The following is a 121,896-nucleotide window of genomic DNA, read 5'->3' on the forward strand; positions in this document are numbered from 1 at the left end:
TATCATCTGGTTAACTACAATGTATGATTAGAATAGGTGATACATCTCTGTCTAAATACACTGAATATGAAGAGAGACCATAGTGTTCATGGATGTAGTTCTATAAGAACCCCAAGGTGACTCTATAGCAGAAGACCTAGGATCCTACGTGCCGGAGTAAATGCTTTTCTGAAGTTGAAGATGGTGGAAGGCATAGGCTTTTGGGATCTCGAGACCTCATAAGGGAGGAGTTCCAATCGTGAGAACTAGATAGGGCTGCCCAACTGTTCTGCACTCCACTAAGGAGACACAGTGATCCACCATAAATGGGACCTTACCTGTGCAAGAATGAGGAGAGTTCCATATATATGGAAGGTACTATAGTAATTGCTCTATGAACTGCTATTCAATTACATTACACTCCGACCTATGGTGCACTCTGTACCTGCCTCCTGTCTGCTGCTACAAAGCAACCAAAAATGTAAAAACCAAAGACCAACTGCAAAGTTTCTTTAGGTCTGTGGCTTTCTCTTCCTAGTCTGGTTAAATGGGTGGGCCACCTTTAATTTCAATTTTAGTATCTTACAGAATGGCCAATTCTAAGCAACCTTTCAATTGGTCTTCATTATTTATTTCTTATAGTTGTTGAATTATTTGCCTCTTTCTTCAAATTCTTTGCAGCTTTCAAATGGGGGTCACAGACCCCGGCAGTCAAAAAACAATTGCTCTGTGAGGCTTCAGTTTTATTGTTATTGTTACTTTTTATTACCTATTTTTATTGCTCATTTTCTATTCATATATTTGTTTCTCGTTCAAGCCAATGCCTGGTTGCTAAGGTAATTTGGATCCTAGTAACCAGATAGCTGTGGAACATTCAGCATATTCTCAAACAATTTGCTATTGGTTTTCATTTTTTATTATTTGTGGTAATGTTTAATTAATTCAATTTTTGTTCAGCAATTGTTGCTGAAAATTAAAAGACTATATAAAAGACCAATTGCAAATTGATTCAGAATATTACTCTCATTTTACTAAACATTAGTTGCATGAGATGCAGACGCTCAGGGGCAAGTTCTATATGTAACTTCCCTGAGGCCCCAGAAGCGTTGTAATGTCTCCCCATGCTGGTGTTTGTATCCAGCAAAGCTTGGAAGCTCTTTATTCTGCTCTTGTATAAGGCACGGTGCCACAGGGGTTCTGCCCGCTGCTGCTTCCTGGTACCTTTATCCTCATTCACACGCACCTGGTTCCGATGGCACCGGCAGGACTAGGGATCCATATATTATGAAATGCGAATGGATTTGACACATATAAAAGAGTTACCTGTGTGTCAGAAATCAGAAGGATTTCCCTTCCCCTCAGTATGGGGGTTCCATAATGTCATTATTGCTCACCTGCTAATATTCTGTGTACCCAGGAGAAATGGTGCCATAGTAACCCTACAGGGACTGGTTTAGGCTTTGTACCCACAGGTACCTTCTCATCTGCCCAATGAATATTGTATAATGCATTTTACCCTTCAGTGATTGGGGCTCAGGGCTGGAGAGTGAGGGAAGGGCAGAGCCAGTTTGCTCATGTGCATTACATTCCCTATGGGGGGGCACCGGATGAGCCAGACTGTGGGTGAATGGGATCCATTCCTCATACTACGTAATATTACAAAATGGGCAATATCTCTATGCAGTGAGAATCCTTTTATAAGGATTTGCTGTGTGATACATTCACATGTCAGTATCACATTCAATTCTGGTTTCTTTTATAAATGATCTTATCTTTACCCTCAGCTTTTCTATGCCTGTATGTGCCAGTGGGGGGCACTGAGCGTACAGCCTTCATGCCATGATGGGAAATGGTGGGAAGATCCCAAGAATGCCCATTAGAACCTCAGTCTGTGAGCCCAGTATGAGAATGCTCTGGGGAGCAGCCATACCCGCACGAGGACTTCTCCCACTCCCTCCCCTTCAATGTGTTACTACCCCTGTCAAATGAGCCCAGTTACCAAAATAAAGACACACAGAGCCGCTTGGTGGTAAATCTGTGTAAGTCACAGCTTTATTGTTGATAAACATAATACATTGCGCTTTTTTATTGGTCCTGAGGAAGGCAAAAAAAACCCTCTTAGAAGCTTTGGCCAATCTGCTTAATTAGAGGGAAAAATTCCTTCCTGACTCCTCAACGGCAATCGGATTTGCTCCCAGGATCAATGCGCCATATTAAACCAAAGAAATGGGAGAGATGGAAACAACAGGGAATATGGCAGAATACACATGGCCGCCATTAAGCTGCTAGATGAATAGTGCATTCCTTTCCATTCCATTGGACCCCAGGCAGCCTGCAGACCCCGGCTTCTGCAGTCTGAGGGATGGAGTGAAAAGGAATTAAGGGGGATGCACTGCTGTTGGAACTGCAGTGTAAGCAGGGGGCCACCGCTGGTGGAAGAAAGGGGGGAAGACAGCAATATGGCAGCATACACAGAGAACCATCAAGCCACAAGGTGAATACAGCATTCCATTGGACCCCAGGCAGCCTGCAGACCCCGGCTTCTGCAGCCTGAGAGGTGGAGTGAAAAGGAATCCAAATGACTTTGTGGCTTAAGGGTGCTGTTATGTATAAAACCATATAATGGATTGAGTAGGGGGCACCGCAGGTGGAATAGTGGCGGCTGGAAGGGGTAGCACCACTGGTGGAATGTGTTGGGCAGTAGTGGAGGCACAGCTGGTAGAATTCGGTTGTTCTTACCTACTGCTAATGAGGGTACCTAGACAGAGGTGCAACTGTACTTGGTACCCAGGAAATTGGTAGTGGTGCTGTCAGTAGGTGCCTTTTCCAATATGTTTGAAGGGCCATAGAAAGAAGAGAGAGAAGCATAGATTTTATAGGGCACCTTAATATCTCTCGTTGTCCCGCATCAGGATGGCCTTGTTGACAGCCTCTAGTTCTTTATAGAGGCCTTTTAGGTGGGCTTTAATATATTTATAGTCCCCTCGGAACTCGGCCTTGAGAAGGAATCGCCACCATTTTGTTATTTGGATGCAATCCCTTGCCATCCACAGATCGTAAAGGGCCATCTTGATGTCGCCTGTTATCTGGCCCCTAATGCCCTCCAAATAGGGGCCTGCGCGTGGATCCTCAAAATCCCTGATCTCAAAGACATCCAGATGAGGGGGGATCCAAAATGAGATCTAGAGAAATGCAGGAAACAAGAAGACATTAAGTTTAATCCCAGTGATAATAATGAGAGTGACAATTAGCCCAAATAGCACAGCAATGTGTATTTATTACCACTATGGGCGCTTACCTTTCCATAGCGGTACTCATAGTACTGCCTGCTACTGGCACTCATGCCCATCTCTGCTGCCCCTGTAATATAAAAGAGAGATTTGGGAAGGTTAGAGTTAATGTAAAGATGTAATATAAAAATACAGACCCCAAATAAACACAATAAAGAACAGATATAGGGGTACTGTAATAACAGCAGCACATTTACTCCTTTTTTAATAATAAGCCTTTTCAACCAGAAACTGGGGTTCCAATTAAAAACAAAGGCTTATATATATAGCATGCTTGTACCCCCGCCCTACCCAGGCCCAGTTCCATTACACTAACACAAGCCCTTGCCCCCCCAGATCCTGCCCATTTCCAAGCAATTTCTTCCCATTTTATTTGGTGCAGAAATCGGACCATTATTCCTGTCAGGGCCCCCACCCTCCTCTGGATCAGCCAGCAGTTATACAGGTTTTATTTAGGCAAAAAGGTTAAACTTTATGGATGTGTATCTTTTTTTAACCTCATCTACTATATAATACATATTCCAGAGGGGAAAATACAGGTTCCTTACCAGATGACCCACAAGGGGCCGGCAGGTTCTTCTTCTTCCTCTTCTTCTTCTTCTTCTTCTTCTTCTACTCTTGATGGATGTTTTAGTCTTTAAAAAGACTTTTCTACGTCGTCTTCTTTATCTGCTGCTGTGTCGCTGGGAATCTCTGGAAATCACTGCAAATCACTGCAAATCGCTCGAGTCGCTCAAATCGCTCGGATATTTCACTTTATGGGGAGAGAGAGAGAAGAGACTGTAAGCTCTTTTGAGTCGGACCCTCTGTGCCATTCATAGCAATACATACTGGGGTTCCCTTTCTGTATCGTTCCCAGTGGTACTGCGCTACTGAATATGTTTCCTGCTCAATAACCAGTAATAACAATCAGCAACAGCCGAATAAAATGAAGAAGCTGATTAACACAAAAGGTTGGACACACTGCCAACCAAGTGAGGGTCCTGTTGAAACAATGCACTTAGGGGCTGTACAGACTTATGGGAAAAAAAACAATTAAAATTACCCCCCATCAATTTTGTGGGTGCAGGCGATTGCCATAGAAATGAGTGGGGGTGATTTTGTTGGCCATATGCGGAGTTGGGACAAACCATCCTGAATCCCCCTCTGTGCCATTACCCTAATGATGTATGTTACTGGCGGGGGGGTTAATAGGGTCAGATGACACTGTTACCCCCCCATGTGGGCTTCTCATAACCCGCCTTGCTCTGATAAGTTCCCCTGCACCCATAACACAATGGATCCTTATTTTAGGCATTAATTCTGATTTGTGCTATTGTCTTTATTCTCATGGCTTCCCTTATTCACCATCCACTCTAGTGCTGAGACCAATAATTGTTGCTAGGATGATTGGGACTCTAGTAACCAAATGACATTTGGTATTAACTGCTAAAGAGAGGCAGAGTAAATGGCTTAATAGTTCAAAAGCAGCAACAAGTAAACACCAAACACCAAACACACATTGCCCTAGAACTATAACCACAGAGGATGCTGGGAATCGTAGTCCAGGTTTTAGACCCCATCATTGGTTTGTCCCCCCTGAAGTTGTACCCCCTGTACCCCCATGGCTGCTTTTTGGGGAAATGCAAAGATGCCTAAAATGAATCCCCTTTTCCTGCTTGTCAAGCAAATGTAATTTGAAAAGACAAACTGACATTTCCAATAGACAGCTTCATGACAAGCATCTGCCCAGGCAAATGGAGGCAATGGGGGGCCAATTTGGGGATTTTTTGAGCCAAAGGGGTAATTTTGGGAGCTTTGGCCCTACTCCCCAAGCTACTATAAATCATTGGTGCCAAACCACCCCAAATTGCCCCTTTGGTTTTAATATGCCCCCCCCCCTGCCCCAGTGTTGGTATCTGCTGCACTTACCTCTGAAACCAGAAATGAAATAACTGTCACTGTCACGAGACATGACATCACCTTCCCTAACAGCTTTCAGCCAATCAGAGCTGCACAAGAAGTCTTATCAACAGTCATAATGTTATTCCAGTAACTGGCAGCCAATCACATACTCAGGTACATATGTGATAGTGTTTGGCTGCATGGTGAGACTTGTGACCAATCAAACTCGCCCTTACTGATTCACATAAAAACAAACAAAAGCATCCTTAGATCCAGGGCCGCCATCAGAACTCACAGGGCCCTGAATGTACTCCCCCTGTCAGGGGAGGGCCAAGCCGACTGGGCACCCTAGGCAACCCAGTCAGCCACCTTGCCCCAGCAACCTCACCGCTGTGTGTGTGCCATGGGGGGGTCATTATCCTGCAACTACAAATGGGGAAGCCATTACAAGGGAGCACGGACTAGAGGAAGGCACCCCCCCCATAGTTGCGCCCTAGGCAGGTGTCTCTTCTGCCTTCCCCTAGTTTTGCCCTACTGCTGCTGTGCCATGAATGGTCCTGCAGGTCCAGCTGGCTTTGGTGCTACAACTCCCAGCACCCTGCATCCACCTAAGGGCAATGTATTATAATCAATTGTACAAAGTATAATGGGAAAGAGCAGGTGATGAACAGGTGAATTCTGCATAATTATACTTTATTTTAGTGTTGGCAGGAATATTGAAAAAGGTGCAGGTGTCCCTTTAACATGTCCCAAAACCTACAACAAGTATAAGTAGAATTAAGCTGCTTGTTGTGTGCTTCTTATATGCTTTGGGCCCAGGGCACTTTCACGTTTGTCTGGTTGTACTGCCATATGTGTGTGTATCTGGGGGGATATTGTGATTATCTTTATCCTATATAGTAGCATCATGGGAGTTACAGTGACTATTCTGCTTATAGGTTATTATGAGAGTAAAGTCCAAATATATTGGTTGGTATGGGTTAACACATTAAAGGCCCAGAGTTGTGCAGTTAAACAGAATAATAGTTAAGCTGTGCATCTGTCTAGAGCAACCATAACCAGCAAGGCATATATATATATATCCTTACAGCAGAAATGTACAGATTGGCTGCCCTGCCTTGTCAGATTCTAGCATTATCTAACAATTACTCAAATTCTAGTTTTGGTCCTTAGCAGGAATACTTTAAATCCATTTTAATCAAATAATTCAGAATTTTAAAACTGATTTCCTTTTTTCTCTGTAATAATAAAACAGTACCTGTACTTGATCCCAACTAAGATATAATTACCCCTTATTGGGGGCAGAACAATCTTATTGGGTTTATTTAATGGTTAAATTATTCCCTTTTCTCTGTAATAATAAAACAGTACCTGTACTTGATCCCAACTAAGATATAATTACCCCTTATTGGGGGCAGAACAGCCCTATTGGGTTTATTTAATGGTTAAATGATTCCCTTTTCTCTGTAATAATAAAACAGTACCTGTACTTGATCCCAACTAAGATATAATTACCCCTTATTGGGGGCAGAACAATCTTATTGGGTTTATTTAATGGTTAAATGATTCCCTTTTCTCTGTAATAATAAAACAGTACCTGTACTTGATCCCAACTAAGATATAATTACCCCTTATTGGGGGCAGAACAGCCCTATTGGGTTTATTTAATGGTTAAATGATTCCCTTTTCTCTGTAATAATAAAACAGTACCTGTACTTGATCCCAACTAAGATATAATTACCCCTTATTGGGGGCAGAACAGCCCTATTGGGTTTATTTAATGGTTAAATGATTCCCTTTTCTCTGTAATAATAAAACAGTACCTGTACTTGATCCCAACTAAGATATAATTAATCCTTATTGGATGCAAAACAATCCTATTGGGTTTAATTAATGTTTTATTGATTTTTTAGTAGGCTTAAGGTATGGAGATCCAAATTATGGAAAGTCCCCTTATCCGGAATACCCTTGGTCCCGAGCATTCTGGATAACGGGTCCTATACCTGTACTAGAAAGGACCCCACTGTGGGGGAGTTAAATACTCAGTGACTTCTAAACAGTTGTAATACTCCTATACACACACACATATACAGAAATATAGACACTACACACACCAACACAGATACACTCAGGGCCACTTTACAAAAGGGGCATCAGCTTAGGACCAATGTTTCTTTAGTTTCTTTTTTTTTTTTTTAATTCAATTTTTTTCTCTTTGATCAGCAGTGTAATATACACCTATACATGTTACTTTTAATTCTATTCTGGCTCTCTCCTATTCATATACCAGCCTCTCATTTAACCACCCCTGTTTGCCAAGGTTATTTGGACCCTAGCAAAAAAAGAAAGTTGCAGAAATTCTGGGAGAGCTGCTGAACAAAAAGCGAAATATTTTTAAAAACCACAAAAAATAAAAAATGATGACCAAGCGCAAACTGTCTCAGAATAGCACTCTGCATCATACTAAAGCTAAAGGAGAAGGAAAGTCATTTTGGCATTTTACTGCCAATAGATTTGCCACATTAGTGCCACCTAGAATGATATATTTATTCTGCAGAAACCATTACCATACCTAAACAGCTTTAGAAGCTTTCTCCCTTTGCTTAAGATAGCAGCTGCCATTTTAAGTTGCTTCCTTCCTGCAGTCTCTGGCTGTTATAGCTGAGATCACATATTCCTAAGGGAGGGGGGAGGGAGTTCTTAGCATTCTGGTGGGAGGGGAGAGCAGGAGAGGGGAGGGGGAGCAGAAGAGAGGAGAGAACTGTGCAGACTCTGGCCCCGGGAATTAAGGCTGTTTCTGAGAGAGGAAGTCAGACTGTGGAACATCATGTTTACAAATAAAGAGACAAGAAATCCTGTGTTTCTTTTGATAGAGGACTCTCTAAGTGCTTATGGCTGTATTTACCTTTCTGATAAAGCTTACTGTATATACTCGAGTATAAGCCTAGTTTTTCAGCACCCAAAATGTGCTGAAAAAGTCACCCTCGGCTTATACTCGAGTCGGGTGCCATGGGTCCCTCCAGACTAGCACCCTCTCTCCTTTGTGTGCAAATTATCTCCCCCCAACCCGCAACCAGTCCCTCCAGTGCCCTGGCCTAGGCTCCCACTAGCAATACTTATTCCCCCTTACATCTCTGCTGCCAGTTTGCCAATGTGCAATGAGCGTGGGGTAGTACTCATATTGTTATTGTTGACCCTCTTCTCCACTTACAGAGCTAGTTTACTGTTTTTCTTTGAAATAAATATTAAAAAAAACATATACCCCACTGATGCCTCAATATATTTTTAAAGGTATTTATTTTAATTGTTAAAACTTAGCAGTAGCTGCTGCATTTCCCACCCTAGGCTTATACTCGAATCAATAAGCTTTTCCAGTTTCTTAGGTAAAATTAGGTACCTCGGCTTATATTCGGATTGGCTTATACTCGAGTATATACGGTACTTAGTTTTTATCTTTCCTTCTCCTTTAAACACCGAAGACCAATTTATTCTTTATTCAAAGTAGTGGAGCCCAACTGAGTGTAGGGGGTCTGAGTAAAACCCAGGCTCCTTTCTGGATTTTAGGGCCCCTGTTAGCCTTATAAGAATACAGTAGCATCATGGGAGGTGTATAAAAGTAAAGGCTTAGGGCTCTGGCACACGGGGAGATTAGTCGCCCTCGACAAAACTCCCTGTTCGCGGGCAACTAATCTCCCCGGATTGCCATCCCACCGGCGAAAATGTAAATCGCCGGTGGGATGGCATACCCGGCGGCGCATTCACGCCGCCGTGTATGTCATCCCACCGGCGATTTACATTTTCACCAGTGGGATGGCATTTGGGGGAGGTTAGTCGCCCGCGAACAGGAGATTTGTCGAGGGCGACTAATCTCCCCGTGTGCCAGAGCCCTTACATTGACAAAGCAAAGGCTGTTACTGTGGATAAATAGGTTAACAGAACGTTATCACTGATAGGAACAATAAGGGTGGGCATAATAGCAGCAGGGGCAATGGGTAACAGGCAATCATACCAGGCATAGGGCAGTTACTATATGAAGTTATGGAGGCGGATATGCTACACAAAACTATACTGAAATACAGAAAATGATGAAAATGTAGTGACAGAAATCGTGTTAATAAAATAATGAGATACTTTCCCCTTTGTGCATAATACCCCGCGCCATTAATATACATGCCTTCCAACCTGCAGGGACACATCTTACTTGTATATTACTGATTGGCACCTCATTCTTACCTGGCTGCGCAGTCACCTTGCCCTTATTATCACTTATTCTCTCTAATGCGCCCAGCTCTGCGGCCTGTAATTCCCCCAATAACCAGGGAGAATAAAAAAAAAACTTTTATTATATATAATTGCTGAAAAGAATTCTCGGAAAAATAAATAAGGGGTGATTTAAAGGAATATGTTGCGTGCCTGAGCTTCTGTTTTTGTTCCATTCAGTCAGCCATCGTACAGGAGATTGAGGGGGGGAACTCTGGCTTCTGAACTAAAATTTGTTAAAGAGCCCCACACAACCCAGAAACCCCTAATATACCTATCCCTGTAATCTGTTCCTTCAATAAGTAGGAATAAATACCATTTTTATATGCTGAAATCCAACTGCAAAACAGTTCTTCTCTTTCTGCACCATTAGAAATCCTGGCAGGGGAGGAGGGACTAAAACATTGATGTTACAAATTATAACAACTTCTCCACAGCTTACAGACAGCATGCAGGAACTACATAACCCACAATGCATTGCACTGTGATGTTCCTTTTCTTATTGACATCACGTGTGCAAGGGATTGTGGGATTGGGAGGATGCAGGCTGAAGGCAGGCTGGGGACAGGTGACTCCTGTTTAATTTTTAATGAGTCTCAAAGTAGTCAGCCAGATCCGTTGGGGAACAGGGGGCGGGGCTTAGGGAACTGTTCCAAACCAATAAAGGCTGCATATTGCAAAGTTGCTTGAAATTATGATTCATTTTTAAAAAGCTTAAGTTGTGATTTGATGGAGTTCCCCTTTAAAGTTAAGTGATAAGAGCCCAGTCTCTAGGCCTGGGGGGACGCAGTGTAACTAAAGACCCCAGCCTGATGATACAGTGATGGTTTCTGCTTGGGGTGATCGTATGAGTGTAACTGACAGCAATGTATTCATTTTGTTCCCCAGGCTTTGCCAGATTTCCAAACATTCCCAGCTGTGTGACTATTGATGCTCTGAGTTATTGGCAAAACAGAAATGTACTGATAGCAATTAGGCTTAATGTTCAGTTCCATTGCAGATAAGTGAGGGTTTGTGGGCAAACAGCTGTAGCAATGGCTGTCTCTTTTGTTATCGAATAGGTGTTTTCTACTATTTAATTAGATGGGGAGAGATTCAACAAGGGCTTATCGTGACCATTTTACCCTTCCTCCGTGATCGCTTCTATCTGTGGAACATTATTTATCCCAGCGATGATGCTCCCAGTAGAACGACGGGGCTACATGGGTCACTGGAAATTCCTGGAAGGGTCCCCGTGGGATGGTTTGCAACATTGCTTTTACTTCAACATGTCAGATTTCCCAAACACATACAGTAGGCGTAGGCTGGTCATGCTCTGCACTTGCACTGTATGGATTATAGCAGCAATAAGGGTCACACTGGCAACCAGGGAAAATCTCAGTGGGGCCTTTATTGCAGCCAACCCTGTGACCTGCTTTGCCTGTACCGCTGCCAATGCCATTCTGTTCTTCCTCTGGGAGAGTAAGGAAATAAGAAGGGAAAGACAGAAGGAAAAAGGATCATGAAGGAAATAAAGAAAAGGCAGACATGAGGGACAAAAGACAGAATGAGAGAAAAAATGGAAGAGATTAAAGGAGAAGCAAAGGAAAAAACTAAGTAAGCTTTATCAGAAAGGTCTATGTAAATACAGCCATAAGCACTTACAGAAACGCTGCACTGACTTCTCTGTACAAAGATTATTTGTGTCTGTTTTCCTCTGCCAGAGACACGCAGCTTTCAGCTCTCTCCTCTCTCCTGCTCCCCCCTCCCTCAAGAATGCTAAGAACTCACTCCCCCCCCCCTTAGGAATGTGGATCTGAGCCAATCAGCAGGAAGCTGACTCATAGTCTAACTAACTGAGCATGTTCACTTGGTCGGGGTGTCTGTGCAGGAGTGAGGCATTATGGGAACACAGCTCAGCGTTTTTTTTTCCTGTTTGGCTTCTGATCATCTGAACGGGAGAAATATGGGGAGACTTAAGGGCACTATTGAGAGAACTGAAGGTATGCCTGCAGCTTGAGATTAACTCTTTATTAGCCTTTCCTTCTTCTTTAAAGAAAATTGCAGATAAAAGCAACTGACAACAGGAGAATAAAAAGTGAAGAGAACAAAGGAATGAAAAGATGGCGGAGACTAGACAGAAGAGGCTTTTACTTTTATACTTTTTGTATAGTGGACCAACAGTCTAAAAGTGGCCATACACGCTAAGATCTGCTTGCTTTGCGAGTTCGGCAAGTGAGTGGATCTTCTTCCGATATCCCCACCTACAGGTGGGCGATATCTGGCTAATTCCTTCATTTGGCCCTGGGGTCAAACCATTGAATTAGAACGGGTATAGGCGCCTGTCGGTTCAGGGACCACATCAATGAGCAGATGCGGTCCGCGATCCAATTACATTTCGAACCTGCCGATCGAGATCTGGGCGATTTCAGGCCAAATATCGGTCGGGCAGTCCCATCGTTAGTGCCCATACACGGGCCGAAGCGGTCTAAGGGACTGATATCGGCAGCTACAATAGGCCAGTGTATGGGAACCTTAAGGCAGTGCTGTCCAATTTAGTACAACTTAGTACATGCACTTCGAGTGTTTGAGTGCCGAAATAAATTAAATGTCACTTAGTGATGTCTAGGGAACCTTTGAACAGGCTGGGGGGGGGCATAAAATTCCGTTGGATGGCCACATCTGGCCCACAGAGCCTTCAATTGGACAGCCCTGGTCTACGGTGTTCTGGTGGTTCCCTGGCAATCCAATACTGTTAGCAGGAACAGAAGATGATGTTTCATATGCCGGGGAATAAGGCACACAAAGTGAAAGAATCCTTTAACATTCACTGAGCCAATCGGCCTGGGAGGCTGCAGAAAAACTTTATTGAGTTACTACATGCTTTATCCATGGATAGTATGTTAGATTATGATGGGATTTGTTTAAGGAAGCTTTGGATAAAGTTACAATGCCTACGTCCCATTTTAGAGAGAATATGAAGACTTGAACTTCCACCCAACCCCAAATAAAGGCGACCAGCTATGTGGGTAAGGGTTGGGTCCATCTGTATTTAACCACACTAAGCCCTTGCCATCAGTTTACTTCAATTTGATCTGGTGCCCCTGTGCCCGGAAAGAATTTCTGTGCTGTGAATGCATTTACCCCGGGAGGAGCAGGGGACGTCTGAACAATTGAACAATATTGACGAATGGAGGTCACAGGAAAAGGATTCTGGGCTGGTGCATTTTTTGAAGAAGACAAGCACAGGCTAAAGTAGGAGGTAAGGGACAAGGATCTCTGGGGGGGGGCACTAACAACTTGACTCTAGCAATTCTATCTTCCTATTTGTTTTCTATTAAATATACATTATCTGCAGAACTTCCTGGCAAGGACCCACTGTCTGCTGTGACAATGAAGCATATAGGTTACATCACAGTATTCTCCTTTGATGATCTATTTTGGACGCAGTTTTGATCTCCATTATATACATATAACCAATCTTTCCCAGCCCAATAGCTTGGGGATTCCTAATAATCTAGGTTTGGAGGAATTTTAAAGGGCCTTTTTCACATGTCCCTGCTACCATTAATTTGTTCAAATACAAGGTACAGGTATGGGATCCATTATCCGGAAACCTGTTATCCAGAAAATTCCAAATTACGGAAAGGCCATGGCCAATAGACTCCATTGTAAACAAATAATTCTAATTTTTAAAAATGATTTCCTTTTTCTCTGTAATAATAAAACAGTACCTTTACTTGATCCCAACTAAGATATAATTACCCCTTATTGGGGGCAGAACAGCCCTATTGGGTTTATTTAATGGTTAAATGATTCCCTTTTCTCTGTAATAATAAAACAGTACCTGTACTTGATCCCAACTAAGATATAATTACCCCTTATTGGGGCAGAACAGCCCTATTGGGTTTATTTAATGGTTAAATGATTCCCTTTTCTCTGTAATAATAAAACAGTACCTGTACTTGATCCCAACTAAGATATAATTACCCCTTATTGGGGGCAGAACAGCCCTATTGGGTTTATTTAATTGTTAAATGATTCCCTTTTCTCTGTAATAATAAAACAGTACCTGTACTTTGGTGATTGCCATGCCAACCAAGAGGGTAACGGTGCACCAGGCAATTTTTGGACACTTTGGTAGCCACAATTCTTAGCGCTCAAGGGACCAGTGTCGACTCCCCCACTTTTGCCCACTACGGCTTTCAGGCAATTACCATAGTGGGCAATTTGGATGATTTGCTGCCTCCCCCAGAGCCATTAACAATCACTTCTTCCAAAGTGGCTAAAATTACATGGCGCTGCTGGCATGAATTTTTCTTTTGGGCACATGGGGCAAATTGCACTTATTAACAGGGAAACACATTTATCCCACAACCTCCCAGCTATAAAAGCGCATGAAAGAAAGCATATTATAAAAATGTATTTTTCCACCGTAAATAGCTCTTCTGCACAGGAAACATTCACCGCCAAGTCGTGTCTGTCATATATAAATGTGTCTGAAGCAATGAGCCTCTGCTAGGCACTGAGAGTGCACGGAGCATTGCAGAACGACGGCCTCCCTGCAGGGTGAGATACTGGCTTTCTGTCCAATGTATAAAGGAGCCCCATGCCCAGAATGCTCAGCCTGTGGCACTCCATCTGTTATGGAACAACAAGTATGGCCAGAGGGATATTGCTTTTTAGTTAAAGAAAAACTATACCACTAAACAGTAGTAGTATGTGTCATTGGGTAATCCGAAATAGAAAATTTCCATCTAAAGTACTAAGGGATAATACAATTCACGGTGCACACAAACAAGCCAAAGGCACACATCCAGAGCCGTATTTCTTATCCGGGCGTCCTGAGGCCACCTCCATTGCCCCCCCCCCCCCACTTGTAAAGCGGTGTACATTTAAACTTACATACAGAGCCGTGGGCAGAGGTCCCCATTGCTCCGTATGGCAACAAAGTTTCTATGATTTTATGCCACCCTAGGCCCGGGCCAGGCCTGCATACATCCATGCTAGGTCCAAAGGCGTTTTTGGGAGTCCAGAGGGGCACATACAGTGGTGTGAAAAACTATTTGCCCCCTTCCTGATTTCTTATTCTTTTGCATGTTTGTCACACTTAAATGTTTCTGATCATCAAACACATTTAACTATTAGTCAAAGATAACACAAGTAAACACAAAATGCAGTTTTTAAATGAGGGTTTTTATTATTTAGGGAGAATAAAAATCCAAACCTACATGGCCCTGTGTGAAAAAGTAATTGCCCCCTGAACCTTATAACTGGTTGGGCCACCCTTAGCAGCAATAACTGCAATCAAGCGTTTGCGATAACTTGCAACGAGTCTTTTACAGCGCTCTGGAGGAATTTTGGCCCACTCATCTTTGCAGAATTGTTGTAATTCAGCTTTATTTGAGGGTTTTCTAGCATGAACCGCCTTTTTAAGGTCATGCCACAACATCTCAATAGGATTCAGGTCAGGACTTTGACTAGGCCACTCCAAAGTCTTCATTTTGTTTTTCTTCAGCCATTCAGAGGTGGATTTGCTGGTTTGTTTTGGGTCATTGTCCTGCTGCAGCACCCAAGATCGCTTCAGCTTGAGTTGACGAACAGATGGCCGGACATTCTCCTTCAGGATTTTTTGGTAGACAGTAGAATTCATGGTTCCATCTATCACAGCAAGCCTTCCAGGTCCTGAAGCAGCAAAACAACCCCAGACCATCACACTACCACCACCATATTTTACTGTTGGTATGATGTTCTTTTTCTGAAATGCTGTGTTACTTTTACGCCAGATGTAACGGGACACGCACCTTCCAAAAAGTTCAACCTTTGTCTCGTCTGTCCACAAGATATTGATCTTGGCAATCATTGAGATGTTTTTTAGCAAAATTGAGACGAGCCTTAATGTTCTTTCTGCTTAAAAGTGGTTTGCGCCTTGGAAATCTGCCATGCAGGCCGTTTTTGCCCAGTCTCTTTCTTATGGTGGAGTCGTGAACACTGACCTTAATTGAGGCAAGTGAGGCCTGCAGTTCTTTAGATGTTGTCCTGGGGTCTTTTGTGGCCTCTCGGATGAGTTGTCTCTGCGCTCTTGGGGTAATTTTGGTCGGCCGGCCACTCCTGGGAAGGTTCACCACTGTTCCATGTTTTTGCCATTTGTGGATAATGGCTCTCACTGTGGTTCGCTGGAGTCCCAAAGCTTTAGAAATGGCTTTATAACCTTTACCAGACTGATAGATCTCAATTACTTTTGTTCTCATTTGTTCCTGAATTTCTTTGGATCTTGGCATGATGTCTAGCTTTTGAGGTGCTTTTGGTCTACTTCTCTGTGTCAGGTAGCTCCTATTTAAGTGATTTCTTGATTGAAACAGGTGTGGCAGTAATCAGGCCTGGGGGTGACTACAGAAATTGATATTGAAATTGAAAATTGAAATTGATAAACCACAGTTAAGTTATTTTTTAACAAGGGGGGCAATCACTTTTTCACACAGGGCCATGTAGATTTGGAGTTTTTTTTCTCCCTTAATAACGTAAACCTTCATTTACAAACTCGTTGCAAGTTATCGCAAACGCTTGATTGCAGTTATTGCTGCTAAGGGTGGCCCAACCAGTTATTAGGTTCAGGGGGCAATTACTTTTTCACACAGGGCCATGTAGGTTTGGATTTTTATTCTCCCTAAATAATAAAAACCCATTCAAAAAACTGCATTTTGTGTTCAATTATGTTATCTTTGACTAATAGTTAACGGTTTTTGATGAGCAGAAACATTTTGTGTGACAAACATGCAAAAGAATAAGAAATCAGGAAGGGGGCAAATAGTTTTTCACACCACTGTAGATAGTGTAGAGAGCGCAATTGACGCAGTGCCATAAATACTATACAGAATACGCCGCTCCTGTATGGACATTGTCGGTAGACATGCAGGGATGGAAGCCCGGGGGGTACACACTGGGACCCCACATATATTTTTTTCCATGGAGAAATTGGTGCATTCACGGTACGCCACTGATTCTATATAAACAAATTAGTTCATTGTGGCCCTTTATTTTACAAGGTATTTTTTGGAAATGATTGCTGGAATGATTTTGGAATTGTTCCCTATTCCCCTGTGACGTTGGCTATAAGTTATCAAACAGTCGTCAGCAAGTAATGAATGCCAAGGCTTATTTTTTGGGAACTGCATTGCTGGTTTCTGCCATTCACGCCTGACCTTGTTTATTTCTCTGAAGATAGCTGCAGGGAATGATTGAATTCTGTGCAGCCGGTTCAAGCGCAGGAACCATTATTATATATATATTTTTTTTAGTGAACGATACAGAAAATTGCTTGCTGTGTTCCACAAGTATGGGAAGCACTCTGTATTCATCAGCGCTTGTATATGGTCATGGACATTGAGGATTTGCCAGGTGTGGGTTATAATACAGTGCTCCAGCATAGGTGAGCCCAAAGGCTCTGTAACATTGATAAGTTTAAATAATCCACCGGTCTGTGCCACTCATGGGAGCCCACTGCCTGGAGCAATAGCACAGCATCTCATTCAGTCGTGGCACTTACATTCCCCAACCATTGTAAATGCCTACATTTATTACCCACCTGTGTCTATAAGTTACACACCAAATTGTAAGCTGTATGGTGTAGGAACCTTCTTTATCCCCCTGTACTACTATTGTTTTGTTAAAAAAGCACAAGCCGAATTGGCTCCATTTCACACCTTCTCTGCCCCTGGCCATGCCCATTCCCCCCAGTCATGCTCCTAGTTTGCCAGTGCCAATCTACCTACCTACCTAACATTTCAACTTCAATGGGTAAATAAAACTGGGGGGGAAATACTGACAACAGGTGACTGGGTTATTATTGTGGGGTACTTGGTGAAGGGAGAAAAATTATTGTGAGTTGACATGTCTGTGTGTATATTCAACTAGTACTATATTTATCATAATATATACAAAGGGGTAAAGATTTTTCCATCCTTTATGTCAAGTTGCCCCCCCCCCCAGGAGGGTTTTTGATGTTGGGCTATTAACAAGGGAAGCATGTACCTTGGTAGTTGAGTATTTGCCAAGGGGGTGTTGGGGTTCCTTGGTCTTTAAAATGGGAAGCCATGACATGTTCTGTCTCTGCTGGAGGAGGTGGTGTGCTGAACTTTTCAATTATTCAAACAAAATTATGTGTTTCAATGTGGTGTGGTGCGGAGCAGTGTGCAGGGTAGTAGAGTGGTCTCTTGACTTGGGTACCCGCTGGGCCCTGGGTGCCCCAGTCCGACACTGCATGGAGACCTTAAGGCCCTGCAGAGCCTTGCGCTTACCGACTGCCCTATGGCAGGTAGAAAGACAGTGCCGCCTTGCACTATGGCTGCCACTATCCTACCTTGTACCCACTGGGGCTGTGCTCTGCACCTTGTCCTGGGTTTGTTATAAGTCATAGAGCGATACAAGACTTGTATATACTGTATATAGTAATATATTATTATTATACAGTATATATATTTAGTCACTAAAACTGAATACACATGCTCATTAAAACATATGCAAAGCCTTTTACATGCTCTATATATTTTATAAGCTCTTTATTTTTATACATATAAATTGTGGGGTCTTTTTGGAGGGGGTTCTCTTACCAAAGAAGTTAATAAATCTAGGTCAGTGTATGTAGTTGCACCTATCTGTATTACAGCCTACAGCAAATATCTATAAGTTGAGAGCAATTCTGACTATAGCGCTTCTCAACAGAACCTATTAACTGCTTTACTGTGTTCCAAATACCCCGAGGTCTGATCCAGGAGATGAACCTGTATATAGAAACCTAACCCTGCACACTCATTCCAGCTTCTCAAAAAAAATATATATTATATATATATATATAAATCTATGTATACAATATATTTGGAGAGGCTGAAGAGTGTATAAAAGCTACCTGAAATTAAAATGTGCATTATTTATAGGAAAAGTATCACCCGCAGAGTTAGCTTAGTTTACCTTGGTCTCCGTATGAAATCCTTCAATTTGATTGGATGTCTATTAATGTACATTTTCCATTACTCAAATAAACTGAGCACCAAATCCAATGTTATATCTTCTATAAAAGACTAATCTGGGGTATGTCTTTATCCTCTCCCCAGCCATTCCTCCCTTTGCAGATGAATTAATGGGGCCGGCATAGCGCAGCCTTTAACCAAACAAATCAATAAATGAAGATGTCTGAGACTCTTAGCGAGATGCAATTTCCAGTGTGTTTGTACAAGAGATGAAATGATTCCCCCGGCCGGCAATGAAAAGGGGAGGCTAATGCCTACAGATAATAATGTTAGGGAATTCAAATGAAAGGGTTTACATAAATGTTTGTATTAAAGACCATGTAACCCCCCCCCCCCCCACACACACACACGTTATCCGTGACCAGCCTCTTTTAAATCTGCCACTTTGGTTGTTCAAAGGTTAATAGTAAGGCTGCAGCGTCCCCTTAATCACTAAGATTTCCTTCTCCTCCTGTAACCCACTCAGCCCCCTCCCTCAGGAATTAACTTTGACTGTTGGCTACTGAGCATGCTCAGTTCTTCTCAGCTCAGACTACACAGTTTCCACAGATTACATAGCAGCCAATGATGAGATGGCATTGCTGGGTCCCATAGAAACTCTGCTCTAGCTGTCTACTCCAATTTTTTCCCCTAATCATCTCGCCTGAGCTCAGCTTAACCAGTACAGTGCTCAATCCAAGCAGGATTCTGCCTGTGTAAGCCTGCATTCTTGATGAAAGTTACTCTGAATAAGGGTCTTTCTGCACATGTGCTGTTTGCAGATGTAAGAGGGAAAATGGCCACCCGGTGAAAGCCATTTGGGTGGGGGAGATGTGCCCAAAAATACATGGTAGGAAAATATACATATCGTTTAAAAATGAGGTAGGTAGGGTTTAGTTGGCCAAAAATGTGATGGATGTTTCTATTATGTATATATGTAATTAAAGTAGGACTTAAGTCTCAGAAGCCATATTGTTATTATACACGTAGCATAGAATTCCAAAGTGCATTCTTTAACCTCTCTATCTTGTCCTATTAATCCTATCCCTTCTTCCCTTTCACTACGGATATGTTTTTTTAATTCCCTTTTACGGCCTTTTTATCACCCACAATGCAGTATTTTTTCTTAGAATTCCAGCATCATTGCTGTCGCAAGAGGGCAGTGTACTTACAGTCACATTCAACCCACGTGGTCATTACATGTGGACCCTTAGAGTCCACATGTAATTAAACGCAGTAAGTTTGCCCAGGGGCTGTAACCCATAGCATAGGTGCTACCTGCTGATTGGTTGCTATGGGTTACTGCACCTCGGCAAACTTACTGCCTTTTATTACATAATCCCATTAGTGGAGGCATGGGTTTCTTACACAGATATGGCCTTAACTAACCTATGATTGTTAATAAATCACCCCCTTAATTTGTATTTGTTTAATTTTTGTAAATCTCAGTTCAAATATTAGATTATGCTTTTAAAAATATTTTCTTTTTTTGCATTCTTTGCTTTCAACAGTCGGACAAAATCTCTTGCAGGCCTGAATGTCAGCTGCCACCCACCACTAAGGCAGCTTGGACTGTACCACTAAGGCAGCTTGGACTGTACCACTAAGGCAGCTTGGACTGTACCACTAAGGCAGCTTGGACTGTACCACTAAGGCAGCTTGGACTGTACCACTAAGGCAGCTTGGACTGTACCACTACGGCAGCTTGGACTGTACCACTACGGCAGCTTGGACTGTACCACTAAGGAAGCTTGGACTGTACCACTAAGGCAGCTTGGACTGTACCACTAAGGCAGCTTGGACTGTACCACTAAGGCAGCTTGGACTGTACCACTAAGGCAGCTTGGACTGTACCACTAAGGCAGCTTGGACTGTACCACTAAGGCAGCTTGGACTGTACCACTAAGGAAGCTTGGACTGTACCACTAAGGAAGCTTGGACTGTACCACTAAGGCAGCTTGGACTATACCACTAAGGAAGCTTGGACTGTACCACTAAGGAAGCTTGGACTGTACCACTAAGGCAGCTTGGACTGTACCACTAAGGCAGCTTGGACTGTACCACTAAGGCAGCTTGGACTGTACCACTAAGGAAGCTTGGACTATACCACTAAGGAAGCTTGGACTATACCACTAAGGCAGCTTGGACTATACCACTAAGGAAGCTTGGACCATACTCATGCAATACTCAAGCTCAGATTTAGAAATTGGCTGCTTGTTTGGTTACAACTTTTCATTGTGTTTATGAAGTGAAAGTCCATCAGAATTTAGAATAAACTCTGTCCAATATGTTTGTCTACTACTCCAAAGAAGGAATGGGAGACAGCAATTTGTAGGCTGCAAGGTGGCATGAACTCTGTCCATTTATTCTCCATTTAACCTGGGGCTGGTAACACACCGGTGACAAGAAATATTTCTGCAATATATAAACCCCCAGCTTCAGAACCCCACCACTAATCTAAAGCACTCAGCATGGCACAGGCTGGAAAGGAGAACTCATGGCTTTAGTGATAGGGGAGGAGCATAACATGGGCTGGGCAATTAGAGTTGTCACCTTTTTCTTACTATTATACCGGCCTTCGGGTCAGGGGAGCAGGTGGGGGTATCTCATTGGGCAGGGAAATGGGCAGACAGGGCCACCAGGAAAAAACCCAGTGGGCCCAGGGCGGTCCAGACCCGATCCCTGTCGGCGCTCCCCCAGTCGTTGGTGTCCCTCCCCTGACGCATTTCACTACGTGAGCTCAGGGGAGGACTCTAAGCGGGGGGTTAGGAAAGCACGGTGGGGGCACCTTAGGAGGTGCGGGGCCCCTGGGGCAGCAGCCACAGTGGGCCCTGCACCCCCCAGTCCGATCCTGTGGGCGGAGTATAGATGGGTGATCCGTCAGCAGAGAGGGTCAGGGAAGGGTGGGACTCATATTACAAATTCACCTGTAATTACATATCTGGTAAATTTATAATTTCCGCCCCAGCCCTTGCCGGTGATTTATCATCTGGGCCAGTCCAATACAGCTGGGTGGTAACCCTCCCTGCAGTGCTTTGGGTTAGCTTTCTGGTGAACCCACAGGCAGAATAGTCAACTGTAGAACCTAGAAAAAGGCCTTGTTTTTGTGAGACTCTCCCATTGGCACAACATTCAGCAATCTAAGATTATTAATACCCCTTATTTTCTAATGTTGGATGGAAATACTGATTCCCAGACTCCTGTGACCTGTTTATTTACCATTGTTCCTGCTGCACAATATACAGTGGGGAGCTTTTAATCACCTTTATGCAATGGGCAGCCTACGCTGTTGCCCTGCCTTAGGCCTCTGTCAGTGTTCTACTGCCGAAGCCCAATCAATATCTTCCGTTAATGAGATCTAATAAGATTGCAACAGCTGTCTGATGGTTGGCACCATGACTCTGTATGTTGATCTGGATCTACTTTAGTTCTATTAGTTCAGCCCAAAGGAGGTCAGAAAAAATGAAGGTGATTATTTCCATCAGGGTGCATCTAAATATCCCCCTTTCTCTGGTATTGTGGGAGACTCTGGATCTTGGCTATGAATAAACATGTAAGTTCTGTTTTTTTTTCCTTTTCTCCCTGAATGATGTAGAGTGGAGAGCCTTTAATCGCTTTTAAGCCCACCATAACCTACTTTGATGCTCAGTAGGAGGAGTCCAAACCCTCATCACTCAGCTGCCAAGTGCAGATCTTGTACTGAGCAAAGATTCACACACTCGTCCGTGGGCACGAAACAGAAGAAAAGATAGATTTATTACATTTTTATTTATTTTTTTTAAATATTTGTATGTGCCTATCCATGTAGAATTATTTCTTAGGCATGACATTTATAAATAGGAATTCAGCATATTAAACACAAGGAAAGCTGCTCTTTGTTTCCCTTTATTTTACCATCCCTTGCTGTGTATGTAGGCACTGTATAAAGGGTGATACACCCCATTTCATGATCATATTTAGGCACGAGGGTACAGACAGGGCATGGGCCCTCAGGTACCTCTATAAATTATGCTATTATTAGTAGCCTAGGAGGACCATAGTGCATTGAATTTCCCAGCCACCACCACGTCCCATTGCTATGGCTGCATTTGGAGATGTCTGCATGACCCACCGGGGCTTCTGGCTCAGGAGCCCCTGCCGATTCCACCCCCAACACCTGTCCGACCCCCTTCTCCGAGCGTGCCTAAATTAAACTTGCCTGAAAAGTGTCGTGGGGGGGAGGGGGAACCAGTGGATCAGTGGAGTGCACTGCAGGGATTGGGTCTGGGCCACCAGGGCTGAGGCCCACAGGTTTTTTTCCCGGTGCCCCAACGGCCCAGTCTGATGGCAATTGTCTGGAAAAAAACAATGGCACCGATGGCACAGTGCTCCACCTAATGCTCTGGCAAGTAATTGAGGTAAGGGAGGATAAGGCGTAAGCCAGCTCTAATTGGCTGGTCTCAAATAAATCTACTAGGCAGCATTGGGAAAGGCAGGTAAGAGGATCAGACTAACCGGGTACCTGCTGGCTGCTCTCGTGGCCCAGTGGCCTAACAAGGCAGAACAGTTGGCAACTAGGAGGTTCCCATTTCAAACCCCAACAGGGCCTTACAAACCCATAACAATGAAGGGCGGCATTGTAGGTTCTGGATTCTTTGTTATTTTCTTTGGTATTTGGACATTGTGGTTTGCCAAACCCTGGAGAAGTTGTACAAGGTGAAGATGGACACCCCTAGCAACCAGAAGTTGGCTTTTATTGGTCTAATAAAGATTAGCAAGCTTCTGACTGGTTGCCATGTCTTACAGAGTTAAGTAAATTTTAGTTTTGGCTCAACTTTGGAATGGAGCTTCTCAGTTACATTGGAGCAATCTCCTTCACGCTGGTATAGAGAGCACTTGGGGGTTTTGCCGGATATTCTACGTGCATCTGAATAGCGGGGGCAGACTGTGATGATGGGAACACAAATCTCCAGTCCTGAGAACATGAAGGTGATTTATTTCCAGTCTGTGCCCCGCGACACCGGCTTAATGTATTTGCTGTTCATCAGAAGTTACGGAATAGATTAACCTTCCATCATCATCTGCACAAGGGGAATTACAAGGAAGGTTTTAACTGCCCTTTTTTCGTTGTTTTTATTTCAGACAGGGACAGACCAAGCAGATCTCAGTTCCTGTTGTTTACTAAATGGGTTTTATATTTATAGAGGCAAATTAGATTTATGCCTTTTGGTACCCGGGAGTGAGGGTGGCTCCAGACACAAGCAGCCGACCAGGCAGCCGCAACTGGAATGTCCAATCTGCATCAGATTAGGGCAGCAGTGTGTGTGTGTTATTGGCCGGCCGGGCTGCTTAATGCCGCTCTCTACTTAACACAGTGTTCAAATCATTTGGGTCACACACTTTGAAATAATGATCCTGTATTTCCTATGTGCCACAGCATGTACTTGTTACACTGCCCGAGGGGAGAATGGCACAGAATGGGGTTAACCACCAAGGCCCTAAATAATTTGTTAAGCCATACAGTTACATTTGTAGATGGGAACTATAGGAAAAAGATCTATCTATCTATATCTATTTGTCTATTCCTCTGTCTATTATCTATCTATCTATTAATCTATTATCTATCTGTTTGTCTGTATTTCTGTCTGTCTCTCTCTCTGTCTATCTATATCTATTTGTCTATTCATCTATGTCTATTAACTATTAATCTATCTAAGTCTATATCTATTTGTCTATTCTTCTGTCTAGTATCTATTAATTCATCTCTCTATGTCTAAATATATTTGGCTATTCCTCTATTATCTATTAATCTATCTATGTCTATATCTATTAATCGATCTATCAGCTATCGATGTATATATTTATGTGTCTATTCCTCTGTCTATTATCCATTTATATCTATTTATTTATCAATCAAATATCTATCTTTCTATCTATGTCTATATCTATTTGTCTATTATCTAATAATCTCTCTATCTCTCTGTCTTTCTATGGCTATATCTATTTGTCTGTCCCTTTATTTGTCTATTCCTCTGTCTAGTATTTATTAATTTATCTCTCTATGTCTCTATATATTTGGCTATTCCTCTGGTATTTATTAATCTATCTATCTATTATCTATTAATCTATCTCTCTCCCTATATATCTATCTATCATCTATTTATCTATCGATGTATATATCTATTTGTCTATTCCTCTATCTGTCTATTATCCATTTATCTATCTATCTATCAATCAAATATCTATCTATGTCTATATCTATTTGTCTATTATCTGTAAATGTATCTATCTTTTTGTCTGTCTATGTCTATATGTATTTGTCTATTATAGATCTATCTATCTATGCCTAAATCTATTTGTCTATTATCTATTAATCTGTCTATCTAATCTACAGTTCCAGAATGAAGAAAGGCACAGAACAGGTATCTGTCTATCTATCTATCTATCTATCATCTATCTATGTATCTATCATCTATCTATAATCTATCTATCTATAATCTATCTATCTATCTAATCTATTTGTCTATTCCTCTATCTGCTAGTTTGTTTGCCTATTGGTTCAGGTGTATGTATCTGCCTAACAATGCATCTGCTTACAGCTCAAACACTGAGGGCTGCTAAAGTGTGCCCCTTAGTAATCATTAAAAAAGCACTTTGCTTCTGGGGTTTGGCGATTTTCCTGGTACAAAACCTTTTTTTTCTCAGTAAAACAAAAAAATACAGTGACATTTGGCTTTTTTCTTTCCTCTATTGCAAAAAAAACCCATTTAGTTTTTTTTCCCTGTGAAGCAAAGCTCATGGCAAAACTTCTATTTCTACAGGAGAATGAGAAATGATGCTGAGTGTGGGTTCAAGGATGGATGCTAAATACTGAATTTGGTATTTAAAGTCACATGACTGCTATTTATATACATACCTAAATATTTAGGAGGCAGTAACAGGTGCAAAGTTTGTTAAAGGCTTATCCTCTAGCAACCAATCAGATGTTTGTTTTCATTATTTGTAAAATAACTGGTGATTGGTAGTCATGGTTTCTATTTTGCCTGGAACAAATGTTATCCCCTTTATTGCATTCTACAGGTATGGGACCTGTTATCCAGAATGCTTGGGACCTGGGGTTTTCCAAATAAGGGGTCTTTCTGTAATTTGGATTACCATGCTTTAAATCCTTAAAAAAATATTTAAACATTCATTAAACCCTATAGGGTTATTTTGCCACCAATAAGGGGTAATTATATCTTAGTTGGGATCAAGTACAGGTACTGTTTTATTATTACAGAGAAAAGGGAATCATTTAACCATTAAATAAACCCAATAGGGCTGTTCTGCCCCCAATAAGGGATAATTATATCTTAGTTGGGATCAAGTACAGGTACCGTTTTATTATTACAGAGAAAAGGGGAATCATTTAAACGCATTAAATAAACCCAATAGGACTGGTTCCTGCCCCCAATCAGGGGTAATTATATCTTAGTTGGGATCAAGTTACAGGTACTGTTTTATTATTACAGAGAAAAGGGAATCCATTTAACCATTAAATAAAACCCCAATAGGGCTGTTCTGCCCCAATAAGGGGTAATTATATCTTAGTTGGGATCAAGTACAGGTACTGTTTTATTATTACAGAGAAAAGGGAATCATTTAACCATTAAATAAACCCAATAGGGCTGTTCTGCCCCCAATAAGGGGTAATTATATCTTAGTTGGGATCAAGTACAGGTACTGTTTTATTATTACAGAGAAAAGGGAATCATTTTTAAAAATCTGAATTATGTGGTTATAATAAAGGCTATAGAAAATGGCCTTGCCGTTATGCGGAACTTTTAGGGTAAGTGCTTTCGTATAATGGGTCCCATACCTGTACTATATTATTACATAGTATGATGAATGAGCTCATTTTTTCTGCCAGAAAAATTGTGAAATTGGTGTTTTCACCAGTAGCGAATATTTTCACAATTAGCGGCCATGCATTTAATGGATATAATTCATTAAGGCACTAGTGTCCAAATACTGTGCTGAATGCAGGCTCCAGAAGTGGTTTAACCCACCCCCTCCCACTAGACCCAACAAAATACATTGCTTCCTTTTTGATACATTGGCATGATTGCAGTGTCAGCAAGTCGGATTTTTCACATAATAAACCACCAAAAAATGGCATTTTTTTTTGGAGCAAAAAACAGGAATTGTTAAAAAAAATATTTTTTGTTAGTAAATGCCCCCACAGGGCTCAGCCTAGGGTTACCACCTTTACCTCTGTGCGGATCCAAAATTGTGACATCAGGGGGTGTGACTTCATTGTCACGGGCGACTATTCTCTCCAAAATGCCATCCGGCCGCCTAAAATGTAAACCACCAGTGGGATGGCATACACATCACTGAGATGTCCCGAAGTCGCTCAAAGTTGTCTTGAGAGGAAACTTCGGGCGACTTTGGGACATCGCATCGACGCGTATGCCATCCCACCGGCGATTTACATTATAGGCAGTGGAATGGCATTGCGGGGAGAATAGTCACCTGCGACAACAAAGATTTGTCAAGGGGCAACTAATCTCCCTGTGTGCCGCTGCCCTTAGGCACGAGGCTATATTGTCAAGTGCGGTGTTGTGATGCAGTGGGCAGGGAATTTGTCTGGGTTTCAGGTGCTTACCCTAATTTAGCCCATCATATGTAAACTTCTACTTCTTCAAACACCACAATGTAGGGTTGCCACCTCTGCTGGCTTTTTTATCCGGGAAGGGGGCGGCAGTGACGTCATGGGGGGTGGGTTATAGGTGGGACCGTGATATCATGGGGCGGATTAGAGACAGGGCCGTGACGCTGCAGGGGTGGGGCTATGGTCGATCGTCGCATCAATGTCAGTCCTGCCCGATTTTCCTAATTTGGGAAACCAAGCAGGAGGTTTTGTCCCGGACATCCCTTCCTAAAACCGGACTGTCCGGGTGAAAGCTGAACAGGTGGCAACCCTACCACAAGGCCTCTCTTCCTTTCCTTGGTATTTAGAAATAGACTTTACTGATAGCATTATCATTGCTATATTAGTATATAAGTATATCATGACTATTTGCCATTAGGAGCAGGGTGACACGGTGTATTCACTGAATCCTTCAACGACTATAAAATTGATGTCCGACATCCTTGGCCGCATTGTAATAACAGATCTGCTGATGGGCAGGGTGATGAGCAACGCTACATCCTATCATTGTTCAACTTCATACCTCAACCATGCACGGTTTTAACCTGACCTGAATATTTGCTTGAGCAAGATGTAGACTCAGCTATTAGCTGGATGATGCGGCCGCTCTACTAATTCAATGTGATGCTAAATCCCTGAAATAAATGGTTCCCCTCCTACGGTTGGTCAGTGAGGACACTCGAGAAAGGTGATGACGCTCCTCAAACTGTCCTATTTGATGTTGTCATTGGCTGGTGGAATTTCTGCAGATCAGCCGCATGTCTTTTTGGTTTGGAAATATTGTCCCAATGGCTGTCACTAACTTGTCATCTTTTACTTCAAAGGGGAACTCAACCACAACATTCTCAGGAAATATTAATCACAGTTATTTGGAAATGTCATTGCTTTCAAAAGCATTATCAATTCATCCCTGCTTTGCAGTACTAAGGGCCGCCCCCTGGGATCATATGACTCACGGTGCACACAAACAAATCAAGGGCACACATAAATGTTGGGGCACATCAGCCAATTAATGGACAGAGTTCTGTCTTTTACTCCTGTAACCTCTATTTGGCTGTAAAACAGTCAAACCCAGGCTAGTGTAGGTTTACAGTAGAGCATGGGTCACATGCAACTCAATCCTTCAGGATGGGCCTTCGGAATGTGGAAGTGACCAGCGGAGAAAGGGTGTAGAGAAACTATAACTCACTGTAACTGTGTGCAGTGCAGATTAGCAAAAATGGACGCTAGAAGGTGCTTGTAGTTGAACAATAGAACAGGTTTATTGTCAGAGACAATCAATGTGCAGGGTTATTGCAATATACTTACATTCAGATGTTATGATTGTAGTACTCTGAGGACAGCAAATAGAGGATGCACACCGGTTTATCCCACCTCCTTTAGAGTCTGGGCAGGGTAAATGCACCTGGTCAGCCTGGCACCCCTTTGGACTAGTCAGGATAGATACTTCAGTCCTCAGGTTGAATACCTCTAGCTTTAAGAGTCCTACAGCCGACTGTGGATCAGTCTTTAGATACTGTCTGTCTCCTATGTCTTAACCGTGGCCCTATGCTGAGGCAACATTGCCTGTATAGAAGGGTACTTCCAACTACTTGCCTTGGTGGAGCCGAAACTGCTCTTGCTTCCTTCCCTCTCTATCTCACTCTCCTAGAAAATGCTCTACCAGAGTAACTATGTAACTGATCCTCATTCACGGGGTCTCTGTCCCCAACTTCTCTAGAGTATAAGATGGTGACTCTAGGGTAAATGGTGGCTTTACTGGAGTCTTGTTGATCCCAGGCTCAGTGGACCTTCACCTGAGACACAGGCAGCCAAAGAGGAAGACACACTCCTTTGCTAAACACTATATTGGAGTGCAAAGGGTGTGGTCAACCCAAATAACCAATACCAATAAGGCATAAGGCCTGGTCTTTGCCCAGTAACAGCATAAACTAAGGAAGTTGTAGTGTTTAAAGCCATAGGGGCATATTAACCCTATGGGTCCCTAAACTCCCACACTACTTCCTGTTACAGTTAGAGCTGCATTATTTCCTGTCAGCTGATCTCTGAGGGAGCCAACAGCCCATCACAAAATGGCGGCTCAAAGGAAAAGATATAAAAATGCAATATTTGCTGAATACTATAGGCCACTTTTTATGACATTAACTGTTGGTTTGAAGGGAAACATATCCTTCTCTGTCCAGCGCCACTTCGGTGCCATACAAATAAAACATATAAATAAAGGTTTTGACACACTTTGCATCCGTTATTCAGAATGGTAAAATTCAACTTTATTTTTCTTTTTACGATACAGCTTTTTTCCCTATTCCACTTCTTTTCAGCCTAATCACATTGCCGCAACGGCATTCTGCATTTAGCAAAGGAGAAAGCCGAGCGGATTATGTGATCAGATTGATGGGAAACCAATAGAAAGCGAATGTGTTTGGCGGTTAGCGGCGGAGCCATGCATGGGAGTATTGAGCAGCGTGCGTGACGCCGGAGAGACAGACACTATTTATAGATTTCCAGACTGCAGGTCAAAATTGCTTTGATATCAAACAAACTCAGATGCAGATTCTCCCTGCGGCGATCCAGCGTCTCCTGCAAAATAGTAAATAGCAACTCGCGTTTCACTCTTTCTCATAAAAGGAAATGAATGTTCTAAAAACAGACGGGCGCTGGCAGAATGTGGATTCGCAGTGTGAAATACACAAATATATTCAGTTCTATAAAGATGCTGTATAAGCAAGGGCTTAGTAACCTATCAGCAGACAGCATTTACTGGTCAAGCAAAGATCTGATTGGTTGATAAGGGTTACTGGACCTGGCCAAAATATGTATTGTTTATAACATTACCCTGTGCAGCTAACTTTGTACAGCCTACTAGCTAAGAAAAATGAAAACAAGGACCTGACTGACGTGCAACTCTGCTGCATTTCAGTGTCTATATTCATAGATCAGTATAACTAGTGTAACCCCTGTTTGGCTGGAAAACAGTCAAAAACCAGGCTAGTGTAGGTATTAGAGCATGGAGTACATGCGACTCTCTTACACAAGATGGGCCTTCGCTATATGGAAGAGACCTGTGGTGCAAAGGTGTAGTGAAACTACAACTCACTGTAGCTGTGTGCAGTGCAATTTAGCAAAGATGGACACCAGAAGGTTCTTGTAGTTGAACTATAGACAGATTTATTGTCAAAGGCAAATGAAGATGCAGGGATAAGCAAATACTTACAAATGCAGATGATAAATGATAGTATACTCTGAGGACAACAAGAGAGGATGCACACCGGTTTATCCCACCTCCTTTTAGAGTCTGGGCAGGGTAAATGTACCTGGTCAGCCTGGCACCCCGTTGGAAGCAGTCAGGATAGATACCTCAGTCCTCAGGTTGATAACCCCTAGCTTTAAGAGTCCTACAGCCGACTGTGGAACAGGGTTGAGATACTGCCTGTCTCCTATGTCTTAAACTGTGGCCCTATGCTGAGGCAACATTGCCTGTATAGAAGGGTACTTCCAACTACTTTCCTTGGTGGAGCCGAGCTGCTCTTGCTTTCTACTCTCTCTATCTCACTTTCCAAGAAAGTGCTCTTACAAGAGTAACTATCTAACTGGTCTTTGTTCATGGGGTCCCTGTCCCTGACTTCACTAGAGTATAGGATGGGTACTCTAGGGCAATATGGCTTTACTGAGGCCTAGTTCTGATCCCAGGCTCAGTGACCTGTTCCTGAGACACAGAGGCAGCCAAGAGGAAGCCACACCCTCCTGCTAAACACTATGTGAGTTTGCAAGGGGTGTGACCAACCAAAATAACCAATAAGGTATAAGTGCAAAGGATAAACTAGATATATGGATCTTTGCCCAGTAACAGCAAAAAATGAGGTAGTAGGGTTTAAAGCCATAGGGGCATATTAACCCTATGGGTGCCTACATTAGTCACCGATAGTAACCAATCATATTTCCCAACATGGGACTAAGCAGCTAATCACCCACAAATTGATAAGCAAGGGTGGGGGGAACAAGATGTCTTCCTTTAGATGTCTGTGGCTTGGAGTTGTAGAAGGGCACAAAGAGGGGGTAGGTAGATATAAGAGGTACGTGCCAAGTGCCCCCCCCCCCCCCCATTGCACCTTAGACACAAACATTTTCTGCCTGCCCCTAGTTCTGGTCCTGACATTTCCTTTGAAAGGAACTGCATAGATTCCCATTGTATTCTACAGAGCATTTTTAGACACTCAGCATTTAAATTACATTCTGCAGAAACCTTGGATTAACTATATTCAGTATGGCTGTAGCATCCAGCAGAAAAGGCCGAATGACCATAATAGCCCAATGGCACAACTACATTATATAGAAGCACAGGAACGTGCCTGTATGCAAGAACCTTTAATGAATTGCATCGATACATGCAACAATTAAATCCTTTTCAGCACTACCACTGACTCTTATCATAAATTAGTTCTAATAAATTCTTTAGAATACGTTCTATAGTACAGGTATAGGATCCACTACCCAGAATGCTCTGTAATTTTGATCTCCATACCTTAAGTCTACTAAAAAATCAATAAAAATTTAATTAAACCCAACAGGATTGTTTTGCCTCCAGTAAGAGTTAATTAAATCCCAGTTGGGATCAAATACAAGGTACTATTTCTCCCATAGACTCCATTTTAATCAAATAATTCACATTTTTAAAAATGATTTCCTTTTTCTCTGTAATAATAAAACAGTACCTGTACTTGATCCCAACTAAGATATAATTACCCCTTATTGGGGCAGAACAGCCCTATTGGGTTTATTTAATGGTTAAATGATTCCCTTTTCTCTGTAATAATAAAACAGTACCTGTACTTGATCCCAACTAAGATATAATTACCCCTTATTGGGGGCAGAACAGCCCTATTGGGTTTATTTAATGGTTAAATGATTCCCTTTTCTCTGTAATAATAAAACAGTACCTGTACTTGATCCCAACTAAGATATAATTACCCCTTATTGGGGGCAGAACAGCCCTATTGGGTTTATTTAATGGTTAAATGATTCCCTTTTCTCTGTAATAATAAAACAGTACCTGTACTTGATCCCAACTAAGATATAATTACCCCTTATTGGGGGCAGAACAGCCCTATTGGGTTTATTTCATGGTTAAATGATTCCCTTTTCTCTGTAATAATAAAACAGTACCTGTACTTGATCCCAACTAAGATAGAATTAATTCTTATTGGAGCCAAAATAATCCTATGTCGTTTAATTTGTGTGTTTTTTTTAGCAGATTTTAGGTAGGAGATCTGAATTACAGAAAGACTCCTTATCCGGAAAACCCCAGGTCCCGAGCATTCTGGATAACAGGTCCCATACCTGTACAGGGAAAAATAAAGTAATAAATCTGGAGTCTATGGAAGACAGCCTTTCTGTAATTCAGAGCTTTCTGGATAATGGGTTTCCAGATAATGCATACCTGTACACCCTTTTAGGGCCCCTCTATCACCAACACCTTGGGCAACATGATAGGTGCATACAGTATATCATAACTACACATCAGTCAGGATTCTATCAGTGTTCTAGTCAGTTATGGCCGACCTATAGCCCTGTAGGTGTTGAACCATCAGCAGCCACCAACTAATGGAGCACTGTGGTGGAGTAACCTAGGCTGTAGTTACCCCGTGTTCCACCTATAATGTGTTAGTATGGAAAGTCCTTTCTAGTTGTACTACTTGGTCCACTATCAATTTATCATTTACTCTATAAGCATCAAGAGAAACGCCCTTGTGATCTCGGCTCAGCTCTCAGCCAGTGACTCTGCACTTCTCAACAACGGCTCCTCAGCAAGTTTGACAGCCCTGATCCAAACTTTGCAACTGTTGGTGTATATATGTGCAAACCTCCCAGCTCGGCTGGAATCGATGCATGATTTATGATCGCAAACAAATGCAGAAGATAAAACACTGAATAGTTTTTACCTTGAGACATTTCTCAGTGGTGACTGTCATCTTGATTGAATGTGTTCTTGGATCTGCTCTCCTTACAGAACTTGCCTGATGGAATAATTTGCTCACAATGAAAGATTTATCAGGACGACACAACTCAGCCTGGAAGAGACGCACAAATAAACCCTCTTTCCACCGGGCCGTTACATGCTGTATTGAAGCCAAGACCTTTGTTGACTTGACATTAAGAACACTGTGACAAATACGTTGACTTTTTTCCTTAATTACATATTTCTTGAGAAAGTTTACTCAGTGGAAAAGTATTTGTCTATGTAAAGATTTTAGGGCTGGCTGCGAGAGAAAGTTTTATATCTCATTGTGTGCTGTATGCACTTGACGATATAGGAAATGAACGCAATGACATTTTAAAGTTCCTTCCTCGAGATTATACACTATAGCTGTAACTTTTCATTCCCTGAGGCACAAACACCCCCAAGTACTCATTCACCAAGCAATTGCACCTCTAGGAATGCCATTCCCTGCCCTAAGCAATGGAAAATCCAGTGCTCATTGCCCCATAATTCCAGTATAACTGTGACTACGAGTGCAAAATGCAAAACGTAATTGTTGGGATTGCATCATTTCCATTGCTCACCGTCAAAATCATGTCGTTAGGGACAAGTCTGGGTCTACTGATGCAGCCTACAGTGGGAATCCTGGAGTTACCACCATCTTCAAGGTCCCTCTGCATCAAGGGCTTCACTTGCTCTTGATTTGGAACAGGAGGTGGGGCAGACGCAATTATGTGGAAGTGCAAAGAGTCGCTTTAGACACAAGTACATTAAGGGGCACATTTACTAATCCACGAAGGTCCGAAAAGCGTTCGAATGCGTTTTTTTCGCAATGATTGGTATTTTGCGATTTTTTCGTAAATTGTCGCAACTTTTTCGTAGCCATTACGGCTTTTTTGTAAATTGTCGCGACTTTTTCATAGCCATTACGACTCGCGTGAATTGTCACAACTTTTTCATAGCCGTCGCCCCGAGTACGAAAGTTTCGGATTCATTCAAGCTTCAGTATCGTGACTTTCCTTGGGCCAGGTTGGAGATGCAGAGTGCCATCGAGCCCTATGGGAGACTTTCCTTGGGCCGGGTTGGAGCTGCAGAGTGCCATTGAGCCCTATGGGAGACTTTCCTTGGGCCAGGTTGGAGCTGCAGAGTGCCATTGAGCCCTATGGGAGACTTTCCTTGGGCCAGGTTGGAGCTGCAGAGTGCCATTGAGCCCTATGGGAGACTTTCCTTGGGCCGGGTTGGAGCTGCAGAGTGCCATTGAGTCCTATGGGAGACTTTCCTTGGGCCAGGTTGAAGCTGCAGAGTGCCATTGAGCCCTATGGGAGACTTTCCTTGGGCCGGGTTGGAGCTGCAGAGTGCCATTGAGCCCTATGGGAGACTTTCCTTGGGCCAGGTTGGAGCTGCAGAGTGCCATTGAGCCCTATGGGAGACTTTCCTTGGGCCGGGTTGGAGCTGCAGAGTGCCATTGAGCCCTATGGGAGACTTTCCTTGGGCCGGATTGGAGCTGCAGAGTGCCATTGAGCCCTATGGGAGACTTTCCTTGGGTCGGGTTGGAGCTGCAGAGTGCCATTGAGCCCTATGGGAGGCTTTCCTTGGGCCGGGTTGGAGCTGCAGAGTGCCATTGAGCCCTATGGGAGACTTTCCTTGGGCCGGGTTGGAGCTGCAGAGTGCAATTGAGCCCTATGGGAGACTTTCCTTGGGCCGGGTTGGAGCTGCAGAGTGCCATTGAGCCCTATGGGAGACTTTCCTTGGGCCAGGTTGGAGCTGCAGAGTGCCATTGAGTCCTATGGGAGGCTTCCAAAATCATGCAAAGTCTGAAAGGTTTGCCCGCCATTTACGAGCGCTCAATACGAAAAAGTCGCGACAACATACGAGCAAGTCATAACGGCTATGAAAAAGTCGCGACAATTCGTGCAAGTCGTAACGGCTACGAAAAAGTTGCGACAATTTCCGAAAAAGTCGTGATGGCGACGAAAAAAATACGAAAAAGTCGCGAAATGTTCGTTTCCAATCCGATTTTTTCCCATTCGGATTCGTGGATTAGTCAATCAGCCCCTAAGTGTATACAACAACGCCATCCACTTTAGAGCAACCATGACTTATGTTATGCATTTAGGTAGGAATAATATAAACGCGAACTATCTACTGAATGGTAGTGTGTTGGGGGCATCCTTAATGGAGAAGGATCTAGGGGTTTTTGTTGATAACAAATTGTCTAATTCCAGGCAGTGTCATTCTGTGGCTACTAAAGCAAATAAAGTGCTGTCTTGTATAAAAAAGGGCATTGACTCAAGGGATGAGAACATAATTTTGCCCCTTTATAGGTCCCTGGTAAGGCCTCACCTTGAGTATGGGGGGCAGTTTTGGGCTCCAGTCCTTAAGAAGGATATTAATGAGCTGGAGAGAGTGCAGAGACTGCAACTAAACTGGTAAAGGGGATGGAAGATTTAAGCTATGAGGTTAGACTGTCGAGGTTGGGGTTGTTTTCTCTGGAAAAGAGGCGCTTGCGAGGGGACATGATTACTCTGTACAAGTACATTAGAGGGGATTATAGGCAGTTGGGGGATGTTCTTTTTTTCCCATAAAAACAATCAGCGCACCAGAGGTCACCCCTTTAGATTAGAGGAACAGAGCTTCCATTTGAAGCAGCGTAGGTGGTTCCTCACGGTGAGGGCAGTGAGGTTGGGGAATGCCCTTCCTAGTGATGTGGTAATGGCAGATTCTGTTAATGCCTATAAGAGGGGCCTGGATGGGTTATTGAACAAGCAGAATATCCAAGGCTATTGTGATACTAATATCTACAGTTAGTACTAGTGGTTGTATATATAGTTTATGTATGTGAGTGTATAGATTGGTAGGTGTGGGTTGTGTGTGCTGGGTTTACTTGGATGGGTTGAACTTGATGGACACTGGTCTTTTTTCAACCCTATGTAACTATGAGCCCCAGAGTGTGCAAAGCTTCACTATATTTAGTGTGTCACTTACTATATCTACAATAGTACCTTCACTGCATGCCCGTTGTTTAAACCTTATATTGTACTGGTCATGCAGAACATCTATATGACCGGCAGAGTCCTTACAGCAATGCAAAGAGTTAAAACTAAGCCACACACACTTATACGGAGTTGGGGAGCTTACCCCATTTATTGAACCACCTTGTATCAACAGGGGTGGGATGCACACACTCCCTTCACAGGGATACCCACTGACCATTGGGTAGGTAGTGAGAGTTGATATCCATTGAACATGATGTAGGTAGTGAGGGTTGCATATCTTACCCTCCATTTACAGAATAAAAGCATAGGCCAGATCTACATCATCCTAGGGAAGGCCTGTGTGCCCCAGCTGAAAAATGTGTGATGCCATATGCCACACTAGCTGGCTTGATATCTACAACTCCTGTTACCCTGACTCCAAGAATTCAAATAATATCAGGCTTGGTGAGAAATTAAGGTGGGGTTGTGAACACTTTCATAGAAGATTTCTCTGTGAAGAGTTCTACGAGCTCTATGGCAGAGGTTCGCAAAATGTGAAGATTCTCATGGGGTCCTAATGTAGTGGGCAGGGCCATTTTAATAAATAGGCAAAAGAGGCATGTGTCCAGGGCCCAGCAAGACTTGGGGCCCACCATCCACTGAAGCTTCCCCCAGAAATGGCAGACCCCTCATTACAATCAGCAAGAAGAGCTCAATAACCATAGTGTATTATCATTTACCTTCTTGAGACCTTTAAACCAGATTTAATTCAGTGAGAAAAAGTTATCCCAAGGTTTATCACATAAAAACTCATGGACGAGATTCAATTCCAGGAGAAAAAACTTTCCTAATTAAGTTACAGTTTTTTCCCATAGATTTTGGATTATGATTCGTCTACTCCCGACACTGTTGGTCCAGTGCGGTGTGCCTGGACTTTATGTGTGCTTTAGTAAGGCTCAGGCTGTTTCTTTATTTCTTCATGTAATATAATCAAGTTCTTCTGCTTGAGGGTAGTCCTATTACAAATTTCTTTGGGGCTGACCAATGAGATCTTTGCCCTGGGCCCGCTGGAATGTTAAAGTGGCCATGGGAGTGGGGCCCATTCTAGTGAGGGCTTATTTACTGGACTGGAGGATCAGTAATGGTGAGATGTGTGCTCAACACTCTTCTTTATATATTTGGCAAAAACATTCCACTTCTCAAATTTTCCCTCTTTAAGCAAAGTTACTGTAGATTTGATCTTGAAGCTAAAGTGGCAGCTGGCCTTACTCAACATTGGTGGGTTGAACTTGGTGAACTGCCTTTCTCTAATGCCATTTGCAATGTCACAACGGTGCTGTGATAAAAATAAACAAAGTCATTGTACTTTGGACAGCGTTTGGCAGGAAGCCATATTGTCCATTTATAAAGGAGAAGCTGAAAGTATGACATGCAGCTCATCTTGAGGCAAGTGTCACATGATGCTCTTTACTGCCGACCTGGATATTTGAGGATTTGTGCCTGTTTTGTGGTTGGCAGTTGTTTTGGGCGTACACATGGGTAGAAAAGCAATGCTTGAGGAGCAAAATAGGAATGAACCCTCTAGGAGTGTTATTTATAGTACAATAACATATTTTGGGAAAGTATGTCAATGGAAACTAAAAGAGGCTTGGCTGAAAACATCAGTGGGAATACAGACCTTAAGCTGCATTTTGCAAGCCAAGGATATACATGGTGCATATAAATACCACTAACTAGGAATGTGCTGCATGTTGTAAATAACTATGGGGGAGGGGTAGTCAGTCCTTTTGCTCAGGAGAAAAGCTGTTAAAACAATGGGACTGACCAACGCGTCCAAAACAAAATCACAATTGCACAATTTCAGTGATGTATTTACTTTGAATCCAAGACTTTTCTAAATTTAATTGCAATTTTTTGCAAAGTGAGTTCCAGGAGTAAAAGGTAGGGAGGGCTAGTTAGCAAGGACAGCCTGTTGTTCCAACAAGGAGTGCTTAGAAGAGGGGTAGAGCCCCTGAAGAGAAGTGTATACCAGAAAGGAAACTGAGTGTTAAGGCGTAAGTTGTAGGAGGGCCTATGGGGGAAGCTCTGTACAAACGATCACCACAAAGGAAGGGGTAACAGTCCCTAGTGAGCAGGGAGCCCCTGGAACAGCTAATGGCACTCTGCCTGTGCATCTACATGGGACAGGGGGTCTTAGAGGCTTTGGTGGAAAATGCTGGTTGTGTGTATGGGACCTGTTATCTTGACCTGGAGCTTTCTGGACAAGAGATCTCTCCTTAATTTGAATCTTCATATCTTCAGTCTACTAAAAAATCATTCAAACCCAATAGGACAATGTTGTCTTCAGTACGGAATAATTACATGTTACATTAGTTGGGGTCAAGTACAAAGTACTGTATTATTGTTACAGAGAAAAAGGAAATTATTTTTAAAAATGTGAATTATTTGATTAAAATGGAGTCTATGAGCGATGGTCTTCCCATAATTCAGAGCTTTCTGGATAACAGGTTTCTGGATAATGGATCCTATACCTGTGCCTCTACGTTCTCCTGTTTACGTTGTCTGGTTGGTTGGAGAAACCTATAGCAAGATAAGAAGAGAAAAAAAAATTAAAAAAAACTGAGTTTTATCTCCCTTTATCTTTAATTAAGCACTTGAGCCACTCAAAGGTCTTTGTCTTCCCCTAGGTCAGGGTTGTCCAACTGGAGGCCCGTGGGGCGGATGTGGCCCTCCAGGAGATTTTTATGCCCCCCAGTCTGCTCGAAGGCTCCATAGACTTCACTGTTTGACATCATAATTTTAATTTAATCCGCCCCTCCCACATGCTATATGAGAAATAATATATAATAATAATATCGGCCCACAGCATGTACTAAATTGGACAGCTCTGCCCTAGATCAATATTGCAAATTATCCGCAGTGGTTGAACTAAAGTCAATATCTATTTTCCCCTGCCACCATTGTGTAAATATGTAGCTAAAAATAAATATCGTGCACGTGTTTGACCCCCTGACACCAGGACTAATCCATGGGAAAAAGCCCCCCATCTGAGACTGGTGCTTAGGGAAAATAACTTACCCATTCTGGGCTTTTCTATTGGCCCTAAAGGGATAACTAGATGCATACAGTACGTCAGAAAGATCCAGCTAGCTAGGACTATGCCGTAGTTGCTGACAGATCGACAGAATATGGTGATTTGTTCTGTAGGCATTACTTATTTATTATTATAATTATTTCTCCAGGATCAGTCACTTTTCCTAACAAATGCTCGCATTCCGGCGCAAGTCTGCCAGAGTCATATCATTTATTTATGAAGCACCGACGAATAATGCAGATCTACAGCCCCTCAATTATTTTATAATTGGAAAAACAAACGCAGCTTCCTCCTGTGTAGTGAAAACACAATCACCGTGCCCCAAACTTCCCAGCGTTATTCATTATAAAGAAAAGAAAAGAAAAGATGGGAAGACAATAAGAAAGTCTATGTAGAACTATGTTCTTTAGATAATGAGTGAGGGTTGGAATTCAGTCCTGGGCAAGGCAAGGAGAAAATGGGACTTAGGATGATGTATGAAAATAAAAAGCTCCTAAACTATGACAACAGGTAGGAGTGCAGGTATGGGATCTATTATCCAGAATGCTCAGGACCTGGGGTGTTCTGGAAAAGGGATATTTCTGTAGTTTGGATCTCCGCGCTTCAAGTCTACTATAAAATCCTTATCACAGTGGTAACTCAACGAGAACTGAGTAACTCTTTCCTATTTTGGTTTTTTTTATGTGGTTGACCTATGGCATAGTAGAGATGTTCAGGTCAGGACCCTAACCCACAAAATGTTGCCATTGTAGGACTCACACCCAACCCATACCTGCTTCTTTCTGCTCTGTATGTGATAAAGATTGTACTTCCCTAGTCTGAACCCCCAATGCTTGCCCAAATTTCAACCCAACCCCACCTGATCTAAAGGTAAACCAAAACATGGCGGGTCAATGTGCACATCCTTATGGCACACATCATTTCCATTGATGAGTATTACTGATTTTATTAAGAATTGCTCAATAGAAATGGAGTGTGCCATCAGGCATCTGTGTCCAGTTCACCCTAATAGAAAGCATATGCTGGCAGGACCGGACATTTATATCACCTTGGTTCTCACCAGAAAAACCCTTGTACTCCTTCATTAAGGTCCCTCTGGGAAGCCTTTGTTGCTGGACCATGGCTGAATCCTAACTGTGCATAACCATAATCAGACTTTGTTAAGGGGTTATCACTCACATTGACAGTGACAAAAACTCTATTGAATAATATAAGGAGAAAAAACAAATGGCACCCTGGATAAAAGAACTGAAAAACCTTTGAAGAGACAAGGTTGTTTTGTGCCAAGCATATTATTTTGATGCCCTTGAATGTTGATGTTTCCATCAAGCATGGTATTATTGGATCAAATTCTTGCTTTTTTCATGCTACAGTGGAGGAAATAATTATTTGACCCCTCACTGATTTTGTAAGTTTGTCCAATGACAAAGAAATGAAAAGTCTCAGAACAGTATCATTTCAATGGTAGGTTTATTTTAACAGTGGCAGATAGCACATCAAAAGGAAAATTGAAAAAATAACTTTAAATAAAAGATAGCAACTGATTTGCATTTCATTGAGTGAAATAAGTTTTTGAACCCTCTAACAAAAAAAGACTTAATACTTAGTGGAAAAACCCTTGTTTGCAAGCACAGAGGTCAAACGTTTCTTGTAATTGATGACCAAGTTTGCGCACATTTTAGGAGGAATGTTGGTCCACTCCTCTTTGCAGATCATCTCTAAATCCCTAAGGTTTCGAGGCTGTCTCTGTGCAACTCTGAGCTTGAGCTCCCTCCATAGGTTTTCTATTGGATTAAGGTCCGGAGACTGACTAGGCCACTCCATGACCTTAATGTGCTTCTTCTTGAGCCACTCCTTTGTTGCCTTTGCTGTATGTTTTGGGTCATTGTCGTGCTGGAACACCCATCCACGACCCATTTTCAGTTTCCTGGCAGAGGGAAGGAGGTTGTCGTTCAGGATTTCACGATACATGGCTCCGTCCATTTTCCCGTTAATGCGAATAAGTTGTCCTGTGCCCTTAGCAGAAAAACACCCCCAAAGAAAAATGTTTCCACCCCCATGCTTGACGGTGGGGACGGTGTTTTGGGGGTCATAGGCAGCATTTTTTTCCTCCAAACACAGCGAGTTGAGTTAATGCAAAGAGCTCTATTTTGGTCTCATCAGACCACAGCACCTTCTCCCAGTCACTCACAGAATCATTCAGGTGTTCATTGGCAAACTTCAGACGGGCCTGCACATGTGCCTTCTTGAGCAGGGGGACCTTGCGAGCCCTGCAGGATTTTAATCCATTGCGGTGTAATGTGTTTCCAATGGTTTTCTTGGTGACTGTGGTCCCTGCTAATTTGAGGTCATTAACTAACTCCTCCCATGTAGTTCTAGGATGCTTTTTCACCTTTCTCAGAATCATTGACACCCCACGAGGTGAGATCTTGCGTGGAGCCCCAGAGCGAGGTCGATTGATGGTCATTTTGTGCTCCTTCCATTTTCGAACAATCGCACCAACAGTTGTCACCTTCTCTCCCAGCTTCTTGCTAATGGTTTTGTAGCCCATTCCAGCCTTGTGCAGGTCTACAATTTTGTCTCTGACATCCTTGGAAAGCTCTTTGGTCTTTCCCATGTTGGAGAGTTTGGAGTCTGCTTGATTGATTGATTCTGTGGACAGGTGTCTTTTATACAGGTGACTAGTTAAGGTGTCCTTAATGAGGTTGACTAATTGAGTAGAAGTGTCTAACCACTCTGTGGGAGCCAGAACTCTTAATGGTTGGTAGGGGTTCAAAAACTTATTTCACTCAATGAAATGCAAATCAGTTGCTATCTTTTATTTAAAGTTATTTTTTCGATTTTCCTTTTGATGTGCTATCTGCCACTGTTAAAATAAACCTACCATTGAAATGATACTGTTCTGAGACTTTTCATTTCTTTGTCATTGGACAAACTTACAAAATCAGTGAGGGGTCAAATAATTATTTCCTCCACTGTATATCACAGTCGTACAGTGTTAGCGCCAAGGATTTGAGAATTCTTTGAATAAAGGTCCTATACAAGCAGGGCTTGGACTGGGTTTATATTGCATTCTGTGCCTAATATATATAATTTGTTCCTGGTTATTCCCACTTCAATACCTTTTGTATGTGCTCTTGACTAGGGACTTCCCATAATTCCCTCTCCCTGTTTATACTGAATCCTGGCCTTGTGTCTATTTTGTCCTTGGGCATTTTATAATAGATTACTGGTATGTGACCCTTGGCTGGTACTTTGTAGTCCTTTTTTAGCTTCCTGCACTTTCTGATCTTTAACATGGCCTTGAATGTTCTTAAATCTTACTCCTCCTGCTTTCATCTTTGTTTGACAGGCTTTTTAGTCCTTGCAGTACTGTTCTGTCTATTCTAATTCTGATTGTTCCCATCAATGCCCATTTCCAAGCATTTATGCTTGGGACAATTGTCTGCCTTTGTAGGTGCCACTGATGTCACTGCCATATGAGGTGGCTATAGGGTTGTCATTTTTGCTATCACCTTGTTTTTGGCAGGTTTAGAATACACAAAAGTGGGGGTTGTGGTTGCACCCAAGGAATAGTCAAATATACCAGTACAATGGAAGTGCAACTGATCTTGCCAAGTTACTACAAACATAGAAAAGGAGGGGATTATTGGTCAATGCACATTCCCTGGCCCCCTGATTCACAAGCCTTTTTAGCATCTATACAAGTATGTGTATTTTTTTTTTTTTTTAAAGAGGTGGGGGGTTATTTACAAAGTTACACCCCCACGCCTGTCCATTTAATTTTTGTCTTATGACTTTTAAAAATGGGTGTTGGTCTTGGTAATCTCTCTTCTATAAATGCTGAGACCAATGCCCTGGTCTGGAGACACGTTTCCCAAAAAATGCTACTATGTAGGGAGGTTCCAACCTATAAGAAATATAACTGGAAGTAAATATTTATGATATGTGGCTTACTGTAACATCCTGTCTAGATTTGAACCAGGAACCCACTACTTGCTGTGCAGTTAAATTGTATCTTGACTTCGACTGAACTCTGCCTGGACTGCCCCCCTTTGCCTGCTTTACTTCTCATCTGGATACTGATTTTGTTGTGCACTGCGGTTTTGGTATTGATCTGGCCTGCCTGACTCTGATTCTAGTAAGCTGCCTCAGTCTTCCTCCTACAATCTGGTTCCCTTGCTAGCTCAGAACCTTGGCAAATGTTCGGGTTTTGGGTTACCGATCATGGCACTTACCAAATTTATATTCATAACTTTGTAACTAAAAACCCCCTGGCGCTTGGAATACATGCCCTGGCATAGATACTAAATTACTTGTGAGACAGGGGACTGGGCAATGTACATGGATCAATCCTCTGTCCTTTCTATGCTTGTAGCTAATTTGACCAGATCACTTGCACCCCCATTGCACTGGTACATTATACTAAGCCTTGGAGTGCTCCCACAACCCCCCTTTTTGTGTATTATTTTGAGTTATTCTGTTGGAAGTATGGCCAAACGTCCATACAGTTGTAGCACCTCCAGTCCCGTCCCTTTTGGTAGCCTCACTCAGGCCTTACACAGTAGAATTTTTACAAGATAGAAAAAAAGCAAACATATGCTATATGCTATATAAACCTCCCAGAGTTACAAAACATGTAGCCTGAAAGAAATGCCCTAGGGTATCGAATGTAACCAGCTGCCCAGGATATTTTCTTCATCTTTGGGGGTCATTTATCCGCATTCGGAGTTTTTTGAAACCACAACGAAACTCATTTCCATAAATGTCAGTCATTTATTAGAAAATCCAAATTTAAAAAGCACAAACGGAAAGACCAAACATTTCCCATTTTAATGAAATTAAAAAATGCTGCAATTTGTCTAGGGAAACTCCTCATTAACTTCTACAGAAAATCCACAGCTTTTAGATGCACAGGTATGGGACCCGTTATCCATAATGCTCGGGACCTGGGGTCTTCCAGATAAGGGGTCTTTCCGTATTTCAGATCTCCTACCTTTAGTCTGCTAAAAAAATATTTAAAACAGTAACTAAACCCAATAGGATTGTTTTGGCTCCAATAAGGTTAATTATATCTTAGTTGGGATCAAGTACAGGTACTGTTTTATTATTACAGAGAAAAGGGAATCATTTAACCATTAAATAAACCCAATAGGGCTGTTCTGCCCCCAATAAGGGGTAATCATATCTTAGTTGGGATCAAGTACAGGTACTGTTTTATTATTACAGAGAAAAGGGAATCATTTAACCATTAAATAAACCCAATAGGGCTGTTCTGCCCCCAATAAGGGGTAATTATATCTTAGTTGGGATCAAGTACAGGTACTGTTTTATTATTAAAGAGAAAAAGGTAATACTTTTTAAAACTGTGAATTATTTGATTAAAATGGAGTCTATGGGAGATGGCCTTTCTGTAATTTGGAACTGGATAATGTGTTTCTGGATAAGGGGTCCGATACCTGTATTAGTGATTTTTATGCTTAAAAAATGGCTAAAATGCATGCTTCTTTTCCTTGAAAAATTTGAGTTTAAGCTAAAAAGAAAAAAAAAAAAAATAATGGAAAAAATATGAAAGCTAATAAATTCCCCTCTAAATACAAGTTGTGATTTCTGTTATGTTTTTGGAAAGTAATATACATGTATTTTGTAGGTCATTTTTTACTGAGAAAAAAGTCTGGGAAGAATCTTCCAATAAATACTATAGGAAACATGGTCTGGCAGCCATCAGGCCTGGAGCTGTCAAGAGCTTGATAACATTCTGATTTCTTTAACTATTTCATTGGAACTAATGTACCTTATGGATGGGCCTTTTTGGTGGTGTCCCATGTAGGGGGGGTTGTAAGCGACTACTTATTTATTTACAGGGCTAGACCTAGGGGGAGGCAGAAGAGGCAGCTGCCTAGGGCGCAACAATGGGGGACGCCAGGCATGTACCTCTCCTGCCAACCCCTAGTCCGTGCTCCCTTCTAATGGCTTCCCCACTTGTCATTGCAGGGTAATGACCCCCCCATGGCACACACACGGCGGTGAGGTTCCTGGGGCAAGGTGGCTGACCCTCCCCTGACAGGGGGAGTACATTCAGGGCCCTGTGAGCTCTGATGGCGGCCCTGGATCTAAGGATGCTTTTGTTTGTTTTTATGTGAATCAGTAAGAGCGAGCTTAATTGGTCACAAGTCTCACCATGCAGCCAAACACTATCACATATGTACCTGAGTATGTGATTGGCTGCCAGTTACTGGAATAACATTATGACTGTTGATAACACTTCTTGTGCAGCTCTGATTGGCTGAAAGCTGTTAGGGAAGGTGATGTCATGTCTCGTGACAGTGACAGTTATTTCATTTCTGGTTTCAGAGGTAAGTGCAGCAGATACCAACACTGGGGCAGGGGGGCATATTAAAAACAACAATACAAGGGGCAATTTGGGGTGGTTTGGCACCAATGATTTATAGTAGCTTGGGGAGTAGGGCCAAAGCTCCCAAAATTACCCCTTTGGTTCAAAAAATCCCCAAATTGGCCCCCCATTGCCTCCATTTGCCTGGGCAGATGCTTGTCATGAAGCTGTCTATTGGAAATGTCAGTTTGTCTTTTCAAATTACATTTGCTTGACAAGCAGGAAAAGGGGATTCATTTTAGGCATCTTTGCATTTCCCCAAAAAGCAGCCATGGGGGTACAGGGGGTACAACTTCAGGGGGACAAACCAATGATGGGGTCTAAAACCTGGACTACGATTCCCAGCATCCTCTGTGGTTATAGTTCTAGGGCAATGTGTGTTTGGTGTTTGCTCTGCCTCTCTTTAGCAGTTAATACCAAATGTCATTTGGTTACTAGAGTCCCAATCATCCTAGCAACAGTTATTGGTCTCAGCACTAGAGTGGATGGTGAATAAGGGAAACCATGAGAATAAAGACAATAGCACAAATCAGAATCAATGCCTAAAATAAGGATCCATTGTGTTATGGGTGCAGGGGAACTTATCAGAGCAAGGCGGGTTATGAGAAGCCCCCATTGAGCAGGAAACATATTCAGTAGCGCAGTACCACTGGGAATGATACAGAAAGGGAACCCCAGTATGTATTGCTATGAATGGCACAGAGGGTCCGACTCAAAAGAGCTTACAGTCTCTTCTCTCTATCTCTCTCCCCATAAAGTGAAATATCCGAGCGATTTGAGCGACTCGAGCGATTTGCAGTGATTTGCAGTGACTCCCAGCGACACAGCAGCAGATAAAGAAGACGACGCAGAAAAGTCTTTTTAAAGACTAAAACATCCATCAAGAGTAGAAGAACAAGAAGAAGAAGAAGAAGAAGAAGAAGAGGAAGAACCTGCCGGCCCCTTGTGGGTCATCTGGTAAGGAACCTGTATTTTCCCCTCTGGAATATGTATTATATAGTAGATGAGGTTGAAAAAGGACATCTTTTTACATTAACTCTAACCTTCCCAAATCTCTCTTTTATATTACAGGGGCAGCAGAGATGGGCATGAGTGCCAGTAGCAGGCAGTACTATGAGTACCGCTATGGAAAGGTAAGCGCCCCTAGTGGTAATAAATACACATTGCTGTGCTATTTGGGCTGATTGTCACTCTCAATATTATCACTGGGATTAAACTTAATGTCTTCTTGTTTCCTGCATTTCTCTAGATCTCATTTTGGATCCCCCCTCATCTGGATGTCTTTGAGATCAGGGATTTTGAGGATCCACGCGCAGGCCCCTATTTGGAGGGCATTAGGGGCCAGATAACAGGCGACATCAAGATGGCCCTTTACGATCTGTGGATGGCAAGGGATTGCATCCAAATAACAAAATGGTGGCGATTCCTTCTCAAGGCCGAGTTCCGAGGGGACTATAAATATATTAAAGCCCACCTAAAAGGCCTCTATAAAGAACTAGAGGCTGTCAACAAGGCCATCCTGATGCGGGACAACGAGAGATATTAAGGTGCTGTATAAAATCTATGCTTCTCTCTCTTCTTTCTATGGCCCTTCAAACATATTGGAAAAGGCACCTACTGACAGCACCACTACCAATTTCCTGGGTACCAAGTACAGTTGCACCTCTGTCTAGGTACCCTCATTAGCAGTAGGTAAGAACAACCGAATTCTACCAGCTGTGCCTCCACTACTGCCCAACACATTCCACCAGTGGTGCTACCCCTTCCAGCCGCCACTATTCCACCTGCGGTGCCCCCTACTCAATCCATTATATGGTTTTATACATAACAGCACCCTTAAGCCACAAAGTCATTTGGATTCCTTTTCACTCCACCTCTCAGGCTGCAGAAGCCGGGGTCTGCAGGCTGCCTGGGGTCCAATGGAATGCTGTATTCACCTTGTGGCTTGATGGTTCTCTGTGTATACTGCCATATTGCTGTCTTCCCCTCTATCTTCCACCAGCGGTGGCCCCCTGCTTACACTGCAGTTCCAACAGCAGTGCGTCCCCCTTTATTCCTTTTCACTCCATCCCTCAGACTGCAGAAGCCGGGGTCTGCAGGCTGCCTGGGGTCCAATGGAATGGAAAGGAATGCACTATTCATCTAGCAGCTTAATGGCGGCCATGTGTATTCTGCCATATTCCCTGTTGTTTCCATCTCTCCCATTTCTTTGGTTTAATATGGCGCATTGATCCTGGGAGCAAATCCGATTGCCGTTGAGGAGTCAGGAAGGAATTTTTCCCTCTAATTAAGCAGATTGGCCATAGCTTCTAAGAGGTTTTTTTTTGCCTTCCTCAGGACCAATAAAAAAGCGCAATGTATTATGTTTATCAACAATAAAACTGTGACTTACACAGATTTACCACCAAGCGGCTCTGTGTGTCTTTATTTTGGTAACTGGGCTCATTTGACAGGGGTAACACATTGAAGGGGAGGGAGTGGGAGAAGTCCTCGTGCGGGTATGGCTGCTCCCCAGAGCATTCTCATACTGAGCTCACAGACTGAGGTTCTAATGGGCATTCTTGGGATCCTCCCACCATTTCCCATCATGGCATGAAGGCTGTACGCTCAGTGCCCCCCACTGGCACATACAGGCATAGAAAAGCTGAGGGTAAAGATAAGATCATTTATAAAAGAAACCAGAATTGAATGTGATACTGACATGTGAATGTATCACACAGCAAATCCTTATAAAAGGATTCTCACTGCATAGAGATATTGCCCATTTTGTAACATTACGTAGTATGAGGAATGGATCCCATTCACCCACAGTCTGGCTCATCCGGTGCCCCCCCATAGGGAATGTAATGCACATGAGCAAACTGGCTCTGCCCTTCCCTCACTCTCCAGCCCTGAGCCCCAATCACTGAAGGGTAAAATGCATTATACAATATTCATTGGGCAGATAAGAAGGTACCTGTGGGTACAAAGCCTAAACCAGTCCCTGTAGGGTTACTATGGCACCATTTCTCCTGGGTACACAGAATATTAGCAGGTGAGCAATAATGACATTATGGAACCCCCATACCGAGGGGAAGGGAAATCCTTCTGATTTCTGACACACAGGTAACTCTTTTATATGTGTCAAATCCATTCGCATTTCATAATATATGGATCCCTAGTCCTGCCGGTGCCATCGGAACCAGGTGCGTGTGAATGAGGATAAAGGTACCAGGAAGCAGCAGCGGGCAGAACCCCTGTGGCACCGTGCCTTATACAAGAGCAGAATAAAGAGCTTCCAAGCTTTGCTGGATACAAACACCAGCATGGGGAGACATTACAACAGTTCTGGGGCCTCAGGGAAGTTACATATAGAACTTGCCCCTGAGCGTCTGCAAAATCTGGGCGCCCAGCCTAGTTTCCTAGTAGCACCCACACAATAATCTGATACATTGCTGCATTGTAGGGACATTCAGCATCCAATCATGTTTATCTTCTGCTGTATAATATTAAAGGGGTTGCTCACCTTTGAGTAACTGTTTAGTATAATGTAGAGAGAAATATTCTCAAATAATTTACAATTGGTCTTTATTTTTATTATTTGTACTTTTTAAATTATTTCAATATTTGTTCAAAAACTCTGCAGTTTGCAGTTACAAAAGCTATCTGGTTGCTAGGATCAAAATTACTTTAGCAACAAGGGAGTTTTTGAATTTTTGTAGCAGCAGACAGGAGGCAGGTACAGAGTGCACCATAGGTCGGACACAGAATCACTGACGAGTTCCCAGTAACATGAAATAAAGTCTCACAGCCTCTTATTGGCACCTAAAGAACCCATCTAACAACCTGCAGTCTGGGCTCACAGGGAGCAAGCAGCGGGGAAAGCAGGGGCGCAATGAATACACATCGATCCCTTACCGGAGGAGTGGGTTATAAGAGCCCACACAACGGTTGGAGGCAAATAATATTTAAGCCAGAAAACACTTGTGACATAAGAACAGGCAAGTAATTGGCTGATCCTGTGTCACATGTACAAGTGCATAATGTGCTGACTGGGACTCTCCCCATTATGCACATGAGTAATTCTCAACATGGTGGCAGGACGCTTCCTAGGGGCAATATCCGCCCAAAATAGTATTGTCCCCAAACCAGAATAAATGTGATTAGCCCACATGTTGGGCGGGGTAATATATACTTCAATGATAGGTGCCCTATAAGTGAGCTGCCTATAGCAGAGGGTAGGGATACATGTGTAGAACTATACAAATACCAGCCGGGGATAACTACTTACCAGCACCGCCTGTCTCTCCTTGGATGCACTTGTGCTCAAGCTCTTCTACTCACTCCTTCAGCTCCACTCTCCCCTCCATCAGGGCAGCAGACTGGAGATAAAATCAGATGAAAGCTCCATGTTACAACATCATATCTCCCACAAACCCTCCTGTACCGAGATCAAACAACCAAAAATGAATTCCAGGGTTTACTGAGCTGTTTAATGCCCAAAATACATGGATCAATAGCATATAAAGACCCCACAATGAAAAGAATACTTATGCACAAATAAGCACCTTCAACACATTGTGTCATAAGAGCCTGCAAAAGTATGATATATATTCACAAAGGACACATTTTCCAAAGGTTAAAATGGGTAGATATATCTTTCTACTTTCTCGGCTTTGAGTAACTGTTAGATAATGCTAGAATCTGACAAGGCAGGGCAGCCAATCTGTACATTTCTGCTGTAAGGATATCTATATGAGATATATATATATATACACTCTATCTGCCTTGGTGGTTATGGTTCCACTAGACAGCATTCTGTTTAAATACTAATAACACACAGACTCTGTCCCTTTAACACATCAACCCATACAAACCACTACAAGATTCGCAATATTTGGACTTTACTAGACAGTCTCATAATAACCTATAAGCAGAATAGTCACTGTAACTCCCATGATGCTACTATATAGGATAAAGATAATCACAATATCCCCCCAGATACACACACATATGGCAGTACAACCAGACAAATGTGAAAGTGCCCTGGGCCCAAAGCATATAAGAAGCACACAACAAGCAGCTTAATTCTACTTATACTTGTTGTAGGTTTTGGGACATGTTAAAGGGACACCTGCACCTTTTTTTAAGCATCTTGGCAACGCTAAAGTATAATTAAGCAGAACGTACCTTTGCATTGCCTGCTCTTTCCCATTAAAACTATGTACCATGGATATAATACATTGCCCTAAGGTGGATGCAGGGTACTGGGAGTTGTAGCACCAAAGCCAGCTGGACTTGCAGGACCATTTGTGTGTGTTCCCTCAAGCACAAAAGCTTCCTGCTCAGCAGCAGCAGGGCCGGAACTGGGGATAGGCAGAAGAGGCGTGTGTCTAGGGCGCAAAGGTGGGGGGGGGTACCAGGACACCTACCTCTTCTGCCTGGCTACCCCTAGAGGCCTCACGCATCGCTCACTGGCCCCCGTGACGCTCATCCCTCATCCCCTCTTCCCACTGCGTATCACCGTGGGAGCAAACGCACACAGAGACACACACATGCCGTGGGGCAGGGAGATGAAAGGGCTTTGCCTTGGGTGCGCCTGTGACTTGGCCCGGCCCTGTTTATTTTTATGCATGAAGCACACAATTGTTACTTTCAAGTTCACCTGTTTCAAGCAGGGCCATAACTATGGGTAGGCAGAAGAGGCAGCAACGATTGGGGGGCACCAGACAGGAGCCTCTCCTGCCTACCCCTAGTCCGCTCCCTTTAGTCATTGCCCCTGCCACTTGCCATTACATGGTGGGGGCAATGATCTTGCATTGCGACCCCCCTCCCAGAGGGCTTAAGGAGGTTGCCGACCGGGTTGCCTAGGGCGCTGGGTCGGCTTGGCCCGCCCCTGGTTTCAGGTAGGGTTGCCACCTGTCTGGTCTTGACCAAGACAGTTCAGTTTTAAGAAGGGCTGTCTGGGGCAAAACTGCCTGCCCAGATTTCCCATTTTGGAAAACCAGGAAGGACTCACTGATATTGATGTTGCAACTGACCTATTGCTGATTACTATGTCATAGCCCCACCCCAGTCACCCCCGAGAGATAGGAGAACGGCAGAAGGTGGCAACCCTAGTTTCAGGGTAGTACTGCCACAAATGTCTTAGGGAAGCTATGGGGGCCCCCCAATGAGATCTTTGCCCTGAGACAAATAATACCTTAAATCAGCTCTGGGGTTCTGAAAATCTTTTATGTCTGCTCTTTAATAATTTGTGCAGATTTGCCATAGCTTTTCTCCATCTGCTGAGATCACTAGTGCCGTTGCCGCTGGAGTCTAGCAGGATCCGGAGATACGTGCACTACAACCCTCTTTGGTATCTTCCTTTTAAGGTCTTAAGATATAGATGAACTTCCAGTCCAATGAGTTTTCCAAACTTGCTGGCATATCCCAAACAAAACTTTCATATCACCAACTTGCAGGACGTTAAACAGTTTAGCTGGAATTCCATCATATCCTGCAGTTTGGGTTTTAGCAATGCTTTCTATGGCTCTTTCAACTTCACTTTGCTAAACGTCAAACTCCAAATCAGTAAAACTACTGTAAACTCAACAAAGATATTGGGGTGTTTCATACACATTCCAATTCTTCTGTGTAATCCAAGTTGTAACCATACTTACTTTTTACAAGACCAAGTTTTGCCTGGAATCGTTGCGTGCAAGTATATAGGTAGATAATGCGAAGAAAGGATCCATCAAACTGTTGATGCCAAAACAAATGGGTGCTCCTACACTGACCGGACAATACGTGTGTGGATTTGAAACTGATCACTGCTTCATGTGCTTCCTGCGGGCATTCCATTTCCAAAGAGGACATCTTTAGCAATACTACCAAGTACAGGTATAGGACCCGTTATCCAGAATGCTCGGGACCAAAGGTATTCCGGATAAGGAGTCTTTCCGTAATTTGGATCTCCATACCTTAAGTCTACTATCAAATCAATAAAACATTAATCAAACCCAACAGGATTGTTTTGTATCCAATAAAGATTATTTATATCTTAGTTGGGATCCATTACAAGGTACTGTTTTACTACTACAGAGAAAAAAGGAAATAAGTTTTAAAATTCTGAATTTTATTGATTAAAATTGAGTCTATGGGAGACGAGCTTTCCGTAATTCGGAGCTTTCTGGATAACGGGTTTCCGGATAAGGGATCACATTCCTGTAGTATCTTTTAGTTTAGCCAATAAAATGATCGCATTGAGCCCAATAAAAGTTTTTGATTTACAGTATGTTGTCTCACAGCATAGAGCACTTAAGGGAAACTATACCCACAATATAAAAATATATTGCATAAACAAGCTCATAGGTAAAACCCTGCTTCATCTAAATAAACCTTTTTTAGTAGTACAGGTATAGGACCTGTTATCCGGAATACCCTTGGTCCCGAGCATTCTGGATAAGGGGTCTTTCCGTAATTCGGATCTTCATACCTTAAGTCTACTAAAAAATCAATAAAACATTAATTAAATCCAATAGGATTGTTTTGCATCCAATAAGGATTAATTATATCTTAGTTGGGATCAAGTACAGGTACTGTTTTATTATTACAGAGAAAAGGGAATCAATTTTAAAAATCCTAATTATTTGATTATAATGGAGTCTATGGGAGACAGGCTTTCCGTAATTCGGAGCTTTCTGGATAATGGGTTTCCGGATAACCTGTATGTGTTATTGGGTACTCCTAAATACAAAATTGCCATTTTAACCCTTTTACTGCCAGCCGTTTTGGTCAAAGCGGAACTTGTATTGCCAGACAGTTTTCGAACATTTTGCACTGTTTCACTTTAGGAGCCTTTCCTCGGGGGGACTTTTAGTTTACCCAGGAAAAAAATATATTGTTTTGTCCAGGACAACCTAAGCTTTCAAAATATGGTAGAATTTTTGTGTAATTCCAATTCTGTAACAAGATGTAGGCTTCTAAATGTCTAAAAATGAAAAAAAAAATCAAATTTTCCATAATATAAACACACATACTAGAAACAAAAAATATTTTATGCACAAATATACAACTGATTTGGAAAGTCCCATGTCTCCTGAACGTGCCAATACCAAATATATATAGTTTTATGGAGATTTCTCACTTGTATAGGTCAAAAACTCCCAGCAGTACATTACCAAATTTCCAAAGCACTGCTCCAGAAAGCTGCATACTTTAGATTTCGAGGCCAAAAGTTCCACTAACAGAAGGTTTATCCCAGAAAATTATACATTTCTGGAAAGAACAGATTCTGGGGAATACAGAATAGGTAGAACTGCCTGTCTACTCCAAACTACCACATTTTTTTCGCCCTATAAGACGCACCCAATTTTAAAGGAGGAAAATCTAGAAAAAAAAAAGATTCTGAAGCAAATACTGTAGTAAAATATTTTATATCAACTGTATAAAGTTAATTGTCTCTGGGCCCCCCCCAAGCATCCTTCAGCTTCCCCCAGCCCCCCCCCCCAAGTATCCTTCAGCTTCCCCCAGCCCCCCCCCAAGTATCCTTCAGCTTCCCCCAGCCCCCCCCCCAAGTATCCTTCAGCTTCCCCAGGCCCCCCCCCCCAAGTATCCTTCAGCTTCCCCCAGGCCCCCCCCAAGTATCCTTCAGCTTCCCCCAGGGCCCCCCCCCAAGTATCCTTCAGCTTCCCCCAGGGCCCCCCCAAGTATCCTTCAGCTTCCCCAGGGCCCCCCCAAGTATCCTTCAGCTTCCCCCAGGGCCCCCCCAAGTATCCTTCAGCTTCCCCCAGGCCCCCCCAAGTATCCTTCAGCTTCCCCCAGGCCCCCCCCCAAGTATCCTTCAGCTTCCCCCAGGGCCCCCCCCAAGTATCCTTCAGCTTCCCCCAGGGCCCCCCCAAGTATCCTTCAGCTTCCCCCAGGGCCTCCAAGCATCCTCCAGCTCCCCCACGGCACAAACAGCATACTTCAGCTTCCCCCCCGGGCCCCCAAGCACCTTCCATTATCCCCCAGCGGCCTCCGGCTCCTGCGATGTCTTCCTCTCTGTGCCGCGGCTCCCTGCGGCTTCCGTGCTTTTATAAGGTTGCGCCCTGTGCGTGTGACGTCAGTACGCACGGGCGCAACCTTATAAAAGCGAGTATGCGGCAGAGAGCCGCGGCACATAGAGGAAGGAGCATTCGCCGTATAAGACTCACAAACTTTTCCCCCCAAGTTTGGGGAAGAAAAAGTGTGTCTTATACGGCGAAAAATAGGGTACTAAGTCGCAATGCTTTCCTAAAGTTATTGGTTTTTATCAAAATTTGTGACATTTTTAAAAAATCGCTTCGAAGATTCCACTCTATAGTATCTATCTCCTACAGGTCATAAAGTAACCAAATAAAACACCCTCAATTTCAACGCCAGGGGTCCACTGAAAAGTTTGATGCCCAATATGTATAGGTTTAGCTAAGTATGTGGCATGTAGGGGCCCCAATGTGAACATTCCCCCATATGATCTATCATTTCTGTCATTTCAGCTTCTGCAAAATCAACACATTTACATCATTTTGTGTGGGACAACACTACAAAAACAGTACGCTCACCCCAGAAAGCCATATATTTTTGGAAAGTACACATTCCCCCGAATCTAAAATGGGTACCTGTGTCTTTCTACTCCAAAGTACCAAGCCGCAAAGCATTTCTAAAGTTAGCAATTTTGATGACAATTCCAAAAATCCCCTCAAAGCTTCCACTTTGCAGCATCTTATCTCCCACATAGCATTAGGTACCAAGGTAAAACACCCCAAATATGAACCCCAGGGGTCCACTGAACAGTTTAATGCCCAATATGTATAGGTTTACCAAAGTATGTGGCATGGAGGGGCCCCAATGTGAACATATCCCATATGATCTGCCATTTCTGTCATTTCAGCTTCTACAAAATCAACACATTTACATCATTTTGTGTGGGATAAAGTTAGTAAAAAGTACGCTCACCCCAGAAAGTCATATATTTTTGGAAAGTACACATTCCCCCAAATCTAAAATGGGTTCCCCTGTCTTTCTACTCTCAAGTACCAAGTCACAAAAGCTTTCCTAAGTTTGCTGATTTTATTACATTTCTAAAAATTACCTCAAAACTTCCAATATGCAGCATCTTATTTTCTATAGGTGATTAGGTACCAAGTTAAAACACCCTAAATATGAACCCCAGAGGTCTACTGAACACTTTGATGCCCACTGTACATAGGTTTATCAAAGCACATGGCACTTTGAGACCCCAAAATATACCGTGTGTGCACTAATTCCATGGCTTACTTTTACCTAATTCATAAACACATGGCAGTTTTATGTGGGATAGAAACTGCAAAAATATAGGGTTACCCCTGAAAACCATATATTTTTGGAAAGTACACATTCAGACAAATCCAACATGGGTAAAGAGTCCTTTCTACACCAAAGTACCAATCTGCAAAGCTTTCCTAAAGCTAGTGGTTTCTATGATATTTCAGATTTCAATTTCTTGCGTACAAAAGAAAATCACCCCAAATAGGAACACCAGGGGCCTACTGAACAGTTTGATGCCCTACATGCATAGATTTACCAAACTATGCGGAGTACAGGGGCACCCAAATGAAAAAAATGCATATAAATTTTCACAAATGACGCTCCAGCTCATGCAGTTTTTGCACCCGGTATGTGTATTATGTGCCATAAGACCCCCTAACAGTACCGAGACCCTAGAAAACCATACATTTTCTGAAAGTACACAATCTGACAAAACAAAAAAGGGTAAATACATCTTTCTACTGCAAACTACCAAACTACAAAGCTATGCTAAACAGAATGGTTTTTATAACATTTCTGAAAATTGTTACAAAGCTTGCATTTTGTCCCATTACGCTTTAAAAATTATAGAAAGAAAAGAAAAAGTGTTAAAACCAAAATTAACCTTATACCTATTTGCAAAGTACTGCAGGCTAAACTATAGCCAGCAGGTCCTGGATTTTGTTACACTATTGCGAATTACCTTAGGTATAAATATCACCTTCTATGCAACCACTCACAAGACAACACATATAATCACTGACTATACTTTACAATAGGTAAGTTCCCACAATACCCGTTAGGTGTTATACCCTTCTGCATATATATCTACCACTTTTGTCCTTGGTATTCATGGGGGGAAAAACTCTTCGAGTTTCAGCAATGCTGGGATTTTTTCAATTATCCGGGTGGGATAGATTGGGTATATTACCACTTGTGTTTGTTATGTTGCGCTCATATTACAATCACAAATACAATCAGGTTGCGGTAAGTAATATGTAGACTTATTGAGTATGCTTTGTTAACTAAACAATCACAGCCCCGGAAGATATCTAATTGGCTCCGGTTCAACTACGTATTCGGATCGCTCTTTACAGATTAATTGGCGGTCATAATGGTAGAATACTGGATAAATTAACCTTTCCCTGCTCCACAAATCACAGCATCCGGTGGATCCCAGGGTTTGCCGTGGTTCAACTACACGTCTCGATAATCCTTTACCTCAAAACTGGATGTATTTTACACATTGGTAACTATACTTATGCATTAATCGAACTCATTTTTTATATATCGGTACCACCTAAATTCTTGTTGCACATCAATAAAGCATCTAGTTGTAACGACGCTTCATGTCATGTCTTTATTCATACCGTACATTCAGAGGGATGCGTGTTCTAATGTACACATTTCATAGTGTACATCAATGTGATATCAAAAATTCACCAAAACATAAGAAGCATACATACAATGAAGCTTTATACGCTCCCTAATTTAGCGTAAGTAAATTGTTATACCGCAATTAATTACGAAGTCCCAAAATGATGGGGATCGATTCCACACTCTCCACAGCCTCTCCGTTCGATTCGGTGGTGTCACCCATATGGCCTACCCGGTCATATTATAATTACCTCTAAGCTTCCCGAAACGCGACACGAGAGCAAAGTTCACCTTACCCGTCACCTGGCGCAACACAATTTAACTACAAGGTCACAATATGCCGCTAGCACAAATTACAAATCTACCCTGACCAATGGTTTTGACGAAACGCGCTTGAGTTTAAAACTGGCCATACACGCACCGATAATATCGCAGGAAGCTGCTGATATCGGTCGACTCGCCGATCGGGCCAGTAAAAAGATTTTCATCGGGCGCCATAGAAGGCGCCTGACCAAAATCTGCCTTCAGCGCTGAATCGGCAGAAGGAGGTAGAAATCCTATTGTTTCTACCTCCTTATCTGCCTGTTTAAGCCCTGAAGGTTAGTGGCGGATCTGACGATCTTTCGCCACGTGTGGCAACCTTAAGGCTGCAGATTCCAAACACTGACCCCATCATTAGCTTATCATAGAGCGCTTCACCACCCAAATGTAAGGTTCAATATTAATATCCCCTGATCGATTTCCTCAAAATCGTTTGGCGTTTCAAATGTTGTTTCTCAAAAGGAAGCCCTCCTAATGCACCCGGTGTATCTTAAAACTAGTTTCTCCCCATAGAGCTCTTCCCGCCCGTTGTTAGCACTCAATTTGTATATACAGACCAACCAGGGCGTTAGCTATTAATCACTCAATGTGGCTGGTTATTTCAAAGGTAACGGAATCAATCGGTGACTTATGTTAGAATCGTGACGAAAAGCAATCACATCTCAACTTCTAGCCCATTCAGTATACATCAACTTTTTACAACTCCGATCTATCAAGTCCCACCCATTTGGTTACTAAATTGGCACTCAGAGTCTATTTTTCACGGCGATTGCAGACGTCTGTTTAAGTATATAGTTGTTGCCTTCCGGAATAAATGTATTTATACACACATTTTACATATGATACACAATCAGAATGTTATGTACAAGCAAGAAATGACTCCAGTGCTATAGTATAGTGTGAGTATATTTGTGTATGTGAGTATGTGTGTGAGTGTATATGTGAGTATGTGTGTGAGTGTATATGTCTGTATGTGAGTGTATATTTCTCTATGTGTGAGTGTATATGTCTGTATGTTTGAGTGTATATGTCTGTATGTTTGAGTGTATATGTCTGTATGTGTGAGTGTATATGTGAGTGTATGTGTGTATATGTGAATGTTTATTCCAGTCTGGTAGTTTCTATGATATTAGAAGCAATGGAAATAATATAAAACCCCAATGTTGGTTATTTTCCCACAGAAGAGGAAATCGCTGGTGCTGCTACTTTCCCGGGATCCCCATTACTAACAAGGCAGGGCATTATCAGTTTTTAGCAAGGACTTAAATGTCTGTATTTGCCCCATGTGCTGTAGGCCTAAGGGTAGGGACCTACACAGACAATAGGGAGTAGGAGTCCTCCTTCTACGACCGTGAGTGTGGCAATCTATATATTAATAAAAAGGTTTTATGCTATATAGCACTCCTGTTTTATAGAATTTTAATTCTGCTGTTTGAATAAAAATGGGATTTATTTAAGGCAAGAAAGTTCTTGAAGTCTGTGAGTGCCCACTTCTACCATATAGAGTGCCCCAAAGTTACAGATCAATTACACCACTTTCTATCTGCATGAAAAGGGTGTAGGAACACATTCTTCCCTGAATCTATAGTAACACAGAAAGGTGGAATAGCCCTACAAAGAATACTGCACCATATTTTGATTTTTTTCTTTTTTCCTGGCTTTATATACTACAACCTATTGATTGCTCAGAACCTTGGCAAATGTTCGGGTTTTGGGTAACCGATCATGGCACTTACCAAATTTATATTCATAACTTTGTAACTAAAAACCCCCTGGCGCTTGGAATACATGCCCTGGCATTGATACTAAATTACTTGTGAGACAGGGGACTGGGCAATGTACATGGATCAATCCTCTGTCCTTTCTATGCTTGTAGCTAATTTGACCAGATCACTTGCACCCCCATTGCACTGGTACATTATACTAAGCCTTGGAGTGCTCCCACAACCCCCCTTTTTTGTGTATTATTTTGAGTTATTCTGTTGGAAGTATGGCCAAACGTCCATACAGTTGTAGCACCTCCAGTCCCCTCCCTTTTGGTAGCCTCACTCAGGCCTTACACAGTAGAATTTTTACAAGATAGAAAAAAAAGCAAACATATGCTATATGCTATATAAACCTCCCAGAGTTACAAACCATGTAGCCTAAAAGAAATGCCCTAGGGTATCGAATGTAACCAGCTGCCCAGGATATTTTCTTCATCTTTGGGGGTCATTTATCCGCATTCGGATTTTTTTGTTTTAGAGTTTTTGGAAACCACAACGAAACTCATTTTCATAAATGTCAGTCATTTATTAGAAAATCCAAATTTAAAAAGCACAAACGGAAAGACCAAACATTTCCCATTTTAATGAAATTAAAAAATTCTGCAATTTGTCTAGGGAAACTCCTCATAAACTTCTACAGAAAATCCACAGCTTTTAGATGTACAGGTATGGGACCCGTTATCCATAATGCTCGGGACCTGGGGTCTTCCAGATAAGGGGTCTTTCCGTATTTCAGATCTCCTACCTTTAGTCTGCTAAAAAAATATTTAAAACAGTAACTAAACCCAATAGGATTGTTTTGGCTCCAATAAGGTTAATAATATCTTAGTTGGGATCAAGTACAGGTACTGTTTTATTATTACAGAGAAAAGGGAATCATTTAACCATTAAATAAAACCCAATAGGGATGTTCTGCCCCCAATAAGGGGTAATTATATCTTAGTTGGGATCAAGTACAGGTACTGTTTTATTATTACAGAGAAAAAGGAATCATTTAACCATTAAATAAACCCAATAGGGCTGTTCTGCCCCAATAAGGGGTAATTATATCTTAGTTGGGATCAAGTACAGGTACTATTTTATTATTAAAGAGAAAAAGGTAATACTTTTTAAAACTGTGAATTATTTGATTAAAATGGAGTCTATGGGAGATGGCCTTTCTGTAATTTGGAACTGGATAATGTGTTTCTGGATAAGGGGTCCGAAACCTGTATTAGTGATTTTTATGCTTAAAAAATGGCTAAAATGCATGCTTCTTTTCCTTGAAAAATTTGAGTTTAAGCTAAATAGAAAAAAAAAAAAAACATGGAAAAAATATGAAAGCTAATAAATTCCCCTCTAAATACAAGTTGTGATTTCTGTTATGTTTTTGGAAAGTAATATACATGTATTTTGTAGGTCATTTTTTACTGAGAAAAAAGTCTGGGAAGAATCTTCCAATAAATACTATAGGAAACATGGTCTGGCAGCCATCAGGCCTGGAGCTGTCAAGAGCTTGATAACATTCTGATTTCTTTAACTATTTCATTGGAACTAATGTACCTTATGGATGGGCCTTTTTGGTGGTGTCCCATGTAGGGGGGGTTGTAAGCGACTACTTATTTATTTACAGGGCTAGACCTAGGGGGAGGCAGAAGGAGCTGACTAGGGAGCAACAATGGGGGACGCCAGGCATGTACCTCTCCTGCCAACCCCTAGTCCGTGATCCCTTCTAATGGCTTCCCCACTTGTCATTGCAGGGTAATGACCCCCCCCCATGGCACAAACACGGCGGTGAGGTTCCTGGGGCAAGGTGGCTGACTGGGTTGCCTAGGGTGCCCGGTCGGCTTAGTCCTCCCCTGACAGGGGGAGTACATTCAGGGCCCTGTGAGTTCTGATGGCGGCCCTGGTTCTAAGGATGCTTTTGTTTGTTTTTATGTGAATCAGTAAGGGCGAGCTTGATTGGTCACAAGTCTCACCATGCAGCCAAACACTATCACATATGTACCTGAGTATGTGATTGGCTGCCAGTTACTGGAATAACATTATGACTGTTGATAACACTTCTTGTGCAGCTCTGATTGGCTGAAAGCTGTTAGGGAAGGTGATGTCATGTCTCGTGACAGTGACAGTTATTTCATTTCTGGTTTCAGAGGTAAGTGCAGCAGATACCAACACTGGGGCAGGGGGGGGGGGGCATATTAAAAACAACAATACAAGGGGCAATTTGGGGTGGTTTGGCACCAATGATTTATAGTAGCTTGGGGAGTAGGGCCAAAGCTCCCAAAATTACCCCTTTGGCTCAAAAAATCCCCAAATTGGCCCCCCATTGCCTCCATTTGCCTGGGCAGATGCTTGTCATGAAGCTGTCTATTGGAAATGTCAGTTTGTCTTTTCAAATTGCATTTGCTTGACAAGCAGGAAAAGGGGATTCATTTTAGGCAACTTTGCATTTCCCCAAAAAGCAGCCATGGGGGTACAGGGGGTACAACTTCAGGGGGGACAAACCAATGATGGGGTCTAAAACCTGGACTACGATTCCCAGCATCCTCTGTGGTTATAGTTCTAGGGCAATGTGTGTTTGGTGTTTACTCTGCCTCTCTTTAGCAGTTAATACCAAATGTCATTTGGTTACTAGAGTCCCAATCATCCTAGCAACAATTATTGGTCTCAGCACTAGAGTGGATGGTGGGTAAGGGAAGCCATGAGAAGAAAGACAATAGCACAAATCAGAATTAATGCCTAAAATAAGGATCCATTGTGTTATGGGTGCAGGGGAACTTATCAGAGCAAGGCAGGTTATGAGAAGCCCCCATTGAGCAGGAAACATATTCAGTAGCGCAGTACCACTGGGAATGATACAGAAAGGGAACCCCAGTATGTATTGCTATGAATGGCACAGAGGGTCCGACTCAAAAGAGCTTACAGTCTCTTCTATCTCTCTCCCCATAAAGTGAAATATCCGAGCGATTTGAGCGACTCAAGCGATTTGCAGTGATTTGCAGTGACTCCAAGCGACACAGCAGCAGATAAAGAAGACGACGCAGAAAAGTCTTTTTAAAGACTAAAACATCCATCAAGAGCAGAAGAAGAAGAAGAAGAAGAAGAAGAGGAAGAAGAAGAACCTGCTGGCCCCTTGTGGGTCATCTGGTAAGGAACCTGTATTTTCCCCTCTGGAATATGTATTATATAGTAGATGAGGTTGAAAAAGGACATCTTTTTACATTAACTCTAACCTTCCCAAATCTCTCTTTTATATTACAGGGGCAGCAGAGATGGGCATGAGTGCCAGTAGCAGGCAGTACTATGAGTACCGCTATGGAAAGGTAAGCGCCCCTAGTGGTAATAAATACACATTGCTGTGCTATTTGGGCTAATTGTCACTCTCATTATTATCACTGGGATTAAACTTAATGTCTTCTTGTTTCCTGCATTTCTCTAGATCTCATTTTGGATCCCCCCTCATCTGGATGTCTTTGAGATCAGGGATTTTGAGGATCCACGCGCAGGCCCCTATTTGGAGGGCATTAGGGGCCAGATAACGGGTGACATCAAGATGGCCCTTTACGATCTGTGGATGGCAAGGGATTGCATCCAAATAACAAAATGGTGGCGATTCCTTCTCAAGGCCGAGTTCCGAGGGGACTATAAATATATTAAAGCCCACCTAAAAGGCCTCTATAAAGAACTAGAGGCTGTCAACAAGGCCATCCTGATGCGGGACAACGAGAGATATTAAGGTGCCCTATAAAATCTATGCTTCTCTCTCTTCTTTCTATGGCCCTTCAAACATTTTGGAAAAGGCACCTACTGACAGCACCACTACCAATTTCCTGGGTACCAAGTACAGTTGCACCTCTGTCTAGGTACCCTCATTAGCAGTAGGTAAGAACAACCGAATTCTACCAGCTGTGCCTCCACTACTGCCCAACACATTCCACCAGTGGTGCCCCCTACTCAATCCATTATATGGTTTTATACATAACAGCACCCTTAAGCCACAAAGTCATTTGGATTCCTTTTCACTCCACCTCTCAGGCTGCAGAAGCCGGGGTCTGCAGGCTGCCTGGGGTCCAATGGAATGCTGTATTCACCTTGTGGCTTGATGGTTCTCTGTGTATGCTGCCATATTGCTGTCTTCCCCCCTTTGTTCCATCAGCGGTGGCCCCCTGCTTACACTGCAGTTCCAACAGCAGTGCATCCCCCTTTATTCCTTTTCACTCCATCCCTCAGACTGCAGAAGCCGGGGTCTGCAGGCTGCCTGGGGTCCAATGGAATGGAAAGGAATGCACTATTCATCTAGCAGCTTAATGGCGGCCATGTGTATTCTGCCATATTCCCTGTTGTTTCCATCTCTCCCATTTCCTTGGTTTAATATGGCGCATTGATCCTGGGAGCAAATCCGATTGCCGTTGAGGAGTCAGGAAGGAATTTTTCCCTCTAATGAAGCAGATTGGCCAAAGCTTCTAAGAGGTTTTTTTTTGCCTTCCTCAGGACCAATAAAAAAGCGCAATGTATTATGTTTATCAACAATAAAGCTGTGACTTACACAGATTTACCACCAAGCGGCTCTGTGTGTCTTTATTTTCGTAACTGGGCTCATTTGACAGGGGTAGTAACACATTGAAGGGGAGGGAGTGGGAGAAGTCCTCGTGCGGGTATGGCTGCTCCCCAGAGCATTCTCATACTGGGCTCACAGACTGATGTTCTAATGTGCATTCTTGGGATCCTCCCACCATTTCCCATCATGGCATGAAGGCTGTATGCTCAGTGCCCCCCACTGGCACATACAGGCATAGAAAAGCTGAGGGTAAAGATAAGATCATTTATAAAAGAAACCAGAATTGAATGTGATACTGACATGTGAATGTATCACACAGCAAATCCTTATAAAAGGATTCTCACTGCATAGAGATATTGCCCATTTTGTAATATACGTAGTATGAGGAATGGATCCCATTCACCCACAGTCTGGCTCATCCGGTGCCCCCCCCATAGGGAATGTAATGCACATGAGCAAACTGGCTCTGCCCTTCCCTCACTCTCCAGCCCTGTGCCCCAATCACTGAAGGGTAAAATGCATTATACAATATTCATTGGGCAGATGAGAAGGTACCTGTGGGTACAAAGCCTAAACCAGTCCCTGTAGGGTTACTATGGCACCATTTCTCCTGGGTACACAGAATATTAGCAGGTGAGCAATAATGACATTATGGGGAAGGGAAATCCTTCTGATTTCTGACACACAGGTAACTCTTTTATATGTGTCAAATCCATTCGCATTTCATAATATATGGATCCCTAGTCCTGCCGGTGCCATCGGAACCAGGTGCGTGTGAATGAGGATAAAGGTACCAGGAAGCAGCAGCGGGCAGAACCCCTGTGGCACCGTGCCTTATACAAGAGCAGAATAAAGAGCTTCCAAGCTTTGCTGGATACAAACACCAGCATGGGGAGACATTACAACGGTTCTGGGGCCTCAGGGAAGTTACATATAGTACTTGCCCCTGAGCGTCTGCAAAATCTGGGGGCCCAGCCTAGTCTCCTAGTAGCACCCACACAATAATCTGATACATTGCTGCATTGTAGGGACATTCAGTATCCAATCATGTTTATCTTCTGCTGTATAATATTAAAGGGGTTGCTCATCTTTGAGTTAATATCTAGTATAATGTAGAGAGAAATATTTTCAAATAATTTGCCATTGGTCTTTATTTTTATTATATGTACTTTTTAAATTATTTCAATTTTTGTTCAACAACTCTGCAGTTTGCAGTTACAACAGCTATCTGGTTGCTAGGATCCAAATTACCTTAGCAACCAGGAAGTTTTTGAATTTTTGTAGCAGCAGACAGGAGGCAGGTACAGAGTGCACCATAGGTCGGACATAGAATCACTGACGAGTTCCCAGTAACATGAAATAAAGTCTCACAGCCTCTTATTGGCACCTAAAGAACCCATCTAACAACCTGCAGTCTGGGCTCACAGGGAGCAAGCAGCGGGGAAAGCAGGGGCGCAATGAATACACATGCACTCACTCTCATGAAACCACTCAAAATACAGATGTGTGTGTGGCTCTTTATTGGATGAGACTGTCATTTCTCACAACCTCTAGTGTTTTAGCTTAAAGGCCACCTATCATAGCAACATCGATCCCTTACCGGAGGAGTGGGTTATAAGAGCCCACACAAAGGTTGGAGCCAAATAATATTTTAGCCAGAAAACACTTGTGACATAACAACAGGCAAGTAATTGGCTGATCCTGTGTCACATGTACAAGTGCATAATGTGCTGACTGGGACTCTCCCCATTATGCACATGAGTAATTCTCAACATGGCGGCAGGACGCTTCCTAGGGGCAATATCTGCCCAAAATAGTATTGTCCCCAAACCAGAATGCAGGCTCTATTAGCCCACATGTTGGGCGGGGTAATATATATTTCAATGATAGGTGCCCTATAAGTGAGCTGCCTATAGCAGAGGGTAGGGATACATGTGTAGAACTATACAAATACCAGCCGGGGATAACTACTTACCAGCACGGCCTGTCTCTCCTTGGATGCACTTGTGCTCAAGCTCTTCTACTCACTCCTTCAGCTCCACTCTCCCCTCCATCAGGGCAGCAGACTGGAGATAAAATCAGATGAAAGCTCCATGTTACAACATCATATCTCCCACAAACCCTCCTGTACCGAGATCAAACAACCAAAAATGAATTCCAGGGTTTACTGAGCTGTTTAATGCCCAATATACATGGATCAATAGCATATAAAGACCCCACAATGAAAAGAATACTTATGCACAAATAAGCACCTTCAACACATTGTGTCATAAGAGCCTGCAAAAGTATGATACATATTCACAAAGGACACATTTTCCAAAGGTTAAAATGGGTAGATATATCTTTCTACTTTCTCGGCTGGCAATTCAGCATCTCAAATGACCAAGGCGTTGGGCTGTAAAATGGGCTGTGCATTAAAAATAAGGCCTCAGTTCTTAACTCAGGAGTGAAAAGGAAATCCGGCTGTAACTCACCCTTAAAAACAAATATTTAGTCATAGGCGGAGGGTGACTTTTTTGTTTGGGGAGGCTAAAGATGGGCCATACTGAGTCTGACCTATAGCTACTGTGGATTCGCTGCTGGTGTAAAAAATGAACTTCCCAACTACCTCTTGCCGTTCCCACTGACTCCCAGGGATACTGTGCAAAAGTGCGGGTGGGGCGGATTTTTTTAACCCTAAAATGCTTAGGATGTAAAAGCATTCATACGTGCACTTCTGTTAGGGGTTCTCTATACATTTGTGTTTGTGATCAGTTAGCTTCAAGGGGTAGTTCACATTTAAATTCATTTTTAATATAAGGTAGACATTGATATTCTGAGACGATTTGCAATTGGTCCTCTTTTATTTTTAATGGTTTTTCGGTTATTTAGCTTATTGTTCAGCAGCTCTCCATTTGGTATTTCAGCAGCTATCTGGTTGCTAGGGTCTTATTTACCAGGTAGTGGTATAAACAAGAGATGGGAATATGAATAGTTAAGGGGCTGCATGGAAAAATAAAACTGTAGCTTCACAGAGCAATACTTTTTGGTCAGTGACCCTCATTTGAAAGCTGGAAAGAGGCAGAAGCGAAAGGCAAATTATTCAAAAACTTATATAAAACGCAGTCTTTAAATACAAAACCAGCACATTATATGCCATGAGGAGCAGTGGGTACTGATGACAGATATTCAGGCCCTGGCACTATAACACTGGCACTGATACACAACATTGGCTCCACTGTAACTAACTAGAAATGAAAAAAACAATGACAAAAGTAAAAGAAAAATAGAAAGTGCAAAAAACCAATCTAATATATAAAAGCACAATGAGCTTTGTCAGGGGAAAAAGTTAACTTACCCTCCATCTGTTAGGGTAGGGGATAGGGATATTATAGATGTCAGGTGACAAAAAACAATTTAATTTCAGCTAGTGGGTGAGTCTTTAGAACATATACAGTACAGTATAGTGCCTGCGTATAGTACCTGTGTATAGTGCCTGTGTATAGTGCCTGCGTATAGTGCCTGCGTATAGTGCCTGCGTATAGTGCCTGCGTATAGTGCCTGCGTATAGTGCCTGCGTATAGTGCCTGCGTATAGTGCCTGCGTATAGTGCCTGCGTATAGTGCCTGCGTATAGTGCCTGGGTATAGTGCCTGCGTATAGTGCCGGCGTATAGTACCTGCGTATAGTGCCTGCGTATAGTGCCTGCGTATAGTGCCTGCGTATAGTGCCTGCGTATAGTGCCTGCGTATAGTGCCTGCGTATAGTGCCTGCGTATAGTGCCTGCGTATAGTGCCTGCGTATAGTGCCTGGGTATAGTGCCTGCGTATAGTGCCGGCGTATAGTGCCTGCGTATAGTGCCTGCGTATAGTGCCTGGGTATAGTGCCTGGGTATAGTGCCTGGGTATAGTGCCTGGGTATAGTACCTGTGTATAGTGCCTGTGTATAGTGCCTGGGTATAGTGCCTGTGTATAGTGCCTGGGTATAGTGCCTGGGTATAGTGCCTGGGTATAGTGCCTGTGGGATGAAAACTGCAGCAAAAGTTCAAAGTTGGTTCTTGGGTAAAGTTTCCAGCCTGCAGATTCTTCTTTTTTTAGTCTTCAATTCTGCACTTGCCTCCAGTTTGCAAAATCTCCCGATCCCTGTCTGCATATGCGCCTTGATTGGTCAATTTTACTACCTGTCAAGAAAGCTGTGCTCTGATTGGATAATCCACAAGAAGAAAGATCGAATCAGAGCACAGCTGATTTCTGCAGAACCCGGAGAAGATTTGCAGGGCAGTGCAGAAACGGAGCCAGGTTTTAAGGTGGCAAAGCAGGTTTGGGGAGGCTTAGCCTCCCCAAGCCTTATTGAAAATCCGCCTATGTATTTAGTCATTTTCAGTATGGCAAAGTCCCCAAATGCTACTTCTGGCCTTATCCAATCACAGCCCCCCCCCCAACCAAACAACCCCATAAGCAGTGGCCAACATGGCGACTTGAATAGAAGTGTTTCTTAGAGCTCCGGGCACCACATCCTGTAAACAGTGGCAAACACTGAACTCTGCAAAGCCACTTCACTTACCCTAGCTGCAATAAGAACCCCCACACAATGGGAGGCAGCAAAACCCAGAAAAGTAAGTCAGAAGCGGCGGCCAGATTAAAACAATTCGCCAGGCAGGCCCCACAAAATGGCGACGATCCCAGAAGCAGCCAGGCAAACAACAGAGACTTACCCTCTCCGCCACAGCCATAACCACAACCAGAACCGCGACCCAACTGCTCCTGGATGCAATCACAGACTGCCGAACTTCCCTCTCCACAAAGCTGGAGGAAGTAAAAACCGATCTCTCCCTGTCGCGAGCCGATCTCCAAAATATCCGTGAACGGGTGAGGGAAACAGAAAGCAGGATTACAACACTGGAGGACACCTGCAACCCACTCCTGGCGGCCCTGACAAGGCTAGAATCCAAACTCAAAACATACGCCGACAAGCTGGATGACTATGAAAATAGGCAGAGACGCAACAATGTCCGCATAGTGGGCATCCCGGAACGGGTCGAGGGAGCGGACCCAGTAACATTTGCCGAACGCTGGTTGAAAGACTCCTACCCAACAGCAAACCTGTCACCGTTCTTCGCGGTTGAGCGAGCACACCGCGTACCAGGTAGAAGCCCTCCACCGGGAAGCCCCCCTAGACCCTTCCTGATCCGCCTACTAAACTTCAAAGATCGGGACGCCATCCTCCAGACGGCACGCCTAGACCCAATAGTAATGGTGGGAAGGGAAACGCGTATCGGCATACCCGGACTACTCCGCTGAGCTGCAATGCCAGAGAGGTACATTCAGGGCAACTAAGCGCAGACTAAGGGAAGCCAATTACAAATACGGCATGCTTAACCCAGCAAAACTACGGGTCCAAGCAGAGGGAAGGACACTGGTTTTTACATCCCCACAAGAAGAAAATGACTGGCTTGAAACTCAAATGGGTCCCCCACAAAGAGCTAGCCCCAACCGCCAGAACTGAACAGCCACAACTACACAAAATGTGCCTGCACCCACATGCACGATGACAACATTCACCACACTCTGGGATCTCGCACCCCCCTAAACACAGCGGTGCAAAGAACTGAACTGCAACACACCGCAGCCATAAAATAAGGGGGAAACAAGGGGAACAGACAAGGGAAAAATTGAACTGTCAAACCAACTCTACTGGTCAATAGACACTCTCCCCACCGGAGAGCACCCACCAGTCCCCTCTCACAAGCAAGGTTAACACCCGATACCCACCTGCCCCCCCAACTGGAGGCACAAACTGAATCAGGGCCAGGGGGCCCAACAAAGGAAAGCCACACGCTGCACGAACCCCAGCCTAAGAAGCAAGGCCCTTAGAACCCACCGCCCACTGGGAACGATTTACCCCACGAGACGAGGGACGGATCCACCCCTGGGACAACCAGCCAGGACCGCGACAGAACCGTCTGCATGGAACACGCAACGACTGGGGACACACTAAACTGCAGCAGGGGCCGCCAGCACACATTGGGAACACAAATCCACAAGCTACAGAGGAACAGACTGCCCCCTACCCCGCAAGTACCCCTCTAATATGCATTGACTGCTGCACCCACAAGCCGCTGAGAACTCGCCAAGACACACGCGTGCCAATATGGTGCCACAAGAGCTCAATACTCGAGCCCACTACTAAACAAATAGTTCGCCCGTTGGTGAACACACTCAACCCTGTTCAGTTATGGGAATAATACCTGCCAAGTTTCCGGTCAGGTCGGGAGGGAAGTCATGGGGACCCCACTTAGATTGATCTCCTGGAACGTCAGGGGCTTGAACTCCAAATTTAAAAGAGCACTAATGTTCAATTACATTAAGAAATATACCCCTGACGTTGTGCTGCTCCAGGAAACCCATCTAATAGGCCAAAGATTGAGGGCATTGAGGAGACTGTGGATAGCTCACACCTACCACTCCACCTTCTCCTCACATGCCAGGGGCACCTCCATACTGGTCCGCAAAGGTATACACTTTAACCTAAATGCCCTCACCGCAGACCACTACGGCCGATATGTCCTGATTAGCTGTACCATCCACAACCAACCAATCACCCTGGTGAATATCTATATTCCCCCCCCCCCCCCCCCCCATTTGACCACAACCTCCTAGACACCGTTATGGCCAAAACAGCATCATTCTCCCCAGCCCCAATACTCCTCCTGGGCGATTTCAATTCTCTAATAGACCCCATCCTCCACAGACTACACCCAGGCCCCCAAACAACCCCCAAATTCCCCCAATGGGTCCAAGCCATGAATCTTACAGACATTTGGCGATTGAAGTATGCTGATCAACGAGTCTACTCCTGTTTTTCCGCAACCCATAACACATTATCATGCATAGACCTGGCACTTGCATCAACAGACCTGCTGCCCTGGGTGACAAAAATAGAATACATCCCAAGAACGATGTCGGACCACTCCCCCTTGTTGATTCAACTTAACCTAGCCCAAAACCCAGCTACAAAACTCTGGCACCTCAGCCCCATCTGGCTATCCCACACCTCAATAAAAGAACAAAATGACAATGCGCTGACAGAGTTCTGGGCGGTCAACCCAGACACAGCATCGCCAGAGATAGTATGGGAGGCATGCAAAGCAACACTAAGGGGCACCCTGATATCAGCCATCACTGGAGTTAGGAAGGCAGCAGCCCAAGAATTAAAAGATAGGCAACAAAACCTATCAAAAACCGAGGAGACATACATCTCCAACCCCGGGCCAGACACCCTTCAGAACTTCAGGGCAGCACAAGCTGCCCTGGAAGAAACTAGAACCCAAATGACCCAAAAGAAACTACTCTATGCCACCCAAAAAACATTCGACAAAGGGGAGAAAAATGGGAAAATCCTTGCCTACCTGTCCAAAACCCAAACACCCTCCAACATCATCCCCAGGATAAACACCCCTACGGGAACACCTGTCACTGACCCCCCACAAATAGCACAAACCTTCGCCCAATACTACCAACAACTATATGCCACCAAAGCCACCTACACATCAGGCCAACTCTCAGAATACACAAAGGATATACCCTTACCTAAACTAACTCCACGTAGTGCCGCACAATTGAACAGACCCATAACCCTAGAGGAGGTCAAAGAAGCAGTGGCTTCGCTCCAATCCCAAAAAACCCCAGGACCAGATGGAAAATATTATCCAACAGACTTAAGCTAATAATTGAGGAGCTAATTGATCCAGATCAAACTGGATTCATGCCAAACAGGTCCACAGATGTAAATATACGCAGGTTGTTAACCAACATACATGCCGACCACTCAAACAAAGGCTCCCGCACTGTAGTCTCTTTGGATGCGGCAAAAGCCTTTGACTCAATAGAGTGGCCATACCTATTGGAAATCCTGGCTGGATATGGCCTGGGCGAACAGTTTATACAGTGGGTAAGGCTACTCTACCAATCACCAACAGTGAAAGTGAGAGTTAACGGCTATACATCCCCAGAATTTAGCCTAGCCAGAGGCACACGACAAGGCTGCCCCCTATCGCCACTACTGTTCGCCCTGGCCATAGAGCCCCTAGCCATCAAAATAAGACAGTCCCAGGGTATTACGGGTCTGAGACTGGGGGGAGTTGAAGAGCGTATATCGCTCTATGCAGACAATGTATTGCTATTCTTGGACAACCCAGGGGAACCCCTTCAAACAGTACTACAGGTTGTGAAACAATTTGGTAACTTTTCTGGCCTAAAAATAAACTGGGAGAAATCCAGTGTATTCCCAATTGACGAAGATATTGACCCCAACAGCTTTCCCCCCACCCCGCTTACCTGGGTAAACTCCTTTAAATATCTCGGAGTGGTAGTCCATAGGAAAATAGAGGCCCTTCTCCCAAACAACCTAGACCCCATCCTCAAAACAATGAAAGAATGACTAACAATATGGGCCAACCTACCCCTCACTATTTGGGGTAGGATAAACTTGATAAAAATGATCTTCCTCCCAAAGTTCCTTTATATCTTCCACAATTCCACAATCCCCAAACAATTTTTCGATACCCTGGATGCTGCACAAACAGCATTCCTATGGGCAAGTAGAACACCCCGATTTGCTAGAACCAAACTCAGAGCACCGGTCACAGAGGGTGATCTGGGACTTCCACATTGGTACCTATACTACCTTGCATCACAAATATATTACATCCAATGGTGGCTGAACCCAGACCCCTCGAACCCCAACTTCCCCCTCTAAGCCACAATAGCGAGCTCCACAGAATCACTAACATATATACCTTTCCGGAAACCAGCAGACATCCTTACATCACACCCAATCATGCTTACGCCATACAAAAAAACCATACAAGACCACTTTTCAATAAAAAATAATTCCTTTATTACATATCTTCATTAAAACATCAGCTTAACGCGTTTCGTGGCAAACTGCCACTTCATCAGAAGCTCTAATAAATATTCACCAGCCACCAGTGCTTTATATACCTTAATAAAACCCACCCCCAAGGTGTGCTTTAACCCTTAAGGTCCCAATTTGATACATAGAAACACTTTAACCCTTGAGGTCCCAATTTAATACATAGAAAAAACAATATAATAATAAAAACAGATATAAATCTCCCCCTCCATGGTGGCAATATGCTACCATATATAATAAAAACATATGTATAAGTTCATATCATAAATCACTCCTCAAGATAGTTGTATACGTTATTCTGTATAATTCATACTATACTGTATATATTGGACCCATAATCACTGTCAAGCGATAAATCAAAATCCTTCGACAGGCTCATTAATAAATCATAGGTAATAGAACATGTAAGTATAAATGCTTAAAACTTATAAGTATAAGTGCTTTACACTACCCCCATCCCATTCTGAAAACCGAACCCACTACATCTCCATATCATTAATGTCAAGGCAGGACACAATAGAGTCAACAGTAACAAGAAACCTTCCACTCCCTGTTCAGGCCCCCAAAGCATTCCGTGGTTTTTAAATAATAAATCCAGTACACTTCTCTCTCTGATAACTTCTTATCCAATTCCCCCTTTCTAATGCCCAACTTAGGCTTATCAATAATTTGAAAAGTGATCAAGCATCTCTTGTCATGTACCTCAATGGCATGTTTGGCAACTGCGGACCTCAGATCACCTCTATCCACTGCTGACATATGTTCAAGAAAACGTGTGCCAGCCCCACGGGTAGTCGTTCCTACATACTTACGCCATACAAACCCTGACTCACTGCACTAAAACTGTGCCATTTAAAACTCCCCCTTCCCTTCCCTGGACTACCACTCTGGGCCAACTCCCACCTCTCCCACTTCAAACAAATATCACCATATAGAGTCTGGTCCACCTGGGGGATTCGCACACTGGGAGACATACTAGTAGAAGGTGCGCTAGCAAACCCAAACACTCCCATGGTACCTCCAACTAAGGCAGGCCCTCCAAGCACAATTTGGGGGAACAATACCACGCCCTACCATATCTAATATAGAACTGGCACTCCGAAGCCCCTCAACCAAAAAACTTACCACAACGCTATATGCGATTCTCTTGGCTACAGTCAAATCCCCATTTAGCATAGCCTACACAATGTGGCACAGGGACTTCCAAGACATAGATAACGATGACTGGGATGAAGCCACTGGCAAAGCCTACGACTACCTAGTCTCAACTAGAGACAGATTGATACAATTTAAGATCCTACACAGACTTCACATAACCCCCATGAGACTACTTTGTATGGGCAGGTGCGAATCCTCCAGGTGTCCCAAATGCAATGCCCCAGAGGCAAATTACATACACCTCATCTGGCAATGCCAGACCATTCAATCCTACTGGGCGCAAGTAATGAGCTACATCCAAGAGAAAACCTCCCTCCCAAATATCCTAACACCCAAGGTCTGCCTACTGGGAGTGGCTGACGACCTCACCCCAACAGTTCACATGAGAACCCTTTTTCGCAGCCTATTGTTCTATGCCAGGAAATGTATACTGTTGCACTGGTTGGCCCAAGATCCTCCCACACTAGGTAGATGGCTAAACCTCATAAGAACGTTACTACCTCTATTCCAACTCACATATATTGCAAGAGGGTGCCCCCAGAAATATGAAAAAGTTTGGAGGAACTGGATAGACGCTACGGACAGAATTGTGCCTCCCCCCTTTACCCACCCATATGCCCCAGGGGACAGCCCTGCTACAAGGTCCACTACCCCGGACAACGCCAATAGCGAATGAAAATAAATGTGCTATCTTACGAAACCAAGACAACATGTTGTAAAACCACATGATGTTTAATGTTACATGTTTGTATGTTAATGTTTTGTATTAAAATGCAAAATAAAAACCCTTTTAAAAACAACCCCATAAGAAAACATTGCTTGGCTAAATGTTGCTTATTTACATGCTTGTGTTTAAATACATTTCTCAAAGAAATAAAGGGAACACTTAAACAACACAATCCCCCATAAAGGAGTGGTTCTGTGGGAGGTGACCACTTCTCAGCTCCTATGCTTTCTGGCTGATGTTTTGGTCACGTTTGAATGCTGGCGGTGCTTTCACTCTAGTGGTAACATGAGATGGAGTCTACAACCCACACAAATGGCTCAGGTAGTGCAGCTCATCCAGGATGGCACATCAATGCGAGCTGTGGCAAGAAGGTTTGCTTTGTCTGTCAGCGTAGTGTCCAGAGCATGGAGGCGCTACCAGGAGACAGGCCAGTACATCAGGAGACGTGGAGGAGGCCGTAGGAGGGAAACAACCCAGCTATGGGACCGCTGCCTCCGCCTTTGTGCAAGGAGGAACATGAGGAGCACTGCCAGGGCCCTGCAAAATGACCTCCAGGGGGCCCCAAATGTGTATGTGTCTGCTCAAACGGTCAGAAACAGACTCCATGAAAGTGGTATGAGGGCCCGACGTCCACAGGTGGGGGTTGTGCTTACAGCCCAACACCGTGCAGGACGTTTGGCAATTGCCAGAGAACACCAAGATTGGCAGGTTCCCACTGAGCACATGGGACAGACATGACAGAGTCTGGAGATGCCATGGAGAACGTTCTGCTGCCTGCAACATCCTCCAGCATGACCGGTTTGGCAGTGGGTCAGTAATGGTGTGGCATTTCTTTGGGGGGCCGCACAGCTCTCCATGTGCTCGCCAGAGGTAGCCTGACTGCCATTAGGTACCGAGATGAGATCCTCAGACCCCATGTGAGACAATATGCTGGTGCGGTTGGCCCTGGGTTCCTCCTAATGCAAGGCAATGCTAGACGTCATGTGGCTGGAGTGTGTCAGCAGTTCCTGCAAGACGAAGGCATTGATGCTATAGCCTGGCCCGCCCGTTCCCCACACCTGAATCCAATTGAGCACTTCTGGGACATCATGTATCGCTCCTTCGACCACGTTGCACAACAGACTGTCCAGGAGTTGTTGGATGCTTTAGTCCAGGTCTGGGAGGAGATCCCTCAGGAGACCATCCGCCACCTCATCAGGAGCATGCCCAGGCGTTGTAGGGAGGCCATACAGGCACGTGGGGGCCACACACACTACTGAGCCTCATTTTGACTTGTTTTAAGGACATTACATCAAAGTTGGATCAACCTGTAGTGTTTTTTTCCACTTTAATTTTGAGTGTGACTCCAAATCCAGACTTCCATGGGTTGATTTCCATTGATAATTGTTGTGTGAGTTTGTTGTCAGCACATTCAACTATGTAAAGAACGGAGTATTTAATAAGAATATTTCATTCATTCAGATCTAGGATGTCTTATATTTGTGTTCCCTTTATTTTTTTGAGCAGTGTATAAATGTATTTATAGATTGAGGATAATGAAGACACATCTAAACTTTAGGCACACCTGCTTAGACTTTTAAAACACACTTTTATTTTTACCAGAATTAAAAACTTCTACGCTTTAAAAAATATAGAAAGAAAAGAAAAAGTGTTAAAACCAAAATTAACCTTATACCTATTTGCAAAGTACTTAAGGCTAAACAATAGCCAGCAGGTCCTGGATTTTGTTGCACTATTGCGAATTACCTTAGGTATAAATATCACCTTCTATGTACTTGGAAGTCGAGGACACATATTATAAAAAATGTAACTGTCCTTCAAAGCAGAGGAGAATATTTCTCCTGACTTTTCATTCACGCGTGAAATCTTGAAGGGAGTTTCAACACATATAATCACTGACTTTACAATAGGTAAGTTCCCACAATACCCGGTAGGTGTTATACCCTTCTGCATATATATGTACCACTTTCGTTTAAGGGGGAAAAACTCTTCGAGTTTCAGCAATGCTGGGATTTTTTCAATTATCCGGGCAGGATAGATTGGGTATATTACCACTTGTGTTTGTTATGTTGCGCTCATATTACAATCACAAATACAATCAGGTTGCGGTAAGTAATATGTAGACTTATTGAGTATGCTTTGTTAACTAAACAATCACAGCCCCGGAAGATATCTAATTGGCTCCGGTTCAACTACGTATTCGGATCGCACTTTACAGATTAATTGGCGGTCATAATGGTAGTATACTGGATAAATTAACCTTTCCCTGCTCCACAAATCACAGCATCCGGTGGATCCCAGGGTTTGCCGTGGTTCAACTACACATCTCGATAATCCTTTACCTCAAAACTGGATGTATTTTACACATTGGTAACTATACTTATACATTAATCTAACTCATTTTTTATATATCGGTACCACCTAAATTCTTGTTGCACATCAATAAAGCATCTAGTTGTAACGACGCTTCATGTCATGTCTTTATTCATACCGTACATTCAGAGGGATGCGTGTTCTAATGTACACATTTCATAGTGTACATCAATGTGATATCAAAAATTCACCAAAACATAAGAAGCATACATACAATGAAGCTTTATACGCTCCCTAATTTAGCGTAAGTAAATTGTTATACCGAAATTAATTATGAAGTCCCAAAACGATGGGGATCGATTCCACACTCTCCACAGCCTCTCCGTTCGATTAGGTGGTGTCACCCATATGTCCTACCCGGTCATATTATAATTACCTCTAAGCTTCCCGAAACGCCACACAAGAGCAAAGTTCACCTTACCCGTCACCTGGCGCAACACAATTCAACTACAAGGTCACAATATGCCGCTAGCACAAATTACAAATCTACCCTGACCTGTGGTTTTTAAGAGACGCGCATGGGTTTAAGGCTGCAGATTCCAAACACTGACCCCATCATTAGCTTATCATAGAGCGCTTCATCCCCCAAATGTAAGGTTCAATATTAATATCCCATGATCATTTCCTCAAAATCACTTGGCGTTTTAAATGTTGTTTCTCAAAAGAAAGCCCTCCTATTGCACCCGATGTATCTTAAAACTAGTTTCTCCCCATAGAGCTCTTCCCGCCCGTTGTTAGCACTCAATCTGTATATACAGACCTACCAGGGCGTTAGCTATTAATCACTCAATGTGGCTGGTTATTTCAAAGGTATCGGAATCAATCGGCGACTTATGTTAGAATCGTGACGAAAAGCAATCACATCTCAACTTCTAGCCCATTCAGTATACATCAACTTTTTACAACTCCGATCTATCAATTCCCACCCATTTGGTTACTAAATTGGCACTCAGTGCTTATTTTTCACAGCGATTGCAGACGTCTGTTTAAGTATATAGTTGTTGCCTTCCGGAATAAATGTATTTATACACACATTTTACATATGATACACAATCAGAATGTTATGTAAAAGCAAAAAATGACTCCAGTGCTATAGTATAGTGTGAGTGTATTTGTGTATGTGAGTGTGTGTGTGAGTGTATATGTCTGTATGTGTGAGTGTATATGTCTGTATGTGTGAGTGTATATGTCTGTATGTGTGAGTGTATATGTCTGTATGTGTGAGTGTATATGTCTGTATGTGTGAGTGTATATGTCTGTATGTGTGAGTGTATATGTGAGTGTGTGTGTGTATATGTGAATGTTTATTCCAGTCTGGTAGTTGCTATGATATTAGCAGGAATGGAAATAATATAAAACCCCAATGTTGGTTATTTTCCCACAGAAGAGGAAATCGCTGGTGCTGCTACTTTCCCGGGATCCCCATTACTAACAAGGCAGGGCATTATCAGTTTTTAGCAAGGAGTTAAAATGTCTGTATTTGCCCCATGTGCTGTAGGCCTAAGGGTAGGGACCTACACAGACAATAGGGAGTAGAAGTCCTCCTCCTACGACCTGGTTCCCTTGCTCGCTCAGAACCTGAGCGGAACAGATGCGGACACCTTTGGAGGGACTGGTTTAAAGCATTATGATGGCTTTTAAATTGTGAGTGTGGCAATCTATATATTAATAAAAAGGTTTAATGCTATATAGCACTCCTGTTTTATAAAATTTTAATTCTGCTGTTTGAATAAAAATGGGATTTATTTAAGGCAAGAAAGTTCTTGAAGTCTGTGAATGCCCACTTCTACCATATAGAGTGCCCCAAAGTTACAGATCAATTACACCACTTTCTATCTGCATGAAAAGGGTGTAGGAACACATTCTTCCCTGTATCTATAGTAACACAGAAAGGTGGAATAGCCCTACAAAGAATACTGCACCATATTTTGATTTTTTTTCTTTTTTCCTGCCTTTATATACTACAACCTATTGATTGCTCAGAACCTTGGCAAATGTTCGGGTTTTGGGTTACCGATCATGGCACTTACCAAATTTATATTCATAACTTTGTAACTAAAAACCCCCTGGGGCTTGGAATACATGCCCTGGCATAGATACTAAATTACTTGTGAGACAGGGGACAGGGCAATGTACATGGATCAATCCTCTGACCTTTCTATGCTTGTAGCTAATTTGACCAGATCACTTGCACCCCAATTGCACTGGTACATTATACTAAGCCTTGGAGTGCTCCCACAACCCCCCTTTTTTGTGTATTATTTGGAGTTATTCTGTTGGAAGTATGGCCAAACGTCCCATACAGTTGTAGCACCTCCAGTCCCCTCCCTTTTGGTAGCCTCACTCAGGCCTTACACAGTAGAATTTTTACAAGATACAAAAAAAGCAAACATATGCTATATGCTATATAAACCTCCCAGAGTTACAAAACATGTAGCCTGAAAGAAATGCCCTAGGGTATCGAATGTAACCAGCTGCCCAGGATATTTTCTTCATCTTTGGGGGTCATTTATCCGCATTCGGATTTTTTTGTTACAGAGTTTTTTGAAACCACAACGAAACTCATTTTCATAAATGTCATTTATTAGAAAATCCAAATTTAAAAAGCACAAACGGAAAGACCAAACATTTCCCATTTTAATGAAATTAAAAAATGCTGCAATTTGTCTAGGGAAACTCCTCATTAATTTCTACAGAAAATCCACAGCTTTTAGATGTACAGGTATGGGACCCGTTATCCATAATGCTCGGGACCTGGGGTTTTCCAGGTATTTCAGATCTCCTACCTATAAAGTCTGCTAAAAAAATATTTAAAACAGTAACTAAACCCAATAGGATTGTTTTGGCTCCAATAAGGTTAATTATATCTTAGTTGGGATCAAGTACAGGTACTGTTTTATTATTACAGAGAAAAGGGAATCATTTAACCATTAAATAAACCCAATAGGGCTGTTCTGCCCCAATAAGAGGTAATTATATCTTAGTTGGGATCAAGTACAGGTACTGTTTTATTATTACAGAGAAAAAGGTAATACTTTTTAAAACTGTGAATTATTTGATTAAAATGGAGTCTATGGGAGATAGCCTTTCTGTAATTTGGAACTGGATAATGTGTTTCTGGATAAGGGGTCCGAGTTTAAGCTAAAAAGAAAAAAAAAAGTCATGGAAAAAATATGAAAGCTAATAAATTCCCCTCTAAATACAAGTTGTGATTTCTGTTATGTTTTTGGAAAGTAATATACATGTATTTTGTAGGTCATTTTTTACTGAGAAAAAAGTCTGGGAAGAATCTTCCAATAAATACTATAGGAAACATGGTCTGGCAGCCATCAGGCCTGGAGCTGTCAAGAGCTTGATAACATTCTGATTTCTTTAACTATTTCATTGGAACTAATGTACCTTATGGATGGGCCTTTTTGGTGGTGTCCCATGTAGGGGGGGTTGTAAGCGACTACTTATTTATTTACAGGGCTAGACCTAGGGGGAGGCAGAAGGAGCTGACTAGGGAGCAACAATGGGGGACGCCAGGCATGTACCTCTCCTGCCAACCCCTAGTCCGTGATCCCTTCTAATGGCTTCCCCACTTGTCATTTGCAGGGTAATGACCCCCCCATGGCACACACACGGCGGTGAGGTTGCTGGGGCAAGGTGGCTGACCCTCCCCTGACAGGTAGAGTCCATTCAGGGCCCTGTGAGTTCTGATGGTGGCCCTGGATCTAAGGATGCTTTTGTTTGTTTTTATGTGAATCAGTAAGGGCGAGCTTGATTGGTCACAAGTCTCACCATGCAGCCAAACACTATCACATATGTACCTGAGTATGTGATTGGCTGCCAGTTACTGGAATAACATTATGACTGTTGATAACACTTCTTGTGCAGCTCTGATTGGCTGAAAGCTGTTAGGGAAGGTGATGTCATGTCTCGTGACAGTGACAGTTATTTCATTTCTGGTTTCAGAGGTAAGTGCAGCAGATACCAACACTGGGGCAGGGGGGGGGGGCATATTAAAAACAACAATACAAGGGGCAATTTGGGGTGGTTTGGCAGCAATGATTTATAGTAGCTTGGGGAGTAGGGCCAAAGCTCCCAAAATTACCCCTTTGGCTCAAAAAATCCCCAAATGGGCCCCCCATTGCCTCCATTTGCCTGGGCAGATGCTTGTCATGAAGCTGTCTATTGGAAATGTCAGTTTGTCTTTTCAAATTACATTTGCTTGACAAGCAGGAAAAGGGGATTCATTTTAGGCATCTTTGCATTTCCCCAAAAAGCAGCCATGGGGGTACAGGGGGTACAACTTCAGGGGGGACAAACCAATGATGGGGTCTAAAACCTGGACTACGATTCCCAGCATCCTCTGTGGTTATAGTTCTAGGGCAATGTGTGTTTGGTGTTTACTCTGCCTCTCTTTAGCAGTTAATACCAAATGTCATTTGGTTACTAGAGTCCCAATCATCCTAGCAACAGTTATTGGTCTCAGCACTAGAGTGGATGGTGAATAAGGGAAGCCATGAGAATAAAGACAATAGCACAAATCAGAATTAATGCCTAAAATAAGGATCCATTGTGTTATGGGTGCAGGGGAACTTATCAGAGCAAGGCGGGTTATGAGAAGCCCCCATTGAGCAGGAAACATATTCAGTAGCGCAGTACCACTGGGAATGATACAGAAAGGGAACCCCAGTATGTATTGCTATGAATGGCACCGAGGGTCCGACTCAAAAGTGCTTACAGTCTCTTCTCTCTATCTCTCTCCCCATAAAGTGAAATATCCGAGCTATTTGAGCGACTCGAGCGATTTGCAGTGATTTGCAGTGACTCCCAGCGACACAGCAGCAGATAAAGAAGACGACGCAGAAAAGTCTTTTTAAAGACTAAAACATCCATCAAGAGTAGAAGAACAAGAAGAAGAAGAAGAGGAAGAAGAAGAACCTGCCGGCCCCTTGTGGGTCATCTGGTAAGGAACCTGTATTTTCCCCTCTGGAATATGTATTATATAGTAGATGAGGTTGAAAAAGGACATCTTTTTACATTAACTCTAACCTTCCCAAATCTCTCTTTTATATTACAGGGGCAGCAGAGATGGGCATGAGTGCCAGTAGCAGGCAGTACTATGAGTACCGCTATGGAAAGGTAAGCGCCCCTAGTGGTAATAAATACACATTGCTGTGCTATTTGGGCTAATTGTCACTCTCATTATTATCACTGGGATTAAACTTAATGTCTTCTTGTTTCCTGCATTTCTCTAGATCTCATTTTGGATCCCCCCTCATCTGGATGTCTTTGAGATCAGGGATTTTGAGGATCCACGCGCAGGCCCCTATTTGGAGGGCATTAGGGGCCAGATAACAGGCGACATCAAGATGGCCCTTTACGATCTGTGGATGGCAAGGGATTGCATCCAAATAACAAAATGGTGGCAATTCCTTCTCAAGGCCGAGTTCCGAGGGGACTATAAATATATTAAAGCCCACCTAAAAGGCCTCTATAAAGAACTAGAGGCTGTCAACAAGGCCATCCTGATGCGGGACAACGAGAGATATTAAGGTGCCGTATAAAATCTATGCTTCTCTCTCTTCTTTCTATGGCCCTTCAAACATATTGGAAAAGGCACCTACTGACAGCACCACTACCAACTTCCTCGGTACCAAGTACAGTTGCACCTCTGTCTAGGTACCCTCATTAGCAGTAGGTAAGAACAACCGAATTCTACCAGCTGTGCCTCCACTACTGCCCAACACTTTCCACCAGTGGTGCTACCCCTTCAAGCCGCCACTATTCCACCTGCGGTGCCCCCTACTCAATCCATTATATGGTTTTATACATAACAGCACCCTTAAGCCACAAAGTCATTTGGATTCCTTTTCACTCCACCTCTCAGGCTGCAGAAGCCGGGGTCTGCAGGCTGCCTGGGGTCCAATGGAATGCTGTATTAACCTTGTGGCTTGATGGTTCTCTGTGTATGCTGCCATATTGCTGTCTTCCCCTCTTTCTTCCACCAGCGGTGGCCCCCTGCTTACACTGCAGTTCCAACAGCAGTGCGTCCCCCTTTATTCCTTTTCACTCCATCCCTCAGACTGCAGAAGCCGGGGTCTGCAGGCTGCCTGGGGTCCAATGGAATGGAAAGGAATGCACTATTCATCTAGCAGCTTAATGGCGGCCATGTGTATTCTGCCATATTCCCTGTTGTTTCCATCTCTCCCATTTCTTTGGTTAAATATGGCGCATTGATCCTGGGAGCAAATCCGATTGCCGTTGAGGAGTCAGGAAGGAATTTTTCCCTCTAATTAAGCAGATTGGCCAAAGCTTCTCAGAGGTTTTTTTTTGCCTTCCTCAGGACCAATAAAAAAGCGCAATGTATTATGTTTATCAACAATAAAGCTGTGACTTACACAGATTTACCACCAAGCGGCTCTGAGTGTCTTTATTTTCGTAACTGGGCTCATTTGACAGGGGTAGTAACACATTGAAGGGGAGGGAGTGGGAGAAGTCCTCGTGCGGGTATGGCTGCTCCCCAGAGCATTCTCATACTGGGCTCACAGACTGAGGTTCTAATGGGCATTCTTGGGATCTTCCCACCATTTCCCATCATGGCATGAAGGCTGTACGCTCAGTGCCCCCCACTGGCACATACAGGCATGGAAAAGCTGAGGGTAAAGATAAGATCATTTATAAAAGAAACCAGAATTGAATGTGATACTGACATGTGAATGTATCACACAGCAAATCCTTATAAAAGGATTCTCACTGCATAGAGATATTGCCCATTTTGTAATATTACGTAGTATGAGGAATGGATCCCATTCACCCACAGTCTGGCTCATCCGGTGCCCCCCCATAGGGAATGTAATGCACATGAGCAAACTGGCTCTGCCCTTCCCTCACTCTCCAGCCCTGAGCCCCAATCACTGAAGGGTAAAATGCATTATACAATATTCATTGGGCAGATAAGAAGGTACCTGTGGGTACAAAGCCTAAACCAGTCCCTGTAGGGTTACTATGGCACCATTTCTCCTGGGTACACAGAATATTAGCAGGTGAGCAATAATGACATTATGGGGAAGGGAAATCCTTCTGATTTCTGACACACAGGTAACTCTTTTATATGTGTCAAATCCATTCGCATTTCATAATATATGGATCCCTAGTCCTGCCGGTGCCATCGGAACCAGGTGCGTGTGAATGAGGTACCAGGAAGCAGCAGCGGGCAGAACCCCTGTGGCACCGTGCCTTATACAAGAGCAGAATAAAGAGCTTCCAAGCTTTGTTGGATACAAACACCAGCATGGGGAGACATTACAACGGTTCTGGGGCCTCAGGGAAGTTACATATAGAACTTGCCCCTGAGCGTCTGCAAAATCTGGGGGCCCAGCCTAGTCTCCTAGTAGCACCCACACAATAATCGATTACATTGCTGCATTGTAGGGACATTCAGCATCCAATCATGTTTATCTTCTGCTGTATAATATTAAAGGGGTTGCTCATCTTTGAGTTAATATCTAGTATAATGTAGAGAGAAATATTCTCAAATAATTTGCCATTGGTCTTTATTTTTATTATTTGTACTTTTTAAATTATTTCAATATTTGTTCAACAACTCTGCAGTTTGCAGTTACAACAGCTATCTGGTTGCTAGGATCAAAATTACCTTAGCAACCAGGAAGTTTTTGAATTTTTGTAGCAGCAGACAGGAGGCAGGTACAGAGTGCACCATAGGTCGGACATAGAATCACTGACGAGTTCCCAGTAACATGAAATAAAGTCTCACAGCCTCTTATTGGCACCTAAGGAACCCATCTAACAACCTGCAGTCTGGGCTCACAGGGAGCAAGCAGCGGGGAAAGCAGGGGCGCAATGAATACACATCGATCCCTTACCGGAGGAGTGGGTTATAAGAGCCCACACAACCGTTGGAGGCAAATAATATTTAAGCCAGAAAACACTTGTGACATAAGAACAGGCAAGTAATTGGCTGATCCTGTGTCACATGTACAAGTGCATAATGTGCTGACTGGGACTCTCCCCATTATGCACATGAGTAATTCTCAACATGGCGGCAGGACGCTTCCTAGGGGCAATATCTGCCCAAAATAGTATTGTCCCCAAACCAGAATGCAGGCTCTATTAGCCCACATGTTGGGCGGGGTAATATATATTTCAATGATAGGTGCCCTATAAGTGAGCTGCCTATAGCAGAGGGTAGAGATACATGTGTAGAACTATACAAATACCAGCCGGGGATAACTACTTACCAGCACGGCCTGTCTCTCCTTGGATGCACTTGTGCTCAAGCTCTTCTACTCACTCCTTCAGCTCCACTCTCCCCTCCATCAGGGCAGCAGACTGGAGATAAAATCAGATGAAAGCTCCATGTTACAACATCATATCTCCCACAAACCCTCCTGTACCGAGATCAAACAACCAAAAATGAATTCCAGGGTTTACTGTGCTGTTTATATGCTATTGATCCATGTATATTGGGCATTAAAGACCCCACAATGAAAAGAATACTTATGCACAAATAAGCACCTTCAACACATTGTGTCATGAGAGCCTGCAAAAGTATGATATATATTCACAAAGGACACATTTTCCAAAGGTTAAAATGGGTAGATATATCTTTCTACTTTCTCGGCTGGCAATTCAGCATCTCAAATGACCAAGGTGTTAGGCTGTAAAATGGGCTGTGCATTAAAAATAAGGCGTCAGTTTTTAACTCAGGAGTGAAAAAGAAATACGGCTGTAACTCACCCTTAAAAACAAAAATTTAGTCATTTTCAGTATGGCAAAGTCCCCAAATGCTACTTCTGGCCAAAGAGGGATTTAAAGTCATCCTATTAAGCATCAAAACTAAAATTTGAGTAATTGTTAGATAATGCTAGAATCTGACAAGGCAGGGCAGCCAATCTGTACATTTCTGCTGTAAGGATATCTATATGAGATATATATATATACACTATCTGCCTTGGTGGTTATGGTTCCACTAGACAGATGCATTCTGTTTAAATACTAATAACACACAGACTCTGTCCCTTTAACACATCAACCCATACAAACCACTACAAGATTCGCAATATTTGGACTTTACTAGACAGTCTCATAATAACCTATAAGCAGAATAGTCACTGTAACTCCCATGATGCTACTATATAGGATAAAGATAATCACAATATCCCCCCAGATACACACACATATGGCAGTACAACCAGACAAATGTGAAAGTGCCCTGGGCCCAAAGCATATAAGAAGCACACAACAAGCAGCTTAATTCTACTTATACTTGTTGTAGGTTTTGGGACATGTTAAAGGGACACCTGCACCTTTTTTAAGCACCTTGGCAACGCTAAAGTATAATTAAGCAGAACGTACCTTTGCATTGCCTGCTCTTTCCCATTAAAACTATGTACCATGGATATAATACATTGCCCTAAGGTGGATGCAGGGTACTGGGAGTTGTAGCACCAAAGCCAGCTGGACCTGCAGGACCATTTGTGTGTGTTCCCTCAAGCACAAAAGCTTCCTGCTCAGCAGCAGCAGGGCCGGAACTGGGGATAGGCAGAAGAGGCATGTGTCTAGGGCGCAAAGGTGGGGGGGGTACCAGGACACCTACCTCTTCTGCCTGGCTACCCCTAGAGGCCTCACGCATCGCTCACTGGCCCCCGTGACGCTCATCCCTCATCCCCTCTTCCCGCTGCGTGTCACTGTGGGAGCAAACGCACACAGAGACACACACATGCCGTGGGGCAGGGAGATGAAAGGGCTTTGCCTTGGGTGCGCCTGTGACTTGGCCCGGCCCTGTTTATTTTTATGCATGAAGCACACAATTGTTACTTTCAAGTTCACCTGTTTCAAGCAGGGCCATAACTATGGGTAGGCAGAAGAGGCAGCAACGATTGGGGGGCACCAGACAGGAGCCTCTCCTGCCTACCCCTAGTCCGCTCCCTTTAGTCATTGCCCCTGCCACTTGCCATTAATCTCACTGAGATTAATGTTGCAACTGACCTATTGCTGATTACCATGTCATAGCCCCACCCCAGTCACCCCTTCCCCCCCCGAGAAGTCACCACCCCGCCCCCGTGACATCACACCCCTCCCGGTGACATCACATCCCACCCCCTGCATGGAGATAGGAACGGCAGAAGGTGGCAACCCTAGTTTCAGGGTAGTACTGCCACAAATGTCTTAGGGAAGCTATGGGGGCCCCCAATGAGATCTTTGCCCTGAGACAAATAATACCTTAAATCAGCTCTGGGGTTCTGAAAATCTTTTATGTCTGCTCTTTAATAATTTGTGCAGATTTGCCATAGCTTTTCTCCATCTGCTGAGATCACTAGTGCCGTTGCCACTGGAGTCTAGCAGGATCCGGAGATACGTGCAATACAACCCTCTTTGGTATCTTCCTTTTAAGGTCTTAAGATATAGATGAACTTCCAGTCCAATGAGTTTTCCAAACTTGCTGGCATATCCCAAACAAAACTTTCATATCACCATCTTGCAGGACGTTAAACAGTTTAGCTGGAATTCCATCATATCCTGCAGTTTGGGTTTTAGCAATGCTTTCTATGGCTCTTTCAACTTCACTTTGCTAAACGTCAAACTCCAAATCAGTAAAACTACTGTAAACTCAACAAAGATATTGGGGTGTTTCATACACATTCCAATTCTTCTGTGTAATCCAAGTTGTAACCATACTTACTTTTTACAAGACCAAGTTTTGCCTGGAATCGTTGCGTGCAAGTATATAGGTAGATAATGCGAAGAAAGGATCCATCAAACTGTTGATGCCAAAACAAATGGGTGCTCCTACACTGACTGACAATACGTGTGTGGATTTGAAACTGATCACTGCTTCATGTGCTTCCTGCGGGCATTCAAGTACAGGTATAAGACCCGTTATCCAGAATGCTCGGGACCAAAGGTATTCCGGATAACGAGTCTTTCCGTAATTTGGATCTCCATACCTTAAGTCTACTATCAAATCAATAAAACATTAATCAAACCCAACAGGATTGTTTTGTATCCAATAAAGATTATTTATATCTTAGTTGGGATCAATTACAAGGTACTGTTTTACTACTACAGAGAAAAAAGGAAATCAGTTTTAAAATTCTGAATTATTTGATTAAAATTGAGTCTATGGGAGATGAGCTTTCCGTAATTCGGAGCTTTCTGGATAACGGGTTTCCGGATAAGGGATCACATACCTGTAGTATCTTTTAGTTTAGCCAATAAAATGATCGCATTGAGCCCATTAAATGTTTTTGATTTACAGTATGTTGTCTCACAGCATAGAGCACTTAAGGGAAACTATACCCCCAATATAAAAATATATTGCATAAACAAGCTCATAGGTAAAACCCTGCTTCATCTAAATAAACCATTTTTAGTAGTATGTGTTATTGGGTACTCCTAAACACAAAATTGCCATTTTAACCCTTTTACTGCCAGCCGTTTTGGTCAAAGCGGAACTTGTATTGCCAGACAGTTTTCGAACATTTTCCACTGTTTCACTTTAGGAGCCTTTCCTCGGGGGGACTTTTAGTTTACCCAGGAAAAAAATATATTGTTTTGTCCAGGACAACCTAAGCTTTCAAAATATGGTAGAATTTTTGTGTAATTCCAATTCTGTAACAAGATGTAGGCTTCTAAATGTCTAAAAATGAAAAAAAAAATCAAATTTTCCATAATATAAACACACATAATAGAAACAAAAAATATTTTATGCACAAATATACAACTGATTTGGAAAGTTCCATGTCTCCTGAACGTACCAATACCAAATATATATAGTTTTATGGAGATTTCTCACTTGTATAGGTCAAAAACTCCCAGCAGTACATTACCAAATTTCCAAAGCACTGCTCCAGAAAGCTGCATACTTTAGATTTCAAGGCCAAAAATTCCACTAACAGAAGGTTTATCCGAGAAAATTATACATTTCTGGAAAGAACAGATTCTGGGGAATACAGAATAGGTAGAACTGTCTGTCTACTCCAAACTATCAAGTCACAATGCTTTTCTAAAGTTATTGGTTTTTATCAAAATTTGTGACATTTTTAAAAAATCGCTTCCAAGCTTCCAGTCTAAAGTATCTTATCTCCTACAGGTCATAAAGTAACCAAATAAAACACCCTAAATTTGAATGCCAGGGGTCCACTGAACACTTTGATGCCCAATATGTATAGGTTTACCTAAGTATGTGGTATGTAGGGGCCCCAATGTGAACATACCCCCATATGATCTATCATTTCTGTCATTTCAGCTTCTGCAAAATCAACACATTTACATTACATTATATGTGGGATAATGCTACAAAAAAAGTATGCTCACCCCAGAAAGCCATATATTTTTGGAAAGTACACATTCCCCCAAATCTAAAATGGTTACCCATGTCTTTCTACTCCAAAGAACCAAGTCGCAAAGCTTTCCTAAATTTGGCAATTTTGATGACAATTCCAAAAATCCTCTCAAAGCTTCCACTTTGCAGCATCTTATCTCCCATGTATCATTAGGTACCAAGGTAAAACACCCCAAATATGAAACCCTGAGGTCTACTGAACACTTTGATGCCCACTGTACAAAGGTTTATCAAAGCACATGGCACCCCAAAATATACCTTGTGTGCACTAATTCCATGGCTTACTTTTACCTAATTCATAAACACATGGCAGTTTTATGTGGGATAGAAACTGCAAAAATATAGGGTTAGCCCTGAAAACCATATATTTTTGGAAAGTACACATTCAGACAAATCCAACATGGGTAAAGAGTCCTTTCTACACCAAAGTACCAATCTGCAAAGCTTTCCTAAAGCTAGTGGTTTCTATGACATTTCAGAAAATCTACAAAAAATGTTGCAATTTGCCGCATTTATCTCACACAATTTCTTGCGTACAAAAGATAATCACCCCAAATAGGAACACCAGAGGCCTACTGAACAGTTTGATGCCCTACATGCATAGATATACCAAACTATGCGGAGTACAGGGGCACCCAAATGAAAAAAATGCATATAAATTTTCACGATTGACGCTCCAGCTCATGCAGTTTTTGCACCCGGTATGTGTATTATGTGCCATAAGACCCCCTAACAGTACCGAGACCCTAGAAAACCATACATTTTCTGAAAGTACACATTCTGACAAAACAAAAAAGGGTAAATACATCTTTCTACTGCAAACTACCAAACTACAAAGCTATGCTAAACAGAATGGTTTTTATAACATTTCTGAAAATTGTTACAAAGCTTGCATTTTGTCCCATTACGCTTTAAAAATTATAGAAAGAAAAGAAAAAGTGTTAAAACCAAAATTAACCTTATACCTATTTGCAAAGTACTGCAGGCTAAACTATAGCCAGCAGGTCCTGGATTTTGTTACACTATTGCGAATTACCTTAGGTATAAATATCACCTTCTATGCAACCACTCACAAGACAACACATATAATCACTGACTATACTTTACAATAGGTAAGTCCCACAATACCCGTTAGGTGTTATACCCTTCTGCATATATATGTACCACTTTTGTCCTTGGTATTCATGGGGGAAAAAACTCTTCGAGTTTCAGCAATGCTGGGATTTTTTTCAATTATCCGGGCGGGATAGATTGGGTATATTACCACTTGTGTTTGTTATGTTGCGCTCATATTACAATCACAAATACAATCAGGTTGCGGTAAGTAATATGTAGACTTATTGAGTATGCTTTGTTAACTAAACAATCACAGCCCCGGAAGATATCTAATTGGCTCCGGTTCAACTACGTATTCGGATCGCTCTTTACAGATTAATCGGCGGTCATAATGGTAGTATACTGGATAAATTAACCTTTCCCAGCTCCACAAACCACAGCATCCGGTGGATCCCAGGGTTTGCCGTGGTTCAACTACACATCTCGATAATCCTTTACCTCAAAACTGGATGTATTTTACACATTGGTAACTATACGTATGCATGGTGTTGTAAATGATCTAGCTCTGGCGCTGTCCTTTGAGGATGAGCGGGCTTTGCACACTTTATGTAGTCTACAGACTGAATCTGTTCAGTCTACTGATCGGGTGGGCATAGATCCCAGATCAACAAAAGATCGTTTACAAATTAAGTCCGATTTTTATCCCCTGCATTGCAGAGGTAACGTTTTGGATAGGTTTCAGGATCTTATAGAGCAGAGGCTTGTATCTTTAAAGATGGAGGTAGACAGTCATTTCTTGCCCTCAAATCTTACTTATCAGGAGCGTGTGGCCCTCAAGCAGTTACAGAGTGATCACTCTTTGGTGATAAAAAATGCGGATAAGGGGGGGATGATAGTTGTGCTAGACAGTGATACATATAAGAATGAAGCGTTGCGGCAGCTTACAGACACCTATCAGGTTCTAAAGGGCAACCCTACGGTTTCCTATTCTATGGCTCTTGCCGAACTAGTTGGTGAGGCCTTTACGAATGGCTTGATAAGTGAAAAGATAAGGGATTACCTTATACCTAGGAATCCCAGGATACCTTTGTTCCATCACTTGCCCAAGGTTCACAAGAAGGAACGCCCTCCAGTGGGAAGGCCTTTAGTTTCGGGAATTGCCTCTCTTAATGAGAAATTATCAGAATATGTTGATCTATATTTACAGCCGTTGGTTCAGCGATTGACTTCTTATGTACGTGACACTAAGCACGTTTTACAAATGTTAAGTAATTTCACTTGGCATGACACATACTCATGGGGCACAGTAGATGTCACATCCCTATATTCTTGCATCCCCCATGAGAAGGGGCTGCAAGCTATTGCATATCACCTTGAGGCATACAGCACTTATGATACTCTCACAAAGAATTTCATACTTGATTCTATCACATATTTACTTTCACATAATTTTTTTTAAATTTGATGGTACCTTTTACCTCCAGAAATGTGGGACGTCGATGGGCGCCAAATTTGCGCCAACCTACGCCAACCTTTATATGGGTTGGTGGGAGGAGACCCACATTTATGGAGGTACTCAGGATCTTTTATCCAATATCGTTTTTTATAAGCGATATGTGGATGATCTTCTTTTGGTTTGGCAGGGGTCAGAGTTTGATTTTGTTAATTTAGTTTCTTTTTTGAATCACAATACTTTAAATTTGCACTTCACGAGTGATTTTAATACCACTCACATTTCCTTCCTTGACCTGAAACTGATGGCTTCGGATTATAAAGTGGAAACTACTGTATTTAGGAAAGCGTGTTCTGGTAATTCGCTCCTTAGGGCCGATTCTTGTCACCCTAATTGTGAGAAATTGTAGTACGTTGGAGTCCTTTGTAGAACAAGCTTGCCTTTTACGTGATAGATTCCTAGATCGAGGTTACACTATGAGATCCCTTTCAGTAGCGTTTACTAAGGCCTTAAATACCAATAGGCTTGATCTGCTTGAAGACCATACTACGAAAGTAGGGAAGAATTTTGATATAGCTGTTCTGGATAATAAGTATGGTAAAATTAATTGTAGTAGAGACAAGCATATTTACTTCAAGAATAAAAATAAAAATAGATGCAGTAAGGAGGTTGATGCTAGTACTGGATATTCTGATAACAAATTGCCAACTTTTGTGACTACATACAGCAATCAATTTTATAAGATTAGGGAGATTTTTTTATAATCTCTTACCAGTCCTTTATAATGATCCTCTTTTGGAAGCCACCGTGCTTGGTGGCTGTAAAGTGGTTGCACGGAGAGCACCGACTCTTGGTAATTTTCTCTCCCCCACTTTATGGAGATCGTGTCCCACCAGAGCTACATGGTTAACCACTAAGGGTACTTATCCATGTGGAGCAAAAAGATGTGTTACTTGTAAGCATATTAAACGTTCTACAGTTTTTTATAGTTCCTTCACTGGCAAATCTTACAATATGCGTGTGTACGCAAATTGCAACACGCAACATGTTGTTTATTTATTGACTTGCTTATATTGTAACATCCAATACGTTGGTTGTACGATTAGACCTTTAAAAAATAGGATGCGTGAGCACATCAGACATATAATCATTAAAGACAGCAATAGTCCCCTGTCTAAGCATTTTATACAATGTTGCAACTCTGACGTTTCTCACTTGCAGATACAGGTTATAGATAGAGTACTACCAGATGAACGGGGTTCTGATATGTATGCAAGGCTCTTGCGCCTTGAAGCAAAATGGATCTTTGTCCTTGGTACACGCTCCCCTAATGGTTTAAACTCCACTTTCGATGTGAGCTGTTATGTATAATTTACTATTTATTCACGTATCTAACTTTTGTACTAATACTTTGTTAGTGAATTTAAACAATTATGATGTTTTCAATTATAATTTATATGTATTTGGGATATTTCTTCTTTTTTGTTTTCTTTTTTGATCTTTTTTTTCCTTTGATTTTATATTGAGGGGAGTGGTTTCCTCTTGTCAATTATGGTTAAGTGATTTCGTCACTTCCCTCGTGTGGCTATTTAAACTTTGTGATATTTGTATGTTTTCTGCCTATGATTAAGTGCGGGCTCGCACGAAACGCGTTAGGCGTTATGTTTTAAATGGAGAAATAAAGATTAAATTTTAAGAAAATATCCCAGTCCGGTGCGCTTGGTGTTACCTTTCTTTGGATTTCTATACTTATGCATTAATCTAACTAATTTTTTATATATCGGTACCACCTAAATTCTTGTTGCACATCAATAAAGCATCTAGTTGTAACGACGCTTCATGTCATGTCTTTATTCATACCGTACATTCAGAGGGATGTGTGTTCTAATGTACACATTTCATAGTGTACATCAATGTGATATCAAAAATTCATGAAAACATAAGAAGCATACATACAATGAAGCTTTATACGCTCCCTAATTTAGCGTAAGTATATTGTTATACCGAAATTAATTACGAAGTCCCAAAACGATGGGGATCGATTCCACACTCTCCACAGCCTCTCCGTTCGATTTGGTGGTGTCACCCATATGGCCTACCCGGTCATATTATAATTACCTCTAAGCTTCCCGAAACGCGACACAAGAGCAAAGTTCACCTTACCCGTCACCTGGCGCAACACAATTCAACTACAAGGTCACAATATGCCGCTAGCACAAATTACAAATCTACCCTGACCTGTGGTTTTGACGAGACGCGCATGGGTTTAAGGCTGCAGATTCCAAACACTGACCCCATCATTAGCTTATCATAGAGCGCTTCATCCCCCAAATGTAAGGTTCAATATTAATATCCCATGATCATTTCCTCAAAATCACTTGGCGTTTCAAATGTTGTTTCTCAAAAGAAAGCCCTCCTAATGCACCCGGTGTATCTTAAAACTAGTTTCTCCCCATAGAGCTCTTCCCGCCCGTTGTTAGCACTTAATTTGTATATACAGACCAACCAGGGCGTTAGCTATTAATCACTCAATGTGGCTGGTTATTTCAAAGGTAACGGAATCAATCGGCGACTTATGTTAGAATCATCTCAATTTCTAGCCCATTCAGTATACATCAACTTTTTACAACTCCGATCTATCAAGTCCCACCCATTTGGTTACTAAATTGGCACTCAGTGCCTATTTTTCACGGCGATTGCAGACGTCTGTCTAAGTATATAGTTGTTGCCTTCCGGAATAAATGTATTTATACACACATTTTACATATGATACACAATCAGAATGTTATGTACAAGCAAGAAATGACTCCAGTGCTATAGTATAGTGTGAGTGTATTTGTGTATGTGAGTGTGTGTGTGAGTGTATATGTCTGTATGTGTGAGTGTATATGTCTGTATGTGTGAGTGTATATGTCTGTATGTGTGAGTTTATATGTGAGTGTATCTGTGAGTGTATATGTGAGTGTATGTGTGAGTGTATATGTCTGTATGTGTGAGTGTATATGTGAGTGTGTGTATATGTGAATGTTTATTCCAGTCTGGTAGTTTCTATGATATTAGCAGCAATGGAAATAATATAAAACCCCAATGTTGGTTATTTTCCCACAGAAGAGGAAATCGCTGGTGCTGCTACTTTCCCGGGATCCCCATTACTAACAAGGCAGGGCATTATCAGTTTTTAGCAAGGAGTTAAAATCTGTCTGTATTTGCCCCATGTGCTGTAGGCCTAAGGGTAGGGACCTACACAGACAATAGGGAGTAGGAGTCCTCCTCCTACGACCGTGAGTGTGGCAATCTATATATTAATAAAAAGGTTTAATGCTATATAGCACTCCTGTTTTATAGAATTTTAATTCTGCTGTTTGAATAAAAATGGGATTTATTTAAGGCAAGAAAGTTCTTGAAGTCTGTGAGTGCCCACTTCTACCATATAGAGTGCCCCAAAGTTACAGATCAATTACACCACTTTCTATCTGCATGAAAAGGGTGTAGGAACACATTCTTCCCTGTATCTATAGTAACACAGAAAGGTGGAATAGCCCTACAAAGAATACTGCACCATATTTTGATTTTTTTCTTTTTTCCTGGCTTTATATACTACAACCTATTGATTGCTCAGAACCTTGGCAAATGTTCGGGTTTTGGGTTACCGATCATGACACTTACCAAATTTATATTCATAACTTTGTAACTAAAAACCCCCTGGTGCTTGGAATACATGCCCTGGCATAGATACTAAATTACTTGTGAGACAGGGGACAGGGCAATGTACATGGATCAATCCTCTGTCCTTTCTATGCTTGTAGCTAATTTGACCAGATCACTTGCACCCCCATTGCACTGGTACATTATACCAGCGTTTTTAAACCCCTGTTCCGCGGCACACTAGTGTGCCGCCCCTGGTCCGCCCCTCCACACTTTGCCAGCCTCTCATTTCTGTGCTTCTGCCACACTTGCCTTGCCGCCTCCCTCACATCACGCTATCCGGAAGTAAGTTTATCCCTGTCTCCGTAGCGGGGTGGCGGGGTTCTTTTCAAGTCCCGCCTCCCTGTTTGTGGACTTTGACAGTGACACATGGAGGCTGACGGCGGCTCCCGCTTGGTGCTGGGGATTGATGTAGGCACCAGTTCTGTGAAAGCCGTGCTGCTAGATGTGCGTTCCGGGGATGTAGTTGATAGCCAGAGCCGGGACACCCGGGCTGCAGTACAGAGTAAGTGCGGCCCACAGGTGAGAGGGACAGGAGCCCACCCTCGTACCCCATGCGAATCACATCTAACTTGCCCAACTAACAGTGTTGAGTGGAGGAATGTGTAGAGAACCCAGGTAGCGTGTAGGTAGAGCAATTGGATAAAATAGTCAGTGAGGGCAGCCAATATATTTCAGTTAATTTGCCTACAATAAAATGATGTGAATTTCTACATTTAAGGTTTGCTTCCTAGATGGCCTGATTCCCCAATAGATGTAGAATGGGATGGTGCAGTTCATTCAAGCACTCATTGCTTAGGGGGGCACTGCTCTTGGCACCAATGTACTAGGGGGGCACTGCTGCTGGGCACCAATGTACTAGGGGGGCACTGCTCTTGGCACCAATGTACTAGGGGGGCACTGCTGCTGGGCACCAATGTACTAGGGGGGCACTGCTCTTGGCACCAATGTACTAGGGGGGCACTGCTGCTGGGCACCAATGTACTAGGGGGGCACTGCTCTTGGCACCAATGTACTAGGGGGGCACTGCTGCTGGGCACCAGTGTACTAGGGGGGCACTGCTCTTGGCACCAATGTACTAGGGGGGCACTGCTGCTGGGCACCAATGTACTAGGGGGGCACTGCTCTTGGCACCAATGTACTAGGGGGGCACTGCTGCTGGGCACAGAGTTAAATTTTTTAACATTTTCTAATGGTGGTGTGCCTCGTGATTTTTTTCATGAAACAAGTGTGCCTTTGCCCAAAAAAGGTTGAAAAACACTGCATTATACTAAGCCTTGGAGTGCTCCCACAACCCCCCTTTTTTGTGTATTATTTTGAGTTATTCTGTTGGAAGTATGGCCAAACGTCCCATACAGTTGTAGCACCTCCAGTCCCCTCCCTTTTGGTAGCCTCACTCAGGCCTTACACAGTAGAATTTTTACAAGATAGAAAAAAAAGCAAATATATGCTATATAAACCTCCCAGAGGTAGCCTAAAAGAAATGCCCTAGGGTTTCGAATGTAACCAGCTGCCCAGGATATTTTCTTCATCTTTGGGGGTCATTTATCCGCATTCGGATTTTTTTGTTATAGAGTTTTTTGAAACCACAACGAAACTCATTTTCATAAATGTCAGTCATTTATTAGAAAATCCAAATTTAAAAAGCACAAACGGAAAGACCAAACATTTCCCATTTTAATGAAATTAAAAAATGCTGCAATTTGTCTAGGGAAACTCCTCATTAACTTCTACAGAAAATCCACAGCTTTTAGATGTACAGGTATGGGACCCGTTATCCATAATGCTCGGGACCTGGGGTTTTCCAGATAAGGGGTCTTTCCGTATTTAAGATCTCCTACCTTTAGTCTGCTAAAAAAAATTTAAACTGTAATTAAACCCAATAGGATTGTTCTGCCCCCAATAAGGGGTAATTATATCTTAGTTGGGATCAAGTACAGGTACTGTTTTATTATTACAGAGAAAAGGGAATCATTTAACCATTAAATAAACCCAATAGGGCTGTTCTGCCCCCAATAAGGGGTAATTATATCTTAGTTGGGATCAAGTACAGGTACTGTTTTATTATTAAAGAGAAAAAGGTAATACTTTTTAAAACTGTGAATTATTTGATTAAAATGGAGTCTATGGGAGATGGCCTTTCTGTAATTTGGAACTGGATAATGTGTTTCTGGATAAGGGGTCCGATACCTGTATTAGTGATTTTTATGCTTAAAAAATGGCTAAAATGCATGCTTCTTTTCCTTGAAAAATTTGCGTTTAAGCTAAAAAGAAAAAAAAAAAAAAAATCATGAAAAAAATATGAAAGCGAATAAATTCCCCTCTAAATACAAGTTGTGATTTCTGTTATGTTTTTGGAAAGTAATATACATGTATTTTGTAGGTCATTTTTTACTGAGAAAAAAGTCTGGGAAGAATCTTCCAATAAATACTATAGGAAACATGGTCTGGCAGCCATCAGGCCTGGAGCTGTCAAGAGCTTGATAACATTCTGATTTCTTTAACTATTTCATTGGAACTAATGTACCTTATGGATGGGCCTTTTTGGTGGTGTCCCATGTAAGGGGGGTTGTAAGGGACTGCTTATTTGTTTACAGGGCTAGACCTAGGGGGAGGCAGAAGAGGCAGCTGCCTAGGGTGCAACAATGGGGGACGCCAGGCATGTACCTCTCCTGCCAACCCCTAGTCCATGCTCCCTTCTAATGGCTTCCCCACTTGTCATTGCAGGGTAATGACCCCCCCATGGCACACACACGGCGGTGAGGTTGCTGGGGCAAGGTGGCTGACTGGGTTGCCTAGGGTGCCCGGTCGGCTTAGTCCTCCCCTGACAGGGGGAGTACATTCAGGGCCCTGTGAGTTCTGATGGCGGCCCTGGATCTAAGGATGCTTTTGTTTGTTTTTATGTGAATCAGTAAGGGCGAGCTTGATTGGTCACAAGTCTCACCATGCAGCCAAACACTATCACATATGTACCTGAGTATGTGATTGGCTGCCAGTTACTGGAATAACATTATGACTGTTGATAACACTTCTTGTGCAGCTCTGATTGGCTGAAAGCTGTTAGGGAAGGTGATGTCATGTCTCGTGACAGTGACAGTTATTTCATTTCTGGTTTCAGAGGTAAGTGCAGCAGATACCAACACTGGGGCAGGGGGGCATATTAAAAACAACAATACAAGGGGCAATTTGGGGTGGTTTGGCACCAATGATTTATAGTAGCTTGGGGAGTAGGGCCAAAGCTCCCAAAATTACCCCTTTGGCTCAAAAAATCCCCAAATTGGCCCCCCATTGCCTCCATTTGCCTGGGCAGATGCTTGTCATGAAGCTGTCTATTGGAAATGTCAGTTTGTCTTTCCAAATTACATTTGCTTGACAAGCAGGAAAAGGGGATTCATTTTAGGCATCTTTGCATTTCCCCAAAAAGCAGCCATGGGGGTACAGGGGGTACAACTTCAGGGGGGACAAACCAATGATGGGGTCTAAAACCTGGACTACGATTCCCAGCATCCTCTGCGGTTATAGTTCTAGGGCAATGTGTGTTTGGTGTTTGGTTTGGTGTTTACTCTGCCTCTCTTTAGCAGTTAATACCAAATGTCATTTGGTTACTAGAGTCCCAATCATCCTAGCAACAGTTATTGGTCTCAGCACTAGAGTGGATGGTGAATAAGGGAAGCCATGAGAATAAAGACAATAGCACAAATCAGAATTAATGCCTAAAATAAGGATCCATTGTGTTATGGGTGCAGGGGAACTTATCAGAGCAAGGCAGGTTATGAGAAGCCCCCATTGAGCAGGAAACATATTCAGTAGCGCAGTACCACTGGGAATGATACAGAAAGGGAACCCCAGTATGTATTGCTATGAATGACACAGAGGGTCCGACTCAAAAGAGCTTACAGTCTCTTCTCTCTCTCTCCCCATAAAGTGAAATATCCGAGCGATTTGAGCGACTCGAGCGATTTGCAGTGATTTGCAGTGATTTGCAGTGACTCCCAGCGACACAGCAGCAGATAAAGAAGACGACGCAGAAAAGTCTTTTTAAAGACTAAAACATCCATCAAGAGTAGAAGAACAAGAAGAAGAAGAAGAGGAAGAAGAAGAACCTGCCGGCCCCTTGTGGGTCATCTGGTAAGGAACCTGTATTTTCCCCTCTGGAATATGTATTATATAGTAGATGAGGTTGAAAAAGGACATCTTTTTACATTAACTCTAACCTTCCCAAATCTCTCTTTTATATTACAGGGGCAGCAGAGATGGGCATGAGTGCCAGTAGCAGGCAGTACTATGAGTACCGCTATGGAAAGGTAAGCGCCCATAGTGGCAATAAATACACATTGCTGTGCTATTTGGGCTAATTGTCACTCTCATTATTATCACTGGGATTAAACTTAATGTCTTCTTGTTTCCTGCATTTCTCTAGATCTCATTTTGGATCCCCCCTCATCTGGATGTCTTTGAGATCAGGGATTTTGAGGATCCACGCGCAGGCCCCTATTTGGAGGGCATTAGGGGCCAGATAACAGGCGACATCAAGATGGCCCTTTACGATCTGTGGATGGCAAGGGATTGCATCCAAATAACAAAATGGTGGCGATTCCTTCTCAAGGCCGAGTTCCGAGGGGACTATAAATATATTAAAGCCCACCTAAAAGGCCTCTATAAAGAACTAGAGGCTGTCAACAAGGCCATCCTGATGCGGGACAACGAGAGATATTAAGGTGCCGTATAAAATCTATGCTTCTCTCTCTTCTTTCTATGGCCCTTCAAACATATTGGAAAAGGCACCTACTGACAGCACCACTACCAATTTCCTGGGTACCAAGTACAGTTGCACCTCTGTCTAGGTACCCTCATTAGCAGTAGGTAAGAACAACCGAATTCTACCAGCTGTGCCTCCACTACTGCCCAACACATTCCACCAATGGTGCTACCCCTTCCAGCCGCCACTATTCCATCTGCGGTGCCCCCTACTCAATCCATTATATGTTTTTATACATAACCAGCGGTGGCCCCCTGCTTACACTGCAGTTCCAACAGCAGTGCATCCCCCTTTATTCCTTTTCACTCCATCACTCAGACTGCAGAAGCCGGGGTCTGCAGGCTGCCTGGGGTCCAATGGAATGGAAAGGAATGCACTATTCATCTAGCAGCTTAATGGCGGCCATGTGTATTCTGCCATATTCCCTGTTGTTTCCATCTCTCCCATTTCTTTGGTTTAATATGGCGCATTGATCCTGGGAGCAAATCCGATTGCCGTTGAGGAGTCAGGAAGGAATTTTTCCCTCTAATTAAGCAGATTGGCCAAAGCTTCTCAGAGGTTTTTTTTTGCCTTCCTCAGGACCAATAAAAAAGCGCAATGTATTATGTTTATCAACAATAAAGCTGTGACTTACACAGATTTACCACCAAGCGGCTCTGTGTGTCTTTATTTTGGTAACTGGGCTCATTTGACAGGGGTAGTAACACATTGAAGGGGAGGGAGTGGGAGAAGTCCTCGTGCGGGTATGGCTGCTCCCCAGAGCATTCTCATACTGGGCTCACATACTGAGGTTCTAATGGGCATTCTTGGGATCCTCCCACCATTTCCCATCATGGCATGAAGGCTGTACGCTCAGTGCCCCCCACTGGCACATACAGGCATGGAAAAGCTGAGGGTAAAGATAAGATCATTTATAAAAGAAACCAGAATTGAATGTGATACTGACATGTGAATGTATCACACAGCAAATCCTTATAAAAGGATTCTCACTGCATAGAGATATTGCCCATTTTGTAATATTACGTAGTATGAGGAATGGATCCCATTCACCCACAGTCTGGCTCATCCGGTGCCCCCCAATAGGGAATGTAATGTACATGAGCAAACTGGCTCTGCCCTTCCCTCACTCTCCAGCCCTGAGCCCCAATCACTGAAGGGTAAAATGCATTATACTTTATTATATTATTATATATTCATTGGGCAGATTAGAAGGTACCTGTGGGTACAAAGCCTAAACCAGTCCCTGTAGGGTTACTATGGCACCATTTCTCCTGGGTACACAGAATATTAGCAGGTGAGCAATAATGACATTATGGAACCCCCATACTGAGGGGAAGGGAAATCCTTCTGAGTTCTGACACACAGGTAACTCTTTTATATGTGTCAAATCCATTCGCATTTCATAATATATGGATCCCTAGTCCTGCCGGTGCCATCGGAACCAGGTGCGTGTGAATGAGGATAAAGGTACCAGGAAGCAGCAGCGGGCAGAACCCCTGTGGCACCGTGCCTTATACAAGAGCAGAATAAAGAGCTTCCAAGCTTTGCTGGATACAAACACCAGCATGGGGAGACATTACAACGGTTCTGGGGCCTCAGGGAAGTTACATATAGAACTTGCCCCTGAGCGTCTGCAAAATCTGGGGGCCCAGCCTAGTCTCCTAGTAGCACCCACACAATAATCTGATACATTGCTGCATTGTAGGGACATTCAGCATCCAATCATGTTTATCTTCTGCTGTATAATATTAAAGGGGTTGCTCATCTTTGAGTTAATATCTACTATAATGTAGAGAGACATATTCTCAAATAATTTGCCATTGGTCTTTATTTTTATTATTTGTACTTTTTAAATTATTTCAATTTTTGTTCAACAACTCTGCAGTTTGCAGTTACAACAGCTATCTGGTTGCTAGGATCAAAATTACCTTAGCAACCAGGAAGTTTTTGAATTTTTGTAGCAGCAGACAGGAGGCAGGTACAGAGTGCACCATAGGTCGGACATAGAATCACTGACGAGTTCCCAGTAACATGAAATAAAGTCTCACAGCCTCTTATTGGCACCTAAAGAACCCATCTAACAACCTGCAGTCTGGGCTCACAGGGAGCAAGCAGCGGGGAAAGCAGGGGCGCAATGAATACACATCGATCCCTTACCGGAGGAGTGGGTTATAAGAGCCCACACAAAGGTTGGAGCCAAATAATATTTTAGCCAGAAAACGCTTGTGACATAAGAACAGGCAAGTAATTGGCTGATCCTGTGTCACATGTACAAGTGCATAATGTGCTGACTGGGACTCTCCCCATTATGCACATGAGTAATTCTCAACATGGCGGCAGGACGCTTCCTAGGGGCAATATCTGCCCAAAATAGTATTGTCCCCAAACCAGAATGCAGGCTCTATTAGCCCACATGTTGGGCGGGGTAATATATATTTCAATGATAGGTGCCCTATAAGTGAGCTGCCTATAGCAGAGGGTAGGGATACATGTGTAGAACTATACAAATACCAGCCGGGGATAACTACTTACCAGCACGGCCTGTCTCTCCTTGGATGCACTTGTGCTCAAGCTCTTCTACTCACTCCTTCAGCTCCACTCTCCCCTCCATCAGGGCAGCAGACTGGAGATAAAATCAGATGAAAGCTCCATGTTACAACATCATATCTCCCACAAACCCTCCTGTACCGAGATCAAACAACCAAAAATGAATTCCAGGGTTTACCGAGCTGTTTAATGCCAAATATACATGGATCAATAGCATATAAAGACCCCACAATAAAAAGAATACTTATGCACAAATAAGCACCTTCAACACATTGTGTCATAAGAGCCTGCAAAAGTATGATATATATTCACAAAGGACACATTTTCCAAAGGTTAAAATGGGTAGATATATCTTTCTACTTTCTCGGCTGGCAATTAAGCATCTCAAATGACCAAGGCGTTGGGCTGTAAAATGGGCTGTGCATTAAAAATAAGGCCTCAGTTCTTAACTCAGGAGTGAAAAGGAAATCCGGCTGTAACTCACCCTTAAAAACAAATATTTAGTCATAGGCGGAGGGTGACTTTTTTGTTTGGGGAGGCTAAAGATGGGCCATCCTGAGTCTGACCTATAGCTACTGTGCATTCGCTGCTGGTGTAAAAAATGAACTTCCCAACTACCTCTTGCCGTTCCCACTGACTCCCAGGGATACTGTGCAAAAGTGCGGGTGGGGCGGATTTTTTTAACCCTAAAATGCTTAGGATGTAAAAGCATTCATACGTGCACTTCTGTTAGGGGTTCTCTATACATTTGTGTTTGTGATCAGTTAGCTTCAAGGGGTAGTTCACATTTAAATTCATTTTTAATATAAGGTAGACATTGATATTCTGAGACGATTTGCAATTGGTCCTCTTTTATTTTTAATGGTTTTTCGGTTATTTAGCTTATTGTTCAGCAGCTCTCCATTTGGTATTTCAGCAGCTATCTGGTTGCTAGGGTCTTATTTACCAGGTAGTGGTATAAACAAGAGATGGGAATATGAATAGTTAAGGGGCTGCATGGAAAAATAAAACTGTAGCTTCACAGAGCAATACTTTTTGGTCAGTGACCCTCATTTGAAAGCTGGAAAGAGGCAGAAACGAAAGGCAAATTATTCAAAAACTTATATAAAACGCAGTCTTTAAATACAAAACCAGCACATTATATGCCATGAGGAGCAGTGGGTACTAATGACAGATATTCAGGCCCTGGCACTATAACACTGGCACTGATACACAACATTGGCTCCACTGTAACTAACTAGAAATGAAAAAAACAATGACAAAAGTAAAAGAAAAATAGAAAGTGCAAAAAACCAATCTAATATATAAAAGCACAATGAGCTTTGTCAGGGGAAAAAGTTAACTTACCCTCCATCTGTTAGGGTAGGGGATAGGGATATTATAGATGTCAGGTGGCAAAAAACAATTTAATTTCAGCTAGTGGGTGAGTCTTTAGAACATATACAGTACAGTATAGTGCCTGGGTATAGTGCCTGCGTATAGTGCCTGTGTATAGTGCCTGGGTATAGTGCCTGGGTATAGTGCCTGCGTATAGTGCCTGGGTATAATGCCTGTGTATAGTACCTGCGTATAATGCCTGTGTATAGTACCTGCGTATAGTGCCTGTGTATAGTGCCTGTGTATAGTGCCTGCGTATAGTGCCTGCGTATAGTGCCTGTGTATAGTGCCTGGGTAAAGTGCCTGGGTATTGTGCCTGGGTATAGTACCTGTGGGATGAAAACTGCAGCAAAAGTTCAAAGTTGGTTCTTGGGTAAAGTTTCCAGCCTGCAGATTCTTTTTTTTTTAGTCTTCAATTCTGCACTTGCCTCCAGTTTGCAAAATCTCCCGATCCCTGTCTGCATATGCGCCTTGATTGGTCAATTTTACTGCCTGTCAAGAAAGCTGTGCTCTGATTGGATAATCCACAAGAAGAAAGATCCAATCAGAGCACAGCTGATTTCTGCAGAACCCGGAGAAGATTTGCAGGGCAGTGCAGAAACGGAGCCAGGTTTTAAGGTGGCAAAGCAGGTTTGGGGAGGCTTAGCCTCCCCAAGCCTTATTGAAAATCCGCCTATGTATTTAGTCATTTTCAGTATGGCAAAGTCCCCAAATGCTACTTCTGGCCTTATCCAATCACAGCCCCCCCCCAACCAAACGACCCCATAAGCAGTGGCCAACATGGCGACTTGAATAGAAGTGTTTCTTAGAGCTCCGGGCACCACATCCTGTAAACAGTGGCAAACACTGAACTCTGCAAAGCCACTTCACTTACCCTAGCTGCAATAAGAACCCCCACACAATGGGAGGCAGCAAAACCCAGAAAAGTATGTCAGAAGCGGCGGCGAGATTAGAACAATTCGCCAGGCAGGCCCCACAAAATGGCGACGATCCCAGAAGCAGCCAGGCAAACAACAGAGACTTACCCTCTCCGCCACAGCCATAACCACAACCAGAACCCGCGACCCAACTGCTCCTGGACGCAATCACAGACTGCCGAACTTCCCTCTCCACAAAGCTGGAGGAAGTAAAAACCGATCTCTCCCTGTTGCGAGCCGATCTCCAAAATATCCGTGAACGGGTGAGGGAAACAGAAAGCAGGATTACAACACTGGAGGACACCTGCAACCCACTCCCGGCGGCCCTGACGCGGCTAGAATCCAAACTCAAAACATACGCCGACAAGCTGGATGACTATGAAAATAGGCAGAGACGCAACAATGTCCGCATAGTGGGCCTCCCGGAACGGGTCGAGGGAGCGGACCCAGTAACATTTGCCGAACGCTGGTTGAAAGACTCCTACCCAACAGCAAACCTGTCACCGTTCTTCGCGGTTGAGCGAGCACACCGCGTACCAGGTAGAAGCCCTCCACCGGGAAGCCCCCCTAGACCCTTCCTGATCCGCCTACTAAACTTCAAAGATCGGGACGCCATCCTCCAGACGGCACACCTAGACCCAATAGTAATGGTGGGAAGGGAAACGCGTATCGGCATACCCGGACTACTCCGCTGAGCTGCAATGCCAGAGAGGTACATTCAGGGCAACTAAGCGCAGACTAAGGGAAGCCAATTACAAATACGCCATGCTTTACCCAGCAAAACTACGGGTCCAAGCAGAGGGAAGGACACTGGTTTTTACATCCCCACAAGAAGAAAATGACTGGCTTGACACTCAAAGGGGTCCCCCACAAAGAGCTAGCCCCAACCGCCAGAACTGAACAGCCACAACTACACAAAATGTGCCTGCACCCACATGCACAATGACAACATTCACCGCACTCTGGGATCTCGCACCCCCCTAAACACAGCGGTGCAAAGAACTGAACTGCAACACACCGCAGCCATAAAATAAGGGGGAAACAAGGGGAACAGACAAGGGAAAAATTGAACTGTCAAACCAACTCTACTGGTCAATAGACACTCTCCCCACCGGAGAGCACCCACCAGTCCCCTCTCACAAGCAAGGTTAACACCTGATACCCACCTGCCCCCCCAACTGGAGACACAAACTGAATCAGGGCCAGGGGGCCCAACAAAGGAAAGCCAAAGGACCCACATGCTGCACGAACCCCAGCCTAAGAAGCAAGGCCCTTAGAACCCACCGCCCAATGGGAACGATTTACCCCACGAGACGAGGGACGGATCCACCCCTGGGACAACCAGCCAGGACCGCGACAGAACTGTCTGCATGGAACACGCAACGACTGGGGACACACTAAACTGCAGCAGGGGCCCCCAACCCACAGCACACATTGGGAACACAAATCCACAAGCTACAGAGGAACAGACTGCCCCCTACCCCGCAAGTACCCCTCTAATATGCATTGACTGCTGCACCCACAAGCCGCTGAGAACTCGCCAAGACACACGCGTGCAAATATGGTGCCACAAGAGCTCAATACTCGAGCCCACTACTAAACAAATAGTTCGCACGTTGGTGAACACACTCAACCCTGTTCAGTTATGGGAATAATACCTGCCAAGTTTCCGGTCAGGTCGGGAGGGAAGGGAGTTACGGGCAAGTTATGGTATGTATATAGTTATTACTCATGCTGGTTTCATAAATGGTACACAAGAGATAGCGCTGCTCAATGCACAAACAGGTACCCAACCCGGGTCATACAAAAGGACCAACTCAGTCATGGGGACCCCACTTAGATTGATCTCCTGGAACGTCAGGGGCTTGAACTCCAAATTTAAAAGAGCACTAATGTTCGATTACATTAAGAAATATACCCCTGACGTTGTGGTGCTCCAGAAAACCCATCTAATAGGCCAAAGATTGAGGGCATTGAGGAGACTGTGGATAGCTCACACCTACCACTCCACCTTCTCCTCACATGCCAGGGGCACCTCCATACTGGTCCGCAAAGGTATACACTTTAACCTAAATGCCCTCACCGCAGACCACTATGGCCGATATGTCCTGATTAGCTGTACCATCCACAACCAACCAATCACCCTGGTGAATATCTATATCCCCCCCATTTGACCACAACCTCCTAGACACCGTTATGGCCAAAATAGCATCATTCTCCCCAGCCCCAATACTCCTCCTGGGCGATTTCAATGCTCTAATAGACCCCATCCTCCACAGACTAAACCCAGGCCCCCAAACAACCCCCAAATTCCCCCAATGGGTCCAAGCCATGAATCTTACAGACATTTGGCGATGGAAGTATGCTGATCAACGAGTCTACTCCTGTTTTTCCGCAACCCATAACACTTTATCATGCATAGACCTGGCACTTGCATCAACAGACCTGCTGCCCTGGGTGACAAACATAGAATACATCCCAAGAACGATGTCGGACCACTCCCCCTTGTTGATTAAACTTAACCTAGCCCAAAACCCAGCTACAAAACTCTGGCACCTCAGCCCCATCTGGCTATCCCACACCTCAATAAAAGAACAAAATGAAAATGCGCTGACAGAGTTCTGGGCGGTCAACCCAGACACAGCATCGCCAGAGATAGTATGGGAGGCATGCAAAGCAACACTAAGGGGCACCCTGATATCAGCCATCACTGGAGTTAGGAAGGCAGCAGCCCAAGAATTAAAAGATAGGCAACAAAACCTATCAAAAACCGAGGAGACATACATCTCCAACCCCGGGCCAGACACCCTTCAGAACTTCAGGGCAGCACAAGCTGCCCTGGAAGAAACTAGAACCCAAATGACCCAAAAGAAACTACTCTATGCCACCCAAAAAACATTCGACAAAGGGGAGAAAAATGGGAAAATCCTTGCCTACCTGTCCAAAACCCAAACACCCTCCAACATCATCCCCAGGATAAACACCCCTACGGGATTACCTGTCACTGACCCCCCACAAATAGCACAAACCTTCGCCCAATACTACCAACAATTATACGCCACCAAAGCCACCTACACATCAGGCCAACTCTCAGAATACACAAAGGATATACCCTTACCTAAACTAACTCCACGTAGTGCCGCACAATTGAACAGACCCATAACCCTAGAGGAGGTCAAAGAAGCAGTGGCTTCGCTCCAATCCCAAAAAACCCCAGGACCAGATGGAAAATATTATCCAACAGACTTAAGCTAATAATTGAGGAGCTAATTGATCCAGATCAAACTGGATTCATGCCAAACAGGTCAACAGATGTAAATATACGCAGGTTGTTCACCAACATACATGCCGACCACTCAAACAAAGGCTCCCGCACTGTAGTCTCTTTGGATGCGGCAAAAGCCTTTGACTCAATAGAGTGGCCATACCTATTGGAAATCCTGGCTGGATATGGCCTGGGCGAACAGTTTATACAGTGGGTAAGGCTACTCTACCATTCACCAACAGCGAAAGTGAGAGTTAACGGCTATACATCCCCAGAATTTAGCCTAGCCAGAGGCACACGACAAGGCTGCCCCCTATCGCCACTACTGTTCGCCCTGGCCATAGAGCCCCTAGCCATCAAAATAAGACAGTCCCAGGGTATTACGGGTCTGAGACTGGGGGGAGTTGAAGAGCGTATATCGCTCTATGCAGACAATGTATTGCTATTCTTGGACAACCCAGGGGAACCCCTTCAAACAGTACTACAGGTTGTGAAACAATTTGGTAACTTTTCTGGCCTAAAAATAAACTGGGAGAAATCCAGTGTATTCCCAATTGACGAAGATATTGACCCCAACAGCTTTCCCCCCACCCCGCTTACCTGGGTAAACTCCTTTAAATATCTCGGAGTGGTAGTCCATAGGAAAATAGAGGCCCTTCTCCCAAACAACCTAGACCCCATCCTCAAAACAATGAAAGAATGACTAACAATATGGGCCAACCTACCCCTCACTATTTGGGGTAGGATAAACTTGATAAAAATGATCTTCCACCCAAAGTTGCTTTATATCTTCCACAATTCCCCAACCACAATCCCCAAACAATTTTTCGATACCCTGGATGCTGCACAAACAGCATTCCTATGGGCAAGTAGAACACCCCGATTTGCTAGAACCAAACTCAGAGCACCGGTCACAGAGGGTGATCTGGGACTTCCACATTGGTACCTATACTACCTTGCATCACAAATATATTACATCCAATGGTGACTGAACCCAGACCCCTCGAACCCCAACTTCCCCCTCTAAGCCACAATAGCGAGCTCCACAGAATCACTAACATATATACCTTTCCGGACACCAGCAGACATCCTTACATCACACCCAATCATGCTTACGCCATACAAAGCCTGGCTCGCTGCACTAAAATTGTGCCATTTAAAACTCCCCCTTCCCTCCCCTGGACTACCACTCTGGGCCAACTCCCACCTCTCCCACTTCAAACAAATATCACCATATAGAGTCTGGTCCACCTGGGGGATTTGTACACTGGGAGACATACTAGTAGAAGGTGCGCTAGCAAACCCAAACAACACTCCCATGGTACCTCCAACTAAGGCAGGCCCTCCAAGCACAATTTGGGGGAACAATAACACGCCCTACCATATCCAATGTAGAACTGGCACTCCGAAGCCCCTCAACCAAAAAACTTACCACAACGCTATATGTGATTCTCTTGGCTACAGTCAAATCCCCATTTAGCATAGCCTACACAATGTGGCACAGGGACTTCCCAGACATAGATAAGGATGACTGGGATGAAGCCACTGGCAAAGCCTACGACTACCTAGTCTCAACTAGAGACAGATTGATACAATTTAAGATCCTACACAGACTTCACATAACCCCCCTGAGACTACTTCGTATGGGCAGGTGCGAATCCTCCAGGTGTCCCAAATGAAATGCCCCAGAGGCAAATTACATACACCTCATCTGGCAATGCCAGACCATTCAATCCTACTGGGCGCAAGTAATGAGCTACATCCAAGAGAAAACCTCCCTCCCAAATATCCCAAGGTCTGCCTACTGGGAGTGGTTGACGACCTCACCCCAACAGTTCACATGAGAACCCTTTTTCGCAGCCTATTGTTCTATGCCAGGAAATGTATACTGTTGCACTGGTTGGCCCAAGATCCTCCCACACTAGGTAGATGGCTAAACCTCATAAGAACGTTACTACCTCTATTCCAACTCACATATATTGCAAGAGGGTGCCCCCAGAAATATGAAAAAGTTTGGAGGAACTGGATAGACGCTACGGACAGAATTGTGCCTCCCCCTTTACCCCCCCCCCATATGCCCCAGGGGACAGCCCCGCTACAAGGTCCACTACCCCGGACAACGCCAATAGCAAATGACAATGAATGTGCGATCTTACGAAACCAAGACAACATGTTGTAAAACCACATGATGTTTAATGTTACATGTTTGTATGTTAATGTTTTGTATTAAAATGCAAAATAAAAACCCTTTTAAAAACAACCCCATAAGAAAACATTGCTTGGCTAAATGTTGCTTATTTACATGCTTGTGTTTAAATACATTTCTCAAAAAAATAAAGGGAACACTTAAACAACACAATGTAACTCCAAGTCAATCACACTTCTGTCAAATTAAATTGCAACTCTCGGCTTTACTGTTCGTCCCCTCCCCCTCAGAAACGTCCCCAGGCCTTCCAGCCGCCAACTCCACAAACACCGGCTGGCGGGGACGCAATCAGCACCATCCATGCTCAGGACGCGGTCCCTTCACGAACGATGTGTGAAATCTGTGCAGATCTGGTGGAGGTGTTGAGTGAGAGTAAGTGGGAAGAGAGAGGAGAAGGGGTGGGACGGGCCGCTGAGAGGAGACTTGACTTACACACAGAGAAAGGGAGTCCATCACTTGCACTAATGTGTGTCCGAGGCCCAGGGCAGCCGTAGGCCCCGTTGTGAGGATTCATGGGAAACACACAAGGTTCACCTGTCTGCAGAGCGTTCAGCCAATTGTCTACATGTGACCTGAATGGACTCACTTGCTCTGACAGGTCTCGGATGCTGTCATACAGGCAGGGACTACATGCGGCTCTTCACCTGCAGCCTCAGCCATCTGCTGTCAGAAGCCAGAAGTTGTCCTTAGGCTACAGATGGAGAGCCGTAGGTCAGGGGAGGCAGATAGGGAACTTGCCCTGGGCCACCCCCGATATTAGAAGGCTCCCTGGAGAAGCCAAGTGCAACCTGCAGATTCTGTTGTGTAGCAGTTGTTGGGTGTTTTTATTATATATTGTAACTTGCAGCCCTCCAGCTGTTGTTTGAACTGCAAGTCAAGGAGTATGGCTGACAGCTAAAGGTTGTTGAAGTGCAGGGATTTGTGACTGACCCACAGATGGCTTCTTGCTGGCAACCTGTAATGGGCTATTGGAGACTAGAAGTACGAATCACTGCGGGTGCCAGTTTGTTAGGCACCTACCTAATAATAATAATCCTTATTATAATAATAATAATAATAATAATATATCCTCTGTAGCCATAATGATAATAATGGGGGATTTTAATTACCCTGAAATTGACTGGGGCAATAGTACTGCCAGGACAGTAAATGGGAACAAGTTTATAAACTTGCTGCATGACAACTTTATGTCACAAGTTGTTGAGGAGCCAACCAGGAACCATGCTATACTAGGTCTAGTGATCTCTAATGACCCAGAACGTATAACAAATGTGCAAGTGGTTGAACCCCTGGGTAATAGTGACCATAATGTTATTTCATTTAATGTTTGGTGCAGGAAACAAATTTACACGGGGGCAACAAAGACAATGAATTTTAGGAAGGCAAATTTTAGCTCCTTAAGGGCAGCGCTTCAGGGCATAGATTGGGGCATTATGTTTTCTGATAAAAACACAGAGCAGAAATGGTTGTCATTTAAAATGATATTAAATCATTACTGTTCTCAATTTATTCCATTAATAAGAAAAAGTAGAAGTGTTAAGAATCACCCTATGTGGCTTAACTCTGAGGTAAAGAAGTTAATAGGGAAAAAAAGGAAAGCTTTTAAGAAATATAAGTCAGAGGGGACAGTAGCTGCGTTTAATGATTATAAACACTGTAACAAGTGTTGTAAAACAGCAATCCAGAAGGCAAAGATAGAAAATGAGGAGCGCATCGCGGCCGAGGCCAAGACTAACCCCAAAAAGTTTTTTAAGTATATTAATAGTAAAAAGATGCAGGTTGAGGGTGTGGCCCCATTGAGTTATAATAACAATATGGTTACAGCGGATACAGAAAAGGCAGATGTGCTTAACCAGTTCTTTTCTTCTGTGTATACAGTAGAGGAGCCAGTGGGCCAAGTCCCACCCAATAGCTGCACTGTTGCCTCAGCTCCAACTACACAGTGGTTGGCACAGGATATGGTGCTTAAAGGGTTACACACGATAAATGTAAACAAGGCACCTGGGCCAGATGGAATACACCCTCGGGTACTGAGAGAGCTAGGGGCAGAATTGCAGTGGCCCTTGTTTCTGATATTCTCTCTGTCATCAGGTATGGTACCTAGGGATTGGAAGAAGGCGAATGTCATTCCCATATTTAAAAAGGGAGTAAGATCTCAGCCTGGCAATTATAGGCCTGTAAGTTTGACATCCGTGGTGGGCAAGTTATTTGAAGGCTTGTTAAGGGATCACATTCAAAATTATGTAGTGGAGAATGGCATTATGAGCAGTAATCAGCATGGCTTTATGAAGGACAGGTCATGTCAGACCAATTTAATTGCTTTTTATGATGAGGTAAGTAAGAAGCTGGACAGTGGGGATGCAGTAGATATAATCTATTTGGATTTTGCCAAAGCATTTGATACCGTTCCCCACAAACAACTGCTTTCTAAGCTAAGGTATATTGGTCTTAGTGAAGCCGTTTGCACATGGATAGAAAACTGGCTACAGGATCGGGTACAGAGGGTGGTTGTTAATGGCACATTCTCTACTTGGAATAAGGTTCTCAGTGGGGTCCCTCAGGGTTCTGTACTGGGTCCACTTTTGTTTAATTTGTTCATAAATGACTTAGGGGAGGGTATTATGAGTAATGTATCAGTGTTTGCAGATGACACAAAACTCTGCAGACCAGTCAATTCTATCCAGGATGTGACATCCCTGCAGCAGGATCTTGACCAACTGGCAATCTGGGCAGCTAAGTGGCAGATGAGATTTAATGTGGATAAATGTAAGGTCATGCACCTGGGATGTAAAAATATGCAAGCCCCGTATACCCTTAATGGGACTGCACTAGGCAAATCCATAATGGAGAAGGACCTTGGAGTCCTTGTAGATAATAAACTTGGCTGTAGCAAGCAATGCCAGGCAGCAGCTGCAAGGGCAAACAAGGTTTTGAGCTGTATTAAAAGGGGTATAGATTCACGGGAGGAGGGGGTTATTCTTCCCCTTTACAGAGCGCTGGTAAGGCCCCATCTAGAATATGCTGTTCAGTTTTGGTCTCCAGTGCTCAAACGGGACATTATTGAGTTAGAGAGGGTCCAGAGAAGGGCAACTAAGCTGGTAAAGGGTATGGAAAGTCTCAGTTATGAAGAAAGACTGGCCAAGTTGGGTCTGTTTACACTGGAGAAGAGGCGGTTAAGAGGTGACATTACTAACAGGCTGGTGGCTGACTGAATCAACTGCTTTTTCAATTCAACAAAAAAAAGGGATAAGTATTTTTTATTAACTTTATTCAGAATCACTGTGTTTTCTAACTGTTGGGTTTAAATTTTTTCAAAAGTATTTGCTCTTTTTGGTGCCAATTTACAAAGTTTGGTTAACTATAAGGCTTACAGCAGGTTTGCCAGAGTTACATTCCTTTGTAATTACCCTCAGTTTGAGGGGGTGGGGTTTGATTAGTTGACCTTAACAGACTGTTGAAATAGAACCACTGGCACTCCAGTGGAGCTTGCTCTGGTGGTAGGTGCTCTGTAAGTGATTGCTCTTGAAGTGGGGGCTCTATAAGTGGAGTTATAATCACAGGAGTTACAAACTAAGGGAGTTAAAACAAGGTAAAAAAAAAAAAAAAAAAAATTTTTTTGTTTATTTAATAGCCTTTTTTCACCAATTTTTGTTTAACGGTTTCTGTAACTGGGAGAATGAGTGGCAGCAACATTGAAGGTATGACACAGTGCACAGCCTGCCGCATGTATGCAGTTGTGGAACAACAGTTCCAAAGTGCATACCTCTGTTGTGGATGTGAGCGAGTTGCCACTTTAGAGGCTCGCGTTAGAGCACTAGAGGAACAAGTTGCAACACTGCGTTCTATTGACAATCTTGAAAGAAGTCTCTTGCTAACTGAACAAGAACTAGCGGGGTCAGATAGTATGGGGGGAGGGGAGCAAGGAAAGGATGATAGGGCAGTAAGCTGGGTGACAGTTAGAAAATCGAGTGTGGGGAAAAGAAAAAGGGAGGCTGCTCCAGGGTTTGCGCATCCCAACAGATTTGCCAGATTGTGTGAAGAAGATGGGAGTGTGAACTCTGGACTGGCGGTTCTAGATGAGGCTGATCTCTCAGCCGGGAGACCAGTTTCTCTAGTAGTGGTGGGGAGGAGAGCAGAGCTAGGCCTAAACAGATGGTGGTTATAGGGGATTCGATCATTAGGAAAGTGGACAGGGTAATCTGTCAGGCGGATCGCTTCAACCGGACAGTTTGCTGTCTTCCTGGTGCCAGGGTTCGGCATGTGGTTGATCGGGTCGACACATTATTGGGAGGGGCTGGGCATGACCCGGCTGTCTTGGTACATATCGGTACTAACGACAAAATGAACGGTAGGTGGGGGACCTTAAAGAGTGAGTTCAGGGATCTAGGCTCTAAAATTAAGCAAAGGTCCTCCAATGTCATTTTTTCGGAAATTTTGCCGGTGCCGCGTGCTAGTTTAGGGAGACAGCGGGAGCTTAGGGAGCTAAATGCGTGGCTAAAGTCTTGGTGTAGGAAGGAAGGGTTTGGGTTCCTAGAGCACTGGGCTGACTTTTCTTTGGGGTACAATCTATACAGCCCTGACGGATTGCACCTCAATGGAAGGGGGTCTACTGTGCTAGGGGAGAGAATGGTTAAGAGGCTGGAGGAGTGTTTAAACTAGACAAGGGGGGGGTTGGTAAGCTAGATTCTTATGGGAGAGCTAGTGTAGATGGGGCAGTGGGACCAGTAAAGGGTTGTGGGGGAGGAGTGAGGGGGGCATATAGTTTATCAGATAAGGAGCTTCCATTGTTACAAGGGAAACAGACTAATTTTCACCTTAGCTCTAACTGTCCTTTAGCTAATGTAAGCTGTAGAGGAAGAAGTAGTAATCTCCGCTGCATGCTGGCTAATGCGCGTAGCTTGTCGGGAAAAATAGGGGAGCTGCAGGCTATTGCATGTATTGAAAATTATGACTTAATTGGTATCACTGAGACCTGGTGGGATGAAAAATGCGACTGGGCAGTGAATTTAAATGGGTATACGCTTTTTAGGAGGGACAGAGGGATTAAAAAGGGTGGAGGGGTTTGTCTTTATGTAAAGTCAGATTTAAAGCCATGTAATAAAGACATTACCAATGAAAACGTTGAATCTCTTTGGGTAGAAATTTCAGTAGGGCTGAAGGTCACAAAGAAAATGATCATTGGTGTATGCTATAAACCACCCCGTATATATGAGGGGGATGAGTCCCAGCTACTTTTGCAAATGGAGGAGGCTTCAAAATTGGGTCAAGTTGTTATTATGGGGGACTTTAATTATCCGGACATTGACTGGAGTAATGGGGTGGCTAAGTCAGAAAAAGCTAGTAGGTTTGTAAATATGCTAAATGACAACTTTTTATTTCAGGTGGTTCAAGAACCTACTCGGAATGAGTCTATTTTGGACCTGGTAATATCTAATAATACTGAACTTATCTCTAACATTTGTGTGGGTGAGCATTTGGGGAACAGTGATCACAACATGGTCTCCTTTGAGATAATGCTACAGAGACAGCTCTATAAGGGAGTAACTAAAACGCTCAATTTTAGACGTGCAGACTTTGCCAGTTTAAGGGCATCTCTGCAATGTGTCAACTGGGAAAGGCTTTTCATGGGGTTAGACACAGAAGGAAAATGGAACATCTTTAAAACATTGCTTTGCAGGTATACACAACAGTATATTCCCCTTGTAAGCAAGGAGAGGCATCGCAAAGCAAAACCCTTATGGCTGAATAAAAGAGTTAAGGTCGAGGTTGGTAATAAAAAACGTGCTTTTAAAGCATTCAAGTTAGCTGGGACAGCGGAAACTTTCATCAGGTACAAGGAAGCAAATAAAGCATGCAAAAAAGCTATCAGGCAAGCTAAAATAGAGATGGAAAGGGATATTGCAGCTAGGAGTAAAAAGAATCCAAAATTATTTTTTAATTATGTGAATAGTAAAAAAATGAAGCAAGAAGGGGTGGGAACTTTATTATCACGGGGAGGTACGTTGGTTGATGAGAACGGGGAAAAAGCTGAAATTTTGAACTCTTATTTTTCATCTGTCTATACATCTGAGGAGCCAGATAATGAAGGCTTCCCTTTTAATATACCCAGTGCTAGTAATTTAGCTACTGGCGCATGGGTCACTCAGGAGGAAATTCAAAAGAGACTTGAACATGTAAAGGTAAACAAAGGTCCAGGACCGGATGGGATTCATCCCAGGGTATTAAATGAGCTGAGCGCTGTGATTGCCAAGCCTCTTCACATAATTTTTCAGGATTCGTTGAGGTTTGGCATGGTGCCGAGAGACTGGCGGATTGCTAATGTGGTGCCGTTATTTAAAAAGGGATCTCGTTCTCAGCCTGAAAACTATAGGCCTGTTAGTCTGACATCAGTAGTAGGAAAGCTTCTGGAAGGGGTAATAAGGGATAGGATAGTTGAATACATTGCAGTTCACAATACTATTAGTTTGTGCCAGCATGGTTTTATGCGTAACAGATCTTGCCAGACTAATTTAGTTGCCTTTTATGAGGAGGTGAGCAGGAACCTTGATGCTGGAATGGCAGTTGATGTCATCTACTTAGATTTTGCTAAAGCGTTTGATACAGTACCGCACAGAAGGTTAATGATCAAATTGAGGAATATTGGCCTAGAACATAATATTTGTAATTGGATAGAAAACTGGCTGAAGGATAGAGTACAAAGAGTGGTGGTAAATGGAACATTTTCTAATTGGGCCAGTGTGGTTAGTGGAGTACCGCAGGGGTCAGTCCTTGGTCCTTTGCTTTTTAACTTGTTTATTAATGACCTGGAGGTGGGCATAGAGAGTACTGTTTCTATTTTTGCTGATGACACTAAATTGTGCAAAACTATAAGTTCCATGCAGGATGCTGCCGCTTTGCAGAGCGATTTGACAAAATTGGAAAACTGGGCAGCAAACTGGAAAATGAGGTTCAATGTTGACAAGTGCAAAGTTATGCACTTTGGTAGGAATAATATAAACGCAAACTATCTACTGAATGGTAGTGTGTTGGGGGCATCCTTAATGGAGAAGGATCTAGGGGTTTTTGTAGATCACAAGTTGTCTAATTCCAGGCAGTGTCATTCTGTGGCTACTACAGCAAATAAAGTGCTGTCTTGTATAAAAAAGGGCATTGACTCAAGGGATGAGAACATATTTTGCCGCTTTAAAGGTCCCTGGTAAGGCCTCACCTTGAGTATGCGGTGCAGTTTTGGGCTCCAGTCCTTAAGAAGGATATTAATGAGCTGGAGAGAGTGCAGAGACGTGCAACTAAACTGGTAAAGGGGATGGAAGATTTAAGCTATGAGGTTAGACTGTCGAGGTTGGGGTTGTTTTCTCTGGAAAAGAGGCGCTTGCGAGGGGACATGATTACTCTGTACAAGTACATTAGAGGGGATTATAGGCAGTTGGGGGATGTTCTTTTTTCCCATAAAAACAATCAGCGCACCAGAGGTCACCCCTATAGATTAGAGGAACAGAGCTTCCATTTGAAGCAGCGTAGGTGGTTTTTCACGGTGAGGGCAGTGAGGCTGTGGAATGCCCTTCCTAGTGATGTGGTAATGGCAGACTCTGTTAATGCCTTTAAGAGGGGCCTGGATGAGTTTTTGAACAAGCAGAATATCCAAGGCTATTGTGATACTAATATCTACAGTTAGTATTACTGGTTGTATATATATAGTTTATGTATGTGAGTGTATAGATTGGTTAGTATAGGTTGTGTGCTGGGTTTACTCGGATGGGTTGAACTTGATGGACAATGGTCTTTTTTCAACCCTATGTAACTATGTAACTATGATAACTATGTATAAATATATAAGGGGATCATATAATAACCTTTCTAATGTTTTATTTACCAGTAGGTCCTTCCAACGGACACGAGGGCACCCACTTCGTTTAGAAGAAGGGAGGTTCCATTTAAATATTCGGAAAGGATTTTTTACAGTGAGAGCTGTGAAGTTCTGGAATTCCCTCCCCGAATCAGTCGTACTGGCTGATACATTATATAGCTTTAAGAAGGGGCTGGATGGATTCTTAGTAAGTGAGGGAATACAGGGTTATAGGAGATAGCTCTCAGTACAAGTGAGGGAATACAGGGGTATGGGAGATAGCTCTCAGTACAAGTGAGGGAATACAGGGGTAGGGGGGAAAGCTCTCAGTACAAGTGAGGGAATACAGGGGTATGGGAGATAGCTCTCAGTACAAGTGAGGGAATACAGGGTTATGGGAGTTAGCTCTCAGTACAAGTGAGGGAATACAGGGGTAGGGAGATAGCTCTCAGTACAAGTGAGGGAATACAGGGGTATGGGAGATAGCTCTCAGTACAAGTGAGGGAATACAGGGGTAGGGGGATAGCTCTCAGTACAAGTGAGGGAATACAGGGTTATGGGAGATAGCTCTTAGTACTAGTTGATCCAGGGACTGGTCCGATTGCCATCTTGGAGTCAGGAAGGAATTTTTTCCCCTCTGCGGCAAATTAGAGAGGCTTCAGATGGGGTTTTTTGCCTTCCTCTGGATCAACTAGTAGTTAGGCAGGTTATATAAAGGCATTATGGTTGAACTTGATGGACGTATGTCTTTTTTCAACCCAACTTACTATGTTACCAGAAAATCACTTATGTGCCACCTTGGGTGGGCTGTGGTTTTACTTAAAAATAAAAACAACACGTGTGCGCACGAGAGCACACACGCCCGTCCATCCGGCAGTAGAAGGCTGCAGCGTGAGCAGCGTTCCGTGCGGCCAACACAGATACAAGTGTTTGTGGTTCTTAGGCCTGTGTAACTATGGGAAGGGAGCCCAGGTGAGTGGCGTTTCCCTGTGTAGTTGGCGGTTTATGAAGGGGAAAGTAGTTTTGTGGGAAGTTGTACTCCATGTAAAATGAGACACGTTGAAGCAGTCCATACGGGATCCGGTCTCTATCAGCAATTGTAGGGCCGTCTGAGGGGCATCCCTAGTCTCCAAACCTGCGGTGTTAGTACTTGCATGGGCTGCTGGGGTTGCTGTGCTTTACTTACAGATGGAAATATATTAAAGTAAACACTTTACACCACAAATTGTATACTTTTAATGTATGTTATTGTTTGTACAGAAATGCTGACAAAGGTCCCAAGGGGGGAGCTATCTATCTAATATAGAAAGAGAGAGAGAGAGAGAGAGAGAGAGAGAGAGAGAGAAAAAATATGTGATGTGTGTGTATATGCTCCTATTTGTTGTCTAGTTTTGTACTAGCAGTTTGTTAGTGACGTATTCGCCAACTAGTTATTGTGTGCTCTGCAGGTATACATATTGTGGCTTTTACATTTCTCTTCTGGCTTGTGTGTTTAAATGTAATAAATCTACCTTTAAAATAAAAAGTTAGGTGTTTTTAATTTTTGTTTGTATCTTTTTGAGATATAAAGTAATTATTGGTTGCTCTTTTGGTGCTGTTGGTAGTCCGTGGGTAACCTGCGCAGAGACGGATACCCAATCAGTCACTTATGTAAAATAAGTTGTCCTCTTTGGTAGCAGCTTTTCTGTTCTCCATACTGTTCCAGGCCCAGCCAAGTTCTTCTATAGATTGACAGAAATCTGATACCATCCTTCACTCTTGGCCTTCATCTTGGCTTTTCCCGTCTGTTTTTTTACATTTGATATGAGCTTTGGTAAGCTGTGCTGCAAACCAGGTCCTTATCCTTGTACTAAAACAGATATATGTGTCCTTGTTTCTTTGCAATGGATGCTTGTGTTGTATCTAGTAAACAGGATCCATGCATCACATAAAATCCTAGGCTTATACTCGAATCACTACGTTTTTCCAGTTTTCTTAGCCAAAATTAGGTACCTCGGCTTATATTCAGATCGACTATACTTTACAATAGGTAAGTTCCCACAATACCCGGTAGGTGTTATACCCTTCTGCATATATATCTACCACTTTTGTCCTTGGTATTTATGGGGGAAAAAAACTCTTCGAGTGTCAGCAATGCTGGGATTTTTTGAATTATCCGGGCGGGATAGATTGGGTATATTACCACTTGTGTTTGTTATGTTGCGCTCATATTACAATCACAAATACAATCAGGTTGCGGTAAGTAATATGTAGACTTATTGAGTATGCTTTGTTAACTAAACAATCACAGCCCTGGAAGATATCTAATTGGCTCCGGTTCAATTACGTATTCGGATCGCTCTTTACTAACAGATTAATCGGCAGTCATAATGGTAGTATACTGGATAAATTAACCTTTCCCTGCTCCACAAATCACAGCATCCGGTGGATCCCAGGGTTTGCCGTGGTATCAACTACACATCTCGATAATCCTTTAACTCAAAACTGGATGTATTTTACACATTGGTAACTATACTTATGCATTAATCTAACTAATTTTTTATATATCGGTACCACCTAAATTCTTGTTGCACATCAATAAAACATCTAGTTGTAACGACGCTTCATGTCATGTCTTTATTCATACCGTACATTCAGAGGAATGCGTGTTCTAATGTACACATTTCATAGTGTACATCAATGTGATATCAAAAATTCACCAAAACATAAGAAGCATACATACAATGAAGCTTTATACGCTCCCTAATTTAGCGTAAGTATATTGTTATACCGCAATTAATTACGAAGTCCCAAAACGATGGGGATCGATTCCACACTCTCCACAGCCTCTCCGTTCGATTTGGTGGTGTCACCCATGTGGCCTACCCGGTCATATTATAATTACCTCTAAGCTTCCCGAAACGCCGCACAAGAGCAAAGTTCACCTTACCCGTCACCTGGCGCAACACAATTCAACTACAAGGTCACAATATGCCGCTAGCACAAATTACAAATCTACTCTGACCTGTGGTTTTGACGAGACGCGCATGGGTTTAAGGCTGCAGATTCCAAACACTGACCCCATCATTAGCTTATCATAGAGCGCTTCATCCCCCAAATGTAAGGTTCAATATCCCATGATCGATTTCCTCAAAATCACTTGGCGTTTTAAATGTTGTTACTGAAAAGGAAGCCCTCCTAATGCACCCGGTGTATCTTAAAACTAGTTTCTCCCCATAGAGCTCTTCCCGCCCGTTGTTAGCACTCAATTTGTATATAAAGACCAACCAGGGCGTTAGCTATTAATCACTCAATGTGGCTGGTTATTTCAAAGGTAACGGAATCAATCGGCGACTTATGTTAGAATCGTGACGAAAAGCAATCACATCTCAACTTCTAGCCCATTCAGTATACATCAACTTTTTACAACTCCGATCTATCAATTCCCACCCATTTGGTTACTAAATTGGCACTCAGAGCCTATTT

The 121,896-nt window shown here is 43.1% G+C and overlaps 1 long non-coding RNA gene across 1 annotated transcript; it reads right to left on the minus strand.

Annotated features, from left to right (window-relative positions):
* Window positions 1-38,482: 38,482 nt before the first annotated feature.
* On the minus strand, window positions 38,483-102,931 carry LOC116410304. Its single transcript, XR_004222263.1, has 5 exons — window positions 102,809-102,931; window positions 85,198-85,288; window positions 65,754-65,844; window positions 49,779-49,869; window positions 38,483-38,600 (listed from the first exon to the last, which is right to left on the minus strand). It is a non-coding gene; the product is annotated as an uncharacterized LOC116410304 (long non-coding RNA).
* Window positions 102,932-121,896: the final 18,965 nt, after the last annotated feature.

The sequence above is a fragment of the Xenopus tropicalis genome, chromosome 4 (genome assembly GCF_000004195.4).
Source record: "Xenopus tropicalis strain Nigerian chromosome 4, UCB_Xtro_10.0, whole genome shotgun sequence".
NCBI lineage: Eukaryota > Metazoa > Chordata > Amphibia > Anura > Pipidae > Xenopus > Xenopus tropicalis.